Source organism: Genypterus blacodes, unplaced genomic scaffold (genome assembly GCF_046128005.1).
Source record: "Genypterus blacodes isolate CSIRO-AG114 ecotype Tasmania unplaced genomic scaffold, CSIRO-AGI_Gbla_v1 ptg000058l_1, whole genome shotgun sequence".
Lineage (NCBI taxonomy): Eukaryota > Metazoa > Chordata > Actinopteri > Ophidiiformes > Ophidiidae > Genypterus > Genypterus blacodes.
Genome location: NW_027466870.1, coordinates 1,666,673 through 1,785,175, shown reverse-complemented (window position 1 = coordinate 1,785,175; position 118,503 = coordinate 1,666,673). Strand labels below are relative to the sequence as shown.

Here is a 118,503-nt window from a genome sequence, read left to right as displayed (position 1 = left end):
TCAGAATTCAGAATTTGATTGCTGCTTCAACCCATGAACTCTACAAACGATGGCAAGTTGATGACATATTCTGTTTCAACCTAGTTTCAACCTAGTCGAAGTCAGTGCCAAGAAGGCTCAGCTGTGGCTTCATTCTATATTCTATACCTTTAAAGCCCTGTGAATTCAACAAAACCAGACTTTGATCAAGCATTCTACTGGTGGGACTGAACCAGAAGCTCTGTTACAAGGTAGTACTGCACATAAAATCATAACAAAAAAAATCTGCCGTCTGTGGAGGACATTTATGGTATTTGATGACATGACCAGGTTCAAGAGTTTATTACTGAGCCCAGCCACCCTCATCCCTCAACCACTATAAAGCAAAGGTTATCACTGCTGTCACTGCCCGGACAAGCGTCTAAATCACAACAGTCACTCCAGCAGGTTTAAATTACTATGAAGCTGCCTGTGTCAGTTTATTCTTTCTTTAATCTCTCACAAGGCCTTTGATTGAGATTTGTAATTCTTGTTTATGAAGCTTAAGCACTGATTAGAATTGGTTAGAATTGACTTCATTACTAGTGTAATTTTATTTTTGTCAGTCTTAAGGTCTACATCAGTATTTGAAATAATGAATCCAACATTAGTATTAACATGAGCAATGCCTCATACAACACCACAATTGTTTTAATTGTGTTTGAGTAGGATAGGAGCTGAATCCCTGCCATGCTGGATCATATACATCAGCAGCAGCACAGGAAAGCAGTCCAATGTCAACAGATGGCACTCAGGCAGCACACAGAGAGGAAAGATGATATATGCCGACACTTGGATGACCCCAATGAGGGAATGGGGCTGCTGGGAAAGAAAACATAAAAGAGTACATTCAATGAAATGCAAAGTAAATGGTATGGTAAAAAGTGCCCTTGTGTTTAACTTACAATGTCAACACTGGGACATGTTGGGTAGCTTGAAAAAGATATGATGAAGCATTATGGCTCAGAAGCTCATAGGAAGGATGAGGTGGAAGAGGAATGTGTTCATAATGGACGGGTGAGGATGATGGAGGTCAGTTTCTTCTCAATGTCCTCTGTGATCCAGTATTCTCAGAGCATTGGTTTGTCTTTTGCCACGGAGGTCAGTGTGAGTTTACACCGTCATTGCATCTCAAATGTCGGCATAAATGCTGATTATATATGGAGGATAATATTTTAAGTAATATAATCTTTTACCACGTATCTAATACTTCAGACCCTGTGCGGCTTGCTCCTAATTGTTCCATTACACACGCTTCTGATCTCTTGTGTCTTTTCTTTCAGTTCATGCAGTATCTCACCTCAATAAAACATCACCAGAGCAGCCATGTCATGTGCTAGATGCTGGGTAGATTTGGATCTATGACTCCCCTTGGAGATGCCACCTGACTCTTACATATTATGAAAACATGTGTGTAATAGTATACAGTAATGAGAGATGAATAAAGACAGGAAAATGGTCCTAGGACATAATTCTCCTCTTCCTCGCGTTTATTGCGAGCAATGTTGCTCCCTACTGGTCTTTACTTGCATCTACAACTACAGTAAAAGCCATTTTGATTGCGTTGCATAAGGTCTGGAACAGGAATGAAAATACGTTGTATATAAATACGATTTTTATTTCAATATACAGCTTGTACACTTTTTTTACAAACCATGTTTAATATAATTGCATTTTTCATGAGATACATTTTTCTCAATTAACTGTCATTTTAATTTACTTTCACAAATAAAATGTAATTCCAAATTTACCCTTGAATTTGCTAACAGTTAAGTCTAGCTTTTTAAAGTCCTAAAATGTCAATGTATGTGTTCTTATTGTACACATTTATTTATTTGGCAAACAGTAGCGGAACGTTTGTTGAGTTGGCTCATTTCCGTACGAAAACCCCGGGGAGGGATTTTGAAACTGCACGGGCTGTTTCCGTCCAGCTCAGCGCGTCAGAGCTGCGGTGTTGTCAGTTTGCAGCGCTGTCAGATCCTGTTTAGCCTAACCCGAAGCTTCGTGTCTGCGGTGGGAGACCCGGACAAGACTCAGACATGGTGCTGCTGACGATGATCGCCCGGCTGGCGGACGGACTGCCGCTGGCCGCCTCGATGCAGGAGGACGAGCAGGTTTAAAATATTTCCCTGCCTCTTAAGCTCTCGTGTCCGCTAGCTGTTCTGTTTGCCACTCGCAGGCTCCACTAATCAATGTTCCTTCTTGATTACGGAGACGCCACTGCGACATGTTACCTCCCTATCGACCAGGTTATGACTCCTAAACCCGGAGACTGTCCCTCCATATGTGCAGCTGAGCCGGGACAAGGAGGACACTGGTGTTACGGGCAACCCGGTGACTCCCATGTTAACTGGTGACTTTAGCCTGATGTGGCGTTTGTTGGTTTGTGAGACAGCCTGCTTTGAAAACTCACTACTTGTTAAATAGAATCAATATAAATCTACTTTTCAACATTTAAATAACGACCCGATAAGAGATATTATTATATCATTATTATTTATTATCTGAAAACATACATTTATTCTTATTTACAGTTTTTGTGTTTGAACTGCGTTTGTTCCTTGAGTATTTAAATTAGAAGAGATGATTCATTTCACAGCAAAAGTTTAATCCAAACCGTCTGAATCTGTTCTGGTGACTTGGACTTGTTATCTGTACGTTTATTGTTGGTGACACAATTTCACTAAAGTCCAAGAGTCCAAAGGAGATCTCAGTGGTTTGTAAATAATAAGGTAACATCTGCAACTATGGATACATGAAGATAAAGTACTCAGTTAACAATGGTCACTGGTTAATCCGTCGTGCCGCGATTACAGATTAGCCGAGGTGTTTCAGGCCTGCGCTTATCTGCAAACAGAACTTGCAGTGACTGACTCATTCAAGTGCTTAATGCATAGATCACTGTCAACCCCAGAGTTTACTCACATGGCGTTTCTTATCATTTGTAGGTTTTAGGGAAACAAAGCTCACAGTTTGAGTTCTGAGAATCATTCTGGGCCTAATCACAGTCTGATGCAGTTAAGAGTTTATGCCTTCAAATACCGCGACAATACTTTAGCTTTTCAATTAAATAAAAGGACATAAAGGCATAATAATGACATAAATATGAAGTTTGATATTACTCATGTTTATATTTACACTGATTAATCGTGTTTTTAGAGACTGTGTGTGACCATATTGTGAGTGTCTTAGTTTTGATTGTAATAGATTTTGAAGGCCTGAACATCTGCCTCTTTGGTCTGTGAGCCCAAAGAGAAACTGCAGGCTTCAGTTTGGTTTCAAACCTGATTGTGGATTTGAATAAAAGCCTCATTCGGGTCAGACAAACCTCCTCTTTGTTCACGGTCTACGAAGCAATTTGTAATCTAAACACCCAAGTGACGCAGCAAATTGAAGGGTTTTTATGATCTGATTTCCATGTGTTTTTGTGATTGCTTTTAATTGAATTGACTTGGGACTATACGCTCATCTTCAAATCCAAGCTGTGACATGTTAAGCTGTTGTACCGTTATCTCTGAGTGCCTAACAGGAGTCTTTTCCTCCGCTCTCTTGTTTGCCTTCACAAAGGGAAGTGAAAAGGTTTGTTCTGTCTTCACAACATCCTCTGTGCTTTAACATCATTTGTGCTTCTGTGATGATAAGCTTATTGCTTTTAGGCCTCCGTAATTTGCCAGTTCTATGTGTTAAACATGTGTAGTATCACCACAGCTACAGCAGATGTTCCTTTGTTTGCTCTATTACATCATGGTTCTCAAATGTTGCACTGCTTTGCTTCATATTTCAGTATTTTAACACTTAACAGGGAAAGTAATGAACAATATCATGTCAAATGCTGTGGATGGACTATATGGGGATGTTATAGCTGGCTACTCCCCGTCATCACATTTAGATGAATACATAATGAGTGTGTATACGATACTGTGTTGTTTGTGTGAGTTGTTCTAATCTGAGCTGCTTTGTTGTGTGTTTAGTTGGGTCGGGACCTTCAGCAGTACCAGAGTCAAGCAAAGCAGCTCTTCAGGAAGCTCAATGAGCAGAGTCCCAACCGCTGCACTTTAGAGGCTGGATCCATGGCCTTTCAGTGAGTACACAGGGGAACAAGACACAAAGCAAATAGAGCCTCAGGTCTTCTTTACATTTAAACTTTCTTTACCTAAAAATATCATTGGATTTGGCTTTTATTGATCATGAAAAGCTGCCCTGAAAAGAATTCTTTACTTGGTGGGTATAAAAATTTGTAGTAAATTCTAGAATATTTTTTTTTGGTATTTTTTTGTTTCTGGAAAAAAATCTGGAATTTCTTTCTTTCAAATTTTCAAATTTGTAGACATTTTGAAAAAAGTTTCTCTAAATTTCTGGTTGAATTTTTTAGTTAATTTTGGTTTCATTTTTACACATTTAAAAAAAATGTATGTGTAGAATTCCTGTACTTAAAAGATTTCTCTCTTTTTTCCCCTCAAATGAAGACTTAACAGAAACAAGCTCAGATATAAAACAGGCCTGGCAGACATGTTTACATTTCCACGCAGCCATAAAAATGCAGCCGTGTCTTGTGAAGTATTTGTGTATGTGTGTATGTGTACTACATGTATGTGTTCTGACTGTGATCTCACTCTGCTGCTTTGCTCTCCAGCTATTTCATAGAGAAAGGAGTGTGTTACCTCGTCCTGTGTGAAGGCAGCTTCCCCAAGAAACTTGCCTTTGCTTACCTAGAGCACCTGCAGGCCGAATTTCACGAGCAGCATGGAAAGAAGGTCCCCACAGTGTCGCGGCCTTACTCCTTTATCGAATTTGGTAAGGAGGGAAACATAACCAGGCCGGAGCCGACGCAGTATAGAAGGCTCGGATTAGTAAGCTGAGCTATCGCAGTAGCTCAGTGGGTAGAGCTTCCGCTTGGGAACCGGAGGGTCGCCGGTTCAAGTCCCTGCCGAGGTGCCCCTGAGCAAGGCACCGAACCTTCAATTGCTCCCCCCTCTGCGAAGGGTAGTAATGTAATGTAAGTCGCTTTGGATAAAAGCGTCTGCCAAATGATCGTAATGTAATGTAATGTAATGAGAGGGATTTCTTTATGCAATGCTCTCTGGGTGGACGCCATGTTCTGCTTATAGTCTCATCAAATCTACATGTTGACTTCAGTGGTATTAACATTCTTCTAAAATCATCACAGAAGGGAAACTGTCCATGCAGCTTCGGCTCAGTTTAACAGGACTTTAGAACAAATTGACATGTTGACAAAGTCCAACACCGGCTCACTTCCCGTATCCTTCTCTGTCCCCTCACCAGACACCTACATCCAAAAGACCAAGAAGTCTTACATCGACAGCCGAGCCAGGAGGAACCTGGGCAGCATCAACACAGAGCTCCAGGACGTCCAGAGGATCATGGTGGCCAACATAGAGGAGGTGCTGCAGAGAGGAGAGGCTCTCTCCGGTGAGTCCAACATTACCTACCTCACTGAAAATTTCGATTTCACGCCGACCTGGCCCTAACAAGTTTCTCTCTCCCTCCTCGTTGTCACTCTTTATCTTCTCTTTTCTATGGGACCTCCCGCCTCCTCCCTCCTCTGGTTTTTCTCCTCCCCGCAGCGCTCGACTCCAAGGCCAGCAACTTGTCCAGCGTGTCTAAGAAGTACAGGAGCGACGCCAAGTATCTGAATACCCGCTCCACCTATGCCAAGCTGGCGGCCGGCGGTGTCTTTTTCATCATGCTCATTGTCTATGTGCGCTTCTGGTGGCTCTGAGGGAGAAAGAGAGAGAGAGAAAGAAAGAAAGAAAGAAATAAAGAAAGGGAAGAAGAGGAAGGAGGCTGAAGCCCGAGTGGAAAATGAGCTGTACAGAATCTGCAGACACTTAAGAGAAGCTGTCGACTAAAAACAGGATCCCTGCTCTTATTAAGACTTTTGAATTTACAGACGCACCGCCGCCCCGCTTTGTTCCCACCTTGTCCACCGATGTGTGATCCAGTTAGAAACCATCTCATAAATACTTTGATTGTGAAAGGTTACACAGCGACGCTCTAGTAGTTGCCTGGAGTAACGGTTAAGATGAGTGTGTGTGAGTGTGTGTGAGTGTGTGAGTGTGTGAGTGTGTGAGTGTGTGAGTGTGTGAGTGTGTGAGTGTGTGAGTGCGTGAGTGCGTGAGTGCGTGAGTGTGTGTGTGTTGGGTGGTTGGGTTATTCCCTTTTTTTTGATGGTGTTTGGAAAGAATGAAGAGGAAAAAGGAAGTTGTGTGAGCTCCTAGAATTGTACAATGACTGCAACGCCTTTATTGATTTAATCTGTTTATTAATTCAGAGAAGAGCAAATAGCATACAATGTGACATCCAATGGTTATATTAGCATTAAGTAATGTTATAATAACAATTTGGTTGCTTGATTTGCCAGGTAAACATGTTTAATTTAAAAGTAGACTGGTGTTTTGTTGTAATGGAAATGGTATTTGGCCCATGTGTGATTTGAGAATCCTTTAGACATTACAGGATGTCTATGACCCTGCAGTCTGACCTCAACAGTGCGTGCGTACGTGTGTGTGTGTACATACACTCCCTTTATGCTCTCCTATGGCTATACGTTGATAGTGCGGACCAGCACCTGTCTGCAGGCATTAAAAAGCAAAATCGCCTCATGTCTAGTTGTGTCCTTTTTATTTTGTATCAAGTTTACACAAATGTAGACTGAAGTTTGAAGGAGAATCAGGCTGAGAACGTCAGACAGTTAAGACAGCTAAGACAGCTGTTCTCTCAGAAGAAGCACATTCTCTGTTTCTGTTCTGTCTGCTATCTCTGAATAAAATCATTTGCACAAAAAAAAAGAAGAAAAAAACATTTCCTTACTGTCTGAGGACCTTGATATGACCTAGTGTTTGTCACGCTATGTTCCACAACTGGTGATGCAAGACAAGGTGATGATCAGAGTGATTATCTTACAGTTAGGGTCCAATTCTCATGGTACACATACAATGCTGTAGATTTAAAATAGAATAATTGTTTTGAAGGCCCCTTTTAAACTCAAAGTACATGGATAAATACAGTATGATGGACTGTTGTCTTATGAATAGACTGTGAAACCTCTCTAACCTGATTCAAACAAATTCTTTCAGGATGAACGGTTTAAGAATGAGGTAAATACTAGACCGTAAAACCTACAGGCCTTCACAACCAGCAGCCACCGCATAGAGGTCCTACAGGGATTTTGGAGCGACCTGTTAGACGTTGTTTCTCGCCACATCATTCGTGTTCCATCCCTCTTAGTTCCAGTAACCGTCGAGCTGCTCTGAAACTGTTCCGGGCCCTCGTGAAGGCTGTTATTTCCGTTTTCCATTCATTTGTCATTCATCTATTACAATGTTTCAGAGACAATTACAGCTCGGATTTAGTCAGATTTACAGTTTCATGATTTTTACGTTATTTGATCTTCTTTGACAATCAACCAAAGGGCTACTGCAATGAAAAATCCACAAAAAACCTCAAACATAACGCGGAAAATCCAGATCAGATTCATCAAAAACACAATGTGACCTCAAACCTTCGTGTTACTAGTAACTGTGAGTCAAGGGGGTTGTCCCGCATCTTGTATCTTATTATTCTCCTGTTATTTCTTTCAGGCTTTGGGGAAATGACGTCAGGGTTACAAGCTGCTCTCACTTTCACAGCATTTGATGCTTTTATACTGATTTCCCAGACACCTGTACCCGGGCAATACCTCTCCGAACCAGCAGGGGGAGTGCTTTACTTAATGTTGCACTGCTTCTGCTGCAAAAGGAACTGAAAAAACTCTTCCACTTTCAACCCATGCTGACTTACAGTGGCCCGCTGTTGTCAGAGCTCTAAATCATAGGTTGGTTTGAACAGATGGGAAAATACAGGCTTTTGCTTCCAAGGTTAAAAAACACACAGATTTAGGCTGAACAGGGACGGTTAAAAACACGCCGCCTCGGCTGTATACTGACAGTGAGGGAGTCTGAATCTTTGAAGTCGAATCTGATTCTTTACATTAGGTAGAAACAGGAAATGGTAGTGCAAAAAACGAGAAGCAGTCAAGGTTAGCGTGCCAGATAGAAACCACAGGGCAAAGCTTCACCTTTTCACCTCTGAGGGAAGTGGCACTTGGGTTTGTACCCAATCTGACGTTATCTTTCCCTGTGTCTGTATCAGCTGAAACCAGTGGAGATGACCTCAAATTACCTCCTAATGCTTGCGTGTGTGATGCAATTTTTTGTTTTTCGTTTGTGTAAGATGGAAAATTTGGCTTGTCACACTGCTGTCTGATTCTTTTTACATTCACACCAGATGGCGCCTGACGAAAGATATGGGTTCAAATTCTCTATTTATGATACTTTTACGTCTTAATATTTATGATTTAACATTAATTTCAACTATAATCACCTCCTTTTATTCCCTATAAGAAATTAGAGCGTCCCAAGCTTATTTAATCATTGAAATTAAAATGTGTAACTCTCATCTAGACTCGTGTTTCTCTAGAAATTTCTACACAATTATCATTTTCAGCCTTTTCCCTCCTGTTTCCATCTGCTGACAGATTTCGACCGTTTCAACGCGACAAGATTTGAATTCCTTAGAAAAATGTGTATGTTTGCGTATATGCACATGTGTGTCTAAATGTCACGGTAATTATAATAATAACGACATTCTTCACTCTCATTCTAAGACTTTTCTTACCGTCTGCAGGTTGCCATGGCAGCAGCGAGTGTGTGACAGTCATGTGAAAAACGAAGCTGATTGGATTAAAATACTTTGAGTGATCAGGGGTCAGGAATACAGCGTGCAGACACACACACACACACACACAGAGGTAGGAAGCAAACAGTTCCTTCTACACTCTTAACAGTGTTGCAAACTCAAATTATCATGTCATGATTAAATTTCCTGTTAAAGACGCAAACGCAACCACAAGACCATCCACCCACGCTCGACTCGATTCTTTTGCAACCCTTAAGAAACAGGACATTGAAAGCGTGACCATGACCCTGCCTGAGCCATACATACTGAAACCAATGACACCGGAACAGTCAAATATGCAAAATCACACAAATGCCACAAGATGTATTTCAGTCATAATATTAAAAAAAAATCATCTCGTGCGCAAGATTGATGTGAAATGACCGTGCAGACACAGATGCTCCTTTCCTTCATGAATGAGAGGGCAGAATGCAGTGAGAGTGCAGCGCTGCACACTCCCCCCTCCTCCTCAGAGAGTGAAGTCTGCACAAGAGCTCCAGACAGGATGTGACACCTGAAAAGAACACCAAGGGTCTGACGGGTGTAACCAAAGTTAAAACAAGCTCTAGATTACTCTAAATTTGAACCAGACAGCTCGACGTGGAATGCAAATGCTTTGTCTTGATTCTTTAGGGGCGTCAACTAGAATGGTTATCAAACTCAGAATACATTGTTATACAGTTAGATGCTTAATTCTCGAAGATGTGAAGAATTGAAAAGTGCAAATTCTGAGGTTTGAATCGTATTTAGTTTTGTGTGTGTGTGTGTGTATGTGTGTGTATGTGTGTGTGTGTGAGACATCTTGTTTTGATGCAAACTTGGTGAGACTGCAGAGCTGCCAAGAGAGGAAAACAACAGATTAGACATGAAGATGAATTGAATCATTTTAGAGGTTAAAGTCAAAATGCCAAAGTCAGCGTAGCAGTGAGAAGAAGTGAGAAGGTGTAAGGCTTGATTGCATGTTGTACTACTCAACCATGCAGGCCTTCGTCTCTGCGCCGTCCCATACCAGCCCAGCTTCCCACCTCCTCCCAGCTGTCCTCCATCTACTTCCTTGTCTCTTCCCATCCATCCTCTCCTCTCCTGGCCGCCTGCGCCAATCAGGGCGAAAGGGAGCTGCGGCTGACAGCAGCTGTACGGCAGAGGAGAAGATCATAAAACGCAGAAGGCCAAAAGAGGAAGTCTGGGGAACCTAGTGAGTTATTGCCCCCCAAGCGTACACACCGGGTCCTGGGAACGGGTAACTTCTCACAGGGGGGGTCGGCGCGGAGCGTGCGGGAGTGTGTGTTCTCCAGACGTGGACCCGTCTCCCACTCGGTGTGTTTTTCCTTTATCACCTCTGCCACCTCAATCATCATGAGCGCTGAGGATCCCTCACACCTCTCTTGTCATGCGTACGCAGGCCCATTAAAGAGCCCAGCTTTTACTGTGTAATAAAACACAAGCAATAAAGAATATTTTTCCCAGCATTTCACATGTGCCTTCATCTCGTGCTGGGCGCTAGAAACCGACCTCAAGGTTTGTGGAAATAAATAAATAAAAACAAAGAAACAGGAACATCATCTTCACTTGTTTACAAATTCAAAGCTATTCCCCTTTTGCTGGCAAAGCATTCCACACTTCTCTTTCCCTCCATTAACCTTTTTCTACAAATAGATAAGATTGTTTGTTTATTATTAGTGTCATATCCGGGACGCTAAGTTTGTGCCTGAGGGGAAAGTGAGCTCAGAGGTGTGAATTCCAGCCCTGCCTGTTCTTTAGCGGCTTGTGAATTTATGATACAATTAACCCTAGAACGGAGATATGCCAGACACACTCACTTTACACTCTGTATAACATGTCGATTAAACACACGCACGCACGCTCGCGCACACACACACTAATGCAGCCTATGCTCAAAAGACGGCACATCCAAGTGTGGAGACGTGCTGGAAATGTGCTGATGAAGGCACAACTCTGCTCTTGGCTCTGATACTGTGTGTGTGTGTGTTTTCTGTCCTATATTTCATTGTCGTCTCTCCGGCGTTTCCCACCCTGTCAGTATGGTAAACATGTTGGACTACGGCAGATTAGTTTGACCTAATGCACCGCAGGGCCTCGGGGGCAGGGGTGCTGACTGGGAGAGGGTCTAAGATGTCAGTATTTTTGTATTTGTGTATGTTTGTGAGTCAAGGAGTGCACAAGTGTATTCATGTGTGCATGTATACTATATATAATGTGTGGGAGAATCATTTGGAGAGGCAAGGGAGGGAGCTGGCAGCAACTTTATGTATGGTTTTGTTGAAGTACACATTACACACATCGTTACCATTTCTGTTCTGGTGCCGTTTTGAGTCCATGTGAATAAAAGCAAAATGTGTTTCAGGGAAGTCCAAGATGAGTTTGAGGTTTTAATGTCTAATTCACAAGTAGATATTCCACATATTGTCTACCAAGAAGGAGTGTTTTCATCTGCATTGGTTTGTTTGTGTGTATTTCAGTAGGATATCCTAGATTTCAATGACATATGACACATAGGTGAGATGGGGGTCAAGGAAGAGTTGATTCCATTTTGAGTCATATCCAAAACACGATATGAATATGTCAATACGCGTGTGTTTTTTTAAGTTGGGACATATAACATGCTACTTATTGTTACATTTTATGCCTATTTATTACAAACCAAGACACCAAAACAAATGAACCGACTCAGGCATGGGAAAATAAGATGATGTCTGCTGCTGCTGTAAGCTTTATTTGCATGATAAATTATTTTCACACACCTGATTTCGAGGTGAAGATGGTAAAAGTCTGGCTGGGCAGGTGAGATTAGTGGACTGTGGGGCCTTGGATGAGGTATGAGATGAATTCACATGCATGACCTTAAATGTCATCATTGTAACTTGGACTGACCAAGTACAGAGGCTTAGGTCACCGTAGTTTACAGCTAAACTTCTATTCTGAATCCAGTAAAGAGCTCCCATCCGCACATCCTTATTCTCAGCATCGTAAAACTAAATTTATCACGGCGGCAACGTTATAGACGACAGAGGAATCTCAACTCCGACATAAATGAGAACTCTTCTCTCTGTTCTAGACTCAAACTGTCCACTGTGACAGGTGGATTCTGTTCTGTTTTAGAGTCACTGGACACATCTGCCCTGATTGTGCCAACGCACAAGATTCATACGCAGGTTAGGTTACACAGCTTGTCGTTAAGTTGTTTGTGACTAAGAGAGTTTGGAAGGGTGGTGCGAGAGCATGCGTGCGTGTGTGTGTGTGTGCATTTGTTCTTGGGGGATAAACCTTGCAGAACCCAGATGACACTGCTGGTGCTGTTATTTTCCCACAGTGTAGTATAAATAGCCTGCTAGTGTGGGGTGACGGTGGGCAGGCAGGGGCACTCAAGGGAGGATCCCATCCACACACAACAGCACATTCCTGTCCACCTGGCCCTGCCAGGGCCCTAGGTCACCTTACAGGAAGTCTTCACGCACACACACAACACATCACTTATTCCTATAGAGGGACCATCCTCTTCCTCACACCTTTACTTCATCCCCTGTTGCGATTACGACACCGCCGACGCTCCATTTCCAGCAGGAGAGACCCCTCATCTGAGTCGTCTGCCCACATCACGCTCAGTCACGTTCGGTCCTCGTGCTTGCTCGCTCTCTCTCCACCTTTGACCACTGCAGAACGGCGTGATGCATACAGGCACGCGATAGCTCACACGCAAACACCCTCTCCATTTCTCTCACACACAAACAGAAACATCGCTCTCCCAGAGGGCTGCTGACCACTGCAGAGAGCTGTCACATCATAACAGATCAACAAACATCGGAGCAGATCAACATCTATTGCAGATGGTGTTATTGCATGTTGCCTGCAATGTGAAGCTGTTGGACGGTCAGCTCTACAATATACCGTACATTTATGGCCTCTTTTAAAACTTTATGGATGGTATGATTGCAGTAAGTCAGTTCTGAGCAGTGATTAGGCAGTGAAATATCTTCCTTATCTGAGTCTACCTTCATAAATTTTATTATAAACAAAAACTACTATGCAATCACATCTCATATAAGTCTGCTTCGCTCATATCACTGTTATTAGCAGATTGTAAATTTACATACTTTACCTTTAACCTGATATCATCTGGTGGAACTATAAGGACAGTAAACCTTCTGTAAATATGTGAAATTCATTCATCACATCTAACCAAACAAACGATAACACTGATTTAGTGCTGATATGTGACGCGCACATTATCTTTAGTGATGTTGACTCTGGTGTCATATAACCTGAAGTTCACACAGGAAAATGATTGACATTGATTGAATACTTGGAAGGGGCCTGTAGATTATGGGCTCATCTTGATAACATTTTGTAATTGGTGAAATGCACCACTTTGATGTGCGTGTTAAGTTAAGTGTAGACTGATGTGTTGTGTGTATTACCTGTCATAATGACCACAGCTACGGTGCAGAACACCACCGACCAACCCAGCTGCCCTGAGCTGAAACCAACCATTGCAGTAACAAATCCAGGGCTTTCTAAAAACCTTTAGAGGATTGTGAGAAACGAGCAGCAGATAATCAAACCTAAATATACCTCCTTTTCTTTCCTGTTTCCCAGATCTCCTTACACACAGTCACGACCCTTCCGTCAGGGCACGTGTGTGTAAGAGGCCATCAAACCTTCACACCGAATGCTGCAGGAGAACAAAATGCCTGCGAGGTCACTCAGTAATCACAGTGTAGCATACAGAGACTGGATCAAAGTTGTGTAAACAGTGTTACAAGTTCAGTTTTGAAGCACATTTAAGCTCGGGAGTCAATAAGCAGTGCCCACCTCAGTCCATAGCTGTTTATGCTAACAAATCAGCTGCCACAGCAGGGTAATGAAAAATGAATCACTCCTTGCCATTACTAATTATAGACAGGCATCGCATATACACTTCACACTGCCATCTTAGAACGTAAAGGCCGGGCAACGCTCTTCTTGAATGACAGGCACGGACTTGGTTTCCCATGGCTATCACACAGGGGCAGGATGGTATGTGTATGGTTAGGGGAGTCCACACACACACACACACACACACACACGCACGTACACACACAGTCCAGTGTAATCAGTCTTTACTATCTGGCCTATGTTCTCCAGTGTAAATCTCGTGGCTGACAGTCCAAGTCACCCTGACTGATGAGCTCCAAATCAGTGTGAAGAGCCCCAGCGCTGATGAAAGCAGCTCTCTCACCAGCATGGCAGAGGCCAATGGCGCTGATCCAAGCCCAGTTTTATTACTACTCCACAGTATACCTGACATACAAAAGAGCAACACACACGCAGTAGATCTGAGAGGTTTTGTATTAAAGTTACGGTTTTGATGACACAGCAAAGTCTGAACGTCAAATTTGTGAATTGATTTAACACTGACAAGACTGAAATGATCTTATCTACTTGTGTTTCATGAACCTTTGATAAAGCTGAGCAATTTTTGTCATCTCAAAGAGGAAGAGATCTGATATTTTGGGCTTGTTGGTGTGCAACTGGGAAGCAAATTGTGAAACTGACAAATTTCCCAACATCTTTTTATTGTTTTCATTACTTTACTCTTTTTAACCGTTTCAGGCCCCGGTGGTAGAAGGCTTTCATCAGCAGAACAGCGGTGAGGAACTAATCAGCATTTTCTGCTCAGAGGCCCGATCCACGCCCTTTCTCACCCCATCTTTCCCAAAGCCCACATCTGGAGTGACATCACTAGGAAAACAGTGCTGCAGACAAAGTGAGCCTCTGAAGTGATTTATATCACATTACTGTTAGCTCACATGACCAATGACTTAACCGTGAAATAAGAGATTCAACAATGCTCACAGTCTAATGCAGGAGGAAGTTAGAGTAGTTTGGAATCAAAATTGAATTAAATGAAATGAAATGAAGCAATTTAAACTCAATCTGATTACAACATAATTAAAAACATGTTTTAAAGCCACGCTTCTGCAGCTGTAACAAATGTTTGGAGGCTTTGTGAGAGATACAATGAATACGCAAAGAATGTAAGTGTTTTTATCAACAAAAGGAGCATCTGACCAAATGCCTGAGCGTCGTTTGCTCTTGTGCCAGCACCTGACACCCAACCTGCATGGAGAGCTAGAGCTTGACATTGGCCACAGCAACAAAAGCATTGTGAGTACGGACCCCTGAGGAGATCAATTTGCTCCCCCTGGTTCCAGGCCTTTCAGCAGGGTTGAATAGAGGACAAAGTGCTGGTTGCAGCAGCAGGAGGCTTGGCCGTGTGTCTCTAACAGGGTGTAAAGACAAACAAATCACAAGGATGAGACTGGTGGGGTTATTGTGATGAGCCATTGATTTACACGTGGATCATTTGGGTTGATAAGGGATAATTAGTTTGGGATTACTGTGGTCCCTAACAGTTTGTAAAGATAGTGTGTGTGTGACGGGATGAAAGAGCAAAGGGTAGTGTTGGTATGTGATAAAGGTGTAATTGTTCTCTTGTGTTTTAGATGACAGTTATAAAGCCTTATCATCTTTTCATCCCTTCCATGATAATGTGATTTAAAACAAATGTGGGAAAAAAAAACAACCTATTCTTAATTTATGCAACAAAAGAAGCAATTAACAACAAACTAGTGATAAAAATCTTCAACAAATTCATTTGTGGAAATTGCACATCAATATTAACATAACATATAGGTTATGATATGGTATGTAACTTGTTTTTTAATTTGCTCTATTTGCACATTAAAACCAATCTGATCGCATTCATCTTTTAACACCATTAATGTTAACATAACACGTGATTTATTAGTTTTAGCCCTGATGCAGAAAGCAAACTGATGCTGTGTGGAAATAGACCGGAAGATAAACGTTTGAAAATTAAGAGATTTTGGAAAAACACATGTAGTTGTTTCTCAATTATTTTAGTTTAATTTAAACTTTCCATCTTTTCAGTGCAGATCCGTGTTGCTTTACCTGAGCACGGAGCTGTAAGCTGCAGGGCTGACTGAGAGCTGAACCTGGCGCACAGCCTGACACAAGTGGCGAGTAAAGTTAGTAAAGAGGGGGAGTTAAAACGCCATGACGGGGAAAGAGAGAGAGAAAGAGAGAGAAAGGAAGGGAGGAGAGAAGAAACATCATTGAACGGGTTAACTTTGAGTCATACGAGGCTCCGAGAAGTAGAAAAATGAGCAAAAATTCCTCCGCGGCGGCGACACGAACTAATAGTTCAACTCTCTGTGCTTTGTGTAATTTGTATTTTTAACCACCCAATTCGTGTATATCTTATATCATATCAGCTTTGAAGTAGTTGTTAGGGTAATTGTAATTTAAACGGCGTCTTTATACGAGTATTTGAACACTTTACAGCCCGGAGATAGATCCACGCTGACTTTAGCGGAAGGATACGTGTTTTGTTTCCTCACTTGAGTGACTTCAGTGAAGTGTAGACGGAGAAAGGTGAACGAGTTTTTCACCGCCGCGCGTTAGAGGCTTAACTTTAATTTATGTCGGCTTTGAAGTTTTTTAACCTTACGGCTTATAGAACACGCGCAACAACTTTTGAAATGTTATAACTCGGCGCTACATGTAGTGTGTTTTACAACTGAATTTTCTGACTCTTTGCTAACGAAAGTGAAGAGAGGCAGCCGTCCCGGGAGACAGCTCGACTGTGTGCTGGCGACCTTATGTGGATTTTACAGAAAACATGGACCACATACCGGGTTTCTCCTCGGGAAAGTCGCTAGTATTCGCCCTCTGCTTCGTCCAACTCTCCTTCGGTAAGTGTTCCATCACGGCGACGCTCTGCTGGGAGCTTTTAGTTCAACTTGATATGTGTGTGTGTATTGTCACGTTTTTGTCGCCTCCGCATCTGCGCAGCATCTCTACACAACACGCACCGCACACTTGTACCTCGTAGTTTCACTGAAGTAACACAGCAAAACACAACTAACACACAGTATCAAAAGGCAAGGTGAATATTATGTATTTTGAATGTTTTCTGCTGTTGTTTATTTCATTTTGGGGAAGTTACAGCTCTATATGATCCGTAACAGTTGCTGCATTTATCATAATGTTACAAAAGTGCTGAGTTGTATCTGCAGATCTTATTGCTAACTTTATTGTACTCAGTTTTGTAGTTACCCCACTGCTTATATATATACTTTTATCCATACACACACCATTTGTATTTTCTAATGGCTTTTTGGAGAATATCGATAAACATCTGCTGTGATTGAGTGTAAGAGATGCATGTGTGAAACTAAAGCCGGGACCCCTATTTGATTCTGGGGGCGTGGGGTGGGGGTCAGGGTCTCTCCAACATGGAGCCCCTGGCCCCCCCTAGTACACTTACAGGCCTCCAGTCTGTGGGCTCACCGCAGCCCAGATGTTGATCAGGGAGGGAGAGTGAAGGAATCCAAAATGGACACTTAACCGTGTCTGGAGGGCCCCTGGTGAATTAAGAGCGTTAACGTTTTAATGATGGATACAGGAGGTCGACCAGCTTGGCAAGCGTCTGTTATGATAAACATAAACACATAGAATTACTGGAAAATGTGTGTTTTTCTCTTTAAAAACCTATAAACCTAATACGTCAGCGTTTTTGGTAAAGACCTGAAGCCATTTTCAGTTCCTGATTAGCGTCTATGCCAGTCCAATTACACTTTAGAGGCCGTTTGGTCTCATTATATGGAGTTCTAATGTTGCTAAGGGGACAGAATATTAGAACATTATCCAACACAATGCAACAGCAACACAGCATTCTGTAATATGACCAAAGATGCTCTGTTAACACCTCTGTGACAGGGACAACATTACACTGCATGCTCCAGGGCTCCAGTCCATTGGATTTGAATTTGATTACTGACTTGATTTGAGCACAGATGTTACAAACTAAATCAACCAGTAAGTAATGAATGCAGAATCCTGGGCACTGTCTAACACACAGTATAGTATTTTGCATAATTGATGAACCTTCCTTTTAATAGTACACACACACATGAGGAGCCCAGTAGGCATCTGAGAGCTGGAGTAATTGAATATCTTTGGGAACCATTACATAGTCATCTGATTGGCATCTGATAACTGGCCAGGAAACAATCTAGTAGGTGTGTGCATGCATGTGTGTGAATGTTCTCTGCACCTCCATCTATCCCATATCTCTCTCTCTCCATTTAATCTCTATTTAATTGTCTGAGACTGCACATGAAGTCTGTCATGTGTGTTTCTTGGCATCCATTCCAGTATCTATTCAGTCCCCAAACTTCCTCCATTCCTCATTTTGTTACAGCTTTCCAGTGAGAGCGATGACGTACAAATGGTTTTCCGTCCCATATATGACTGAGTTGACAGAAATATGGCTATAGGCCTATTAAGCCCTGTTGTTGCCATACAGGTGTGGAGGTGAAGGCGGTGAAATTCATACCGCCCTACCTGCTGTTTCAGCCCAGAGATGAAACAAAAAGACTTTCTCACGTTTTTCACGGACAGTAGGTGACTTGTGAACAGAGGAGTCACACAAAAGAAGAAAAGACAATGTGAAAATGCTGCAGGCAGTGCAAGGAGAAGCAGTGGAATGTTGTTGGTGTTTGACATTCCTCCCTCCCTTTCTGTTCACCCCCCCCCTCTCTCTCTCACACGCACACACACACACACACACACACACACACACACACAGACAGAGCCTCTCTTAATCACTCTCTCTGCACCATGATTTCTTTTTCCTTCCTCTCAAAGTTTCTCTCCCTCATCTCTCTTAAAAACTTTGCTCTCTCCCTCTCACACACACGTCGTGCTCTCTAATCAGCAGGATCTGTATGATTCTGAGCAGATATGAGGCTCTGTGTCTGTATTCTCTCAACGTTACAAAGTCCCCAGGGTCCAAAGTTAGCCGGTGTTAGATGCTTTCCTTTCCTACACTACCAATAGCAACATACCTACTATTTATAAGCCTGTCACCTTTATGTAATCAATGTGAAAGCTCTCCAAAGTTTGCACAGAATAAATGCCTCTAAGTGGACAAACCGCCATTTTCCCACCGGCGAGACTCGGTGTTGCGTCAACGGTCAAAACCGTGTTGCAGTTTCACAGCGGCGAAGGTTAATCTGACCCTTGAGGAAGCGTAGGTGCCATTTCTGCGGCACACGACATAGTGATGCCCCCATGGTGTGGGCATGTGGATGGTTGCATATATTTGCCCAGCGCAAACAGGAGACAGCTGACATGCGTGTGCGGATCTATTTGCATGTGTGTGTTTATTTCATGCTTTCAAATGCCAGCAATTGTTCTGCCCGGGGTTGACTTGCGTCTGGCCCAAACCGGGGGCCTGGTGTGAAATGTGATTTATCTGCACCATGCGTCGTCGCCCGGCGCTCTGAAGACAATGATATTTATTGACTTGCCCACGGTGCTGCATTATTTACTGTCCACCAGCTCTGCCCACTTCCTTGAGGTTATTAATATGACTCAAGACATCCTCTCTTTGACACACTTGTTGCCTCCGACTTCTTTCCTGCTCCATGCGGTCTGATTCACCGAGATCTTTAAGATGTGTTCATTGTTCCTGTCGCATTCAATTCTGCCCTCTGCGCTCTTTTGATTCGTAACATAGCCACATAAAAACAAGCCCCTGCATGTGTTTCACTCCTCTTGTGGCGGGAGCCAGTAGTAATGGATTTTCTTAGTACTTAGTGGGTGAAAGGCTGGGGAACTGGGCTCCAGATGTGTGCCTGTTTTTTCACGCACTCATGCAAGTGTCTGTGAATGCATGTGTGTTTCTCTCTGTGTTCCTCTGTGGGCATGGTGGCTTAGATGTACCCCACACATCTCTTATTGTGATAGTCAGAGTTATGGGCCTGTGTCTCTGCCCACGTCTACATTTTCTGTCTTGTTTCTTTAATCTAGACGCATTAAATATGACTTAAACGCCTAAAGAAGGTATATGTAAATGCTCTATGCGCACCGTTACTATGGGAGGTGGCGTTTGTGGCTGTGAAGGTCGAGGGGATTACAGGGCGTTGTGTCTGCACTGTTGAACAGGTTAGCAAATTAACAGGGAATTACTGCGGCCTGCATTCCTTGGCCAACAGAGTCCAGTAATCCTGGAGACAGGCTGGCAGGGCACATGGTGGAGTAATGAACCAAGCAGGGCACGTCGTGTAGGAGAAGGAGGGAAACGACAAGAGTTCCCCCTCAGCATTGCTTTGTAAGAATGGCGCCAGTAGTAATTTGGTCCTATTTTTCATAACCAGTTGTAACCTGTTGCGGTTTAAAATGGCTCAGGTGTGGATTAACTAGACCAGCGGTTCCCAAACTTTTGTTTAAAACATTGCGCTCCTCCTCCAGGAGTGCAATTTTTCTTTTTTTTCATGGCACCCACTTCCACTGCCACCACAACACACATGCATGCACACACACGCTGCCCCTTTTAAGCTAAAAATTATGCTATGAAAAGCTATTATAAGACGACTTCTCCTCAGGCCAGTTGTTACATTTGATCGTTTTTTCGTAAAGCTCAAGCATTCTCATTTCCCCCCGTGCACAAAAATCCATAAACCACATTTGTGCTATTGACTGATTTTACTGTCTGATTTCAGTTGACTGACTCAATTGATTGTTCACTGAAGTCATTTATAAATAAACAATCAAACTTTTGTTTTCACATCCTCCCAATGAGAAGTTATGGCATTTTCCATTACTTATGATCTTAAATTGAACGCCTCGTAAAAGCTCTTTCAAAACATTGCTTTGGGCTTTACTAATTATTATGTTTTTGTTTGTGGACATATCTAATGAGTTATTCCTAAAAATAATTTACTATGAAATTCGGCGACAAGTTATCACCTGACACATTAAACTTGTCTGGGCAGAGTTTAGGTTCCCTCCAATGTTCCACTCCCACTGTGTGCTGCCTTGTTTTCACTCAGACTCAATCTCAGAATAACAGAGCTACTCATTCCTTAAGATAAAAAAGTCACATTTATATTGGCTTTCTTAGGACAATTCATCGTTTCTGACAGCATAGCAGGAAAGAGAAGCAGACGAGGTGATAATGCAAGGAGGCTCAACAATTTTAGCCTCTTGTTATTGGAGGCTTTCTTTGGCAACCCAGTGGTGACTTGATGGAATGTTAAAGTGGGTCAAGCACAGAGTCTGTCATAAGTATCGGTAAGGAAAATTTAGAGTAAGGGTACTTTTGGCTAAAGTTGAAATATGTAAAAAAAAAAAATCTAGCTAATACAAATCTGTGAGGGAAAGTCCCTGCGTTTGTTAAGTCTGCTCCTTCTCCAAGTTCTTTTCTCTCTCTTTCTAACTCTCTTCTCCCTCTCCTTCCTTCCCTCCCTCCCTCCCTCCCTCCCTCCCTCCCAACCTCCTCGCTCATCTCTTTTGCTCAAAAACACACACACACACACACGCTGAGGCAGTGAGCCGACATTTGTACCAAGAAATCTCACCCCCTGATCGGGTGCAGACCGCTTTAGATGAAGCCTCTGATCTCTATGTAGTGGGACAGCAAAGCCACGTCGCTGCAGCCGGGAGCTCAGTCTGGATAATCACAGGGCAGGTCCACTTCACGGCGGTTTGTTTGTCGTCCCTGATCCCGATTCCAGTATCTGTCAATACCAAGTCCTGATTGAATATTTTTATCTATGTGTTTACTGTGGGTAAAAAAACAACAGCTTGGAGTTTTTCCTTTCCTCTCTGTAGTTTTCCTTGCTTTGGGAACAGGACGGTAGTTTGAAATACAAAAAGATCAGAATTAGGTTTGGTTTCATATATGAAGTACTGATTTATTAAAAATGCCTCATTTGGCCACAGTACTCTCTGTCTAGTACACCGACGGGTGTCCGGGACGTCCCCAGTAATCACAGATTTTCTTGTAGTACTTTGCCACCCGTACTCTCACTCTGACCTGGGAATAAGACCTTAAAGCTCCTGCTCGGTCCGTCTGCCTCATTCTTGGGCTGTTTGTGTGGGCCAGTAAAGCCACCCTCAGGGTAATGGTGTTTGGTTTGAGCCTCATCTCTCTCCTGCCATGCTGAGCTATGGGTATTTTATTGCAAGTTGCTATGACAACAGTTTGGCTGCTGGATATAGAGGCTTGTACAGCAACTCCAGGAAATGGGGTTACTTCCTCACTCAGTGCGAACAACTTCCTGCCCTCTCCTGTATGGATGTGTGCCAGGGCTCAGGGACGCCCATTCGTGTGCACTCTTTGTCTGTAGTTTTGTAATTACTTCCCCATCTCAATCCTCAGCTATTAGCTCCAATCCAGTCCCTCTCCCTCTCTCTTTCCTTCTCCCTCTCTCCCTGCCATGTTGCCGCTCTCCCTCAGTCATTTTATGTCTTGTGACAATGCCTGGATTCTCCAGGAGTGACTGTAGCGCCAGAGAGAAAGCAGAGGCAAGTACTGAGGGAGGGACCGGTATTATGCTGTCCTCTTACTCCAAGATATCAAACATATCACACAAGTCTTTGTCTTTGGTTGGCCCTGTTTTGGGATGGTATACCATTTACGCATACCAGTAGCTTGCAGGTTTCTGAATGAGGTCGTCTGCTATCTAGCTCACTCATACTGTAGAGATGCGATGTGGCTGTTAAAATAGGTAGACTCACACCAAAGAAACCACATGGTGGTGGTGTGCACATCCAATCCAAGTTGACATCGGGTGCCAGATAAACACAGAGCAAAGCTTTGAACATATGTGTCAGATGGTCTGTGCATCAGCCTTAAATCAGAGTCATACATAGTTTCACTGGTGATGACACTAGTCAGGTGTGAAGACTGAGAGGCGGACAGACACGAGAGTCAAGTGAGACAGTGGCTGAATCATTTCACAACCAATATTTCCATTTCAATGGGTTTTAGGTTACACCGCTCATGCGTTGGTTTGCAGCCTGCATTCAGTAGATATATAGTTACAGATTCATATATCAAATTGGTATAACTTACCTTTCATGATGTACTGATGTCTAGCTGTTCATGTTTTTCTTCCACCGTCTTCTTTGCCACCCTGTATAACTCCACCTCTTCCTCTTTCTTGGCATATAAATAAACCTTCTGCAGTACAGATTCCCATTGCCTACCCAGTTCCATGCCTCCGCTGTCTTCTCAATTTTCACATTTGCCCCCTCAAAGCCCCCCCCCCCCTTCCATCAGGATTGGTAATCATTCCATCAGTTACTCCCTACGTTTCTCCTCAGTGTGCATCAGCTGACCATAGTTTCAATGTTGACTTAGTCGATTGGGTCTTATCAGGGTTCACGTTCCTGGGAAACTCTCCTGGTCCATTGATAGGAAGTGTGAGAACAGCGAGGTACACGGCTCACAATGCTGCCGCTGGTGATACGAGCCGAGACTACAATACCCTGCTCGGTCATTTGAAGGTGTGTTTGTTTTACGTTAGAAAAAACAGATGCTGAAATGTCACAGGATCAGTAGTCTGAACAGCATGTGGACACACACACACACACACAGGTGTTTACATGTCATTGTATTTAAACGGTATAACAAGTGACAGGCTATTTCAAATCTGGTAAAATGACTGCATCTGGCATTACGACATCACGTACGGGAAGCTCGTCAAACCAGTCTGAGAAAGAGAGCAGCTTTTTCCGGTCTCGACTCCCTCTCTTCCATTCTTTTCCTCCCTCACTCCACCTCATGCAGTTTTGACTCTGCTTTTCTCCTCCACATACCACTGCTCACGTCTGCTGCTTTTGAAAATTTCTGATACCACATTAAACACAAACATATTCTCCCATTAAATATTGGTTTTTAATGTGAACCAAAAGTTATAAATCGACCAAAAGGCCGAGGTTGTTCGTCCATAAGGGTTTTTGTGTGTCTACCTGTTTTCCTTGTCTGGAATGTCAGCCAGCAAATGTACATTCTGTATCTATTCTAGTAAAAATATTGCAGCAATGTAAAATGATCTCCAGTAATCTCTTTAACTTGTAAATCGGATGCCAACTTCCACTTCACAGCAATAGATATGTGTGCGAGTGTGTGCAGTGGGCATGTGTGCAAGTTGGGATTATGAATTTCATGGTGGTTTATGTATGATATCTCCATGTCTAATGGCATATGTGTGTCAGCCTGACCCTGAGACACTAGACTGCCCTCACTCCCTGACCAAACAGGGCCTGAAATGTCTGCTCAATGTGGATAGAACCACTTTAGAATTAAAACTTCACGGTCGAGTTCATGTCACAGACCTTTTTTTCATAAGGACTCCTCAAAGTGATAAATCTTGAGACAGGAAGTAGCACCACAGCTGAGCACACTTCCTTTAGTGTGATGTTTTGTAAAGCCATGCTCGCCGTTTCTCTGAAATCAGCTGACGTGCTCACGCTCTGTGTAGGAAGAAACTCGATGTCTACAGAGAGTTATGATACAGAACCGCAGCTCCAACACAGACGACAAAACGGAAACAAATCGCTAATATAGCAGCATGTTTGTCTGCACGATTGATTGGGCAGTTTTGCTCAGTTGATCACCCGCACTTAACAATTGCCTGCTTCATTTAGCTACCCTATCACACCGATAAGAACTGAGAACACATCGCTTCTGTTTGACATGTTGTGCCAGCATGGTGTGCGTGAAGACCACTTGAGCCTTGTATTTCTGGTGAGATGAAGGGCCAAACAATGGAGGATGTGTCTGGCGCTCAGCGTCTCACTGGCTGAGAGATAGTTGGGCTTTGTTGTGTTGGTCAAGGCTCACTTCTGTCCGCCTTCTCATCCAGCTGCCCTGTGGCCGCTGGCTGGCTGCCGGCTGCCTTTGCATGGGTAGCCAGATAGGTGGCGAGCCCCCGGTTGTGTCGCGGCAAAAGGGAAGAGAGACAACAGAAATTCAGTATGCAGGGTGAAAAATGGAATGCATTCCCCTATTGAGTGGAATATGTAGCGGTATAGACACAATACATTTCTTATCATGCAAACCTTTGTATATTAATGAGCAAACTACTGGAAACGCCTTGATAATGAGCTTTGTATTGTACTGTATTTGTATTTTGATTGTGTGTCCAATCTCTAACTAGTCCTTTGCCTCTTGCAGCTCTGCAGTGTGTCAACGATGTCAATCCATGTGTTAACAACGCTACGTGTGTGACCTTCAGCAATGGCACTGGATACTGCAGGTAAGATAAACCAGCTCGGTCTGAGGTATTTAACTTTAATGTGTTTTGTCAACCTCGGCACTCTATTGAGAGTATGAACTCAGGAGACTGTTGCATCTGAAGTCAGCACAGAAAGCAGGATTTTAGATCAACCCCAGTCTTTCCACGAGACCATGAGGTTTAGCTCACGCACGGAAGAGGGAATAAAGGACTCCTCTGTTTGACAAAGTACACCAGTACTGGGAACAATACCAATACACACATTTCCACCTCCAGGATGTTATAGGGACATTTTAGGGATTTTGTTTCTTGCTCTCTTGTTGCTGTGGAATTGATAGATTGAGGCATTGCCAACATGTTTTATTGCCCCCTGATTTAGGTGCCTAGACAGTGATGAAGGGTTTCCTTTACAGTAGAGAGCAACATAGCCAATGAAATTGAGAAAACACACTCAATTGATGTCTAATAAGTGTTACAACACGTACTCCTTCAGCATTCTGTTCTCTGGCACACACTGCAAGGTAAGTTCTTTCTTCTATCAATGGTACAATCAAGCCATTAAGAAGAGTATCTCAATGTAGGATATGTAATGATCTATGGCTTCCACTTTCTGACAGCTCAGCCTAGTTTGTAATTAAGAATACGCTATCTTTGTAATTACATTGCCACTCCCCTGGCATATCCGCAATGAAAACACACCATCCCCGGTTTATGAACCTATCGTATTTCATTAAATGTGATGTGAGTCACAGTATGAGGGTTAGTGTGCTACTTCTGTGAAAAAGGAAGAAGAAGAAGAGAAGAAGGCAACATTCCTTAATCAGTGTGTGACATTCTCTCTATCTAGTTGAAGGTCAGATAGTTGCAGTGTGATACTACAGGTACAAAGATGCCTTGTGTGTGTGTGTGTGTGTGTGTGTGTGTGTGTGTGTGTGTGTGTGTGTGTGTGTGTGTGTGTGTGTGTGTGTGTGTGTGTGTGTGTGTGTGTGATAAAGTTTTTTACATACCACTTATCTGCCATTCTGTCCTCCACAATAGCTAAAAGTACAAATCACTCACTCTGTCATTCATTTGCAAAGACTGTTTGGGTTTAGAATCACTGCTTACTTGTTGCTCACATTCCTATGTATTTTCTTCAGAATGGAAGGATGATATTATTGATAAAGAAAACAATGGAGGCCCTGAAGAGACAAAAAAGAAGAGTCTCTCAGTTAAGAGGAGTCAGCTGACAGGGCGCAGGCACACTGTTAGACTGATTGACGAGTCAGTCCATTTTACGTGGCATCCGCATGCAAACACGAGCAGCTACACTCCAATTCGCACTCTTGCCACTCTCTGGCCTGTCTGGTCCTGTGTGCTCATCAAAAGGCTCATTGTGTGAAGATCTAATTCTGTGTTTTGTGTTTATTAGCCCTCTCAGTGTATTAAAAGCAGCCGGATGTAAGTAGTCTCTATCTCCCTTTGGCTCAGACCAGACTAATTATGTCACATGGCTGAGTCAAAGGGACACCATGGCAAAAAACATTATTACTAGGCCAACAATTGTGGTCACAGTACATTCCTACTTGACAGTTTGATTATCTGTTTTAATTAATTACAAAAAAAAGGTAAATGGTAATGCTTATTATGTTTTTAAGGTTTATTGTTACTCCGTATGTATGGAGAAAAAAATGATTGGTGGTGAGGGCAGTATTGTTTTTCTTTGACTATAATGAAGCCACTCACCACTGAAACAACTCCACAGTAGAGTGGAGGCCCTCTTTTGATTGAGAAGTGAATGAGCCTCTGTGCACATTGTTGTTCTTCAACTTCACCTTGCTTCCAGTGCTTCATCTGCAGGGTTCCCACGCATCCTGGAAACACAATCAAACCTCAAACCCAGCTCTCAGGTCGAGCCGAAGTATAATAAATATCACGGAACAAAATCGGTTATTGTGGAAACGTTTGTAGTGCTGGTTTGTTATTTATTTATTGTCTCTGTATCAGTCAAGTCTTTAGAATCAGAATTTGTACAGTTTCCTGCTTTCATTCAATATATCCATGAGGTGTGCAGGTGTCCAGGCCCAAATTTGAGACATTGTTTGTGATAGTGGGTTATTTATTGGGTCCATTTGATTGTGATTAGGTCGCAGCGACTAACATGCCTCCACAATAACAAAGATATTATTCAGTCGGTAATTGAAAGTCATCGTATTCAATTATTCAAAGAATGAAAACCGCATTGTTGCAGCGCACACAAGAGAATATCCTGAGACAGAGAACATGTGGGAGAGGCCACATAGCTACCTGACAGACCAGAGAAGCTGCCTAACCGGTGACACAGCAAGCCGTGGACCTTGAGTGTGAGAACGAGGTGCATGTCTGTGGCGGTGTTTTGCTTGTGTGTGCATCTGTGTGTTAGTGGTTTGCTTGGTGACTCTGTCTACCTTTCCTCACTGCCAAAGATGAGGATTAATATGATCTGATGACGCACTGGCTGAGAGCGTAGAGTTTGTAGAGATAGAATATATAGAACATTGTCTTGTTTGTTGGACAGATAGGCCCTTTGGCAGTGAGATGTTTACATGAGGCACCACAAATGCTTTTCCCTCCTCAAAAAATCTCTTTGTTTACTGTTAAGCCTGAGTAAAAACTGTTTACCTCTGTCCTGTCTCTGTCTCACCTCTGTCTTCTCCTGCTGTCATTGTTCTAGAGAACTAGGACTCAGGATATTAGTCATCAGTATGTGATGTCCCGTCATAGCAGGCACTGTCGTGCCCTTTATGGTTGTTTAAAAAAGGTTTCTCTTAAGAGTAAGGGGAGAGTTGCTGTCTTGTGATGTTGGCCTGCTGCCTGTTTGATCTGACAGGGAGAATTTGCCTGCGGGCCAGACAGAGGAAGAGAAAGGGCCAAAGAAAGGATGTCTCTTTTCAGGTAATCTGAGGAGGTCTACCTTCAAGCACAACTCCTTACTAATGATGAGAGAGGAGTGAAGAGGGGGAAGGGAAACCAGGGAGAAGCAGAGCGGAGAGAGGAGTATAATTTCCCTCTCGCTACGCCTCCTTCATCAAATTGTCACTCATCCATCCATGCTCTGGTCCCTCCCTCTGCTTCAGGCTGTGGGATGCCTCAGGACAGGACTCACCTGGCTTTGTAATCCCACGACCTCTGTCGTCTCTGAGTAACTGCTGGCCTTTGCCTTTATTTTCGCCTACTCGGCTTCACCATGTCTTTCCATTTTCCTGCATTGGTAGATGCAGACCCTTTTTCTGTTTATCTGGTAGTTATTGTTGCTTCAGCCTGAGTCTTGGTCAGTTTTGGTCTCCTTGTTTCTTTACACAAGCATGTAAGGCTCATCTCCCCAGGCAGAAAAGGGTGCAAACTAGTATAGATTGAGGCAGAAGTAGATAGGGAACCAGAGGAAGTAACAGATGAAAGACCAAGAAGGGAACAAGATAAGTAGACTCCTGCTTTGGGCCAGTCGCTCCTCCGCTCCACACCTCTGCCTCTGCACACACCTCTGCAAGCACACATACTGCTATTTGCTGCATCTTTCCAGTGTAAAAGAGCTTTTGGCGATCTCATTATTGGGCGACCTGGCGTATAAAGTAAACAAACTGAAGGCACTCGTCTCACCTACGGCGAATGAATAAGGCACCGGCGCCAAGAAAGTAGTTCTGCCATTTAAAAAGCCAGGGGGCTGCAAAGATAGCAGATAAAGATTCTCCAACAAATGTCTGTTTGTTGCGCACCCTTAAAAAAAAAGCTTCAACCTTTGGGTCGCCACTCAAGTCGTGTTGTGAGGGGAAATGTATCCTCTTGCACTTCACTCCGGGTGGTGCTCGCTCTCGTGACATGAAAGAGTCGACGGCTTAGACTTGGAGAATCTATTACACTGTAAAGTCCTGTAAATGTAAGTCCATAATGTATCATAACTACACCCAGATTTATTTTAAAGTAGGTAAATCCACACTGCTTTTACTTGGTCTACTCAGTTTGACTTCTCCTCTCTAAGAGACATCTCTTATTCCCCACAGCCCACCTAAGATACGCTACATGTGGCTGACCTTATGGAACCAAAATGGGAAGAGTGTCTATTTATTGTGTATTTAGTCTTATTGTCCATATGTGTGCGAATGTGTGTGTTTTGAGAGTGAATCCATGCGGGCACTTTGATTTCCAGGCGAATTCACATGTTGGCAGAGAGACGGAACAGACTGACTTTGTAAACTTAAGAGAGGGTGTGGCAGCAGAGGGATTGCTTTTCAATTGGAGTGTGTTTGTGTTTGTAGGTGTGTGTCTGTGTGCCTACATCCATGTGTGTGCGTGCAAACGATGAGCTCACTAGACTGTTCATGAGTGCCAGCACTAGGTTGGAATTCGTCAAATGCTGTCTTTCTTGACACTCTGCTCTCCACGCTGGCACTTGCTCACACAGACTCACAAACAGGCAAACAAACATACAAACATGCTTATCCATGACAGGGGCCTCGGACACATGGAGATCCAGCCCCTCCTCGCGATGGAGGAAGGCTTACAAATCAGTGGGGAATTTAGCAACCAGACCTTAAACCCACACACAGCGAAGTGACAAGTGGCTCCCTGTCACACACTGAATTGTGTGGCTGATGACACCGTGGGGCTGAAAGTGACTTATTAGATCGCATGCTCCCCAACCAAAAACGCAACCTTGAGAGGCGCTGTGAGGGGTTTCAGTGCAGCGAGCCCCATTAATGTTTGCTTCTTTTACCAGTAAGTGACATTTTACAGACGTGTACCCCGCTGTAGTCTTGGATTTCATATCTGTCTGTCAGTGGTCTGTGCATGTATATATATATTTATATTTGTATATATATATTTATATATGTGTGGCTATTGGCTTATTGTTGATGATTCCACATTAAAGAACCCACGGAAACGGGATAATGACAGAACAACATAAAGGGGCTGGCAGAGGGAAGCGCTCAGAAACAAAATGGGTCCTGTGCTCTGGACCGCAGCCTCTCAGATGAAGCTTTTTGAACATGTTTCTAAACACAGTCTGAGATTTTACCACATGGCCCTATTTGGGACAACACCCTCCTCTGAACTCCTTTATTCTCTCCACACTGCTGCCCCCCCCCCCCTCTACTGCTCTCTCTGTTTTCCTCATTACTTATTTGGCCTCTAAATCCGCTTCATTTTCTCTTTTCACTTTATACGCACTCCTGTTTCTTTCTTTTATTTCTTTCACTCCTCCTTTCCTCTCTACCTTGTCGGTCGCATTAGTGTTGCTTCCGCTTTCCTGTATGAAATCGAGTGAAACTGCTGTGCCAGAATTAGACTTCCAGCTAAATAAATTAGTCTCGTCTCTCCTCTAAACACCGACGTCTGGCAGAACTGGCCATCTCTGCTGCTCATCACTCTCCTGTCTTCTCTTTGCTTTAATGCGAGGACTTATAGCTTTTCCTGCATTGTCAGACCTCTGGAGACAATCGTCGTATCTTGCAAAATGTGGGTCCACAGCAGCTGCAGTCACAGGGCTCGTAGTGTTTTCATTTCTGCAGCAGTAAGCCGAAATGTCTGCGTAGTTAAAAACGTTCATTGTGATCTGGGTAGAGCATATAAGGTCACATATAGCTCTACATACTGTCGTGCACGAGGCAGCTTTGAATTATAGTCTTACAGTGAAGTTGAAAAGAAAATGAAGAAAGGCAACTTGCAACTTCTTGTGTTTTCTGAAGAAGCATGTCATTCCACACCCTGCTCAGAGGAAAAACAATGGTTAGCAATTACAAGAGCTGTAATGCACATGGCAGATCTGGCAATTTCTGTTGTCCAAAGAAAGATGAGCTTTTAGGAATTAAAGAAGATAAATAACCCACTAAGACAAAACACATGTCTCCTTCAACGTCAGTAAGGGAGTAGTGAATGAGACATCTGATAATATTCTATTTATAAAGCCCACAGAGCTGGTATCTTCATCAGAAGACTTGCTCTTGACTTGTGACGTCTATGCATGCATATACGAGACTACAGTATAGTCAGTAGACCACCTATGCTACAGCCAAGCTGGGCAACGAGTCAGAGTTTGAAATGTGAGCTGGTGTATAATTTCTCCCTCTCCCCCCTCTGTCTCCCGGTGTGTCTCTCTCTCCCCCCCTCTCTGCGATGGCCTTAGGGAGCGAGCATGATGGAGTTATTAAGCATTGTAGAGACTCGAAAGGTGGGATAGGAGGATAGCAGAAGCACTGAGGAAAGGAGGAAGGAAGGGAATGAGGGACGGAGGTACATGAGGGGAAGCATAGGCCATAATATAGACAAGGAGGAGGTGGGAGACATTACACGAGTGAGTGAAAAGCCGCCCACCCCTCTCTGCCCATCCACGCCCCCGTGGCCAGCCAGGACAGGGAGAGGTCAGCATGAGGTAGAGGAGGAGGAGGGAGAGAACATTGGAAGGAGGGAAAGAGAAGAGGTGCAGTAGAGGGGTGTGTATGTGCGTAAGTATGTGTGTGTGTGTGTGTGAGTCTGAGATGGGGCGCTAATGTGAACCAGCTGTAGAAACCTGACACCTCAGCACTGAGAGAGAAAAAAGGGAGGTGGGAGAGAGAGAGAAGAGAGGGAAAGAAGGGCTGCTGGAACCCGTGCAGGGTAAGAGAAGGATGGAGAAAAGCCCAGGAAAAAAAGCTCACATGGAGAAAAACAATGAATCCCATAGATGAGTTCGGTGTAGAAACCCTTCCTGCTGGGTCCTTCCTGAAAGTAGAGCTGACTGAATGCGTGTGTGTGCGTGTGTAGGTATGTATGTATGTTACGTCTGGTGTCCTATAGTATATATGGGATCACACCGCTCCATGTAGTATTCAGTAATTAACCCTAGTTTAGTGTGGGATTGTGTTTCTTAATGAGACACCACTCCCTGACATGAATATGAATCATGCACAGCCTTGTCTTGTTGTCATGGGGCCCAAGTGACACAGCCACAGGCCCAAACTGTGCTGTGTGTGTGTTTGTCTGTGTGTGTGTCTTCCTCTGAAACTAGAAGGACAGGGTTGTATCGCTACCTGATGCCACGGCATTTGGTTCTGTCAACACTGGTTTTGATGAGTCAAATTGCAAATTAATAGTTTACCAGGCGTCGTCTCTGCCTGCCCCTGTGGATTTTCACCAAATGTTCGCAATAACTAAAGTGCCGGTTGAGTAGATAGACTAAACAGCATTGGAAATACCATCGGAACCACTATATCATACCTTTCTCTCTCTCTCTCTCTCTCTCTCTCTCTCCAATGGTACCGGAGTGACGTCCAGACATAACAAACAAGTTCAAGAGACAGAGAGGTTACATAAATGATTTACAAAACACGTCCACTATATTTCAAGCTTTGTAAACTTTCAGACAAGGATAAGGAGATAAAGAAATACACTTCAACAGAGCCCGATCTTCAACATTTTCTTTCTCCCTGGGAAAGTGACTGAACTAGTCTTTAGAAATGCTTCTCGTGTTCCCCATAGCTTTAACGGTGAAAATGTGTGAAACGCTGCCAGTGAAACGTAAACCTGGCATTAACCTGGACACGGTGGTTTTTGTGTGACAGCCTGTTAATGTGATGTATGTCACAGGGCAGAGGGCCTGTCGTTACTCTAGCAGAGGGGCGGAGAGGTTGTCAGGGATAAAAAAGAGCAGCCCTAATTCCCAGGGCGGCCCCGTCTTGTGTAGTGTTGTGATATCATGACCAAGCTGTGTTTGTGTTTGGAGTGGGAGTCAGAGTGCAGGGAGATATCTTTCTGCATGTGTGCGTGTGTGTGTTTTTATGTCTGCCTGCGGGTGTGTAGGGGGTAGTAGACATGCTGATAAAGGTTCAGGGCCAGGGAGGAGGTATGGCGGCCATGTCTAATGGGATAGGGTCGAGGTAAAGAGACCTGAGATTGTCTCTTCTTTGAAGGTCACTTGTCTCCTTTTGTGTGTGAGTGGAAGAGTACAAAGAGATGTTGACGTCAGACACATAACATACATTGTAGTTACATTCACATACATGAAATTGATTATCCGTTACCATAAAATCTCTTAACAAGTGGTAAAGAACTTAATGCTCAATCAGTCTCTTAACATGCACAGCACACAACATGTGGAGGGAAACTTTAGATGAACTGTATACTTGAATGGAATTAATAGGATCCCATCATTCACAGAATAAGCATGAGTCATTGCTTTACCTTGTTCTGATGCAAAGCATGCCAGGTAATGAAGGCATAGAAGGCAGAGGTTGCTCAAACTAAGCCAATGGATCGTTTACATGCTTGAGTAGATCGATTCAGAATCATCTCTTCTGGATGTGTTACTTGGAGGACACGATCATGCAGGATTGATTTATTGCCTGAAAGGTAGCGGTATCACATTTGTAACACGTATGTAAACTTACTAAGAACACACACGACTCCCTCAAAGACACTGACAGAATTTAGTACTGTGCTGTATCAAAAATCCAAACATTTCTTTTTACATTAATTTGTGTGTGGGCCGAAGGAGTGTACTAGATTTGAAACATCCGTCGTGTTTTGAAGAGACATGGAGTGACACATCGATCTGATAGATCACTGAGTCTCCTGTGAGGCAAGATTCATGATTCATGGCCCTGCAAGTCTCATAAACTCACAAAGTAATAATTTCAAGCTGCTTTGGGGTGGAGTGGCCAATAATAAACATAACCCAGTATGCATGAGCCTCAGTATCAGATGATTCCCATCTCTTTGACTCCATTTTACATGGCTCATTTCATGGATCTCATTTTCCAAGGATTCCCATCTCCCTCTGTTGACTTGTTTCAGCTCTATTGATTTGTGAAATAAGCATTTGAAATGGTTATAAAAGAAGATATTTATCTCTCTGCACAAGTGTGTGTGTGTGTGTGTGTGTGTGTGTGTGTGTGTGTGTGTGTGTGTGTGTGTGTGTGTGTGTGTGTGTGTGTGTGTGTGTTACTGGGTAGTGTACCTCTGCTCTCCTATTATGTTACTTAAGCCCCTCTAGGGAGAGTTTAGAGGGCTGTGTCTGAGAACTAACAGCTCACAGTGTCACCCACAGTCCCTAGACGGTGTGTCTGCCATGTGCCATACACACTGCTGATTAAGATTGTATACACTCAGGAAATTACGTCTTGGATCAGTAAGAGAATAACACCTCAGCCAAACCCTGTCACGTATAGAGAAGTGGTGAGTGAAAGTGGGGGGGCCCACAGAAAGACAGAGGAATAGAAAGTGACGAAGAGAACATTGTTTGTGATCCCCAGTGTTCATATTGTGTAATATTGTAATTTCCTCTCCTCTAACCAGCACGGCTGAGTCATTGTCGGAGGGAGGAAGGAATAAGAGAAATCGAAAATATGCGTGCCGTGATCAATTAGAGGGGAAATGATGCCAGTTTCATGACAACTGGGCCTATGCCCACACACATCTACACACACGTGCAGAATAAATGCACACTTTGATCAGTCCCTCAGTCGCCTGCCTGATCATCACCACCATTGAGGTGCTTTCCGCTGCTTCTTTCCTGTTTCTGGCACTCGTCAGTCAACAACTTCCAGATGACTCTACGTCACACACCTCATCCTTCTGCTTTTGCACTTCTTCTGCGTTGCCCGTGACCTGATTTTAACCCTTTAACTGAGCTGAGCTTCCCTCTTTTTCTCTCAGTAACATTAATGCTTCAACAGTGGATTCCTACACCTGTTGACGCTCTTCTCATTACTCTTCTGTGTGTTAGTTGAATCGTGGTGTGGTATTAATCATGTAATGAGGATAATAGGTCACACTTTCACTTCCCCCCTCACTTCTTCATGCCGCAGTTATACAGGGTTGCGAGCACGGACACTCAAAAGGAGTAGTTACCCTTAACACCTGCCCACGTGTTGCCTGTAGCAGAGGTGACTGTCACAGATTTTGACAGATTTTACAGTATAATGCTATCTAATGAGCAGTTGTTTAGTACCCATACAGTGGTGGCAAAGCTGGTTCTTTGATCTACTGTGTGTGTGTGTGTGTGTGTGTGTACCACAGGCCTCTGGTGAAGATGTTAATCTGAATCAATGCTCTCAATAGTAGCCGTGTGATGTGGTCCATTATATGCTTCTGCCTAAGCTACGTTTTTGTTGTCCTCATCGGTTAACCACCCGCACAATTGTTGTTTTGTTTACAACAGGGGACCAATAGGTTTAAATCCTTGTGTTGCATCATAGATTTATGTTTTTGTGTTGCTGTGTGTGTCCAGGTGTGCACCAGGCTTCCTGGGTGAGTACTGCCATCATAAGGACCCCTGCCAGCCCGACTACTGCCTGAATGGAGGAAACTGCTCTGTGACCATGTTAGCGGGCGTTCCTGTGCCTGCCAGCTCCACCTGCACCTGCCCGCTCGGCTACACTGGGCAGCACTGCCAAACGCCCCAGAATTCCACATGCTACCCCAATAACCCATGTGCCAACAAAGGTGCCTGCACCCTCCTGTCGTTGGACAGGTACAAGTGTCAGTGTGCCAGAGGATGGACAGGTGAGACTGAGTACAGGAGTGTTTCTGTCTGTCTGTGTGATTCAGATCTGACTGTCTTCAGATATGTTATTAAATAAATACATTATTACATAAAGGACTTTTGTTGAAGCATCGGTGGCTCATCCAGTGAACATATGTATACAACCTGTGCATTGTTAAATCTAACACCTCTTTTTCCTCCCCTTCCTCTTCGTCTTCAGGTCAGCGGTGTGAGTCTGAGGACAGTTGTATGTCTGGTCCGTGTGCCAATGGAGGTATTTGCAGCTCTCAGTCTGGGGGGAGCTACACCTGTTCCTGCCCTCCTGGCTACACGGGTCCTCGCTGCATTAATGACACAGATGAATGTGCTGCCACGCCGTCTCTATGCCAGAATGAGGGCGTGTGCGTCAACACCCCTGGCTCCTACAAGTGAGAAGCTAATTCACAGTTATCCTCACATTTGAAACATGGCTGTGTTGGGGAAAATTAAGTTTATAGAATGTTTGTCACACTTTGAAGTCTAATAATTAATCTAATCTCACTCTGTACAGATGTAACTGTGCCCTGGGGTTTACTGGCCGACACTGTGAAAGCTCCTACATTCCTTGTTCACCCTCACCATGCTTAAATGGCGGCACTTGCCGCCAGACCTCTGAAACCAGCTACTGGTGCCATTGCCTTCCAGGTAGGAGAACTCACATTCTACTCTGCCTTAAACCTTTGTTCCTCACTCAAAAAGGGAAGCACGATTCCTTGTCTCAATGTAACACAAAATGAATCCCAACCACCACACAACAACAGAGTTTATGAGCTATGGTAAGAGGGAGAGGCAGGTTGTTGGAGAGAAGAAGAGGGATAGTTCAACTTGCTTTTATCTCTACAGTAACTGATTTTGGCTGTGGCCTTCTGTGTTGCTACATTGTTGTTTGTGGTGCAAACAGTTCAGTCTTACTGGCTGCTACAGACAAAGTAGCTTTACTCTGTACTCACAACAAACGCCTGTAGCTGGTGTGTATTCAGTCCCAGGACATGTCATCAGAATGCTTATACGTTTCTTTATTCTGTATGGGTTCCCTACATAACACATATACAAATTATGGATAATGTGATTTAAGTCAGAAAAAGTATTTTTTTCAACCTTTTTTTTCATTTTCAGGTTTCAATGGAACTAACTGTGAGCACAACATCGATGACTGTCCAGGTCATCAGTGTGCAAATGGAGGAACCTGTATGGACGGAGTCAACACCTACAACTGTCAGTGCCCTCCAGAGTGGACTGGTAAGGAAGTGTGTTTATGTGTGTATGAATGCTTCTCAGTTGAACCCGGTGTTTCCTTGGTATGTGAGGGGAATCTGTGACTGGAGCCTGTCGAAACCAGTGTGTCTCTATGGTGACTGATAAGTAGAATTGAAACTAAATGTGCTCGTGATCAGACTTTTCTGCAAGCATCAGCGATTATCTTTGCTTGCTGAGGATTTGACATTATACAACTGTTGTTCCGCTCTTTCTTCAGCTTGATCTAAACAAGGTGTGGCTATGCTAACATAAGTGTGTGACACACTTAAGCTCTCTGCTCGCAAAGCAAACATGCATACATCACCTTCCATGGGGGTGTCTCTATTCCATAGAGCTAAAGTAAAGCCAGTGTGATTCTGTGCCTTTATAGAGCAAATATGCTGCAATGCATAGAAGAGAAAAGTTACAACAAATGCTCAGAATGTTCCCTGATATGTTGCTGGCCGTATTATCTCCCTCTTAATATCTCCCTGCCTTCCTACAGGTCAACATTGTAAAGAGGATGTGGATGAGTGTCGCCTGCAGCCAAACACTTGCCAGAACGGAGGAACCTGTAGCAACCAAATGGGAAGCTACGTTTGCGTCTGCGTCAACGGCTGGAGTGGACTCGACTGCTCTGAAAACATCGATGACTGCGCCACAGCTTCCTGCAATGCCGGCTCCACATGTGTCGATCGCGTTGCCCATTTTCTGTGCCACTGCCCTTATGGGAAGACAGGTGGGTAATGAGGAGGAAAGCACACCCAGACAGTATACGACAGGATAGATATATAAAACATTCTGAATGGACTTGTCTTGGATCATTTCTGTGCATTTCTTGGTGTCGGCACGGAAAATGTGTGTTTCCTTTACCTGATCATGTTCAATGTTGTGTTCCTTTTCAGGTTTGCTGTGTCACATAAATGACGCCTGTATCAGTAACCCCTGCAGAGAGGGCTCTCAGTGTGACACCAACCCCATCAACGGCATGTTCAACTGTAACTGTCCAGCCGGCTATGTGGGCACCACCTGCAACTCCGACAGAGACGAATGCAGCATTGGTGAGAGAATGATGTGCACCCCTGTGAAATTCTCTAAATAATACAGTGTGTATTTGCCCACGAGGGACTGTCCTGTTCTGCTAACAAATCCTGCCCATTTAACCCACAGGTACAAACCCGTGTGAGCATAGCGGTCTGTGTGTGAACACCGATGGCTCCTTCACCTGCAACTGTGTAAGAGGTTACGCTGGGCCACGCTGCGAACAAGATGTTAATGAGTGTGCCTCCAGCCCCTGCCAGAATGATGGCACCTGTCTGGATCGCATTGGAGATTACACCTGCATCTGCATGCCAGGTACACTTTTGAGAAATTGATTACATTGGCAGAATTTCCTCAACTAGATAACCTTTGAAAAACCTCCACATTTGAAATGCTCATCATGAAACACATCTCTCCTTGCATACAGGATTTGAGGGGACTCACTGTGAGAAGGAAGTGGATGAGTGTATCAGCTCCCCATGTCTGAACCAGGGGAAATGTCTGGACCAGGTCAGCCGCTTCTTCTGCGAGTGCCCAGCAGGTTTGTTCCATATTTCGCAACATTTACCCATTACCTCATGGTTAATCTTCCAATATTATGTAATGAAGCTGAACTTATTTAATTTTCAGTGGTTGAATAGTAATGTCCTCCATGTCATGCTAGCGTTCAAAGTGTTTACAAAACCCACGTCATGTGTTTAAAGTTCCTTATGTATCTATCTATCTTTGTGCTGTTTTCAGGCTTCAGTGGTGAAACGTGCCACATAGACATCGACGAGTGTTCCAGTACACCGTGTTTCAATGGGGCTAAGTGTATCGACCGACCCAACGGATACGAGTGTGAATGTGCTGAAGGTATGGAACAGATGCTCTGAATATGTATAACGGGCTCCCTTTTCTCATTTGGTGGGCCTGCAGTTACCAGAAGAAACATCCTTGTGACCCTATGATCTCTTTTTCCTAGGTTTCACAGGTCTACTTTGCAATGAGAACATCAACGACTGCGTGCCAGAGCCGTGCCATCACGGCGTGTGCAAAGACGGAATTGCCACCTATTCCTGCGAATGCGAACCGGGATACACAGGCTCTATCTGTAACATCCAGGTCCAGGAGTGCCACAGCAACCCCTGCCAGAACAGAGCACATTGCGTCGACCTGGTCAATGCCTACCAGTGTAACTGTCAGCCAGGAACTATGGGTATGGAGCCAAACATCAATGATATAAGATGATACTATTGTGGTCAAGCTGACATTTTGAGTGTGTGAGATGCTTTATGACATTGTTGAAAGTGATGAAACAGATCTGGGGTTCATGTATTCAAAGGCTCTCCTGTGTTCTGCTAAGCGGGGACATAGCAACCATCTCCTGCTTTAACATATTCAACATTTTAGTGAGTGCTGCTTCTTGTTTCCCAGAATGTAAACAAGACTAAAGCAGGACTAGCTTAGCCTCTGATTGCTGTTGTAAAACTGACATTGAAATATGAAGATTGTGCTAAAGAATCTTCTTATTTTTACCTTGTGGGATTTTAAATCATTCTTGAGCTGCTAACCAGAAAGTAGTGGTGCTTAGGACCCATGAATATGCTGCTGAGAGTGTGTTTGACTCATTCTAGTGGCCCTTGAATGTTTTTTTGTCTGAGCGAACAACTTGAATGGAACCGAAAGACCCCTTCCCCACACAATCAGGGTTTCCTGTGTAGTTTCGACCCCGTTGTGCGTAGCACTGCATGCAGCAGTCACAAGGCTGCTTCAGACGTTGCGAGCGCTACCCTGTATGCTGCTCTGAGGATTAGTACCTCAGTACCACTCTGAAAGCTGGTACTGGAGTCTGGGCTGCACTCCCCTCACCAGGTGTCAGATCTCCCTTATAGGCTTTACACTCGCTCGCAGGTCTTTTTTCTCTCACTGTCAGGACTTTTTAAGATCTCCCCCTCTTTGTTTCTAGTCCTTTCACTCCCCCTCTCTCACCCACCCTCCCCATCTACTTAGAGATTTTTCCAAAATGTTTCTTTAGTTCTGTACCTTTGTAGCTTCCCTCTGTCTGAGCAGGCATTTTCATAGCAGGCCCTTACTGTGTTACAGTTCTCTCCTGGGTTTTTAGTTACATTTCTGCTTTGCTCCACTTCTTCTCCTTTAAAGAGCATTACTCCCCCTGGTGGTAAATGGGTTTTCTGCGCTACCCCCGGCAGCTGTATTCTTTATTAGCTTCAACCAAAATAGACATAATTAGACTTTAAAACATGAATATTTCAAATGAACAATGAGATTCATCTGTTTTTCCTCTCTTCAGGGGTGAACTGTGAGATCAATGAAGACGACTGTGCCAGCAACCCCTGTGAGTTTGGAGAGTGCCAAGATGGGATCAACGAGTATAAATGCGTCTGCGCCCCAGGATATACAGGTATGCTTCCATGTGTAGCTCACCGTAAAGAAAGTAGTGGCAGATAAACATGGATGTAACGGTGTAACTAAGCCTATTCCCTCTGAATCTCTCTCTAACAGGACTGAAGTGTGATGTGGAGATCAATGAATGTAACTCAAATCCATGTATGAGTGGGGGAACCTGCTGGGACAAGGTCAACGGGTTCCGCTGCCTGTGCCCACCTGGAACCCACGGCCCTCTGTGCCTCTCTGGGACAGACCACTGTGCTCCTCAACCCTGTGTGCATGGAGAATGTGTTGAACAGCAAAATGGGTACGTTACCTCATACTGCTACGCCAGGTTCTGAGAAATGTCTCTAGTCATTTAATCCAGTGGTTAAATAACCTCAGTAAAAGCACTTATTGAACTGCAACTGCTGCTACAACTGATCAAATGCTAAAATTAAACACAAACCCCACAATATTTTATATTAATAAAATAACTCAACAGGATTTAGGTGAAATGGTGACTTTGAGTTTTTGAGGTTTCCCTTTATTTGTCTAGGTACCATTGTGAGTGTGAGGCTGGCTGGATAGGGCAGCACTGTGACCAGGAAATGGATGAGTGCCAGTCCGGTCCTTGCCAGAATGGTGGCACCTGTGTGGACCGACATAATGGCTACACTTGCCAGTGCCAAAATGGATTCAGAGGTAGTAATTACAGTATAACAGCACATTTCTACATTATTTATGATGAAGCAAAGTATTTTATAAACAATAGAACAGGATCATATTCTAAAAAAGGAATTCCTTTCCTTCTCTCTCATTAGGTCTGAACTGTGAGAGGAACATTGATGAATGTGCATCTGGACCTTGTCAGAACCAAGGCCTTTGCGTAGACGGGATTAACAGTTACACCTGCCAGTGTAGTCCACCTTTCACAGGTGAGTGGTACCAATCGCCTGGAGGTCACTTCAGTCCTTAATTATTTTCTGTGTTTGGATTATGAAACTGTGTGCATTGCCTGAGCAGGTAAACACTGCGAGAAGGAACTGATTCCCTGTGCGTCTCAGCCGTGTGAGAAGGGAGGAGTCTGTCATCCAAGTCCAGACTACACCTCTTACACATGTCGATGTCCTAGTGGTTGGCAAGGTGTGTGTTTCTTTCTTCCACTTCTGTGCATCTAATATCTATTGAATGTTATGTATGCTGCAATTATGTGTGTTGAAGTCACATTAATATTTATTTGTCTACTATTTTGTAGGTCCGCGCTGTAGCGAGGACGTGGACGAGTGCAGAAAGAGCCCCTGCAAGAACGGAGCTCGCTGCACAAACAGCCAAGGCAGCTACACGTGTAAATGTAAACCTGGATACAGCGGACACAACTGTCAGACTGATATCGATGACTGTTCCCCCAGTGAGTTCTTCCTTTTAACTACAGTATTCATTTCCTTACATATTGGCAATGCATTCATAAAGCCTGCACTTCACAAACCTGTCCACACCTAAAAACATTCTCCTTGTCCCCTCCTCTCCCCTCTGCAGACCCGTGCCTGAACGGGGGCGACTGTGTGGACGAAGTTGGGAGTTTCTCATGCGATTGCCGTGCAGGTTTTGCAGGGGGGCGCTGTGAGACGGAGGTAGACGAATGTGCCAGTCAGCCCTGCCATAACGGCGCCACCTGCAAGGATTACGTCAACAGTTTTGTATGCAAGTGCCCACCGGGTTTCGACGGACTACTGTGCGAACGCAACATCCCCGAATGCACTGACAGGTGGGCTGTGCATTCAAGACGTAATCCATAAATAACAATATATATGCAGATGTATGTGTGTATAAATCTGCACACACAATAGAGGCGTTCATCACCGCAGAATTTATCAACCCCGATTTTTCTTCTTTTCCTTGCCTTTCCAGCTTCTGCTTGAACAATGGAACCTGCATTGATGGCACCAATACCTTCTTATGCCGTTGTCGTCATGGTTTTTATGGGACGTTCTGTGAGTACGAACATAACGAGTGCAACTCCCAGCCCTGTAAGAATGGCGGCACCTGCACCGATGGCCTGGGCACCTACCACTGCACCTGTCCCAAGGGTTACAACGGACAGAACTGCCAGGTAGTGTGTTTGTGCTTATGTGCATGTCTGTAGTGTAAAGATGTAATGTAAATATGTAAACAAGTGTAAATATGTAATGTATCTGAAGGTGTGTGTGTGTGTGATCCAACATTTTGAATATTTGCTAACATTTCTCTTCCACCCTTTCCCCTCCTATTTCTTTTTCTACGCAGAACTTTGTGAACCTGTGCAGCCAGGTGCAATGTCGTAACGGAGGCTCCTGCCGTCAGACTGAGACCTCCTGGACCTGCCGCTGTCCAATTGGATGGACAGGTCTCTACTGTGATGTCCCCAACATGTCGTGCCAAGACTTTGCTGCAAGGAATGGTGAGAACTGACAACAAACCAACAGCAGAATGAGAACAGACATCACATTTGCAGTAATGATGAAGTGAAATCCTTGCCAAAACAAGTTCCCCATTGAAATGTTGTTTTGTTGTCGTAAGCAAAGTTAATTTGTTGGAGTCCTGTGTACTGGCTTGTCCCAGAAAGTCTTAGGGTAGACGGCCACTCACTGTCATTCTCTGTCTCTGATCAACACATGTGCTTCCTTTTCCCAATTAGGTATGAAAGTGGAGAATGTGTGTAAGAATGCCGGCTGGTGTGTGAATGTGGGTAATTCACACCAGTGCCAGTGCCAGCCAGGATACATGGGCAGCTACTGTGAAGAGATGGTGGACGAATGCCAATCAAACCCATGTCGGAACGGAGCTACATGCAAGGACTACCAGGGCACATATGAGTGTTTAGTAAGTAAACACATGCATATATAACAGGTTTAATTTTCTGCTTTTGTGTATATCTGTTCTACATTGACATGGCAACAGGCCTAAAGCACACACTGTCCTTACCTCTGGCCTTTTGCCTCATTGCTCCAGTGTAAACCAGGCTACCAAGGGGTGAACTGTGAGTACGACGTGGACGAGTGCCACTCCAGACCCTGCCTCAACGGAGGGACCTGCATCAACCTCATCAACCGCTTCAAATGTGCCTGTCCACCTGGAACAGCTGGTAAGTTGAATACGTAAACTCAATAGACAATCTGAAAAACATTTTAAGTTTACCCTACGCATAGAATTCAGACTGAGTCTCTGTTCTCTCCTGTTTTGCAGGACTTCAGTGTGAAGTGAATGTGGACGAGTGCGCCCCCACGCCCGGCTCCTGGGAACCTCACTGTAAGAACGGAGGACAGTGTGTGGACGGCGTGGGCCGCTACACGTGCTCCTGCCCTCCAGGCTTTGTCGGAGAGCACTGCGAGGGTGATCTCAACGAGTGCCTGTCCGGGCCCTGCCACGCCACAGGAAGCCTCGACTGTGTGCAGCTGGTCAATGACTACCAGTGTCGCTGTCGCCAAGGATACACTGGTACATACCGTACATTGCGTCTATGAGCCTCAGAGCACCCGATCCAGTCTTTCTGGATGTTGGAAAATGACTAACACGTGTAAAAGAGCCTTCTAAACATTAGTCATTTAATTTTCCTTTTTTTTCCCCCTCACACATTTATTCCCAGGTCGTCATTGTGAGTCCATGGTTGATCTGTGCCTGTCCAAGCCGTGTCACAATGGAGGCTTTTGCTCAATGAACATGAGCTCAGTACATGGCTACACCTGTTCTTGCATTCCTGTAAGTTTCTTTCAATGCTGAATATCAGTCCTCCTTCTAGGAGAACATGATTTCAGTCAATCACTATATTCTCTAGTGTGGAAAAAACTGAGCCTGAACTTGAGCGAGCAGTGGTGTGAACAAAACACATTTTAGGGTATCAGTGAAATCGCTCTCATGTTCGTGATGTTAAACTCATCAATATGAACGCCTTTTCTCACTCCTATTAGCCCACAACTGACACCCTTCTCCCCGGGCTCAGCTATCAGACAGTTTATGTAAACAATGTTCAAGGGATAATTCTCACTCTTTATCTTTACATCTGACCTATTTGTTTGGTGATTATGTGTGATAATGACCCATGAATATCAGGTCAATCTAAGGATTGTGTGGTTGTGTGGTCGTGTGTGTGTGTGTGTGTGTGTGTGTGTGTGTGTGTGTGCGTGTGTCTTTTCATGCTAAATGTTTGTCTTTCCCCTCACTAACCTCGTGCTCCTTGTCTTATTCTCATGCTTGCCTCAGAGGGCGACATCATAGCCCAGGTATTCTACATACTATGATGAAATGTCAACTGAAAGACTTTATTATAGAATTAAATTGATTTATGAGCCCTTTACTAATGTATTGCCAGACTAACTCAAAATAACTGTATTACTGTGTGGCCCTGAAACATGTTCTCCTTTCCTCTCAGGGATTTACTGGCTTCAATTGTGGCGAAATAGAAGGCAACAGTTGTGCCACACTACGCTGTCAGAACAGTGGACACTGTGTGGAGTCACCGGTCGGCCAGCCCCACTGCCAGTGCCAACCGGGCTTCAGTGGCCCGCACTGTGAGAACATGCAGAGGTGTCAGCACCGGCCCTGCCAAAATGAGGGAATCTGCGTTAAAGACTTCTCCAGCCCGTACCAGTACAGCTGCCACTGTCCTCCACAGTTCTCTGGAAGACACTGTGAGAACAAGCAACCTGTCTTACCACCCACTCCAACCTGCCCCTACCCAGAGTGTGAGCACCAATCAGGGGATAAAGTGTGTGATGATAACTGTAATAATCATGAGTGCCAGTGGGATGGAGGAGACTGCACGCTCCACTGGCCCCATCCTTGGGTTAACTGCACTGCCAGCATTCCCTGCTGGAATCTCTTTAACAATGGACGTTGTGATGAAGAGTGCAACAATTATGGTTGTCTCTTTGACGCATTTGAGTGCCATGACAACAAACATTGCATGTAAGTGAACGCAGTCATTGCTGTTTGCATGAATATGAAATCAAAATCATTTCAAAGCTGTGATGCTTTCAGTGGAATGAATGCCTCTTCTTTCTGCCACGTGTTCTCAGATATAACAAGTACTGTGCAGCTCACTACCATAACGGCATCTGTGACCAGAGCTGCCATACGGAGGCCTGTGGCTGGGATGGCCTGGACTGTTCTACTGACATCCCGGCCAAGGTTGCAGATGGCACTCTGGTGATTGTGGTTCGGTTGCAACCGAAGGAGCTGCTTGGAGACTTGAGGGGATTCTTGCGCTCCCTGGGAGCCCTGCTTCATACCAACCTGGCCGTAAAACTGGATGAGAACAATAATCCTATGTTGTATCCTTACCATGGGCTGGAAAATGAGCTGGGAAGACATCTGCAGAGCAGCAGAAGCAAGCGGGAGCTGGAGAGGGAGGTCATTGGGTAAGGGTCTTACAGGAGATGCTGAGATGCTCTCATATTTGATTATTCTTATCCTATCACAACTCTCTCTGCTTTCTAACTCCACCCTTATACTGTTTTCTTATAAATGGTTGTACTGTGTTTCACTGCCTTTGTGTGACTTATACAATATGTATTTGTTTGTCTGTGCAGGTCTGTGGTCTACCTGGAAATTGATAACCGCGAGTGCTCCCAGAGTACTGCTGAATGTTTTGCCAACACCGATCAGGCTGCATCCTTTATTGCAGCAGCTCACCTCAGGGCTAAACTGCCTTACCCACTAGTGTCTGTTTCCAGTAAGTATGCCTGCCTGTGCCTTATGACTGATGACTTTGTGAATGAAATAATAACATGTACAGTTAGTTGTTTTTGGTTTTACATAGAAACCAGATTCAAACAATGACACACACAGAGATATTAAGAACAAGAAGAGTTAGTGTGTGTGTGTTCATCTCTGTGAACCCCACTCACATGTGTCTGAATTACAGAAGAAAGAGTCTCTCATCTCTGTCTGTCAATTCATTACTGGACAACTTCAAAACAGGATCATTGGTATTCAAACTTTTCTCTTTTTCTTTTTTAGGTGACCCATCAAAGACACAGCATTCAATACTCTGGATGTACCTGGTTGGTGGGGCAGCGGTTATTATCCTGCTTTTGCTGGTGCTGGGGATGCTAGCGGCCAAGAGGAAGCATAAACACGGGGTCCTTTGGCTGCCTGATGGCTTCCTTGCTAAGAAAGATGACAAGAGGCGAGAGCCTGTCGGTCAGGACGACTTTGACTTGAAGTGAGTGAGAGATGAAGGAACTTGTGTTAAGAATGTGTAAAACAATTATACCATAACCCTTTCTGAGTGACAACACATTCCAGATTAGAACCTGTGTTAAATGGAACAAACACTGGTGAAAAGTGATCCTCTCTCAAAGAAATTGCACTTTTGTTATCTATTTGTCTTAAGCTGCTTTCAATTGTCACACCAGGAATTTCAAGACACAGGAGGGAAGCCTGATTGATGGAGGCCAGAGTCAGAGATGGCTGGACGATGAAGTTCTACCAAAGAAATCAAGGGTACATAAATGCCACCAATTCACAAAACATATAGAACATGGTTGAAGTTATTATTAAATGTTGTCAAGAGGAAAGCTCTGTGTGTGTTTATACGACAAATGTTGTTTCTTGCAGACTGAAGACAAACCCCTGCTGCCCCTCATGCTTGAGGCAGGCGTGGATAGGAGGGAGTGGACCCTGCAGCATCATAAGGCTGCTGACATCACCCTCACTCCCCCACAGGCTGACCTGGATGCTGATTGTCTGGATGTTAACGTCAAGGGCCCAGGTGAGGAAACCATCTGTTTTGTAATTGTACCATTGATAATTTTGAAGAAAAAGGCAAACATTATAGACTTAAGCTGCAGCTTTTCTTATTTAATCTGTGATCTTAGGGTTAGGGTTGGCTGGATACACAAGAGGACAGGCACATCATTAATACTTTTTGTAAGGTCTGATTAATCTTCTTTTCTTAATCCAATCATGACTTTGTCCTCTCACAGATGGTTTCACCCCACTGATGTTGGCATCGCTGCGTAACGGTGGCGGTCCTGACTGTGGCCTACATGGGGAAGAGGAGGAAGAGAGCGGTGGAGACGAACCAGGACCAAGTGTCATTTCAGACCTGATTGCACAGGGTGCCTCACTAATGGCCCAGACCGATCGCACGGGAGAGACCGCGCTCCACCTGGCCGCTCGTTACGCTAGAGCCGACGCCGCTAAACGGCTGCTGGACGCTGGAGCTGATCCCAACGCACACGACAACATGGGCAGAACCCCCCTGCACGCTGCTGTGGCAGCAGACGCACAGGGAGTCTTCCAGGTGAGACAACAATCTGTCCACAAGCTGATAGGAATGACCGCTCATTTGTTAGCAGGCTTATGGTTGAGTAAAGTTCAACATAGATCCAGGCGATAAGTCGCTCTGAGATTTGTATCACTGTTGTCTTTCATATTATTATACCTCATGTCTACCTTTTCCAGATTCTCATCCGAAACCGGGCGACAGAACTGGACGCCCGTATGAATGACGGTACCACTCCGTTGATCCTGGCAGCGAGACTAGCAGTGGAGGGCATGGTGGAGGAGCTGATCCACTGCCACGCTGACATCAATGCTGTGGATGACCATGGTCAGGAAACCCCATCCCATTTATTGACTTTTTTAGCTAAATGTCTGCCAGTAAATCATACTGAAGTGTTCCTAGTTAACATGGATGCGCTTCTTCATCTCTCAATTTCAGGCAAATCGGCTCTGCACTGGGCGGCAGCAGTGAATAACGTGGAAGCCACACTTGTGCTTTTGAAGAACGGAGCCAACCGGGACATGCAAGACAACAAGGTGTGTGCTTGTGTGTTTACTTTTGCACTTCTCCGTCATTCCTGCATTGGGATGAACATGCGGGACACTGTGATGTCGTTACCTTGCAGGAAAGAAACTGAAGTCAAAATTGAAGTCACTCGTACTAGGGATAAACAAAGTGTGTGTCATATTAAACCTTTGTATGTGTTATTTCATGTGATAGATGTGCTATTATTGTAATGAGTTCATCTTTAGATTTTATATCAGATACACAATCCTGATCATTGGCTGTGTTCTTCCAGGAGGAGACCCCCTTGTTTCTCGCAGCCAGAGAAGGCAGCTTCGAGGCGGCTCAGGTTCTGCTTGACCACTACTCTAACCGTGACATCACCGACCACCTGGACCGGTTGCCCCGCGACACAGCACAAGAGCGCATGCACCACGACATCGTTCGCCTGCTGGACCAGTACAATCTGGTTCACAGTCCACACAACGGGCCGAACCACATGGGTGGAGGAAACTCCTCTATGATCTGCGGGGCCAACGGAGCAGGGTTCATCGGCATGCGCACGGGGCCACAGGGGAAGAAGAGCAGGAGGGGCGGCGCAAAGGTGGGAGGCGTCGGCGGGGGTGCGAAGGAACTGAAAGACATGAAAGCCAAGCGACGGAAGAAACCCGCCGGAGGAGAGGGGCCGGGTGTGGGTTCTGGAGTGGGAGCAGGAAGTGGAGGAAGTACAGGATGTGTTAATGCCAATGGTGTCAAGGCAGCTGGAGGACTTTCAGAGAGCTCAGTCACAATGTCACCTGTCGACTCCCTGGAATCGCCACACTCGTACACAGGCGACGCCTCAGGTGCCGCCACCACCAAAGCAAACTCCCCTCCTCTCCTGAGCAGCCCCACCTCCAGACATCGGCTGCCCCCCGTCAGTCACATGCTGGGCCAGCAGCCGGGCTGGGTTGGCATGACCAAGCACGGCTACGGGGGCCACATGTTTGGCCTCGTGTCACACCAGATGGGGGCGTCTCACCCTGCCATGGGCCAACACCACGGCCAGGGCCAAATGCTCACTCCCATGAACGTCACCATGAGCAGGGAGCAGCTGCCGCCCATTGTCACGTTCCAGATGATGGCTACGGGACCAGGAGGTGGACAGGCTATGCTGAAGCAGTCTCAGCCCGGGCAGGTACAAGTCCAACAGTCCCAGGGGCAGAACCAGAGCCAAGGTCACTCTCAGCAGGGGCCAGGTCACCTCCACTGTCCCCAGGGGATGATGTACCAGATGGCCGACCAGATGAGCATGGCACACGGGCTGCCCCACGCCCTGCAACACCCCCACGCCGTCAACCACGGAGCACACGGGATCGCAGACAACCAGTCTCGGCAGCTGCCCCCCTATCAGCCCATGCAGAGCCCGGTGGATAAGTACCCCACTCCCCCCTCCCAGCACAGTTACACCACCAACGGTTCAGAGGGCACCACCCCTGGCCACCCGCCCCACCCACCCAGCGAGCACCCGTATCTCACCCCCTCGCCAGAATCCCCAGACCCTTGGTCGTCCTCCTCACCACACTCCAACTCAGACTGGTCTGATGTCACCACCAGCCCCACTCCTCTAGGGAACCCCCACCACGCACTGCCGTCGTCACGCCACACACACATTCCAGAGCAGGTGCAGCTGCAGCCACAGTCCCAACAGATGCAGCAGGCCTCTCAGCAGCCGCAGCATGGGAACATGCAGGTGTTTGCGTAGGCCGGCGAGAGGAGAGTGTAAAGGACAGACTGTGTACTCTGTGTAGTTAAAACTACGACCCTTAGTAACCCATATTATGTCTTCTCCATTAGTCCTCTTATTTGTTCTTTGTTATAGTAATCACCCCTCCCTTAATGTTTTCTCTACCTTTTTGCACTTACGAATACAGTGTGTGTATAGTTTGAGTATTATCAGCTAGAAATCTAAAGTTCTGAATACCAAAAAAGCATGTGGGCTGTTCATGTCTTTCCCCTCTCCACGGTTCAGCCTCAGCCAAGCATCCGGCTCTGTTGGCTGAGGAGCCCGGACCGTTTCTTCCCTTTGGCACTCAAACACAGACTGTTTATTGAGGGATTACCAAGGAAAAGACGGCGGTTTGGTATTGTGTGGTGAAAACAAACTGTTTCAGACGGACACAGAGCGGACTGCCTTCTGCTTCAATGTCCTTTTGGATGACATTGTACTTTCTTAACATGCGATACGTTACAGTTCTATGTTGTTAATGAGCGTGCCAATACTAACCTCCAACTGAAAACATTCACTCTACTTGTGTTTAACGCGATGGGTTCCATTCAGTCACTGCCTTTTATTCTCCAAACCTACAGAGTCGTCGCCTCGTTGTCTGCATCCATGTATTGTTTTTGTTTTTAATACGCTAAAGGGGGAAGCTTGTAAAGGGTCGTTGCATGAATACAAAGGCAAATACAGCGGAAAACATTAGACTACACAGAGATTTACACACACACACACACAAACAAACACACACATCTCGTCACTTTTTTCATTCTGAGGTTGTTTTGTAAAGAACCCTTAGATGTATTTTAATGCAGTAATTATAGATGCGTAGTAGTGTTTTCCATCAAACCTCGGTACACACAGATGGTTGATTACGTTCAGTTTATACGTGTCAAAGTATTTTTGAAAGCAGTTACTGTTAGTTAAGTTAAAAAACCAAATCACATTTTGGTTGTTGCAATCGCGTTGTTAAGGGATTCAACCGTACGTTTGATAAACTTTAAGCAGAATACATGCATCATTACTCCTGTTAGTGTTGTTGTGTTACCGGCTAAATATCATATGTGGAAATGTACATAGATTACCAGGACGTTCTACCCAATATGTTCACACCTCTTAGATGATTTAGAAGGTTTTGGAAGTGTTGTTGTTTTTTTTATTTAAACTTTCTAAGGCTTTCTAAGATTTTTGGAGCATCATATAATCGATCATATGTGCCTTTTGCTTAACTACAATCAGCGTATCTGTGCACATTGTAATAGTTACAATTCATAACACACGTCTGGAGATGTCAGAGTTAATCGTACCGGTGTAATAAAAGTATTTCTCCGTTTCCTGAGTTGACGAGTTGAGCAAAGCCTGGTGTGACTGCTCTGTAAACAAAGACAATCATTCGTCGTTTTACTTTTGAACTTTTAAAAAAGGATCACGAGTGTCTTTAAGACCAAATGTATTTGTCAGCCAAAAATGTAAATCTTTTCCCATATTTCTGTTGCATGTCGTCTTTGTTTGGATTCCTGTTACACTGCCGTTCTACAGATTAGCCATGCAGCACACACACATCCTTTGTTTTGGTTGTAATTATGACTGTTAATGTCTGCAAATAAATCCAATTATTCTTGTTGCATCAATTCCAAGTACCTGGCACTTAGTCTAATTTGGTGTATTTACGATCTTACTCGCAGTTACAAGTGTGTTGGGTATCGCTCATCATGAAACGTTTTATTAAGGAGCCTGCCGTCTCCCATACGTATGCAAGGCTATGTTTGTGTTGTATATAAAATCTTTTTGTATGTTTACTGTTCTTTTTCTTATTGTTAACCAAATAGCCTAAAGATATACATGCCATATGAAGTAGTGCCATCATGTTTATATAAAGTAGAATGTTTAACAATAAGAAAGTTTTCTGATGGAAATAAACCAAATGATCAACCGAATGTGCTTACTGAAATAAAGCTCAGCTCTTCTTAAATCTGTGTTTTTAAAAGTGTTTTTCCTCATCTCTTCAGCTGATGGAATCACCTGCAAAAAAAGGCAGGGCTAGAAATTAGTATATCGATGCACAATATGAGTCTCTCACACTCTGGCAATTAAAACTTTGCTTGAAAAAGACAAAGGACATTGAAATTGCACTAAAAAAAACAATTGGTAAAAAAGATGGGATGGAGATTAGGAAGTTTTACTTTAAAAAATACTTAAATTATCCTTATTGTCCTTGATGGGCTAAATAATTGTAATTTATTCGCAGCATAGGTTACAATAACCAATCGTACAATACGTACTATACAAGTACAGTAAATCAATGACGTAAACTTAAGGCTCGGCATAGACGTGCAGTTCGTTTCCAGCCCTTTAGATGTCGCTGCGCCATCCAGGAAGTGTTGATGAGGAAGTGAAGAAGAAACCACGCAACACACGGAAGTCCATCCGTATTTGAAATACATGAGATTTCCTTCGCTCCTGTAGCTTTTGCAACTAATTCGCTGCTCGACGCTCCTTCCTCCCGTTAAACTGCGATGAGACTCGATGATGCGTGATTGTCCACGGAGTCGAGACCGCCCTGGATCACGCGCTGCTCTCTGCGTAGTTTGTCCGGCTCGCGCGGGTCAATGGACGAGAGGAGTTGAGCTGCTGTTTTGACAGCCGGGGTGAGTCGACGGTGCCTGGCTGAAGATCCACGCAAACATCACCTGGTTCATGAAGAGTCCACGGTGCGAGATCCTAGATTTACTGTAAAAGCGTCACACGGGCTTCAAAGCGAAGGTGAGAGACGTTTGGAGTGTATAAGTTGTGTTTTCCTCCCTAAACCTCACCTGTGATTCCGTATCCCTAACCTTCTTCTTCCCCCACAGCGCTCATGGCTTCTTCCCGACTCAAGTACCTGTCTCTGGGCGTGCTGGTGTTCCAGACCACCTCCCTGGTCCTCACCATGCGCTACTCCCGCACCCTGCAGTCGGAGGGGCCGCGGTACCTGGCGTCCTCCGCGGTTGTGGTGGCGGAGGTGATGAAGATCCTCGCCTGTCTGCTGCTGGTGCTCAAGGATAACAGTGAGTCCAAGTGTGTGTGTGTGTACAGATCATTATGTAATTTATAGTCCTTATAAAGGGAAACCAGTGGGAAAACCGTCTTGAAAAAAGCTTTATTATTTAAATTTTGACATCTGTTATTATCTACAAATGCTCATTTTTCGATAACAATAATTCTATTCAAATACAACCGTAACGTTCCTTTTGAAAAGAAAGACAAAAACATGACAGCAACAAGACAGAGAGCGTACAAAAGAATGGACCAATAACAGAATGATGTAACAGAGCATTCAAGTATGAACAGTAGATTTGCGGTTGCAATGTCTGAGTCACTTCCCTCCCTCCATCTTCTGAGCCGTCGACTAATGGGAACTAGAACCAACCTCCAGTGCATCCTGGGTCTTCCCGTCGGACTCTTCCATAACTGGATTATGTCCCCGGGAATGTTATCCCTCCATCCCTTCATTCTCTGGGGGTCTAATTTGTAGTAATTGATAATACTTATACAAAACAAAGATGTAGTTTTTGCTGGTTTGCTGTTGTGTCGTCCTTAAAAGACCCAACTTATTATTGCATTATTTCCTATTGTATGCGTAAATAGTGTGTATATTGAAGACGCATTCTCAGTCCTCACAACACGGAGGAATATTAAAGGAATGTGGCGATGTGAGTGCGGTGAAAACGCTACAGATGAACAAACCTCCGTCGGGTTTGTCGGGTCGTGCCTTCTTCTTTCTCTCAGTGACTATCAAGGTCACACAAGCATCCAATTCCACCGCCTCGCTCCTTTTCTTTTCAATCCAAACACAATTACAACATTCCATACGCCTTCTTACTTTTGAGATGAAGAATAATCCAGTCCCGTTTCACAGCAAAGGAGTAAGAAAGACGCTAGTGCACCTGAAGGCGTCCGGTCCCCGCCGCATTCCTGAGGCCCTTACTGCAATCTGAGCTGGTTTCATGTCGAGTATCGCACCGACCATGAATGCGAGGAACCTGTTCTTTCTGTCGTCCCTCCGCTCTCCTATGCCACCCAGCGTCGCCGCCTCTGTTCTGATAACAAACAGAAGACGGCTGATTTACTTCCTGTCGTGTCCTTTTTCCCTTCAGGTTTCAGCATGAGAGCGTTGAACAGCGTCCTTCGCCAGGAGATCGCTCGCAAACCCATCGAGACCCTGAAGCTGGCCATCCCCTCTGGAATCTACACGCTGCAGAACAACCTGCTCTACGTGGCGCTGTCCAACCTGGACGCCGCCACCTACCAGGTACAGCAGGGGGTGCTATCACGTCCGCGCAGGCCATTTATAGGTATTTTCGCTCCTTCTCCTACCGCTCACCCCTTTTCCTTCCGTGTTGTTGTCCTCCTCCACCAGGTGACGTACCAGCTGAAGATCCTGACCACGGCTCTGTTCTCCGTGTCCATGCTGGGTCGCAGGCTGGGCGTCTACCAGTGGCTCTCGCTGCTGCTGCTGATGGCTGGAGTGGCTCTCGTGCAGGTCCGGTGCACCGTCACACCTCTCACACCCCCGTCTCATTAATCAGGCCGACGCGGGAGTCGCACCAACACCTGTAACATTAAATCGCCCATAACCTACATCTGGTGTCAAAGCCCTGCAGTTGATTAATCACCTTATTTTTAAATGGAACGTTTTAACCAGATCTCTCGCACGTTCTGGTGTAGTTGCGCCATTCATAAAGCATCTCACACACACACACACACACACACACACACACACACACACACTGCTTTGTGGCCACGTCTCCCTTGAAGAGGAATTCATTAACCAAGTGAGACTTGGCAGGCAGGCAGAGTGTATTTGTTTAGGCCTTCATCCGAACTTTGAGCGCAACGCTGCTGTTGTTTCAAGGTTTAGGCAGATGAATGAATGGATGGATGAATGTTCTATCACCTTCTTCTCCTACGTGACAAACCAAAGGAAAAGGTCGCAGGTTCATATTCACAGGATGTAAGGTGGTAAAGTATCCAAATGATCTCTACCTAAATGAAGCCTCTCTCTCGCTCGCTCGTCTTCCTCTTTGTTCCGCACGTTCGCCTCGCTTGCACCTTCTCTTTCCCTGCCTTTTCCTGCCGAGCACAGCAGATTTCTTTTTTCACAAAGGAACTCACACCCTGTAACATTTTCACAGCTCGGCAAAGTTGTGACGATTCCTGTGACTTTCAGGCAGGAGGGAGGAGGGAGGGGGAGGCGGATTGGAGTCTGTTTGCTAACTATTACAGGAGATTCAACAAAAGCACCTCAGCTTACAGAGCACACACTTCTGTTTGTGGAAGGTGTGGTGGCGGGCACACTATACACACACAGACACACAGACACACACTCCTGTGACAGAATTTGCACTTCCTAAGAGCTTGTGTCTCTTAAGTTTCATCCTTATTTGTCTCCTTTATAGTTTCTTTCCATTAGAATCATTTCAGTGTCGTCGTCATGCAGCCTTGGGGGAGTAAATCTCTGTGTGTGTGTGTGTGTGTGTGTGTGTGTGTGTGTGTGTGTGTGTGTGTGTGTGTGTGTGTGTGTGTGTGTGTGTGTGTGTGTGTGTGTGTGCGTGTGCGTGTGCGTGCGTGTCCATGTGTGTCCATGTTAAAGCATTACTGAGGATCCCAATCCAAAACCTCTGGGCTTGTGTTCCTCCTCTTGCAGTGGCCCTCTGACTCTGCCAAACCCCCTGCGGCGGCGGAGGCGGCGGCACCATCCACGGGCTCCCAGTTCGTGGGCGTGACGGCGGTTCTGGTGGCGTGCTGCTCCAGCGGGTTCGCCGGGGTCTACTTTGAGAAGATCCTCAAGGAGAGCAAACAGAGTGTCTGGGTCCGGAACATCCAGCTAGGTACTTATCTAGTCCCACCAATCAGCCGCCGGTCGGGGTTTGATACAACAAAGTGATTTTGAGTCGCGTTCTCCCCCGTACAGTTTGCTTTACTCTCCCTCTCACTCTGCACTCACACACACACACACACATACACACACGCACAGCCAGCTGGGCCTCTTACCTCAGATATGTTTCTGTTAAGATGAATGTTCCTGTCTAGTTTATTTTTACCTCAGGACGTGTGAGGCGTGTGTTAACTCTCCTGCGACTCCTGCTGAGAGTTTGGAGCTTCTCCCCCCTCCTCTCCCTCCCTTTTTCTTCCTGCTGCATGAAGATGTGCAGCGAGGAGGAATATAGCCACAAAATGCTGAATGTTTGAAAAGTATTTTTGTTAGCGGTTGACAGAGTTCCAGTACAAGCTGAATTAAGAAATGGAGGAGATTAGACCTGATGGTGGAAGTTAATTCCAGTTTGTTGTTCTGGATGTGTTGAAGGTTGAGTAGTTTGGATCTGTGCTTGGTCTAAGTATCGCCTGTGTGTGTGTGTGTGTATGTGTGTGTGCAGGGATGTTCGGCCTTGTGTTTGGCCTCATGGGGATGATGATGTACGACGGCGAGAGGGTGACCCAATCCGGGATGTTCCAGGGCTACAACACGGTCACCTGGGCCGTCGTGGCTCTGCAGGTGATTTGCCGGTCCGCATAACTGGATCCTTGGGCGGTCTGTCAGGCCTGTGCGGGGGTGTGTGTGTGTGTGTTGTGTGTTTTTGCCTTTGCCTTTATCTGTGCCTGTGTTTGTTTGGGTTGCAGGCGCTGGGAGGTCTGGTCATAGCAGCAGTCATCAAGTATGCAGACAACATCCTCAAGGGCTTCGCCACGTCGCTCTCCATCATCCTGTCCACTCTCATATCTTACTTCCTGCTCCAGGACTTCGACCCCACCAGGTAAGAGTCACATAATGAGTTCCCCGCTCTCTCGCTCTCACCATCAGAGACTCTAGACACTCTAGCCCACGGTGTTTGTCTGGTGTCTTCCGCAGCGTCTTCTTCCTGGGCGCCATTTTCGTCATCGCGGCCACGTTCCTGTACGGCTACGAAGGCAAACCCGCCCCCAACCCCAGCAGGGCGTGAGACGCTCACCGCCACCGCCGCTACAGCAGCAGCAGCAGCAGCAGGAGGTCCCATGGAAGCGTCAAGATGTAGAGGGGAAAGGAGGACAGTGGACTGCAGTAGCACGGGAGGGAGGGAGGGTGGGAGGGAGGAGGAAGAGGAGGACTGGACTATTTTGTGGTGTAGTGTTACGATAACAAAAAGGAGGAGGGGTTTGGTGACAAAGAGCCCGGGGGGATTAGGAGGAGGTAAAGGGTACAGAGGAGGTACAGCGAGCACGGCGCTGTAATGGATCTCACACACACCAAAAGTGCCTCAGCAGAGATCAAAACACCACAGCAGGAGTGTGTGTGTGTGTGTGTTTTTGATGTTCGCACTGCAGAGATGAACCTGCTACACCTCCACCACTCGACAGACGTCCTCTAAAGGACTGACTGATTGTATTTGTTCAGGAGCTGCGTGACTGCCGGTTTCCATTACTGCCACATCCAGCAAATTGAATAGAAATAGGAAAAAAAATAAACAGCAGAAGAAGAAGCAGCAGCAGGCAGGAATGTTCTAGAAGAGCACAGCTGGATGGTGAGAGAGGGTTTTTGAAGCCCAGAAATCAGCCTCCCAGGTCAGACTTTCTTTCTTAAGGCAGCCGGCTCGGACACTCAAAGGTCAAGGCTGCGGCCCTGGGGTCAGACTGCAGCCCGCGTGAAGGAGGTGGGGCTAGTCTGTGTCCTGGGAGTCTGAATTCAGGGCACAAAACCAAAATCCCCCCTCCAGACTACAGCTGTCAAAGTGACCATAATGTAGTAACGTTCGCTCAATTACGGTTCCAATGTCGCATTGTGCTCGGCTATTCTGGGAAACGTGTATTGTTGCCAGGCAACATATATTCACTAGGAACTCTTTGATAATGTATACTCTCAGTGTGTGTGTGTGTGTGTGTGTGTGTGTGTGTGTGTGTGTGTGTGTGTGTGTGTGTGTGTGTGTGTGTGTGTGTGTGTGTGTGTGTGTGTGTGTGTGTGTGTGTGTGTGTGTGTGTGTGTGTGTGTGTGTGTGTGTGTGTGTGTGTGTGTGTGTGTGTGTGTGTGTGTGTGTGTGTGTGTGTGTGTGCGCGCGCGCGCGTGTGTTAAGCAGAGCGGCTCGAGTCAAAGGTTACATCGTCATGTTTACCAATAAGATCCTACAGTAGTATAGAACTATGACATCATGTTGGTAAGTATTCAAAGTGATTTCTGATGGGGAAAAATTGATCATAGAGCGAAGATAATTATGTATAGTTTGAAACTTTTCGAAGCCATTTAGTGAAATCTACACATTTGAATGATTTGCAATTTAAGTTATTGGTAATTAGACTCTGTTTGGCTCACGGGGGGTCGATGAGTCGTAATGTGGCGCATAGAAAGTCAATCTGGTCTGAATCTTTGTTTTGTTCTTTAGGGTTGTTAATTGTGGATCTGATTCATTATTTTATTAATGTAATCATCGTCAATCTTTTATAAAAGACTTTCCTTCAACAGAGTGCTTGTGTCATTGTGCACCTCCTCCCTGGTCACGACAACACACACACACACAGATACTTAGAAGGAAGGAGCTGATGTATTCAAATTACATTACCTGGACTTTTATTCTGAAATCTGTCAGCCACCAAGACCAATGAAACTAGTAATGTGGCTCATTTACGCTCTTATTTTCTACCACTGTAATCACTCATTTGGAGCAGATAAAGAGTTGTCATCCATCTTAATAAGTCACAGATACAGATCCATAAATATATCCATCTTATCACATTCTCCTCTTTGTTTACGCCTCTGTATTGACAGCTGTTTGGCCTCAGATAAGGATCCCATCTTCCTCCAACAACACCAATAAATCCACACGTCTCACATATTTGGCATTTGTTTTAATGAGTTAAAAACACTGCATGCAAAAGCCAGACAGTCTGAGAGAAAGAACCGTGAACGCACCAACGCTTCACGTCCCTTCATTCATCAACGCCGGTCACTAAAACACCATACTCAGCTGAATCCAGTCAGAACGCTCCGTGTCCGTCCACCCGTCACATCCGCAGGCACGTCAGTTACTGTAAAAGACACTTTGAGGCCCTGACACACACACACACAAGCGGTCACAACTTTGTAGTAGACCGTGTGACCTCATGGCCGAGTATAAATGCATTTTCACAAACATTCCATTTTCCATCACAGGGACAACGTGGAAAAACGTTTCTGCTTTGTTTTCGCCCCAAAAAAGCCTCGACTCTGATTCCAAACTGCTGACCGTTTTGTTTTGTTCTTTTGAAAGGTGCTGTTCTAGATGTTTCCCTTGATTGTCGTAACGGGCTGTTAGATGCTGTCCGCTCCCTCCGTCATGGCTACAATAGGCATATCAAAATATCCTGCGAGAGTGTGTGTGTGTATGTGTGTGTGTGTGTGTGTTGTGGTGTCTTTTGCGATACACAGGCAAAACAGTCCTTCATGGCTCTAGTGTACTTATACATGAGGTGTGTATGCTCTGCGAGTGTGTGTGTGTGTGTGTGTATGTATGTGTGTGTGTGTGAAGGCTGGTTCGGTTAGGTTTGCACCAAAAGGTAAATGAGCAGCATGGGTGAGATCACATGGTTACATCCGTGTTTCAAGCTGAAACTCCAGCCAAGCGTTTTCTCCTCCTCAGATTCATCATGATTGCAGAATGTCGACATGTTTAATAAACGCCATAGATTCCTAATAACATAACGGCAAAAATACTGCACCGATCTCTGCGTCTTCAGAGTAAAAAGCACTTGACTTTCAGGTACAATCACTCTCAAAACAACATACTTGATACTGGCTGGTTTAGAGCTCAGTCTGTCCTCGCCATGGCTGAGGACAAACCTATTTTTTTTATGCCTTGTAAAATACAGTAACCTTGCTTTGCTTTGATGAGATTAGCCGAGACGTGGGGAGACGAGAAATTGTGTTTTTCCTCAAGAGGGTCGTTATTAATCCAGGCATCGATGGCTTTCAAAAAGGCAGAGGAAACCAAGCTCTGCGTCTCGGGGGTTGAACTGATGGGTTTTTTTTTTGTTTCTTCTTCCTCTGCAGCTCCCAGTGAACGAATGGGTCGCAAACAAATCCAAGCAGGAAGCTGGAAGCTGGAATCGTCCCGTGATATGTCGAAGCAAAATAATACTTTTTTTGTAATGTTGCTATCTTGTATCGTATTGACAAAATAGGCCCCTGGTGTCTGTGTGAGGCAGTAATGGTGTGACAAAGCAGCAAGCCTGGACCCAAACCCTGGGGGGCTCCATTTTTAGGCCCTAGACGGGTCTAGAACACACGAAACCACAAACACATACACACACATGCCTGCACACCCGCACTCACATCAGCATACCAGTGATAATGTTTCAGTTTGAGTTTACAGTACCATCTTTTTTCAGTGTTTTGACTTGTCGTTGCACAGCACAGAAGAGGCCAGTGTTACATATCGCCATTAAAGGCTGAAGAACCTTTTGGAAACAAGGTGGGAGGAGGGGCTGGGGAGGGGGGGTCGGTCTGTGTTTTAGGCTCGATCGCTTGTTTCCAGGCCTGAGTTGCTACAGGTTTGTGTTACGTCCCAGCAATTGATGTTGTTTCAAACATAGAACCTTGACCGTACGTCGCTAAAAGTCCCTCAGCTGTGCCAGATAAACTGACAAACTCTTGGATCTTCAAAGGCAGCGATGGGGATTTAAGGCAGTTGTCCCCCCCCCTCCAGATTTGATAACAGAAGTCAAGCAAAAAAAGGTTGCTATTCGGATTTATTCTCAACCAGTAGTTCACACAAGCCTCATTCTGCTCTGTCCTTGTTTCAGCCGTCGACCACGATGATTCGATGATGTAACGCCAATCTGATACTGTCGACGTTCTACTTTGGCGGTATGACAACAAGCGGGGGGCCTCTCCTGGGCCTCCACATCAGAACCTGGGCGTCGTTGGCGTTGGGCCGCCCCATGGCGTTAAGAGGGATGGGCTCCATGCGAGTCAGCACCCTCGGTTGGTCCTGGTGAACACGGCCCACCAGTCTGGCTCTGGACCCCAGCGGCAGGGACGGATCCACCGCGATATCCACCCGCATCCTCCACTTGATGGTGTGGAGCAGGATCTTCTCCCGGGACGTGGTGTTGAGCGCCACCAACCAGGTGGTGAAGCTCTGGTCCCTTTTGATGTTTGTCAGTAGAGGCGTGTTGGATTCGCTGACCGGCACGGCCCAGGTGACGCTCGGGTAGAAGTTATCGTTCATGCTCACGATGAAGCGGGACGGCTTGGAGGTCGGGCCCACGATGGTGACCGTCTCCGTTGTGTTCCCGTACCAGGGGTAGCTCACGCCGTCCGAGTCGCTGATGGCCCTCACCAGGCCTTCACGCAGATGAGGTAGCTCCCAGCTCGACCTGGAGGAGGAAACGAACAATAACACTGGAAATGGAAGCAAGGTAACGGAAATGTTCCAGCACTTTAAAACATTCTGTGCTCCTTTATGATTCTACTCCAGATACATTCAAAGGGAAATATTGAACTTTCTGTTCCTCCTTATTTGGACAATGACTTGTTATTTGCAGACTTCAAATCTCACAGATATTGGGCTTTAAAACCTTGTATCTCTGCATTGTTTTGGCTGGATAACAATGGAGGCTCCAGAATTTAGTGTAAAGAACCCAATTCACTGATCTGAAACGTTGAGGATCACCCATTTGTTTACATGTGGACACTGAGTTCCTGTATAACACAAACTTCTTTACCTAAACAGCCAAAATAGCGATATCAAACATCCTACTAACAGCTGAACTCCACTCACAGGCTGGCAATGAGCATGCAGCAGCAGATAAATGCTGTCTGCCGGTTCAGTATGTTAGTGGATTATCATCATCTCTTTGTGTGCCTGACACTGTTGTCATCTAATGGCCCCCCTTCCATCTGTTTTCATCTCTGGACTTGATGACACAGCACCTCTCAACCCAATCCTCACCCCGACACCCACACGGCCAGCCTACACCCTCAACCCAGCGGGATTAAACTCCCCCTCACATATGCCTTTATCTGTGTGTGTGTGTCTGTGTCTGTGTCTGTGTGTGTGTGTGTGTGTGTGTGTGTGTGTGTGTGTGTGTGTGTGTGTGTGTGTGTGTGTGTGCCTGCCTGTGTGTGTGTGTGTGGGGGAGGACATGTCTCTGTGGGCACAATTTGAGTGTGAGAGCAACAACTGTTGTTTAGCTCCTCTAATAGCAGCTTTTTCTATTTAGGCGCCAAAGTCACAGGAACAGAATCTGTCGGTGGGCGTTTGAATGAAGGAGGCTGACGAGCAGTTAACCTGCTGAGTGTACCAGTGGTCCCCTATATGCAACCACACACACACACACACACACTCCATGGTCTACACACACACACACACACACACACACACACACACACACACACACACACACACACACACACACACACACACACACACACACACAGACACACACACACACACACACACACACACACACACACACACACACACACACACACACACACTGCTGTGCACAAACATCCACAACACACTCCATGGTATACATACGCACACACACACACACACACACACACACACACACACACACACCGACACACCGACACACCGCTGTGCACAAACATCAACAACACACTCCATGGTCTACACATACACACACTCCGTGGTCTACACACACACACACACACACACACACACACACACACACACACACACACACACACACACACACAAGCACAAGCACAAGCACAAGTGACAGGTGACAGGAGTGTGTGTGAAGTGTGTGTGTGAACTCACATGCCAACGTCTCCATAGGTGTTGTAAAATTCCATCTGTGTGCACGCCTGGATCCAGCCCACCACCCACGTCTCGTTCCGCGGGATGGGAGGCATCACAATCCGCGCCGAGGCTTTGAAGTAGGGCGTCTTGTACCGGAGCACTATGGGCGAGTTCTCCTCGATGATTGTCGGGCAGTGGTCTATGGTGGCGGCCAGGTCGTACACCACGATGTTCTCTCGTTTGATGCGTGACTTGTTACAGGCGATACTCTGGATGCAGCCCATGGCGGTGCAGGTAAAGGTGACGGTCAGGAGCAGCCAGGTGAGCCTCTCGGGCCCGGGGAGGAAGAACGATGATGACTTGGACTTGGCGAGGATCAGCACTACGAGACCGTGCATCAAGATGGACCTTTAAGGCAAAGGTGGGTGCTGCTGCTGCTGCCACCACACTCACACACACCGCGATTACCAGCAAGACCTCCACCGTCGAGAACCAGAATTCGTGTTTAGGTGGATCCCTTTCTGTCAGCAGTGAGCCCCAGCCAGTCCCGGGGGCGCTATTTCGCGCCTGACCCTGCGCTCTGACCTCTCTGTCGGGGTGCCACCCAGCAGAGAAATGCCCTGCTCGGAGGAATAAAATAGCACATCAATTATTCACACGCCGCTGGGACGGAATGCTCTGTCCGCTTCCGACGACTCCGCCGTCCCTCGCTCTCCTCCGGGATCCCGGCGGCTCTCGCTGCCTGCTCCTGCTGCTCCTGCTCCTGCTGCTGCTCCTGCTGCTGCTCCTGCCCCGTTCCTCTGCCCCAAACCCGTAGAACCTTTGATCCGCGTCTTCTTTCCCCGAGCTGTCATGTCACAAGAGGCGTAAGGGGACCGGCGGGCACCGAGGCGCCGGGAGGGGGGCCCGGTGGTCGGTTGGCGGTGTTTGTTGATGCGACACCTCGCATATGGGACACTGCTGCTGCTGCTGCTTCTGCTGCTGCTCGTAACCTTTACAGTTCGCGGGCTGAGCCGTCATGCCTGTCCGCCCGGTGCGGAGGGAGAGCCGGCTGCGGTGCGAGCGGAACCTGGGAGTCGGTGCATCCGTGACGGGAGACGATCGCTGCTACTGCTTCTTCTTCCTCCGGGTGGGCGAGACGACACGGGCGGCGGGTGCTTCGAGGTCATAACGAGGAGACGACGATTATGGGAAACGAGGCTGGCGGTACGACAGCCGGTCACACACTCACCATGAACGCGGTTCCGATCTTAAAGAAAAGGGACACAAACCAAACAGAGGCTCGGTGAGCATCATCCTCATTTAGCTGCATGGCTCTGTGTCGCTGTCCAGCCTGCGTGGTGCTGAAGATGCTGAATGGACCAATGAGCGGCGGGCGGGTGGAGGGGGGAGGAGGAGGGGGAGGAGGGGGAGAAGTGCCACAGCGTACAGACCACAGGCTTTACGACCTCCTTCCTCCATGTTGGTTTAATGCTCCCTAATCCGGACTAAACACCGCAGATAAACCCCACATGGATGAGATGTAATTACCTCTAATGGGGCTGCGAGATATGGAAGCAACAGGTTCCACATGGCACAGGGTCGAGTCCCCCCCACACTCTGTGTTTGTTTGTTTATGTCAGATACTTTATGGCTTTTTTACAAACACCCCTTGAGGCTTTGTGGTTAAATATTGGAATAAGATGTATTCTGTGATTTAATTAGAAGAGGTGGATTCATTCTGAGCTCCATTAGTGAAGAGTAACGGTTTGATTGGTTAGTGGCGGTCAGCAGGGTGCCAGCAATGTTATGGCAGTTTTCAAAATAAAAGTGCTGGAATTTGGTGTTTAATTAGTGTGAAGTGTGCTGTTTCTGTGTGGCAACTTAGTCATACACACAGAGGCAGATGTAGCACAAAACAGCATTAGATTTAATTAGTGTGTAAGAGGGTTGTATGCTCAAATACGAGGATGTTTCTCATGGATCTGTGCTGCAACATGAGAGACATGGTGGTTACCATATAGAATGTATTGAGTGTTTCTCTCTCTGTGTGTCTCCCTATGTCTCACCCAATAACTGAGATAGGCTCACTCCCCACAGTCATGCAGGGAAGGCAGGTATAGATAGAATAGATGATCCAAAGATATATGAATAGATGTAATGCATCAGTCATAGAGGATCACCATTAAAGAAAGACTTATTTATATTTGACTTAGCACAAGCATTAACCAAAAGTGCTCATTGTTATTTGACTTTATGGCACTAAGAGATTCCATAGCTGCATTAAGCCAAGACAACCCTAAAACATTAAAACTACTTAAGAATACAAAATCTTAATACTAATAATAATACTACTATTACAAAGCTACAATTTCTTTATGTTTAATATAGAAGAGAAATGTAGAAGTCATTGTTCCAGTTCACCTTTATTCTGAAATCCCTGTAGAGCCATTGGGCTGCGTCATTTCCGGATGGGCGGGCACGCTGGATGCTGAATCAGAGAGAGCAGGAACTCCACACGTTATTCTCCTAATAAAAGAACAAACTCTCATCATTTAACAGTGGAAACTCCGCACAGGCGCTTCACGGAGATAACCATGGTAAGTTGGTGATTTATATATCAGGGAATAAGTCAAATAATGTGTCAGAACCTTTAAAATGACACTCAAACATGTGCTAAGCTAACGACAACTATGTTAGCCCAAGTTGTATTTTCAGGCTCATGTGGCCAAGTTTTGTTATTATTTATTTTTTATTAAAGCAGAGGAGGCATTTAACCAAACCCTCAGTGTAATGTAGCAGTAATTATTATTAACAATTTATATTATGTAAAAACGGCTAATGTCGATGTTGCCATGTCTGAATGAATCAGCGTTAACTTGCTCCTCACCACTCTTGTCTTCTGTGTTGGTCGCTTCTTCCTGGCGCTAATGATTAATTGTAATGGTTTTCGCTTGATGCATGATGTCATAATAGGTGTTCGCTCGGGTGGTTATATTCCTGATAACCGTGACATCATAATTGATGACATTATCGTTAAATACAAAGGCAATTAAAAGCGTATGCAAATGTGACGACCCCGGAATGTTTGGAGGCGATTGAAGGAACTCTGCTAGGATGAGACTCGACACAAACACACAAATGTAACATCTAATGAGCTAAACCAACCCTGTGATTGGTTCAAATGTTCTGTTTAATCGTTCTAATTGGATCTTTTCTCCTTAAATTCTTGCCTGCAGGTGCCCACAGACTTTAAAACCCTGATCCAGAGGTTTTACCACCTTCAGGCAGAGCGAGTGGAGACGTATCAGCTCTTTGAAGAGTAAGTTTACAACCAAACCACTGCTAACTTCTGACACATGGACATAACAAAGTCTGAGTCTAACGGTGTTGTTTTGATGCTGTGTGTGCTCCAGGGGACACGAGGCCTACCTGAGGACGGGGCCACACTATGACTTTGACCACTACAGGCAGCTGGTCCATGAGATCACCCAGGCGTTCTGCGGCATCTCCACAGAAGTGCTGCAGATTAAGGAGAAGCTGCACCGCGACTTTGACCGGCCTGACCTGTCTGAGCACATGGACAAGCTGCAGAGCAAAGAGAAGCACAAACTGGAACTGGTACCAAACACTCTAACATGCTTTCATAGACCAGATATATACATACAGCTCACACATCCCATATGGAAAAACCAGTATGAAACCAGTAAGAAATAGATTAATATAATGAAATATCCACATAAGTCTTACAAATGGTCAAAATGAGTAAATTGACATAAGGAGGTATTTGTCATATACTCAAAATGAATGACCCAACAAATTAAAAAACAAAATGCAAATGCGCTTATAAGAAATAAAGTAGAATCAAATACTTCCTTTTAAATCTTAATGTTTCAAGAACTTAAGAATTTGCCTTGAGTTAATTATCTTTAATTTAAGGTATTCTAAACTCTGATTACATCACCTGAAGGACGTTCCTTTGCATGCAGTTCCTCAGCTCCGCCAGAGGGAGGCAGAGTTCTTATGTTAATTGTGGAAGAAAAATGTCTCCTGTCATCTTTGGTTTTATTGAGCTCAGATTCAGGCAGCAAACTTCGCCGCTGCTCCAGTTTGCATCTGCTCCTGTTTCATGTCAGGGGCTGCTCAGGCTCAGCCGGTCTGTCAGCTGCATCACCGCCACTCACACTGGTGTTAAACTATTCCGACCCTATTCCCCAAGTGTTTCAGCAGTCCCAAATATTGCTTATCTGGTGGTTCAGGGGCGACGTGTCCCAACCTTTCTTCCCTATTGCGTTTGAGTCTGAGGTTTTTTACGGCCTCCTGCCATATTAACTTCGTTTCTGGCAGCTTCCGTCACCCCAGCGCTCGTCCCGTTTCGCCGGCGCTGATGAATGGTTTGCATAAATCTTATCTGATGTGCCGTTTCAACAGACGGCCAAGCTGCAGCTGGCCAGGCAGCAGGCCCAGGATCACCCCGAGGACGAGGGCTGTCAAGAAAAGATTCAGGAGATCAAGCAGGAGTAAGAGCTGCCATCACCACCTCCTCACTCCATCCATCCACTCACTCATTCAAGTCAACGCCTCACATTTAATATACCCCCCTGTCTGATCTTATCGCTGTAAAGTCAGCCGGTCAGAGGGAAGTGACTGAAATCTTCAGAGAAATGCGTTCCTAAAGAAGTAAAAGTGTCTTCTGTCTGTGCTCTGTGTGTCCAGCGTCATAAAGAACAAAGAGGCTCTGAGTGAGATCATGCAGGACTTTAAATACGACTCGGAGGAGTGCGAGTGACGGCCGCGTCCCAGGAGGCGTGCGGCCGCCTGCCTGCCTGCCTGTTCGCATGAGCGCAGGGCGAGCGAGGAGAAGACAGAGAGAGACGGGGGCCGACTGATGGATGGAAGCCGCTCCGCCGCTACTTTCATCTCGGACTCATCAGCTGCCGTTATCGATCGGCCCTCCAGCTCCACCCTGCTGCTGCTGCAGTCTCACCGGGCCCGGGGGGGCTGTTTACATTCTGTGCAGTGTCGGCACGTTTTGCTTCGTATGCACGACTCAGCAAAGCAGAGAAGAAACAAAAAAACTGCTGCTCGTGGTGGACAATGTAAATATTCAGAAATGAAAAGAAGAAGAAACAACAACAGGAGAAGTTTGTTGTATAATTCATGTGTATTTTTGAATAATAAAAACACATTAAGACTTAAAGAGTTTTGTTCCTCCACTCTTGTACACACACAATAATGCACAATACAGAGACACGGCTGTTAAGAATATAACTTACAACAAAACTGGGATTCCTTAAATATGCAGTTAGAAAAATATAAGCAATATCAAAAATGTCTTGAAATCGTTTACTCAGATATGTGACATTATATACATGTTACAGCTCGGGAGGCTTTACTTCACTCTCTGTGCCTTTGGTATAAATCAAAGCTACCCAGAGTGTATTTATAGTGATGTCATTTCAGACTAATAGAGTCAGACTGAGGGCTGTTTCACTTCACACTGACTTTACATGAGTGCAATGCAAGTTTGTCCATTATGGCTTAAGTGGATACAGTTGCAAGGAAAAGTGAACAATCGGAAATTTACTGGATTTCTGCGTGAATTACTCATCGAACGGCGGTGGAAACGGATGTGGCCTGTGTGAATGGATGCAGATGGGAGGAGGTTGAACATCAGTTATTACAGCGCTGCCATCAGGCTGAGCGTAGGAAGAGAAATGGTGGAAGGGCCGCGACCTCCTCACCTCAATCAACCTGCCCAATTTTGGTCCGAATACGATTTCAACTGTCCGAGTTATTGCTGTGACAGGCAGACGGCAGTGATTACGACACGCCCGCATCTAATCGGTAACAGAATGGCTTGAAAAGAATGGAAGATGGTCAAGTCCACGTCAAGACTGTGGCTAAGGACGGGATCGCTGGCACAATGAAGCCGTTTTATTTGGGGAAATTCTTTAAAAAAAACTCCTCTACAAAAAGCTGGCCTATGACTGATTGAACGGATTGAGGAGTAAAGATCTGATTGAGCGAGCAGAAATCCAGGCTGTTCCCACCTTTTCCCTGCCTGTAACGATGAAGGGAAGGAGTTCAGCAGAAACGGCAGCAAGCTTTACAAAAGTATATAAGTGTGGTAACCATTGCTGTAGAAAAAAAAATAAAAATACTTACACTATACTGCCAAATATGTCTTGGCCTGGAGACGCAGCAGATAGCCATGTTTTGTGCGTTTACACTAAGCAGCTCCCTCATGTTACTGTCAGTGCACTTCAATTTATTTTTTCAGATGCTTGGAAAAATGCTTTGGTATGGTTTAACATCAAAGACGTTCTTATCTTACTGAAGTTCATAAAAAGACTGAACTTTTGTACGCAGTTAGCGAGGACCTAAATGTGTGTGTGTGTGTGTGTGTGTGTCCCGGCTCTAACAGACATGGCTACCAGATCAAAGGACGACTCCGCTTTATTCTAATCCTGGCTGGCCGGCGGAGTTGCAGAAAAAACGCTGCATTGTCTCACTTCAGCTCTGGTCTCTGTTCCTCATGGGTTCCTGTAAACTAAACTTAAGCCTGTAAAAACACCGAAACATCCTCCGGGCCGGGCTGGGGTGGGGGGGCGGTGAAGGGGGGGTGCTTTGGACCTCTGGCGCAGCTGGGACCCTCGGGGTGGGGCGAGGGGGGGCCCAGTATCTGTCAGTGTTTCTCGATGCTGTTCTTGGATTAAAACACCACAGTGGCGCTGAGGGGACGTGCTGTGCTATGAATTATCGTCTTGAAGAATCTGGAAGACAAAAGCAGACGGCTCACACTGGGGCGACTCAACAGCAACAACACCTAATCCATAAACATCACCGCCAGCGCGCTAATTGCTCCCTTCCTGCGTGCCAGTCTCGCTCATCCTCCTTGCCATTCTTTGCGTCGCCTCATTCTTATTCTCCGGGTGTATCCCTTAGGCGGCGACCTGTCAGGCCCACTGAACAAAGACATTATTCAGGCGACACGTCGGGGCCGTCGCCCTTATAAAGCGAAGACGGTGGGGAGACGAGCGACCTAATTGAGTCCGGTAGAGTAAAAGCATCCGAGGGTTCAAGGACTGAGCAGAGGATGTGGGCGGAAGGATGTGAACTCCTCGCAAAAGTCACGTAAACCTGGCAACGACCCGGTGGCTCTGCACGCCATTTGGCCCCAGTTACTTTGCGGGAGGAGCTCGTCACGCCAAGAGAAAACAAAACACAAAAGGAAGACATTACGCTGGGCCGTTAATGACGCTTACATGTTCATTTCTCTTTGTTGTGGTCATCGGATGAAGATCATAAGTCTACGTCGTTAAAATATGCCATAAAAATCAGAGTGCGTGACTTTGGACCAAACATGTGAGCGCGTCGACTTTTAAGCCGGTGCTTGTGGGGCCAAACTGTGTGTTCACCTGATCGTTAAGTACCAACTGACACATCACAGACGCAGCTGCATCAGGATCAATCTGTCCTGTTTAGTGTTCCGAAAAACTCATATAACTCCGTGACACAACACCAAGACTTAAGACGAGGGCGGGGCCAGAAGCTCAGGGTGTTTACAGCCCGGGACATGGATGTTGCAACGGCTCAGTGCGTGTGTGCGTGTGTGCGTGTGTGCGTGTGTGTGTGTGTGTGTGTGAGCAGAGGTTATGTAAAGAGAGAGAGAGATTCTGCTTACCTACCTGGTTGCGCGTTATATGCGATTTCTGCAGCCACACCCTCCACTGATCGTACAGTTTGATGGACATGCCGCTGCAGCCGTAGGCGTGCTTTCGGACCCAACCGAAGAACTGCTTGAGTTCCCGCCGCACTGTGGAGTTCTGCTCGTTGGGCTTGATGTCACAAGAGCCGCTCAGCACGCGCTCTGAGAGGGGGGGAGGGGGAAGGAGAGGGAGAGACAGAGGGAGAGGGGACCGTCAAGGTTACGCTCAGGCTGGTACAAGGTGAGTGCAGCTGATGTGCAGGCTGCTCCCATCGTGCTGCGAGAGAGGAACGCTGCTGACCCTGCACTTTTTAAAGAACATCAAACTTTGAAATGACTTACAGTCACGACCAAAGATCCTGAACATCTTAACAATAAAAACATCACTGACATGACACAGCACTTTAGACTGGCTGAGTGAAAACGCCTGAGATACGATTACAAGGAGGAGAGAAAGTATGACGTCTTCTTACTGAACAATTAATTCTTATATTGTTCAGGTCGTTTTACAAATTCATATAAAAAGTTTAGTACATTAGCTTCAAACATCATTCATTTTTAATACGAATACATAAAACACATACATTAATAAAAAATATTGTCTTCTATTTAAAAATATCAATTTATTTATTTGTTACATTTATTCCCTCCAACTTTTTAAAAATCAAAACTCAAAAGCAACAAACTTTCCGAGCCCTAAATTGTCATTTATATATTTATTCATTGGAATATGAGAGTATCAACAACTAATCTATTGTAGTAAAAAATAAAATTTGAATAAAAGCTTTTAACAAACAGTAAACCTGGTGTAACCTCCAGTGTTCAGGCGTTTGCTGTAGTAAAGTGACGGGCTGCCGTCCTGGCTGCCGGCGGAGCACAAAGCTACTGAATGCCAAAAGTCTGCCACAATCAATCCTATATGGCAAACAACAGAGCCTGATAACGACTTCCTCCCTCTGGGGAGTAAATACCACATAACCTATGTAACTCATTATCTGCTCCTCGTGGTTCCAAACCTGCTTCCACTCAAGCTTTATAGGCCCTGTGTGTGCCACGGACAGACACACAGCGTTTTAACTTGATCAATCTTTGAAGCCAACAACAAAAATCTATCAGACGTCCCCCTGGCTCTCTGCAGCTCCTTCTAATCCTGGCTGGAGAGATCTCTATCAAGGTATCGAGCCGATTGATGTTTGGCTTCTCCCGGGTCACATGCGGTTTGGATCTGGTAGTTGCGGATGTTGAATCTGGGATAAGGCCGTTGGTTTTCTGGCTTTAATTGGCAATGAAAGGTTGATTATTAGAGAGGAAAGAATGGTCAAGAGTCTGAGGGGAGGGTTTGAAAGCCAAAGTTCATCAAACCTCTCAGCACACCGCAGATTTTGTCTCTGCGGTCCCTGAAGAAACTCGCCTACGAACATTTGCACGCAAACATCAATCCCGTGTCTTTATCGGAAAAGGTCAACTTATCTCCAGCTGTACTAAACTACTTCTTTAGTTCTTTAGTTTTTCCCAGGACACTCACCGTTGCTGGGCGTGGAGGCGGCAGTCGGGTGGCTCCAGTCGCTCCAGATCCCGGCCTTCCTGGAGCCGTAGATGCCCACCGGGTTGCACCTCACCTGGACAAAATAGACGGTGCCGGGCCGCAGACCTGCCAGGCGACAGGACGTCTGGTTCCCGACATCGTCCACAACCTGGAATAAAGGAGGAAAAGATGAAGAGGACGAATGAAAAAGGTAAGGACAGACATTACACACTGTGTGTCACTCTGCTTTAGGCTGAAATGCTGAAATCCTTGTCTCCATTTGTCTGATCTTCCCTGATGCCACATCTGTACACACACACACACACAGCAGAAATACAGTATTTCAGTGTTCAGATGTGGCCAGAAAACATCAAAGATTCCAGAAGAATAAAACTGTCAAAAGCTCTAAGTTTGGATTTTAGGAGAAAAAAAGCAGACGCGTCATAAATCAAAAGCAGTCAAGTTTTACACACACAAGTACAGAGTTCTTCCCCCAGAAACCAGGAGGAAGAGGCTGAAAATACAGCAGGAGTAACATCCTCTTCATCATTTAGAGGATCAATCACTGAGCCACAGAGAACGTGTGTGTGTGTGTGCGTGTGGATGTGTGTGTGTGTGTGTGTGTGGACACGTGGGGTTTCCACCTTCCATTCATTGCTGTCCTCCAGTCTGTAACGGATCTGATACTTGGCCTGAAACAGGAAGTCCTTCAGGGCGGGGGGGCTGGCCCAGCGGACCGTCAGCTGGTCGTCGAGCTCCCCGACGCGACTCACTTGCACGTTGGCAGGAGGGTCTGTGGTCACTGGACAGGGACAAGGACAGAGACAAGGACAGGGACATTCACTGTCTCGGTTACAGTGCGAGCAGCAGACAGAGCAGCAGGAGAGTGTGTGCAACTCTCACACAGAACTAGGCACTATAGAAGCTGAAGTGTGTTTCTCATTGAAGCTACAAAGCCGCATTGTAAGACGTCCTTCACATGACAGGACACAACTGGAGGATCAATAGTACATATTTCTGCCCAGTGTGCAGAAAACAAGCTTATCTGTTCTTACTGGAGTGTGAGAGACTCAAATTTAAAACATGATCACGTCAATCAAATCAATAAATGACATTACATTTTAATATGATTACATTTAATGTATTTCCTTTGTTGGTTGACTTTCTTTTCTCTTTTAGAATCCAACTAAATATCAAAAATGTAATTTAAATTTACCATCAACTTAATTTCAGATTTTCGTACAATTTATAAAGTCTAAAATTAGTTTCAGATTTTTAAAGATAATTTTTTTCTAGGAGCAAGAATTTTCTAGAAATGTGACCCCTTTTTTTTTTACTAAGATATTTAAATTAACTTTCTGCATAACAAATAAAACTATCAAATAAAATGAATCATAAATAATCAGCCTCTGAACACTGTGACTTTTTACATTAACATTCCATCTCTGCTTTCAGGATATTAAAATCTGTAATGAATATTTTTTTACTAGCCATAAGTTTGTAATAAAGATTTTTTTTAAATATCAATACAAATCTTTATAATTTAAATCAATCTGGTGCCTCCAATAGAAGAATAAAGTGGCTGAGCCTTCAATCTGAGCCTGAGCTGAGCCTGAGCATGTCCACACGTCTCCCCTCTGCAGAGCAACCAGGTGCTTAGGTGGAGCTGACGGAGGCAAACGATAAGCGGGCGGCGGCACAAGAGGCGGGGGAGGGGAGGGGGATCTTATTAAAGTGTCTTGTAAAAGTGCTTCCCATTTGCAACATTCCACTCGGGACGTTCCCTCGCCGCCTTCGCTGCTGGCGTGCGACGCGCTTCACTGGTTCACGAGCGAGAAGGGAAAAATCACGGCCAAAAAAAATCCCGATGCAACCGCACACGACGACTCCCTCACTGCCGCCGACGCTTCTTCCAATTGGCGGCGAGGACGAATGGAGATAAAGGAACGCCGACCCTGGATAGACAATGTGGCGTTCACCGGAGGTCACGAGGCGACGCGACGAGTATTCAGAGGGACGCCTGCCATCACGCCGACGTCATCGCCGACATTTCTCACTCTCAAACCTGTGAGGTCATTACCGCGAGGTCTCGGCTCTGCGGTCGACTTTTACAACAAAACAGTTTATCTTTTAGAGTTGCAGCTTGAACCCGTAATGCAGTAAGAGTGGTGGTTGGAAGGAGCCAACCGTAAAAATAAATCCCCTCTCCCCCCGGGAAAGTGTGTTGGCCATATGCAGGAGACACACAGACCAACCAACAGAGAGGAGAGGAAGGAGAGAGGAGAGGAAGCTTCAGAGTTCACTCACCTACATCCAAGATGTCCAGGGTGATGATGTCAGAGGTGGCCGAGCCCAGCTGATTGGCCGCCTCCACCCAGATCTCGTAGGGGGTGAAGAGGGCGAGGTCGCGGGGGATGTAGCAGGAGTAACGCTGCCTCCCCGAGCCGTAATCCTCACACTCCTTCTCCCTGCCGTACCATCTGGAGACACAACCAAGAGCAAAATGACCTCAGAAAAGGCCTCTCGCGCGTGTGTGTGTGTACATGTGTGTGTGTGTGACAATCAAAATCAGCGTGGGCTCACTGTGTGGGTGCGCTAAGCGTGGCAGGTCATACACACTTGTTCTGTACATTGAGTGTTGGTGGAGGAGGTTAAGGTGATCACCTGTGAGCTGCAGCAGGTCTGGGGGCTCTCACCTCAATTTGTACTTGAGGGTGTATTTGGTTCGGATGAAGGTCTCGCCCCGCCCGCCCGGGCTCCACCTGCAGCTCAGGTCCTTGGTGTTGCGCGACCAACACGTTAAGTTGACGGGCTTTTCCGGCGGCACTGCGGACAAATCCAATGAAAAAGTAGAGTCAAACTGTTCTTTTCTCTCAGACGGACGTGATACAATCTGTCCTTTGAACCTTTAAACAGAAGCATTTGCTTATAGTAAAACATTTCTATAGTTCAAATAGAGTAAAAATACAACAAACTCCCGCGGTAACAACCCTGTGGTAAAGTAGGTCAGTCTATGTTCTGTATTTCTACACGCTGGTACACTGGTTTTGCGACCTGTCAAACCCAGCTGGAACTCGTAACATTAATAACGTCAACAATGGTTGCGTTCAATTTGGGGTCGTTAGTTTTATGAGCTGCACCTGTGCTCACGTCGCTCCGTCAGCTCAAACCTCTCCCGCAGTCAAACAACATTAGAAACAAACACGGCACGGCAGAGGTTCGACCCCCAATATCTCACATTAACGCTTTTAGATAATTATCTTTGACCCAAGGTAAGAAAATGGCACTTTAGTCGAGCAATACTCAATAAGATAAAATAAGACAGTCATTAATTTGCAGGTCTTTCTCTGTCGTTTTTAACTTTAGAATACACAGCTTCATGTCATTGTCTCCCTTCAAACGTGCACACACACCCGCCACTTACTGCCCACGTAGAGACAGGAGCCGGCCAGCACGTGTCCGTCCGCTCCGTGGCAGACCAGGTTGTCCCCAGACTGCTGCTGGGAGCCGTTGAGGCGGTGCAGGGTGACGCTCAGGACGTCGGGGCCCACCAGCCCGTAGGTGGCGCCGGCCAGACGGTGGCCGTTAAGGGTCCAGTACAGCGTGCCGGCGTGCAGGCCCAGCTCGGGGCTCAGCGTGCACGTGGCCGTCAGGCTGGAGCCCACGCGGAGGACGGGGTCCTGAGGGAAGATGACCGCAAACTCTGGGAAACGGAGACAGAAACAGGCAGACAGATTAACCAACATGACTAACTTGTTGTTTTGAGCCACAGGGTTCATCTTTATGCATACAAGGTGTTTCTGTTGTTCCGCTCAGGGATCTAACGGTTCTTTATGCATCACATTTTGATTCCCAGGCTCTCATCTCTCCGTAGACGCTGCTACATATCTGCTCACAACATCCAAATCAAGACTATTGTGCGATGCTTGATTGTGGGTCCATGTTACTCCAATGAGGTTTTAATTTAAGAAGCAAAGTCTCAAACGCTCCAAACTAGTCTGCGGATGTATTGGAGTTAAAACCATGATGACACCATTCATGTGTCTCATCCTCACCCCCGTCATCATCATCATCATCATCATCAGTGGAGCTGGAGTTCACCTTCACGTTCACTGAGGAACGATTGGTCTCGGTGCTGAGAACAACACGTCTCCAGTGGAGTGTGAGATGAATCTGCCAGGTTTCCACACAGAAATCATCTCTTGCCAACCATACGAAAACTTTGTGTTTTTCATACGAGGAGGAGGAGGAGGAGGAGGAGGAGGGAGGGGGAGCAGCACTGAGCCACAATAGAGAGCAGCAGCTCAGCACATATTTATGACCCGGTAATGAATTGGATTTATGGCGCCTCAGAAGGATCACTTAGAAAGGTCACCCTGGTTTTGTCAGTAAAACACTTGAATGCTTTTCCATCCCTCTCGCCCTCTTCCACTCGTTTAAACTTTGCTTTATGATTGATGCCTGTGAGAAAAACTTTTCTGCAGAGCGTTATCGACGTGTTGAGGTTTATTAGCCGTGCTGCGCTGTAAGGTCCACGCCAATACGCCGCTCCAACGGCCTGACGGGGTTAAAGAGGATCTGATGGGAGTGAAAATGCACCGACGTTAAAAAAAAAAGAGGAAAAGTTGCAAAACAAATGTTGTGCGGGATTAAAATCGACATAAAAAAACAAGCGGTCATGCTTTCATAACTAGAAGGGCACTCATCAGGGCGCATACCTCCACCAAGGCCGAATAATCCTCTAATTATGGCGTGCCGTGTCTCAATGACGCACTTCAAACAGTCATCACACTCAACAAATCCGTCTTACTAACACACACACACACACACACACACACACACACACACACACACACAGATGATATAGTTCAATATGACTTCCATTTGGTTCACAGGAACTCTGAGATGTGACCTCATGTCCTCCAGATCTGCAGCTCAGTTCAAGGCGACCAAACTTTTTTTTTGTTCAGATCTCTTCAGAAAGAAATAAGACAAAATGTTGGAAAAACGGTGAAAGAAAGTGACTGAATTCCTGAGGATTCTTCCATGGATCCCGACTCAACCTGCCCACCAGGTTTCAGGAGAATCAGCTCGTAACTTTCTGAGGAATCTGAGGAAACATACCTGAACATCAAACACGTCTGTAGAAATGTAACACATCTCTGCGTGATGAGGATGAGTTGGGGATATCAGCCTGTGTCGTTCAATCGGCCTCATTAGCCTCTCACCTGCTCTCTTTATTGCCTAAGTTGTCAGAGCACACACACACCTGATCCCTGCTGCTTTGTCCAGGTAGGAAATGTAACAAAAAAGCTTAAATTCGACTTAACTTGTTGCATTTGTGCAGCTCTGATCAATCCTTGTGAGCGGTCTAATTACAAATAAAGTGGAAAATCTGCACAGTAAATAATCAAACTTTAACATTCCTCTCTTTTCTTCTTCACTTTAAAGGAAGTGGAAGCAGCTGGAGGAGGATCTGAGCCCTGAGACCCAGTGGGTGAGTGAAGTCTTCGGGCGGTCTGACCTGAGTTTGGAGGGTAAAGCTGCACCCAGGCTGCGCACAGGAGGTGACACACACACTGTCGAGTAATGTGGCACAAGCGCACCTCCCCATCTAGTGTAAGTCTGAGCCAACACACACAAGCGTGCTAGAAAAGTAGCTTCCTGTCTGTCTGATTGTCTGTCGGCGTCTTGAGTGTGTAAAGTTTGGGGGTACTTACGCGTCGAGGAGAACAGCACATGTGGAACCAGCAGGAGCAGGAACATGAAGCAAAACATGGCTCTTCCTTTTCTCCTCTTTCTCCTCTCTGTCCTCTTCGCGCTGCCAGGACGTGAGGCAGAGGAAGGGGGAGAGAGAGTTCGCAAAGGGGGAGACTGAGTGAGTGAGCGGCTCCCTTTCGGCTTTCTGCTCGAAATGTTGCTCCGCCGCTTTGCGCACAAACTCGCTGCAGTGTCGTAAACGCAACACACGAAAAGCCTTGGAAACTCCGCTGTGTGGCTGCGCTGCGTTCAAGTTCACTGTTTTGCTCCTCCCTTGTTTTCCCACACAGTCACAAGTCATTATTGCTCCCAAACGTGTCCCCTCCCACACACCCCCCACCACACACACACACACACACACACACCCATACACACGAGTCCATCTTTCCTTACTATTCATTATTTCGCGTACTTTTCACATTTCTTTCCAGATTTTGCTATAACGGCTTTACTAAAGACAATTTTAACTTAACCATTATTACTGTTATCAATACTACTTCTGCAATATCAGCATACAGCATAACGGGTCTGATACGATCATTAAAGGAAGCTCGTCTTAATTCTAATTTCATGTTATTTGCACTTGTTTAGTTGGTGTTCATTCATTCAAGTCACTTAAAAGTTTCATGAAGAATAAATGCTTTTCTGGAAATATAAAAGATATAGTTTAATCAGAATAGAATGTTTGCACCTTGTCGAGTTGCTGATACAAGTTGCATATAACTGCTATAACTGATATTAAAAAGTGTATGCTACTACTACAATACTACTGATGATAATAATAATAATAATAATAGTAACAATAATGATAATGACCTGTGTAAATTTATTCTGCTATGTATTCAAAACGTATTTACAAATTTAATGAACAATATATAACTGGTAGAGCAGTAATATTATCAATTAATCAAACTAATAACATAACCAAATAAACACATTTGTCTCTCATTAAACACAGTGCATCAGTGTTAAGAACCCTCAGCTTCATTTACATATCGATTTATTTATTTTTTGCTTCTTCTCCCAATCTGATTTGAGTTCCAGTGATTTGTGTCCCACTTGTCTTCCAGTCCAATCTTTCATTTCAACTGATAATAGCAATATTGATGAGGGATCGATCATCTGCCTGATCCATGATGGACATCTGCGGCCCCTGGATCACTTTCTGCTCTCTGCTTTTTATGAATTTCATCACCGGCACATTATGCACTGCAGTGAGGGCTGGTCTGCGGCTTCTTCTTCTCTCCGTGTGTGTGTGTGTGTGTGTGCAAGTGTGTGTGTGAGGGGGGGTTAACGTGTGCGTGATGATGATCTGCGTGACGACACGAGGAGCAGCAGAAGCGGATCGGAGGAGCAGACAGGAGCCGGGCTGAGCAGCAGCAGCAGCACCCAGCAGCACCGCCGCCACACAGACACCCAGCTCCGGCTCAGACTCCACCGCTCCTCTCCTCCTCTCCTCCACCTCTCTCTCGCCTCTCTTCTCCTCTCCGCAGGGTGTGAGATGCTCCGGCTCGGCGGCTGCAGGATGTGCGTCCTCTCAGCCCTCCTCTCGGTGCTCCTGGCGGCGCTAACGGCAACGGCGGCGGCGGCGACGGCAACGGCGGCGTCGTCCGATCTGTTTGACAACCAACTGGGCGACATCAATTACTGCAAAAAGCAATGCCAGCTCACCATCAAAAACAAAAGCCCCGCTAAAGTAAGTCAAGCCCGCTGCGGAGAGGCGGAATCAGCTGCTGCCTCTCAGCGCCTGCATTATGCTGCAGATATGCAACCCTAATCAGCGTCGAGCGTACAAAACAAAACGTGATTATGTTTCCCCCCCGCGAAACCGATCAATAATCGTGTGTGTGATGATTGCGTTTAGATCTGCGCATTGTGTCAGACTGGCTCCGGCTATTCTCTGCATCCTGGTGGACATTACGATGCTCAATTAGGCCGGAGAAGAAAAAAAAAAACTCGATGCAGCTCCTTTTTGCATCCTTAGCCAAGAAGTCAACTGCATCGAATCGTTCTCGAATAATCGATCATTTCCTCATCCGCAGCTCTAAGACCCGCCAGGCCCACAAGTGAGGCCATTACGAAACCTTGAATGGTGTTTATCAGGCGGTGATGCTGCTGCAGCCTCACGGAGCAGGAGGTACCTCTCCATGGCGCATAGAGGAGCTTTAGGTTCGGATGTTTTTCCTCTCTGCGCTCCTCCTGTGTGGAGCTCAGGTGCGGTCCGAACATCACGCAGAGGAGAGCTGCAAACACGGATCACGCTAGCATCTATTTACTGTCTTTGTCACGCACTAGTTTGGAGATTTGTGTTGTTTTTTTTCTGCAATGCATATATGCAGATGATGGAGTTTATATGGAAAATACTGGGAAGGAATTGTAGAGATATATACTAAAACAAACACAGTCGCACAAAATATCATACAATCTACCGGATTGAGTTGAGAAACACATGTATGTTCTTTGTGTGTCCTCTTGTTAAAGCACAACAGAGACACAAAGGACACTGGCCGGTGATTTCTACTCCGCTCAGGGAATCTCTTTGTCAGTTCTGTTCCCATAGCGATCACAAGGGGGCGCTGTTTCCTCACGTTACTCGTGTCAGAGGAAGACCAGTGCTGTACCTCTGTTCTGCTCTCTCCTTCTCTCCTTTGACTTTGTTTTGCTTTCTATCAACCCCCGGACACGAGTGTCTCTGAAACTCTATAATAGAGCAGCTGCACCGTGGCATTATGAGATGCCATAACTCACCCGTCGCCATATTTTGCGTCAAGGTTATTGTGGGTTTTTAAGTTTATGCAAGAGTGTAGGAGACATCTGTAATTTTGTATCTCCCTTCCTCCCTCCCTCTCCTTCCTTCTCTCTCTGCCTCTCCTCTGCGGACGGGCTGCTAGGACTCGGTAATGAACGCCTGTCACCGTGGCTGTCGCCTCTACTCCATCTGCCAGTTCGTCAACGGGAACGCCGGCTTCAACACCAGCAGGGAGGAGTGTCAGGGAGGTGAGTCAGATGGTTTGTTTTTTTGGAGCTAGTTTGGCCAAGGCCGTAATCTAAATAGCTCCTTCAAATTTGGCCCCCGTCCTCCCTCGTCCCCTCCCGTCCTCCCTCCCGTCCCCTCTCCTTATACTTAAAGGACTCCAGCCTGTTTACTCGGCCCAACGTGAGCTCTCACTCTCCCTCTGATGTAACTCGGCTCATCATCATCATCCCAGTGTTTTCTTTGTCCTGGCTGATGTCAGTGAAAGGCGGCGGGGCTCAGCGTGTGTTTTCTGGCCGTCTGACGCTGTCCAACCCGGTTTGAATCACTGTATCGGAAATCGATGATGTGATTTGCCGTCCAGACAGCAGATGCCCCCATGCCCCCCATTTTAATAAGGGTACCATGGAGTGAGTCGTCTCTGCAGGAGCCGCCGCCGCCTACAGCGTCTCCCTCGCATCTTCATTCATCTTCCTCACACAAATAGACCGCCGTCTCTTTCATTTTTTTGTGTCCCTTCTGTTCGTCTAACTCTACTCCTCTTTGCCCTTTCATGCTTGTTCACTCTCTATTTTCTCTCCTCTATTTGCACTTCCCGTCTCTCCCTCCCCTCTGTTCTGTCATGCTTCTTCTTTCATGCTTAACATCTCCCCCCCTCCTCTCTCTCTCTCTCTCTCCCTCTTCCCCTCTCTCCCTCTCTCTCTCCCTCTCTCCAGCCTGCCAGGAGGCATACATTAAGCTGCTGGAACAGGATGCCTGCAGCACCGGCTGTGCCAGTCAACCCTCTGAACCTGAGATCATGAGGAGGAAGGTGAGAACGGCAACTCTGCACTCGTGGTACCATGTTGATTGGGGACTTGTGGGTGTCATCATCGTCATAACGCTGTGCTGCCGTCTCCCGTGCAGCTGAGGGCTCTGACTCACCGCCCTAAGCCTCCCTCTGTCATGGAGGCTGTGTCCGGCTGGTGTAACGACATTGTCAGCTCAGCCCAGAGCTTCATCTCCTCTACTTGGACTTTCTACCTCCAGGCTGATGATGGGAAGGTTGTGGTATTCCAGGTAAGGAAGTCCTGGATGTCGCGGTCAAGCAGGGTTTGTTTTCATGCCTGTGCTTGACTCAACACCCATGTCATTATTTTGTAATATGTACAGCCAGTAAGTAGTTCCCTCTGACCACAGTTTGGGAACCACTGCACCGCCCCACCAGGCCTCCACAGTAGAGACAGAGAGCAAACCTACCGCAGAGTTTCACAGAATAAGAGTTTAAGCTCTGTTCTATATCTGACAGTCTGGTGATAGATGATGTGGTCATCCTGATTATTCTCTAACTGCAGTAACTCACACTAAAGCAACAACAACAACAACAACAACAACCCATCCTGCAGAGTAGTAGTAGCAGCATCAGCACAAGTCTGTGTGTTTTCCTCCACGCAAACGAGGGAAACCATTCAGAATTAGTCATTTAGCCGTTTTCGGTCGAGTCGGCACGTCTCACAAATTGCATTTGGGAACAATCTGACCGCGCAGTCCGTCTCACACTGGGATGTGAAAGTGTGTGTTTGTTTCTGCCTGTATAGAGTTGATGTGTAGTGGTGTGTATGATGATGATGTAGTAGTGGTACGATCCAGAGGTCGGTATATCTCCGCTGTGTAAATGCTTTTACTTTGTCGCCCACTATCATAAAGGACAAAGCCGCTGGAATCTATAAATTCCCTCCCCTCCTGTACGTTACGCCGCCATTTTCATCTCTTGTGTTTTATGCCTCAGGTTGGAGGTCAAACCCATGTCCGTCACCCATTACAGATTATTATCCACGCTATCCTCTGCTTCCTGTTGAGCGCTGAGGTATACTCTCTGCTACACGCCGCCTTTGTGCTTGGGTCAGAGCCAAAACATCACACAGCCATTTTAGAGTCTATGCATCTGTGTGAAGGCTGAGGGAACAAGGACGCGTGGCAGGGAAGGAAGGGACAAGGTTGGAGCACACACACACACACTCCTCGCAGCGTGTTTATTGTTTAAATGATAGCACAGCTCTCAGCAGTGTACACACTTAATAACCCGACGGGGTCACACACTGTGGCGAGCTCGCTTCAGGCGCCCGAGAGCTGAAAGGAGAAATCATCTGGATTCATTAAGTTTGAACTCAGGCGGATAAATAATGGTCGTTTATTTCTCTCTGTTTCTACTCGGAGCTGACAATCGCTCATGTCAAGGCTCCATTGATTCAACTTGTGTTTTTTTATGTGCACACGTTCCTCCCTTTGCCTCACACAGAACACACTGGTGCATTAGGCCTCACACACACACACACACACACACACACACACACAAACTCCACGCTGCATCCCTCATGTTTCCTGTTTGGATAATCTGACTTTGATGGCAATTTTACTTACATACTCTAAGTGAAGCGTTCTGAATGAAATTACAGTATTTGTGCACAAACAGATGAGCTCCTATAAAACAAAAGCAGCAGACTGTGTGTGTGTGTGTGTGTGTGTGTGTGTACTGGAAATCATTACGAGACTGGCTGAGGGGCAGAGCCGAGCTTGTGCTGCCCTGCGTCACGTAGAGAAGCATAACATGAAATTACCCATTTTTCCTTACGGACTTGTTGGTTGATGGATGTTTGCATTTCACGGCCGTGACACGTGAGCCGAGGCGGAGAGGGGAAGCCGGGCTCACGGGGCTGCGAGAGGCCATCAGCCCTGTGTTTAGCGGGCAGCTGGCAAACTGCCACCGACGTGACAGATTGACTTTGTGAGCGCTGAAACAACAGGAGAAAAAAAAGCTCCAGCGCAGAGACGAAGAGACGGGGAGACACGGCTGCAATCTAAATCATGTGGATACAAGCAGAGTGTCCTTACAGACCCATCTGCCCCTCTGTGTGTGTGTGTGTGTGTGTGTGTGTGTGTGCGCAAAGCAGCAGTTGGTTCAGATATTAGAGGTGGATTTTGGAGGACATCTCTTAAGTTATTCAAAATAAAGATTAACTACTAACAAATCCCCACTTATTCTAATGAAACCCTGATAAATCCCAGCTTTTGTCTTTTCTGTCTCTTTCTTTTCTGCCACCTCGTCACTTTGACAGATCAGCCCCATAAACAAGACCTTTTGTGTTTACATGTTAAGGCTAAATCCATTTTAAAAGATGCAAACAGTGCAGAATACAGATTGCATAGCAGCTTTTAAAGGGAATGCATTGAGTTTGTGTGGATCAGGAAGGATCTGGTGGAATGTTTAAACAGACCATGAGGAGGCGTCACAGTCATTAGATGGATTTGGTTCCACATGTATCGCCACAACTTCTATACACTTTGTGGTTATTTTGAGTTTTTATGACCAATTAGCATCTTACTTGCACCATAGTGTACCAGATAATAATTGAACAATCTGTCTCCGTGGTGATTGATGTTCCAATGGCTTTGTTGCAGTCGTTGCTCCGTTGAACTGAACTGTGTGAGGAAAAGGTCAGCAGCTCCCGTCAGGCTTGTTTGTTCTCTGGCTGGATGCAGCTTTTCCCCTTAACTAAGTGCCCTTTACACATTTGCTTCAGCGTGTTAAGTTCCTTTAGAGTTAAAATTCTTTTTGCATGAATTTGTTGATCCCCTGTAAGAAACAGAATTCCATCCTGATCCAAAATCAACCCAATAAGGGAAGTGAGAGTCGGTTTAATTGCTCTCTCTCTCTCTCTCTCTCTCTCTCTCTCTCTGGGTGAGAAGTTTACGCTCTCTCTCTATCCCTTTTTCTCTCTCTCTCCCTCTCCCTTCCTCCCTCCCTCCTCACTCTACCTCTCTCTCCCTCTCCCTCTTTCTCTCTGTGTGTGTCTCTCCCTCTCTCTCTGTCTCTCCCGCCCTCCCTCCCTCCCTCCTCACTCTACCTCTCTCTCCCTCTCCCTCTTTCTCTCTCTCTCTCCCTCCTCCCCCCCCCCCCCCCCCCTCTCTCTCTGTCTCCCTCTCTCCCTCCTTCCTTAAGCCTCCCCTCTTGTCTCTTGCGTTCGCTCTCATAATGCATGACAGATGCACATCGGGCCCCGCTCGTTCCGATGGCTCGATCTCTCCCGGGCCTCAGCCAATGAGAACCCTCCTCCCCCCCACCCTGCCCCCCCTCCCTCGGTTGTGCCCAGGCCCTTTCCGCTGCTGCATCTGGTTTCAATGCTCTGTGCGAGAAAACATGTCTTGCTAAGGGTAATAAAAGCGGTTGTGAAATAACTTTGTCAACAAAAGAAGTCTGGAGGTTTGTAAATGTTTTGGGGAAACAAACAAACCGACCAACCAGCCATGTAGCCATGTAGCCATGTCTCCACATTAGACTACAATATTTTGCCTGGTCGCACATTTGGATTGTGCTTCCAGCAAAAGCAGCTCAGGAGGAACAAAGGTGTCAGAATCACTAAATACAGGGAGCTCCACACCAACGAGAAGAATGGACTGTACTGAAGATGCTCGTGTGTGTTTGTGTGTGTGTGTGTATTGCTGAAGATGGCAGAAATATTGTTACAACAAGCTACGGTTGCTGTTGTAGTGGATGGAGAGGGGGGGGGGGGGCAGGGGGGGCAGGGGGGGTCAGCAGTGGGGGGAACCAAAATCCTCTTTTAATGAGTTCTCCAGGGGAACCAGAAACACAGCGCACATAATGAAACACGCAACAGTACAAACACGGACAGCCTGTGTGTGTGTGTGTGTGTGTGTGTGTGTGTGTGTGTGTGTGTGTGTGTGTGCGCGTGTGCGTGTGCGTGTGTGTGTGTGTGTGTGTGTCTGTGTCCTGCTCTAGTCCATAACGGTTGTTTAAAATCCATCTTTCTACGTTGCCTGCGTCCCGGGTCAAGTGGCTTTTGACAGGTTTAGCTGCGTGAGAAAGAGCAGAGCGACGACACACTGATGCATGATGGGAAATAACAGGAGGAAGGATTCTTTTTAAGACTGTTAGAATGGCTTGAATTAGATCAAAAGTCACTCATAGCTTTGTTGGACTGACATTGTGGGTTTTAATTGAAATGTGCAGTAAATTCTTCATATTTTCAATATAAATCCCACCTCACAATGACCTGAACAGACCTGACACTGAGGGGAATAGCTGATATCTGAGCCTGACCTCTGACCTTTCCCTTGAGCAGTGCAAAGAAGAAGATAAATTAGAGTTTTAGTATTAGTTACACTTCATTTAGAGGCTTAGATTGAAACTTTCCAGTTAAAATGCCTCAAGAAACTTTTGTAAATGTAAAAATATCAGGTTTGGATTTGGTCTCCTGTGCTGTTTGTCTTCATCCCAGCCAACTATTCTTAGTCAGCACTCTGCGGTCAAACACACACTTTCCTGAGCGTCTCTCCGTGCTGTGATTGCTGAGTGAGTGAGCGTGTGTGTGTGTGTTGTTTTTGGTTCCTCAGAGCCAGCCGGAGATGGAATACACTCTGCCCGAGCTGCAGGCTCCTCGATCCAACGTGGCAGACAAACCCTGGCCTCAAGTCCACTCTCACACCCAGAGACCACATGGTGAGAGCAGACACACACACACACACACACACACACACACACACACACACACACAAGCACACAGAGGTTCGATTGGCATGTGACCCTAAATTGAGTGACAGTCTCTGTGTGTTTCTGTCCACATGTGTTCACACAGGACAAGTTGGACAAAAATCTAAACTTTAATCTTATCAAAGGAGAATAATAAATCAAGTTCTTCCACTTTTAGACGTCTCCAGACTCGTTTGAGAGGTGACGTGTTTATTTACTCCAGCCCGGGATGGAAAAGCCTTCAAATTTGAGGTTTTCCATGTCATTTAATGCTGAATTTGATGGATTACGTCATTCTAAACTCTTCAAAGCTGGAGACAGAAGGCCAGACCGTCAATTAAAATAATAATTCCCCAATTTTGAGGGATTTTCCACGATGCAGTAACATGCAGCAGATCCATTTGAGGCCTCAGTAATCTAACACTGACAGTTACCATTGTTCTCTTTGACTTTGATACTTGAGCACTTCTGACTGCTCCTAGTTTTATTTATCATCACTTAAGTAGAATTTCCAATATTAGACATGTAGTTACACGAACAAACCACATCATTCACTCATTCCTCTGCCTGTCGCCCTGGTAACTTGCTGTGTTTCGTCCTGTTTCCACCTGATGTCAGCTTTATTAAAGACTGGATGTCTCTTCTGCAGGCGTGAGGGGACGCGGGGAGAAGGGAGGACCCAAAGCCGGAGGTAAAGGGAAACACGCCGTCCAGCACGCAGACGACCCCACGGCTGAGCACGACTTCCTGGGCTGCATGTCCAGGTGAGTCCACGCTGACAGGACGTCCTCAAGAGGTCACTGACTTGTCTCACTCCATCCTCTCGTCTCTCTTTCTCGTCCCTCGTCATGTCTCTTGTCTCTGCAGGCGCTCTGGTCTCCCGCGGTGGATTTTAGCGGCCTGTCTCTTCCTGTCCATCATGGTCATGTTGTGGCTGAGCTGCGCAAGTCTGGTCACCGCACCCGAGCAGCACATCAAGACGCAGGTACACACACACACACACACGCACACACACACATAGACAGAGTGTCGATGTGATTTTCCCTCTTTTTGTTACTTTGACTCCTGCAAATGAATAAATGATGGATTGTCTCACTGTCTCATGCTCGCTGTGACTCCAGCTGAGCATCAACGGAGACAAGGAGTTCCTGGACACCGCCCACAAAGTCAACCCTTACCACCTGACCCCCGTGATCGCCGTCGCCGTGAAGCAATCGGAGGAGAGCCAGGAGGCCGGGCCACTGCCGGTCAAAGTCGACCTGAACAAAACCTGCGTTTAGACGGGACCCCAGCCGGGGCGGGACAGCGGTGTCTCAGATTCCCACCCTGCCAGAGGGGTGAAAACAAAACGCATCACGTTTTTTAAAATCTATTTTTCAGAGCATGGCACCCTCCCGTCCTTTAAACGTTCCCTTCCTGAGCGCTCTGAAGTGATCTGAGGGGGTTTTCAGTTTAGCTGTATGCTTGTCATGGGTTTCATGTACAGTGCAGATTTACGCAATGTCATCCAGCTCCATCTCAGCATCCTTGTCGATCAACCTGTTCATTTCCTATTTAATAAATCAATGGACGGTAAAGCGGGGGGCACACAGAGAGACGACAGTCTCCAGCTGAAAGGGTTCATATCGTTTTTCCGCGTCTAGCGCAGACCAAAGGCGAGATTCAATTCCGACTCAAATTTCCTCATTCTCACAATTTGGATTAGTTAATGGCTCGCTGAGAGGAGGGAAGAGAGGACGGAGAGGCCAACGGAAGTCGAACAAAAACACTGAGAGCTTTTGCGGGTGCTGCAGGAAACGGCCTGAGCTCAGCAATTTCTGCTCCGTTTTCCGCATTACTGTAAACAATGGGACCCGACGGGACAATGTCCTAAAACAGGTCTTCAATGTCCTAAACCGGAAATCGAAACTGATCCGAGGTGGCTCAGACGTCTCACACAGAACCGGAACTGGTGTCTGCCGGCCACTGGCACCTCGCCGCTCTGCGCCTGCGTGTCCTCGGCCTGCAGACACCAGATCCAACCAGATTGGCACACGACTCAGCCGGTTGCTCCGTTTAGAAATGTCATTTTGAAAGGAACTTCCTTCTGTATTTATTCAGTCATCGAAACGCGATACCTATTAAATAGTGTTATTGAAGTGCCATGTACAGCAAATTCATCCCCGCGAACATAATTGCTCTGTCTGTATAATATGCTGTGACACGGATTAGAAGGCGACACACACTCACACACACGTGGGAAGGGGGGGGGGGGGCTACTGCACTCACTGCTGTATTATTATGATCATATTATTGCTCTTATATCACTGAGAGAGTTGAAGCTCTTAAACGTGCCATGTGCTTTCTAATAGTCTGACTCTTTTGTATGTCTTAGGAGCACATATACTGAAGGAGAACCTACGTAAGTGTAACGCAAAAGCTTTTCACATAGATCTTTGTTACCGAAGAGTTGCACAGTATTAGAGAAGAGTTTCCGTTTAACCCCTTCCTCAGTGCTTTTGATGTCCCGTAGCGTAGCTCTCTTTGAAACCAATAAACCGTGCATGCAAGTAACGCTTTGGATAGTTTACCTTAACCTCGCCCAGGCCGCTATGGCAACACTCCACTGTAGATTTGTGACTGATTGATTGATTTTTTTGCGGCGTTTTTTCTTTGGTGTTGCAAATTTCCTGTAAACACTGCATAATACTGAAGAAGAATGACAATGTTCTCATTATTTACACAATTTACATAAAGGACTCGTAATTAAGAAGCCATTCGAAGTCAGAACACAAGGCGTATCCTAGGCGATATGATAGCAGTTTCGATCTGTATTGTTTCATTTTTACTGTTTTGTTTCTTTACAATGAAATGATACAACATGATGAATAAAGTGTTTTCATGGTAAACAAATAAATAAGAGATTTAATGAGGTTATTGTTCAGCTGTTGTGTAATGCCACAATGCTAAGAGTCACGTTGTCTCCATCACACAAGTTTACGCACACACACATACACACACATACACACACACACACACACACATACACACACACACACACACACACACACACACACACACACACACACACACACACACACACACACACACACACACACACACACACACACACACACACATTAACTGCCTTCCATATCCTGGTTGTAATGAGTGTTCCCGTCCACTTGGTGGCACCAAAGTCTTGGGAGTTCCTCGTGAGCTTCTAGGACCTTCTGCAGTGAAAGCTTCATTTTGAAAAAGTGTTTCTTTGACCAAAACAATCCATTATTTTTGGAATTAATGAACGAAATGAATGAATGAATGATGAAGTGAGTCTGTTTGTTATTATTTTTACACCTGAATTCTCCAGCAGCCTGATAGAGGATTCTTATTTTGACTTTTTGCTTTTGATATTTTCTTTGATTGATATCTGATGATGATGATGAAACTTATTCAGGTTGTTTTGATAACAAAGAAACTTAAAACAAAGAAACTACCTGAGAATGGAGAATGTCGCTTATCAATGAGTCCTGCTTTCCTGCATCATGAGCCAAACGTCACATCACTCTTTGCATATCTACAGTAACATGTATGTTCTTTGTCGTCTTCAGATGAGAGAAGCATAGAGGAAACGCGCTTTGGCTTCTGTGTCACGGAGACAAAAACGGAGCAGATACAATGAATAATTAATCAAAACACCGCAAAACAAGAAGCAGAACAGAGCTTCTGGTGCATGTTCCCCAATTAGCATAGGAGGCTGGTTCAGTGAAACATCTAAACACGCCTCTGAACCGTCACAGCCGACACACAAAAACACTTTGGTAGTGTTTGTAGTTTTACTTTGGGTTGTGTTTTGGAGAGGAAGATAGAGAGGAACATCAATGGCCACTGCGGGTTGTTTCTTGGTGCTGCATGAAGGTGGCAGAGCCTGAATCAGAAGAAGTGAAGTTCAGGTTCAAGAGACTTAATCTGTGAACCAGTACCCCAGGACTCTTCCTCCTACTCCTCCTCTTCGGCCTCACACAGGCCAATTTGTTTAAACGGCTGTGGAGGTGAAGGATGCGAGTGTGTATTTCCGAATTGCAGCGAAACGTGTGTGTGTGTGTCTCCACTCTGCTCGTCTCCCGTACAATTGGACACTTTAGGTAAAGAGAGAACAATTGGCTGCATATCCCACTGTAGTGCCACTCCACTAACTTGACTGGGCCCCGGCCTCTGCTTCATCTGCAGGGAGAGAGAGAGAGAGGAACCCCAACCACAACAAGCTGGAGAGAGCGGGAGAGAGAGAGGAAGAGAGCGGGAGAGAGAGAGAGAAACAATGGCTTACACTGAAGACGGTCTTGTGTGATTGTCCAACGTGCGTCTCTCTAAAAATAGATGTCTTTGTCTTTGTGTAGATGTGGCGTGGGAAGGAACAACAAAAGCAACTAGAACGGCTTGTGCTCTTCACGTGGAGGGACGCTGACTCATTGGACGCAAATGCAATCTGTTCTCTCTCGCCCTACCTGTCCCTCGCTCCACCCGTCTGTTGACGCAGGGAAGGACAAACTGATTTATGATTCCCGTTGCCTCTGGCTCAGACAACACACACACACAAACACAAACACAAACAGACACACGCCGTTTGTGACCTGATGAGGGCACCGTGTGAACCATCACACGGTTTGGACGCCCGTTCAGTGTTCCAGCTTTCAGCTCTGAGTGCGTCCATCACACTTTTCCTCTTTCTTATTTCCTCCTCTTCCTCATCATGTTCTCTTTCTTCTCTCGCTCTCTCTGTCTCTTTGTGTCGTCTATTACGTTGCTAAAGCAGACAGTTGTTGAGTCTCTCTGCCAATCAACACCAGTTGTGATGAGTGCCTCGTTCACCAGTGGGGTGCGCGCACACACACACACACACACACACACACACACACACACACACACAGAGCTCAGAACCCCCCCCCTAGACTTTGGCTGCTACTTAGTTAATCATCCATAGGGGGCGCCATGGATTCAGGTTTGAGCGCTGGTGGCCCCAGTATTACAGTTTAATGGTTTATGTGAGTGAGGAGGCAATCTCTCTCTCTCTCTCTCTCTCTCTCTCTCTCTCTCTTGCCCCCTCCCTCTCTCGCACCCTCCCTCTCTCTCTCTCTCTCTCTCTCTCTCTCTCTCTCTCTCTCTCTCTCTCTCTCTCTCTCTCTCTCTCTCTCTCTCTCTCACTGTGCTGCTGCTGTTGCTCTTATCTGGCCAGACCTGCTGCAGGAGCCAACCTGCAGTGCATTAAACAAACCGCCACACACATGCACACATACACACTCACACCACTGGATGTGTTTGTGTGACTGACTGTGAAAATGAACAGAATAATGAGAGGAAGAGAGACACCCAGAGACTGTTAGGAGAGAGAGAGAGAGAGAGAGAGAGAGAGAGGGAGAGAGAGAGAGAGAGAGAGAGAGAGAGAGAGAGAGAGAGAGAGAGAGAGAGAGAGAGAGAGAGAGAGTTCATCACTGGGATTGATTGGCCGGCCTATTGAGAGGTGAAAGGTATATTTGTGAATAATTCACAGTGTGAGCCGGTGAGGAAGATGTAATGGCTCCTCACTCTGAGTTATGAAGTGAAATCAAGCTGCATGAGGACAACAGGCCTTGAAAAACACAAGAGTGATATGTAGATGTGTTTACGTCCCACTCTGGGCCGCCGCGTCCTCACCGCTGCTCGGCTAGCTGTGAATCTGTGAACAATACGGCTGATGTGTGTCTGTATGTGTGTTTTACTGTCAACTTTCAGCCGTCTGAAGTTGTGCGTCAAGTCAAGTGTGCGACACGTGTCAAAGTGAATGTGATACGGTGTCAAGTGAAAAGTTTTGTGTGTTCTTGGGGAATGACACACATTTGTCCATCTCTGTCACTGTCTTCTTGTCTCACACAGAGAGAGAGAGAGAGAGAGAGAGAGAGAGAGAGAGAGAGAGAGAGAGAGAGAGAGAGAGAGAGAGAGAGAGAGAGAGAGAGAGAGCCCAGCGGACTTGTAGCTCTAACTTTATCTGTCATAGAGCTCCGTTGCTCATAACCAAAGATTCAAACGGCGCTTTCGAACATGTCAAATCACAATTCCGAGCACATTGTGTGTTCTCCACCCTCTGCCTCGGTGTCTTTCTCAGCCGTAGCCGCCATGCACGTACACAGCACACGGGGAGACAGACGTGTACATACAGCACGGATGCTACCCGGACTATTAAACTCCAAGCTGCCCGACACGCAGCTCTCTCCAAACGGAGCGCGCGGGCATGTGTGGCCGGTTTCAAGCTGCCCTCTCTGTGAATTGATTCTACTATGAGCCTACACGAACCTCCGCTCTCAGCAGCGGGGGTGAACCCTAGAAAACACCGAGCACCTACCGGCTCTAATCCCAAATCCGTCTCACAAAGATACAAAAGCGGGTTTCAAAGCGTTTATTTTTGTTGTTTTGTCACCAAATCCCCGGCCGGCGTCGATTTTACTGCGAGATTTGCCTCCCCTCCCTGCTCCTCTCACCCCCGCGTCGCGAAATGGAACATTCCACAATTTATTCCAGGGAAAGACTGACAGTTTTTTGGGTCATGAAGCAGCTGTTCAAGTCAGCAGCCTGCCCCCCTCCTCTGGAATAAGAAATTAGTCCATTTTAAAGTAAATAACTAAAGCCTCTGGCCGATAAGGAGGAATTATGGTATGGTGTGCAGCCTCAATTTAACGCAGAGAGAAGCCCCAAAACAGTTAAATCCAATAAATATGATTTTTTCCCCCCCCTCCTCCATCAAATTATTAAACACATTGGTGCTAGAGTTAGGCTAAGTTATTATCAGCACATGGATGATGGGAGGCTATACGCTGCTCTCTCATCATAGGAGAATTGCATTTCCTAGGCAGTGGACTGTTTTTGCAATATTAACAGCTTCTTTTCAGTGGGACATGATGTAAATGCACAAATAATGATGCGAAATTAATTTTGGTGCGTTCACATAAATAAGCCCCTGAAGGTCGCACAAATCAGTGATAGCTCGTCTGTCTTTGGTTTGATTTGTAACTGTCAACAAAACTGATTGTCAATGTTGTTGATGATGTTTTGCTGCTGTCATCACAGGCGCCATTTGTGTGCTGTAATTATCAGTCCAATTAGTTGAAGTTTGACAATAATTTGATGTATGACTGTAATCTGTTACAGTGTTGGCTGTTTGTCTTTTGTAATTCCACTTTTTTCTTGAGACTTATTAGATATCACTTTACAAAATTAATACATTTGTTGAACAATACATCTGTTTGCCATAGCTAAGTCTTCTTATCTCTTTGACCTTTCAGGGCGGGTGCCATGGAAGTCTCTCCATTTAATTAATTCTGCTTTTCCCTTTAAACAAATGCCATCTAACACCTTGAACCTATTTCCTGGAGATATTTGAAGTTTTTAAGGGCTGTGCTCAGAGGCACTTAGTTGAGCAACAGTTGAGTGTTATGCCAACATATAATTAGGTTTCATGAACCATAATGCTGCGTTGGATCACAACGGCAATTTGTATGCCGTGCTGCTTGTTTTCATTTCATTTCTGCATGCAGAGAAATAACTACATCCTCCTCATTTTCACTACAGTGGAACTAATGGAGAATGTGGCCCATAAACGTAACTGAGAGGCTTGTAGTAGTTTGGTGTTTTTTAAGGAACAGGCGTTGCGTATGTCAAAGATTTAATAGAAAAGAAAAAGTCATGAGCTAAATTTTCAGCAAGTCCACGTGTTGTGGCATCCGTAAGTTTACATGCACATTATACTTGGATTTTTGCCTGTACTTCCATTACTGCGATACTGCATAAATGCAAAGTAAGACATATACATAGTCGGAATTATAGCATTCGACTTGTTGCGTAATTTTCCTTGCCTGCTTGGGAAGCTCAGCGGGTGAGGCAACGCAAGAGATTGCCTACTTTATTATCAAATATATTAAACTGACACCCAATGTCTCAATCTTGTCCTATTATTCAAACAACACTAACATTTATTTACGTCAACTTAAACAGATTTTGTTGTGTGTATGACATTTGAGAAAATGTATTTTTTGCCTTAATCAGAGAAGATAAATTAATTAAACTGTTTTGTGTTGTGATTGCCTTAATTACATTCAGAAAATGTGAAAGTTTTAATTATACTTAAATATCTGAGTAATACAGATGCAACTTTATGTTCCTGGAAGAAAACATCAGCTACTTCGTTCCACACCTTATCCACAGAGTTATAGAGAATAGGCCCACATATTTATTTATACAAATTAAGCTTTTAGGTAAGAGATTAACAGATGTCTATGATGTCTGTGTGGGAAGATGCAAACTTTTTTAATTACAGGATTTTGACTTCGAAGTGGATTTTGATGGCATCTCGTACAGTGTGCTTTAAACTTCTTAAGAAACCAAACCACTGACCGAAGCATTAAATAGTAATTGCTTTGGAAAAACTGCTACAACATTTTCTACAGGTACACAGAGTATCTTTGATAGATGGTATAGGTGTGATGTGCTCTAGTGTGAAACTAACTTTATGGTATGCAGGCACACAGGTAAGAGAGTCGGGGCACCATGTTCTGTTATTTCTTAGTACCTCTCTCGTCCTTATTTCTTCTTCTCTTTCCTCTCCTCTCTACCTGATCCATTATTCTCTCTACCTCCTTGCCACTTTCCATCTGTTGGCTTGTGCCTCCCTCCCCCCCTCCTCCCTCCATCTCTCCTTCCTCCCCCTCTCCTGTCGGCCCAGAGTCACCAGTCATCCACCAGCATACGTTCCTCCTCTGGTCATAATGGAGATCATATGTTGAAGCCAGCGCTGAAACCCAACACGGGACATCCACATCAAATAAAACCTGCTGTCAGCAGCGGGGCCTGGCTCTGCCAAGGGGAGTGAAACCATATCTCTGTCGGCCTCACCGACACACCATAAAATGGAAACCCAAAAGTCAGACAAGCAGACAGACAGACAGACAGGCAGACAGACAGAAAGACAGACAGACAGACCACACCTCTCTGTGAAACATTCTGTTCTCCTTCTGCGGATCCATGGTTTCTCTGACATTTTCTTTGTGGTGCTGTCAGACCTCTGAGGTTGAACTTTGCGGTCCTTCTCACCTGCAGAGACTTGCAGCTTTCAGTTACCCAGAAGAAACTCGGATAGACGCTGTCCTGACGAGCCGGCAATTTGTGGGATTGCGCGATGATTCAGTGTCTCTGCAATTCCACCAACGTTCTTGCTCGTAATCATTATGGCATTTCATAGGTCATCTAATTTTCTACTTTATTGCGATTTTTCCAAACACAGACACAGGGACGAGTGTTGACATACAGGGAGGCTCTCTTAAAGCACTTATGCGGCCAGTGAAACCTGTTTGTCATTGGGTACAAACTAAATCATTAAGGCTTTGTTCATTGGTTCTCTGAAATACCCTCTTGCTTATTCTTTGGTATTTAATATCAGTGTTAATGTCATCAGCCCATCTTCCTCATTCTAACTACACATGGCTCATCAGGGTGCTGGACTTCTGTGTATTTTCTGTTTACCATCCACATAATCCACAGCACCAACCTCTTGAAGCACCAATGTTAAAGCGTGCCTACATTTTTGGCTTGTTATTTATGCTTATGACTCTTTACAAACACATCACAGCAACACAGCAGAGCTCACAAATATTCTAGACACATTCACCATGAGATTCCATTCGTTGAAAGAAATAAATGACAATACAGGTAAAAATCCACCCTGTTTTTCAACAAATGAATATGATTATATATAATATTCAGGAAGGCAAAAATAAATTTTATAAGACAACATATTTACCAAAAAAAAACCTTGAAAGGCAGAGTAATATTCACTGGGGGGCGATGTTGGACATCCATGTCCCTCCACTAGGGGGGAGTGCTAACCAATGGGTAACATGCGGTTTTAACTGTATTTTCCTTTAAAATGAAACTTTTGGAAAGTGTCATGTTGAAGGTGTCTAGAACAATTGTGACCTTTGCTGTGTTTCTGTGATGTGTTTATAAAGACGTATAAGCATAAACAACAAGCAAATAATACAGGTGAGCTTGAAGCACTGATCTAAGGGAAAGGTTAACACATACCTGCAACATCATATACAGTGCATCAACAGTGGACATTTTTGTACAATCTATTTACTTATTATGGACATTGCATATTAATGCACAGATTTTCATGCTTTCTATATGTTCAGTATATTCACCATAACATTTTGCTATTGAGATAAAACAAGGCAGAGATACAAGGTTGTCCTCAGATATCAGCGATGTGTCTCAGTATCAATGCTTCCTTTTCTCCAAAGAGAAATGCAGACTCCTCCCACATTGTAATTCTGAAGTAAAATACAATAAGTCTGATCTCTCAAGGATTTTAAGTTTTCTATTGTGTTGCCAGTTTATTGTGTGTGATTTCCTGTTTATCCGTGGGATGTTACACACACGCGCGGCCCGTGGCCACACATTGTACAAGGCGGCAGCATGACCATTTCTCAGCAGATATGACTCAGATTGAATTGCCCTTCCAGTCCCCGTGTCTGTGCCGTGGAGATAGAGATCCAGACAAAGAGCCGGGTGATGGATGGAGTATAGCTGGTGGTGGTGGTGGTGCTGCTGCTGCTGCTGGGGAAGGAGGAAGCCTGAGTGTCCTGTTGTTCGTCAAGTAGCCGAGAGATCAGATGCTATCAGCCCAGGAGGTGTCTGCTCCGCTCCGCCCTGCTCGGCTCTGAGCACTGCAAACAGCCCCGAGTTTACGCAAAGGATAAACATTGACCCGGGGTTGTAATCCACTGGCAGGCCAAGCAGGAGGCGCGTGGATTACTGGAGGCTAACTGTAGCCTCTCCACTTGTTTTACACCTCAAGAGGATCCTAATTGAGCTAAATCTCATTATTTATGGCTGGCTATGGAGACGCTAATCAGAGTGGCTGGTGTGTCTTTAAACAGATCAGTCAGACGCTGCGTCTGTTAATGCTTGAATGTGCACATTGCCCAGCACAAACATGCGCACACACACACAGATACACACACAGGTTCAGTTTCCAGGTTGCTCTCATGAGAAGACTTAGCAGTGGGAGGGGAAATGTACGATGGTCATTAGAGGCTCCGGTACACTCTAGTACACTCATCACTGTGTTGCACATTTGAGTGTGTGCATGTGTGTGTAAGTGTCTGAGTAGAGCGCGAGACAGGAAAGGGGAGAGGAGAGGAGGGGAGGGCGAGAGAGGGAGAGAGAGAGAGAGAGAGAGAGAGAGAGAGAGCGAGAAGAAAACACAGAGGACAAAACATACCTTGTGAAATGAAAACGATGAATTTTACATTTTCAACAATAGTTAACGAGACATTTTCTGCCCCTTTATTTCTTCTTATTCAATCAATCCAACCGATGTATATTCAGATTATTCCTGGCGAGCGGCTACAGACCAGCAATTTCCCGCATTATTAAAAGGCAGGAGTCACTGATATGAAGATATGAAGTTTCATTGGCTGCTGATATGAGAATTATGAATGGTGACAGACAGCAGGGGCCACATGGAGAGACTGCAGCTTCGCCACCAGACAATAGGAGAGAGAACAAAGTCTTAGCGTAGTTCACGTAAATGTCACACTTTCTGGTAGGCTCATAAAAAAAGGACAGGACTCACGATAAAAGATGCATTAGGAGGGCACGAGAAAGAAGGGGAGAAGGAGAGACAGAAGGAAGAAGGAGAGGAGGAGAAGAGGGGGGGCACATTACTGTAATGTATTTCAGACAAAAGAAAGGGTATCAGACGAAATGGCGAGATGGCTGAGACGAGGTGGAGCAGAGCGAGAGAGAGAGAGAGAGAGAGAGAGAGGGGGAGAGAGAGAGAGAGAGAGAGAGAGATACAGCAGTTTGGGAGTTTTGAAACCTCTCAACCATATGCGTTTCTATTCCTGCAATATACATGCAAATGGCGGCATGCATGAGCGACAGGAGAGCAACGAGCAGAGAGCCACATTACCCTGCCGTGATGCCGAGACGCAGCCATCACGGCGACGCACGCGGCGGTGGCGGCGGACAGACGTTTAACTCTTTAATTTAGCTGTTTTTCTCCATCGGTCCGCCCCAGTGCACCCGCGCTCTGACTCAGAGAGAAAACCCCACGTCTGCCTCCACGGCGGGCGGAGAGGTGAAGAAGTTATTCTAACAGACAAATTAGACTTTTCTTCTTTTGCCAGACTAACAAACATGAAAAGAGATGAAGGGATGGAGACGGTAAAATGGAGACAGACAGGACTGGGTTTGGGTGCCTGTAGGAAGGAGAACCTGGCTTTGATTTTGACACGCCGCACACATGGCTACTAAGGCGCGCCAACTTTGACATGGGAAAGCGGGGCAGACATAAACCCTGAGAAGGAGGAGGAGGAGGGGGAGGAGGGGGAAGAGGAGGAGGAGGAAGAGGAGGGGGAGGAGGTGGAGGAGGGAGACCTGTCTGCAGCAGATGTTTTATTGGGAGACATGAATGCTTGAGAGGACATTTTACTGTCCATTGTACGCCAGAGAACCTGGCAAACAACAGGAGAGATATGTTTTAGTGTGTGTGTGTGTGTGTGTGTGTGTGTGTGTGTGTGTGTGTATACACCTTGGCACCTGTTCCTTCACCAGTGCAGGGCGCAGATATCGTTCAGTGATGTTTGCCTCATGATAGCTCAAATATGAGTGGAACTTTATGTGTGTATTCAAGTGATAAAGGATGTGTATATTAAAGTTACAGCAGTAATCTGCGAAACGTTATGGATGCGGAGCTTCACGAGTCCTTCACAGCAGAGAATCAAGCTATTTCTTCTTCTTTAGTGCAACCAAGTGAAACTCAGTGAATGAAATCAAACAAATTGAATTAAAGGTGGATTTGTTTAAAAAGAGAGAGACTAAAGACAGCAAAGTAAATATTGTAAGGGTGTAAAATGTTATATGGCAGTGTGTGTGTGCTGTTGGGTTGTACAGTAGTGCATGTGTATGTTTGAGTGCGACACGTGGGCTGCTGCACGTGTGGGGTGTGTGTGTGTGTGTGTGTGTGTGAGAGAGAGAGATGGTGGTTCCATGAACACGGAGGGTGGAGAGGTGAGGAAGAAGGGGAGCCAGAGAGAACGTTGAGCTGTGAAATGTGTGTTAGACCAAAAGATGCACATGTACCAGAATGTGTGTGTGTGTGTGTGTGTTGTAAACAGTGCCACTGACTGTACTGTATCTCTGCCAGAGAGGAGCATGCGATCTCTGTGCACATGGCAGTAGCGTGCTTCCTCTGTCGTCTGCATTTGTACATGCTGTAACCGGCAGGAGTAAGATTTATAGTTTCATATGAGTGTGTGTGTGTGTGTATGAGAGTGTGTGTGTTTGGTGTGCGCCTCCATATGCGTGTATGTGTGAGCCACAGCCTCTCTCCTGCAGTAATCAGTGGAGTGGAGGCCTGGCCGTCCCTACCTCTCCCTGCCTGTGGTTTGTTCACATACCGTCTCAGCCGAGTGGGTAGGAATGTGTGTGTGTGTGTGTGTGTGTGTGTGTGTGTGTGTGTGTGTGTGTGTGTGTGTGTGTGTGTAAACAGTTCTATGTCTTCTCATGTGCCTTTTTGTGTCTGAGAGTGTGTGTGTGTGCGCCTTAACTGTTGCATCCTTGTGTGAGTGCACATTTGTGTGTGTGCGTGCGTGTGTGTGTGTGCGCATGTGTGTGTGAGAGAGATATTTGTGTGTAAGAACAGGGGGTGGGGGTTGAAGAGGCCCTGTAAGGGAGAAGACAGAAATCCTGAAGGTAGTGTGGTCGGCTCTTTCCCTGCAGTAAACAGCTCACACACACACACACACATACACACACACACACACGCAGTCAAACCAGAGTGTTTTATAGATGCAAACATTCTAAAGCTGCTCATCGTTCTGCTTGAGATGGTTGCTAAGGGGACACATTATGCTCTTTTGTTATGTTCTATTAGATATGCAAAACTGATAACTGATAAGTCCCAGCTCCATTTGTGAGAGAATTTGTTCGTACTGCCATTAAAAGCCAAAATGCGATTAATCCACCCAGTAAGTAATTGCAGCATGAGCCGAGTCTGCCCACTGCATGTGTGTGTAAACTTGGGTGTGTGTTTTGCCAGCATCCGTGTGTTTGGAAGTCTGTGTGTGTATTGCCACTTCACGGCAGATAGAACAGAGCAGGCCTGCAAATTTGGGGCAAATTGCAGACAGAGCCTTAAGCAGCCCGTTTCACTCATTGTGCACAGTGGTGTTGCAGCAAAGGGGAGTAGAAGTGGACCCGTGTTTTGGCACATTAAAGTATTGCGTAATAGAGCTCTGAATGGAAATAAGAACGTGCTGAATACATGTCTTCATTTCCCCTCAGGGTCTAACTGTCGTACATGTTTTAATCTGTTTCATCAGACGAAACACAGAGCGAGACGTGTTGTCTGTTGGCCTTCATCCACTCCTAAGTGAATCTGCAGCAGTGTTGTTGAGCAGTCAGATGTTCTACAGGCATCCAGGAGGGCAAAGAGCAAACCTGGGACGAGCCAGAACCTCCGCAGCCACACGTGTTGATCCAGCACTTCAGCCCACCTCAGACGCTCTTGAAACCTACCACAGATTTTGTGAGCCTCTGCTTTCCCCTTAGAAACCTCAGACAAGAAAACTGACATAAAACTTTGCAGTTTGAGCGGAAAGGATGCAAACGTTTCTGTTTTCATGACTTTGTCGTGAGCCTTGTGAGTCTTGTCACCACAGACTGACATCCTGACGCAGACTAAAGCTTTTGCTGGAATACTGACAGGGGGAAGAAGCAACTTGACAACCGCATGATGCAGGAATCAGGGCAGAGGGCAGATGAGGGTGGAGAGACTGTCTAACAGAGAGAGGGACAGAAGACAAAGAGGGAAAGGATCGGCTTCTGAGGAGTTAGATGAAGGAAACTCTGGGATGGATGAAGGAAATGGAGAAGACGGGAAGGGGAAGTGCACACATTGAAGCGCACACAACACACAGGGACACACAGTGCGTGGTGGTGTTACTGCAAAGGCTCCATCCTGTTGGTGCCTTAGGGCCACAGAGATAACAGCGTGACTTATAACATACACACACACACACACTCATAAATTTGCAATGCCACACACGAGGACAGACGGGCAAACGCAACTTTCTTACTCTCTCTCTTCCACACACACACACACACACACAGAACCGTACTATCAAGTTCATTAATGAATTGCAGCTCTTGAACGAGGCACAACAGAGGGTTTGTGTTACCGCGGCCTGGCAGGGTCCCTCAGCTGATATAATCACGCCGCGTTGAAAGGTTGTGATGACACGTGAACAGAGAACATTTGGTGCCTCTCCAAAACATGTCACTGTTACCATAACCCACTTACCATGATATTATGATGACTTTGCAATTACAGCGCGCATTCTCTTCTCTTCTATTCTATTCACTTCTATTCTGATCTATTGTATTCTATTCTCTTCTTGCTGATGTTATCAAGCAGCACTTTCTGGAGCCTGCTCTGTTCGCCTAGATGAGTTTCCAGAGATGTGGCCGCTTCCTTTTCTCATCTAAAACCGTCATAGTTACAATGAGATCGGCTGAGTTTGGGTGGAAAACCGAGCTTAAAATGAGTCTGTGTGGGTTTTAACCCTCGATAGGCTGCTGGACAGTGTGTAGTGACCTCTGCAGGGGGTCTTAAAGGTGTGTTTTCCAAGTCAAGTTCAGCTTTCCTCAGCTGTGAGATGTTTGTCTCTTTCAAAATAAAGCGCAACCACAACCAGCCCAATAGTTGCAGGCATGTTTGGAGGTCAAGGGGTTAATCAGGGATGTGGCCCTTACCTCTAAAGCCACACGTGTTGCTTCTGCGCCTCAGCCCGCATTGTAAACGCCACAATAAAACCCCAGAGGATACTTCCGGACGGCTAATTAGTACGTCATTCTCACCACTACTGAGCTGCTCTGGTGTTGAGCTCACTCACTGCTCTGTCAGCGAGGACCTGAGTGGAGCCACCACAACATCCTGGTTACTGGCCAACTCCCCAAAGTAGAATCCCAGCCTGTTGTTTGGTGGCACATTGAAGGCTCCAGTCAGCGATCTGGGCCTCCCTCCTCCTGGCTCTAGCATGAATGATTGAACAAACGTATCCGAGCCGGTTCACCACAGGAAACCGGCTCGGATAGGTTTTTGTGGAATACTCTCAGTCTCTCTGGAGTGTTTTCAAAGTATTCCTTACGTGTTGCCGATGATATGGAGCTTGTGTAATTAATGTATGCCGCAGCTTTTAAGTATAATGGAGTCTATACACGCTCTGGCAGTCGAGCGACCCCGAGATCTTGATAACATCATAGATTTACGTATTTTTCCTTTGGATCGCAGGAGCTTTCAGAGAGAGCTCTCCACATTTACTGATATTTAAGATGGATTCAAAGATTAGCACATCAAATAAGTATTAGTGTCACTGCCGCTGAGCTCTAGCGGTAATGAGAGTGCGATCGTGGAGTCGCTTGCACAATCCATAGGCGGTGACAATCCAGCAGAAAAAGGCAGCACTTCAGATTATCCAAGCGGGGTGGCAGGTCAACTGGAATATGATGTCAAATCTATAATTCAGTGTAAAGCGCGGCTGGAGTATCTGACGAGAGGCCCGGGCGAAGATGGAGTGACAGCCGAGAGTGTGTGCAGATCTCTGTGTGTGAGATGATTTTTATTTTTTACTGTGATTGATTCATCTGCATGTTACTGCGCTCACAGACATGGAAACTTGTGTCAACACCTCGTTTGTTTGAGTTGATTTCACTGGTTAATGATTACAGGCTCTGTGTGGTCCGGGCTCAGGTGCTGCTGGTTGCTTATAAACCAAGCTGTTTGTGACCCAGGCTGACCCCCCCACCTCCCACCCCGCCCTCACACAGAGAGAGAGAGAGACAGAGAGAGAGAGAGAGAGAGAGAGAGAGAGAGAGAGAGAGAGAGAGAGAGGTGATCCATTAAAGCTTTGACTTTGGCTGAAATCGGGCTCTTCAAGTCACGCAATGGCCTACAGAAGAAGACAGCTGGAAGGAGCGCTGGCTAGAAGCAGCGATGGAGTAAACACAGTCGTCCGCCTGTAACGGATGTGCTGTAAGTGGCGGAGGGTTACCGTGGCGACGTGCTCTTTGAAACAGCAGGAAAAGGACATTTGGAAGCTGGAAAGACCCCATGGAGAGGGGGGGCAGGTGCTCTAGTCAACTGTGCTCAACAACTTATATAAAATGCACAACACATATGGATCACATCCCTCTCTCTCTCTCTCTCTCTCTCTATCTCTCTCTCCCACTCTCTCTCTTTGAGCTCATCATTAGCCGCCGCCCATTGTAATTCCAGCCTGCATCTGAGTGCCTGGCTGGAACGTAGGAGCTAGCGAGCTAACATTTTTGACACAGCCTTTAGGCTGCCGAAGGATCAATTTGTCCAAATTTTGGGCAAATCTGAGAATATTGCAAAAAATTCTCAAAATCTTGACCCTGCGGTCAACGTTTCTGAAAACTAGAGGAAAACGCTAAAAGTCCATATCTTGGACAACGTAGGAGCTAGAGAGCTAACATTTTAGACGCAGCCTCCAGTAAAGACTTTGAGAATTTTTTCAGAATAACAGTCAGAAACACGCCAGATTAGGTCAGAGTTGGTTTCGTAACTGCTCCCTGACCTCTTTGCGCCAACTTTCCTTTTCCTTTTCATTCCCATCTCGTCCTCCCTGCTCTCCACACTCGTTCTCTCTTCTTCTACTTGCACCTCCCGCCCCCCACACACACACGCTCAGTCTTCACACTCTTCCGTTCACTTTATAAGGTCCCGTTGTACCTCTAAACTTCACAACTCCCATCCAAACTCGCTCCTCGTATTTCCCTTTTCTCAGTCTTTCTCTTTCAACTTTTTTGTCCCCCACCGCACTCTTGCAGCATTTTTTTTCTTCTTCTGAGTTACAACTGAGTTATGCTCTGCAGCCTGATGTCCCAACATGGCAAGGAGACATCTTGTAAAATCGTTGTGACACAGATGACTTCAACATCTGTGTCATAGACGGTGTTGTCCTCTTGTCCTCTATGAGGTTTAATAACACACGAGTTCTAGAAAATACTGAATTATTTGTGTGAATTTCAAAGACCTACAAACACAAAATCAACAACCTACTCTGAAAAAAAAAAAGATGTAAGAGGGATTTTCTTATGTGTAAAGTTGTATAATATATAATAAAGTTGTATAATATGGCTTTGGGTATGATGCTGCTGTGACATTGAGACATGGATGTTGTAAATGGAAGGATGCTGTCATATAAACAGCAAAGGGTGTGTTTGGTATGCAGAGAGGAAAGTGTAGGGATGGAAAATCTAAGGAAAGTGTAGTACCCCAAATGTTCCACAGTATGACACAGAGGGCAGATGACTGAAGAGAAGATGGAAAACGTCACTTTCTCCATGTTGAACTCGCATTCACCTGATTTAGAAATACTGGTTAAAACTCAGCCCTTTAGCAGAGAAAGAATAAACGATGAACGATGCAGACGTTAGTTAGTGAGTTTGGCTGCCTGTGATGTCTCAACTGTATTTATAGGTGAAAACGGTGATTCACAGATGGACTTTGAGGCAAACAAAGTGACTGTTGCTGATCAGAGTGACGCCTCGCTGCTGTGTCGCTGGTTTTACCAAAAGCTCCTCCCCCCTGTCCATTCACTGATGAGGAGATTGAGACAATTTACATAAAATTACATCATGTTTGAGTTCATGCAGGTGGACTACATGAATATGTGTAGATATTTATATTTCTTTACCAGCAGTGTTGTGGAAATGTTGTTTCCGACATTTGTACGATAACAAACTTGCTGATTGCTCACTTGGCGTGTTTGTGGTCAGATATCCTGTAATGTGTTGTGGTGATTTAATTAGTCAAGAAAGAATGTGATTAATCAAATCAATTACATTGCACCATGAAACATAAATCATGTTTTCCCAGTCTCATTATCAACCTCAGGGTGAACATGTGTGTGTGTGTGTGTGTGTGTGTGTGTGTGTGTGTGTGTGTGTCTGTGTGTGTGTGTGTGTGTGTGTGTGTGTGTGTGTGTCTTTGTGTGTGTGCATTTGCTGGGGTCTCAATGTGTCATGTGTGGCAGTGAAAAAATGTGCGTTTATCCTTTGGCAGAAGCCATTTCATCGGCTGAGGATAGCAACACATGTATATGTGTGTGTGTGCGTGTGTGTTGGAAGTGCGTACGGCTAGTGCACACTAGAGAGTAGCTGGAGAGCTGGAGAGGAGAAAGAGAGGCATAAGCATTTGCAGGCTGCAATTATGGGTAATTTTCCAACAGCAGCAAAATTAAACCCCCCCTCCCCCCCAAACAAAACAAAGAGGGCAAATTTACTCGGTGGACTCGCCTGTCAATGATGCACACAACATGGCGGCAGGGGATGTTGGGGGTGGGGGCGGCAGGGTGTGTAATACATACCACACCGCGCCACACATCTATTATGCAAATATATTGACAAGTGTCAGCGTTGTTGAATCAGTTTGGTTGATGCAGGGACGCCGTCCTCTCTGCCGTGGACCCTGATGGTTGCTATGGTGTTGGAAACCACGATAATCCAACCACAGCCATGTCCTATAGGCATGTGTTTGCCTGTATCGTTCGTGTGTGTGTGTGTGTGTGTACCAAGCTTAGCTGTACTGTCTCTCATACAGGCATCCCTCCAGAAAGACTTCATTCTGTTGTATTGTGTGCGTGCATGTGCGTGTGCGTGTGCGTGTGCGTGTGCGTGTGCGCGTGTGTGTCATCATCATCTGCCTGATGCGTTTATTGAACATTGCCTGATTATCTAAAAGAACATTTCAAAATCTGATTGATTTTCCTATTGAGCTCTGTGCATTTTGACATTTGACAATGTTTCTGTGTGTGTGAACATTTGTTGTTGGAGACTCAAACAATATTCTCTGAGTCAATATTTCTTCTCTGCAAATGCAGATTAATTCAGTCGGAGTTTCTCACAAGCAAACTCTGGAGCAGAAGAATAACAGAGGGTGAACTTGGGTAGGTGTGACTCATCCTGTTCAGAGAATCAGCAGAGCTGAAATTATAAGCCGGTATGCATATCAATGAGAATTGAGCTACCATGACAACTCCAGATGATACGAATATCATCCACAATATGTATACGTGTTATTCATGAGTGGGCAGGACAGCAGCAGTGGACAGAAGTTGTGGATATTCTGTGTGTGTGTGTGTGTGTTCATAGCGTCTTTCTCAGTGAAATAACTTTAATGCTGCCTGTGTCTGCCAGAGCAGAGAGACGCCACAGTGCTGAATGATGATGATGAAGGTTAATACACCAAACCTCAGTGTCATTGCACATAACCTCTCCTCTACCCTCCTCCCCCCTCCTCTCCTCTACCCTCCTCCCCCCTCCTCTCCTCTCCTCTCCTTCCCCCTCCTCTCTTCCCCTCTCCTCCCCAAGGCCTCTCATATAGTTGGATGTTGTTTCCAACGACACCAGAGCGTCCACTGTTAAAAGGCAGCCATCACGTAGCCCTTAGCGCAATAATCTCATCAAAAGGAAACTGAGTAACAACCTCTGTTAAATCCTTCATTAGCCTGACTCCTCCCCTCATATCCTGACACCCCACCCACACATCCAAGAGCACCAGTAATTAGCTTGGCTCTAACAAGTAGCCAGAGGTAGCAATAGTTCATCTCTCGGCTGCTACGAGTCGTGTAACAGCATAAAGAAACATGGCTGGAATGACGACATGAAGCCACATCTGTCTGCCTGCTACTCCAAGAAACACACACTGTAACGCAAAGTGTCTCATCTATCCGATTTCACAAATGATGTCAGCAATCAGATGTGAAGTTGCACCATTATCAGACCAAGCACAGACTGTGAATCTCTCTCTCTCTCTTCCTCCCTTTGTCATGATTCATCTTGAGCACACCTGAGTGGAGTTTATATTACTGAATCAGGACTCTGGAGTTGTGTTTGTTTTATTTTCCCGTATTATTACAACTCTTCTGTCTCTTTGTAATTGGTTTCTCTCCCCGTCTACGACTCTTGCCGTGCACCTGACCATTGGAGGGGAGAGCGAATCTCTCTTTGAATTGTCTCTCCCAAGGTTTCCTCCTCTTCTTTGTGCATGTTAAGACTTTTTAGGGAGCTTTTCCTTTGACTGTCTGGAGAGCTTTAGGTTGGGTCTGGATCTGTTGTGTAGCCCTCAAAAGCCCTTTTGTGACATTGTTTGTGAGGTTAGAACCATACAAATAAACTGTACTTCACTTGATTCATTAATAATAATTTGTCTCTCACACAACGCTGTAGTTTTAAATTTCCCTGCTGCCTTCATCCGGTGAAATTACTTTTGAATAACTACTTTGTGATGTAACCTCATATGTAATGGGCCCTGCTATATTTTACTACGACTACTGGTGAGACTTGTCTGAGGTGTAGCTGTGAGTAAGTGTTGGGTTTGGAGCAGATTGTCTGTAACCCTCCAGCACCGCTCCTGTTCCAGAAACACGTCCATATTTCACCCAACCTGCTTGACTTAGTCGTCAATTATTGCCAAAAACATGGAGTAAACCAAACACTTAACACATTTCAACAATATTTAAAAACAAAATGATTTGGAGCAGGACTTTTTCCCTCTGAGTACATACCGGAGGAGAGCAGTTGCCAGAAAAAGCAGATGAGTTGAGTGTTGAAGCAGGCAAAGCTCTGCTCTGTTTGGTTGCTCTGCTTTCATACTGTGTGTTTAACTGTTACATGCTGATTATGATACAGCAACTGGGTGAAGATTCATTATTCTTGTTCGCTGAGACTCCCCAACCCCCCCACCCCTTTGAATCCTTCGAGCTGAAATGCGCAGTGTGCTTGGGACGGTGCCTAAAAGGTACTTGCAGCGATTAGCCATATCCCCAACAGCAACACATGGCCTCAGCAGCATGTATCCTTCACCCCAACCCTGCTGCATGCAAACAATCATTTGTGATTTGTTGACACAGAGGATTTGTATTCAAATCAGTGTGTCAGTGTGGCTCCAGCCAGCGAGGCCTCTTGTCTTTCCTTTTTCCTCACATATACAGTACACACACGTACACACTGGGAAACACAGACAGTCACACACACTGTGGCGCCACTCAGAACAGGTTGGACTTGTAGAGCGTCCTGAGTGCAGCCAGCAGATATATGGAAATTAACGTTTACAAAACATTCAAATCTGATGAGGACGCCTCGCTCCTGGATGGACAACAGCGTTCACAGAGATGATGAGAAGGAATTATAGTTATGATAGAATATAAATTATAATTGTATTTATGTTGAAATGTAAATCATTGAATTGTTCACGGGGCAAAATAGGTAGAAATAGGAGTTTAATAACTCAAAAAGATAAAAGTAACCTTCATCTACTGTGCGCGTGTCTTTATGAAGCTCAAACAGATCAGAGAGTGACTGAGGGTTAATCAGCTGAATCCTGCACGAGACATTAACATACTGAACCACTGAGAATTATGTGTTGTTTTGTTCCAATATGCCTATTTTAAGGGAAAAACATCAGTATTGTTCAGTCTGACTTAGAATATAAAGTTCCTTCTCCGGAGATCAGCTGTCAATCACAGTCCGCCCACATTATTTTCTAAGATGTATTGACGTATTGTTGTGTTAATGCAGTTTTGTAAAGTAGGTGGATGTGTGCACTCTGTTCTGATAACAATCTGTTTTTTTATACCCACTTAAAACCACTTGACAGCCATCATGTACACCTACGGCATTTAGGTCAAAGTTGTATCGCTATAAAATAACACTTCTTTTCATTTTTAACTTTGAAACAAGCAATGTACTTCTCTGGGTTAAAGTGGACTCGCTTGGAGCCGCCTGTGATGTAACTCTGATCGTGACCCATAGGTGCTGTTGGAAAATGTCGCAACAGGATTCCAGATGATGCCAAATCTCAGCAGTCATGCTGGCAAGTCAAGACAAGGCTCCCATCAGCCACAGATATCCTTCCAAGCTGTCGGGTTAACTATGAGGAGGAGGAGGAGGAGGAGGAGGAAGAATCTGATCACAAACGGCCACTGGAGGAGAACTGGATCTAGACATTAACAGATAATCTGAAGGTCCTTTGGTCTGCTCGGTCATGGTGGTGACACTCCATTCCTCTGTTCAGAGGCTCCAGCCCCACCAGTGACCCTGAACAGGATAAGCGGGTGCAGAGAATGGATGGATGGGTGGAAGTTGCATGGGAGCGGGGTTGAGCAGATCAGAATCCCCCTCACGGATCAGTGCTTTCCCCCACTCCACTGCGCAGCATCCCTCTCCCTGACAACCACTCCGCTCCCTGCTCTGTGTGAAAACAAACGTGCGCCAGAATTGTTCCATGTCGCCCCTTATTACGTTTTCCTAATTAAGCTTTTTGACCGTTAAGCGACAGGCCCGGCTGCTGTCATCTGATAAGGACGCACACATGAACAGTATCACCATTTTAATTGTGGATAACAGACAAACAATGGGTCACGGTGATAATCAGCTTTTGGCATGTTCATGTAGTATGTTGTTATGCATTCTTTGATAAAAATGCGTTTTAAGACTGCCAATCTTCTTTATCTGTGTTTTGATTAAGGGGCTTTTATTTATTTAAGGTGAAATTTGTCAAATATTTTGCGCAGCCCGACCTATTTGCCAGTATTAATAATTGGGAATAACATTCTGCGTTTGTTGAGGAATGAAGACATATTGATCTAAAGCACTTCTTTAACTCCCTGAATGTCGCACTATTGTTTGCTCTCCGTGCCGTCTAATCCCCAACATGATTTCATCTCTCACCATCATATATTCGTGTCTGTAAGAACACATCATGATGAAATGTGTTGGTTGAGATTTTACCGTCACCTTGGCAGTGGGGGTAAACCCAGGCCTTACCCCCAAGGTGTTCACACTATGATTTACCGCTGTGGTTACATACAGTAGGATCACATCCCAACAATGATAAATGTCTCTCTCTCTCTCCCTCTCTCTCGCTCTCTCTCCCTCCCTCGCTCTCTGTCTATGGGGCTGAACCCTGCTGATCTGTTCAATCACCCTGGAGCACTGGGGCAGGACTCCTGTAAAAAGGTGATTCACTCCATTTCAGCCCTCCATACACCATTTGTCCCGCTCCTCTCATTCCATCTTCTCTGTTTACGGTTCCCCTCGGTCAGCCATTGTTGGCCTAATATTCAAACATGACATGAAAAGGAAAGCCGTGAAAAAGCTATTTCTCTTATTTTGTACGGTATTACATTCATTTTGTTAGATAAGAAAAAAGCGCACATACATACACTCCCATTTGTTTTTCCCCAGTAAACAGCTCTGTTATGCAACTGTCTTTTAAACAAGTTTATACCAGTTTGCCTTCTGAGAGACTTTCCTCTAACTTTTGTGACATGGTGAAATTTTTGACAGTTTGAAAAGCCGTGCAGCGCTAACAGGCACACGCGCTCTGCTACCAGTGTCTTGTTTGCAACCAATGACTGACATCATGTTACTGATGTGAACCCAGGTACCAGTAGTTTTCAAACTTTTGTGTATACCATTATTACACATGAGGAGTTTGACAGCCATATGAAGAAAGTGGCTGATAGGTGAGCCCGCATTAGCCAAGAAAGAAAACCTGATAAATAGGATGCAGAGATCCTTATTATGACTGCTTCCCCAAATTGAGATCTTAATTTGAACCAAAAGCAACAGATATACCGCCCTTTCCCCAAACATATGGTAAACAATTACCTTACGTTTCCTATTGTTTCAGCCGCTGACCCGTGAAGGCTGGGAAGTGACTGATGTCTGATTATATTGTGTTGTGGCCCCTCATCCCAAATTCAGTGCGCTAGTAGGGGAGTAGGGGAACTGGGCAATTATTTATGATTTATCTACTTGGACAAATGCTGGCATACTGAGCAGGGCTCCAGACTGGAGTTGAGGTTTGTGTGCTCATTATCGATACTCTCAATACTCTTGGCTTACGTCAAGCTTTGCCAAGATGTCCAGTTTTGTCTTGGGGTCCACTGCTTGACCGATTTTGAGAGGCATGATTTTCAGTCATGCAAATGTGCTCATCATTAAAAAAAAGTAGAACACGGCCACGATTCGGTCTTAAAAGTGGTTGTAATTGTCCGTATTGAAAGGTACATGACAATAAAAACAATCAAAGGAGGATGTGGTTTATTTGTTGGGGTACAAATTGCAAAACCTTGCATAATTCCTTAAGATTGTAAAATATACAGCGGCAGTCAGGAGTCTCAGGACCCATCCGTCAACAAAGATCATGGAGTAATAACCAGTTGCCCTCTCCCTGATGGACATTTGTCCAAATGTTTCTGTTCCAAACTTTAGTGTTTTTCTAGCTTTATTTCCAAATCTCAACCCTGACCGTGTTAGATGATCCTGTTTGTCCTGATGCAACGTTCACAGCCTGATCACTCAGAGTCTGTGCTAATAAAGCTCTTTTGACGTACAAACTTGGGAAAAAGAAAGCCACCCGATGGTTTTCTATTCACTAGATTTCACATCAGTGTCAGGCATAAGTAAATGAGTCAAAACAAGGCTTAGAGCTTTAAAGTGTATGTACTTCTTTAGTTTCAGCCTTAAACTGAAGCCTTATTCCTCACTTGTAATCTACCATAACACTCACAGCATCGTTCTCCGTCCTAACACTCCCCCCCACACACACACCCACACCCTCCCTTTCCCTTCTGCTCTCCTCTCCCTCTCTTCAATCAGCCCCACCCATCTCCCCACCCCAACAGTAACTTGACACCACTCAACACATAGAGAGCGTGTGTCATATTCATGTACATGGGGCTGCTCATTCAATTAATACCCAGGCAAGCGGCGAGCCAGCCAGCGTCTACGGCAGGCAGCCAGGGGGGGAACATTCTTCAGGAGAGGCCATGGAGCCTCAGCCAATCACTGGCTCATGCATCCTGTAGCTACGACTGTACCTCCCTCCTAGCCAACACTGGGGCTCTGATACACCTCTTTGTTCCAAATAAATCCTTGTTAGTCTTGCCAAACTCACACACACACACACGCACACGCACAAGTACACGCACACGCACACGCACACGCACACACTCACACACACACACACACATAATCCTGAGCTAATGTGCATTTAGGAAGAAATGTGCAACATTCAATTGACCGCCGCATACAAACGACATCCAACTAAATAATTTACAGCCCATTAAGAAAGAAACAAATATGATTAAATAGAAACAATTTAAACCATTTCAACCAATACATCAGCAATTATAATTATAATCATAATCACAACGTACTTTATTTATTGTTTAAGTGTTAAACCAGTAAGATAAAAACAAACCTCGTCTGTGCCTCATACTGAAAGAAAGCAACAAATCATATGTGGTGTTTACTTTCTCCGTCCTCCAAATCCTTCATTTATTTCGTATATCAAGATGACCGATCACAAAACAAATGTGTTTGTGAATGGAATCCTATTTTGCATGTAAACTGCATTTTACAATTTGCCTATTTCAGTGTGGACAGGTCTGTCCCGGTGTAGCTGTTTGCCCTGCTGGCTGGAGCTATGACCGAATGAAAGCTGTCCCATAAAACAACTCCATAAAAATAGGTTTTAAGAGCTGATTTTAAAGGCGAGGCTTTAGGTAGGCCGCTCTGGTGTGAGGGCCCAGAATACAAAAACATCATCAACTTTAGTCTGGTGGCTAAATTGGACTCTTGAATAGCCAGAAGGATCCTGTTTGATGATCTGAGGCACAGCATAATAGCAAGTTGAAAAGGTCAAAAGTTAAAAATAGCTTTAGGCCAAAGCTAGACTTGTTATCAGTGCGATCTTTAAGTTTTAACTTCAGTTGTAGCATTTTGAAGAAGCCGGAGATGTGAGGGACACTTCTGGCTGATTCTGAAAGGCGATAAGAGGAGGAAAATGAGTGCGGTGAGGCGGTGCCTGCTCCTACAGTTCTGTTAGGTGGCTTCATTTCGCCTGGTTCACTGTAAAACCTGATGCAGACGCTCAGTGAGTCATATCAGCCTTGTGGTTCACATTATTTATAAAGTGATGTTACCGTCCTCTGACTCACTAAAGCCTCCTGTTAAAGTCATCTTAGGAGATCCTATAGCAAACAATGACCGCAGTGTTTCATCATCACGGTGTTGGAGGAGGAGCAGCGAGGTGCCATAACACACAGCAATGCACAAATGCTCACAAACACACATGGACAAAAAAGAGAGAAGAATTTATTATGCTCAATGCTGGTTCTGCGTCACTGCGGTGGAGGCTGTTTAGAGCCGATGAGAATGTGTGTGTGCGTGTGCGTGTGTGTGCGCGCGCGTGTGTGTGTGTGTGTGCGTGTCGTCCTCAGCCACGAGTTTGTATGCAGAGCACATCTACTGTTTGTACTTAGGCAAAATAGATGGCAATGCTGGTGAGCAAAACATCTATCATTTCTGCCTCTGATTAATAGTTATCCTGGGGACGGCTGCTCTGCAAAAGAGAGAGAGGGGGGAGACAGAGAGAGAGAGAGGGAGAGAGAGAGAGAGAGAGAGAAACAGACGAGGTGAGGGAGAGGGAATAGAGAGAGAAAACAGCAGAAAATTATAGGAGAGAGAGTGTGAGAGAGAGATTGAGAGAGCGAGAGAGAGTGAGAGACAGAGAGAGACAGAAGGAGAGAGACAGAGAGAGAGAGACAGAGAGAGAGAGACAGAGAGAGACAGAGAGAGAGAGACAGAGAGAGAGTCTTGAAATAGTTAAACAGTAAACTGTGTCTCCTGTTGTGTTGCAATTGTGTGTTAAAGGGGGTTTATGACTTACAAACGAATATGTCATTGTTGGCAAAATGGAGAATCACAAACCGCAGTGAATTATGATATTTGACAGTTTGGAGGTTTTCCACTCAATTTCACTTTTCTTTCTTGTGTAAATGGCATTTGTTTAGCTGTAAACTTACCTCCTCTTTGCTGTGGTGTCGTATGTTAATGTGTGTGATCATGCTTACTGGAATATGAGCATCATCATGTAAATCCTCTAAATGGAAATATCCATTGTTGGCCACACATTCATTCATTCAGTGTGTGTGTGTGTGTGTGCCTGGGTGTGTGTGTGTGTGAGTGTGTGTGAGTCGGCCATCTGTTCTACCATTGAGGTGGTTTAAGGCAAACAAAAGGACACAATGCAAATAATATGTAAATAGCCTTCTCCTTGGATGACGCAAGTCACTGTCGTCGGCGGTGTGCGTGCGTGTGTGCGTGCGTGTTTGTGTGTGTGTGTCCGTGTCCATACCCATGAGTGTGTCTATATGAAATATGGGTATATGCTAATAAGAAGCCACGTGGATATGTAGGTCATGTCAACCTATTTTCTGCAAATTTCATAGCTTCTTCCATGCTACATACACACCCAAGCAGCTGCAAAACACACAGACACACACACACACGTATAGCCAGACAAATACAGTTACAGCAACACACCAAATCCCTACGTACAATGTTCCCCTCCCACTTCTTAAAACACCTGTTTTTAGTTTGAGCTGAGCTTTTAGTGAAGCTGAGGTAGACATACAGACACACACACACACACACACACACACACACACACACACACACACACACACACACACACACACACATACACACAGGCAAACACACACACACACACACACACACACACACACACACACACACACACACACACTCCCACACACACACACACACTCACTCACCACTATGCTTTTCTCATATAACCCAAAAAGCCCCGGTGAGCATCTCGCAGAGCCTCCACCTCAGCGTGTGGAGCCTGCGGTGGCGTTCCCCAGGCATCCCAGAGCGTTTGGCTCAGTTTGTGAGTTTTCTTCGCAGTGGTGCACAGTGAGACAAAAGCGTCACTGTGCCGTAACCGCTGCCTCCTTTCAGATTTCGACATTTTTAAAGCGCAATTTAAAGCAGCGGCAGGGTTCATGCAGGAGACAGACTCCCTTGGGTTTATCAAGATGTTTCACGTCTGAGGAGAGGGAGGCGGGAGGAGAAGAGAGAGAGAGAGAGAGAGAGAGAGAGAGAGAGAGAGAGAGAGAGAGAAGAGAGAGAGAGAACCAAACAATATCCCAACCTGCTGACAACACAGGCGGCGCTAAATTCATCATCCCACTGTGGCTATTTTGGTAGCCTTAAAAAAATTAAACAAACTCTTCTCTTTGTGTGTGTGTGTGTGTGTGTGTGACTCTTTCTCTCTCTCTCTCTCTCTCTCTCTCTCTCTCTCTCGCTCTTTCGTCTTTTCCAGGTCTGTCTCCCCCTCCCTCCCACCCTCTCTCCCACCCACCATCTCCATCCGCCAGTCGGCTGGTGTAGGTGTTAAGAACGTTGAGAATGGCTGTTTACTTTCTGTGCCATATTATTCATATCTCTGAGCCTATCCTCTCTCGCTGACTGGATCGCAGTCTGACCGCCCACCCCCCCATCCCCACCCGGGTCCCCCCCACACACATACACCCCCCCCTCCTCCCCCCTCTCCCGTGTCAGCCACTGTCCCTTCCGTGACCTCGTCGGTTGACGTCGCACGCACTTTACTCCAAGTTTGTCAAACGCACGAGCAGCTGACGAGTCTCCTGGAATAAAACACAGCTGACAACACATTAGTCTCACTCCATTGTGCCCCCGCTCCATCACGGCGTGTTTATAATTCAGATTCAAATGCGCTTTATTGGCCTGGCAGGGAGAAACTTATGTTGCCAAAGCTAACGCGTCACAGTGATTGTCACGTACAAAAGAAGGCCGTGCTGCCCCTTGGTAACGTCGGTGTTACAGTACATGATGGGTTCAGGCAGGCTGTGATGGATCAGGTGTGCCACTGTATTTCTATGTAATACGTTTTGATTCATGAGACAATAAGGAAGAATTCTGAATGGGTTGAAAGTTAGAGATGTGACTTTGTTCCCTGCGTGTTGTGTGTTGTGTATCCAAGGGAGCGAGTGATGGCGGTGGTTCATAACGGCACCGCTTCTCTCTTGTAGGGCACAGAGGAGCAGACAACAGTCTATCCCTGACTCCCTGGTGTGACAACCCCCATTACCCGTCTGCTTACATCCCATCCCCCACCACACACACACACACGTATACACACACATACACACACACACAGGGCCTCAGGGCAGTGGGAGGTCACAGTACTCCGTGCTGGCTGGCAGTGGCGTATAAGGGCGCGTGGGAGACATGCATCAGAGGCAAACTGTGATGTGGAATGTATGCACGCGCTAGTGTGGGCACGCGTGCTGGCAAGCGGGCTCAGTGTGCATGTTTTGGAACAGAGAAGTGAATTTAAAAGAAAAAATGTGACAGAGGGGGAGGGAGAGCAAAATGGGAGAGAGAGAGTGAGAGAGAGTGAGAGAGAGGGAGAGAGAGTGAGGGAGTGAGAGAGACAGAGGGAAAGAGAAAGCGAGGTGGTGCTAAATGGAGAATGGGGGTGGGTGAAGAGGAGGAGGAGGAGGAAGAGGAAGAGGAGGTGGTGGGGGGAGGGAGTCGGGGGGGAGACTTGGCACAGAGTGTTTTCACGGGTTCCACCGAGGCTTGTTTTTGGCGTGGCGGCTGCCTTCACGCTGATGATGCAATTTCGCCGCGCCTGCCACTCTCAGGCGGGGGCGCGTTCCCGTGCAGGCTGCCACCGCCACCGCCACCACCAGGCTGGCCATGATCGGAGCGCGGCTGAGGTTTCACCGTGTGCCCGTCCAGGTCCAGCTTAGAGGATCGGGGTGCCCACAAAGCCTGTTAAAAGGAAGAAAAAAAAAAGGGCGAGCTGCCACTCTGGCTTCACGCTCGCTGTAGGACGGCTGCCCGGCCTGTTGTCTTCCTCAGCACTGTCATGGTAATTTGACTCCCTGTCTGAGGAGAGCGAAGCCGGTATATTCTGGTGGTGGTGGAAAAGAGGGAGGATGCTTGGGTGGAGCATGGTGGTAATGGATAATGGAAGAGGAGAGAGAGAGAGAGAGAGAGAGGGAGAGAGAGGCAGAGGATGAAACCACATGTTTCGGTGTGGGTCTGTCGGGTTGGGCTTAGCTGTTTGTGGTTCTCATCTAAAACTAAGCAGGAAGCCACACTGGAAAAATCCCGAGAAATTCTTCCTCATAGTTATCACCCTGCAATAAAGGGGATCTACTGGTGGTGACATTACAGCCGTGTTTGTCTGTTGCATGTCAGTTGTGATCTATCAACAACAAAGGAATTTCCTCTGTTGGGACCGGCACCAACACACACTCACAGCAGTGGCCCATCTGGCAACATTCACGTCCAAGCACAGGAGAATCTGAGAGAGCGTCTGTCTCTCTCTTACTGGTTTCAGTCATCGGCTTACAGGATATTCTCTCACCCCAAATGTCCCTTTATGTCTCTCTACCGTGTCTCACTTCCTGTGTCTGCTGTCCCTTCCGTTCGATCTCTGCAGTGCATGATGGGATAAAAACAAGAGTCTCCCTCCCCCTGGCTGTCAGAGACATAGAGACCCTCAGTAATGCTGCTAATGTGTAGCTGTGAGTGTGTGTGTGTGTGTGCGTGCATGTGTGCGTATATGTGCAACAACGTGTGTTAATGCACGTATATGCACGTATGTGTGTTTATGCTGCTGTGGGGCTGTGCCACTTCCCACAGAAAGAAAACACATGAGAACATTACCCCTGCCTCTCTCTCTCTCTCTCTCGCTCTCTGCTGCTGCACCTCTCCCCACCCCGCCCCTTCGTCTTTGTTTCTTAAAGGTACAGAGACACAACTAATCGGAGCAGAGACGCCGGCGGAGGATTGGAGGGAGTCTCTGACACCCACTCTGCTCTCGCTGCACCTCAGGGGGGCCGCGTTCGTATTAAAGTTATATTTTCCAACATTTCACCTAACTGCATCGTTCTGCATCTACAGCTCAAAAATTTAAATGAAGTCACGATCAAGACCATAAAAGTGTGACGTCATCGCAGCTGAGGCCACATCTTTTGTGGATTCATCGAGGTACACTAGACGCAAAGGTGACACTGACAGATCTGAAGTCGCTCCATATATACGGTAAAAAGGAAATGTAAATGTAACACAGATGCATTTGAAACCATTAAGGCTTTGTGTTGTCAAATCCAATCGAGTCGACAGTGTTCTCAGCGTTTGCGACGACTTTGAACATTTTTACGAGGGCGCCTAGAAAGATATAGGAGGTGGAGTTTATTATTATTTCTTTCATGTGTGGCTGAGACCTGCAAAAGCGACGAGCGTCCCAGCTTTGGTTCTTTGTCTCTAATGATGGGAGTGCAGCACCGAGACTTTCTTCATCACAGCGGAGGCCCTCGGTAGGCCGCCGGATAAAGCCGAGCGACGGGGATGGGGAGGGTGCGGGTGTGTGCGGGGGTGTGTGTGTGTGTGGGGTGGGGGGGTTGCTCGGGGATGACACAGACGAACTTGGTGACCATGCCGGGTGAGACAAATCAAAGCAGACAGGAGGGCAGGGGGAGGACAGACGTAACAGCTGGTAGGTAAACAGACAGAGAGACGGAGACAGACAGACAGACAGGCAGGTTTATATCTGGAATAACATGGTGCTTACAAAACCCTTACACAAGCAGTCGGTGTTTGCTTCGGCTCAGTCGTGCAGATTGTTTTTTATATACAATTTCCTACATCCTCATTGTTTTCTGTGGACTTTGCTGGTATGTAGTTTTCACAATTAAAAAGT

General features: G+C 45.7%; 7 protein-coding genes across 8 annotated transcripts; 5 read left to right on the top strand and 2 right to left on the bottom strand.

Moving 5' to 3' along the window:
- The first annotated feature begins 1,930 nt into the window (after positions 1-1,930).
- Positions 1,931-6,641, top strand: sec22bb (SEC22 homolog B, vesicle trafficking protein b). Its single transcript, XM_076153506.1, has 5 exons — positions 1,931-2,132; positions 3,990-4,099; positions 4,652-4,812; positions 5,302-5,448; positions 5,604-6,641. The coding sequence occupies exons 1-5, from the start codon at positions 2,058-2,060 to the stop codon at positions 5,756-5,758; spliced, it is 648 nt and encodes a 215-aa protein (XP_076009621.1). The 5' UTR covers positions 1,931-2,057; the 3' UTR covers positions 5,759-6,641.
- Positions 6,642-16,145: 9,504 nt separating this feature from the next.
- notch2 (notch receptor 2) lies at positions 16,146-51,531 on the top strand. Its single transcript, XM_076153289.1, has 35 exons — positions 16,146-16,529; positions 24,809-24,890; positions 35,089-35,363; positions 35,564-35,771; positions 35,894-36,027; positions 36,499-36,621; positions 37,124-37,357; positions 37,524-37,679; positions 37,789-37,974; positions 38,087-38,200; positions 38,401-38,514; positions 38,624-38,857; positions 39,953-40,063; positions 40,165-40,357; positions 40,589-40,734; positions 40,854-40,967; positions 41,056-41,175; positions 41,288-41,440; positions 41,569-41,797; positions 41,941-42,142; positions 42,316-42,469; positions 42,707-42,891; positions 43,021-43,153; positions 43,255-43,506; positions 43,655-43,767; positions 44,438-44,973; positions 45,084-45,425; positions 45,597-45,739; positions 46,027-46,231; positions 46,425-46,512; positions 46,627-46,780; positions 46,995-47,314; positions 47,476-47,623; positions 47,735-47,832; positions 48,096-51,531. Exons 1-35 carry the CDS (start codon positions 16,457-16,459, stop codon positions 49,542-49,544), a joined length of 7,521 nt encoding a protein of 2,506 aa, XP_076009404.1. The 5' UTR covers positions 16,146-16,456; the 3' UTR covers positions 49,545-51,531.
- A 394-nt stretch (positions 51,532-51,925) lies between these two features.
- Positions 51,926-58,026, top strand: slc35a3a (solute carrier family 35 member A3a). The gene is made up of 8 exons (XM_076153290.1): positions 51,926-52,322; positions 52,412-52,606; positions 53,696-53,850; positions 53,959-54,081; positions 55,246-55,429; positions 55,976-56,094; positions 56,220-56,353; positions 56,449-58,026. Exons 2-8 carry the CDS (start codon positions 52,417-52,419, stop codon positions 56,537-56,539), a joined length of 996 nt encoding a protein of 331 aa, XP_076009405.1. The 5' UTR covers positions 51,926-52,322; positions 52,412-52,416; the 3' UTR covers positions 56,540-58,026.
- A 2,371-nt stretch (positions 58,027-60,397) lies between these two features.
- Positions 60,398-63,069, bottom strand: fam78bb (family with sequence similarity 78 member Bb). Its single transcript, XM_076153417.1, has 2 exons — positions 62,333-63,069; positions 60,398-60,920 (listed from the first exon to the last, which is right to left on the bottom strand). Exons 1-2 carry the CDS (start codon positions 62,710-62,712, stop codon positions 60,398-60,400), a joined length of 903 nt encoding a protein of 300 aa, XP_076009532.1. The 5' UTR covers positions 62,713-63,069.
- Positions 63,070-64,764: 1,695 nt separating this feature from the next.
- Positions 64,765-68,919, top strand: rex1bd (required for excision 1-B domain containing). 2 transcript variants are annotated; one of them, XM_076153483.1, is made up of 5 exons: positions 64,765-64,893; positions 65,533-65,615; positions 65,710-65,914; positions 66,725-66,813; positions 67,010-67,685. In XM_076153483.1, exons 1-5 carry the CDS (start codon positions 64,891-64,893, stop codon positions 67,080-67,082), a joined length of 453 nt encoding a protein of 150 aa, XP_076009598.1. In that variant the 5' UTR covers positions 64,765-64,890; the 3' UTR covers positions 67,083-67,685. The 2 variants fall into 2 exon arrangements, with proteins under 2 accessions (XP_076009598.1, XP_076009599.1); XM_076153484.1 differs by lacking the exons at positions 66,725-66,813; positions 67,010-67,685 and adding an exon at positions 68,721-68,919.
- Positions 68,920-68,990: 71 nt separating this feature from the next.
- Positions 68,991-78,048, bottom strand: crlf1b (cytokine receptor-like factor 1b). Its single transcript, XM_076153485.1, has 8 exons — positions 77,250-78,048; positions 74,954-75,232; positions 74,226-74,355; positions 73,837-74,009; positions 72,174-72,331; positions 71,530-71,698; positions 69,985-70,166; positions 68,991-69,069 (listed from the first exon to the last, which is right to left on the bottom strand). The coding sequence occupies exons 1-8, from the start codon at positions 77,305-77,307 to the stop codon at positions 69,046-69,048; spliced, it is 1,173 nt and encodes a 390-aa protein (XP_076009600.1). The 5' UTR covers positions 77,308-78,048; the 3' UTR covers positions 68,991-69,045.
- Positions 78,049-78,057: 9 nt separating this feature from the next.
- tmem59l (transmembrane protein 59-like) lies at positions 78,058-88,023 on the top strand. Its single transcript, XM_076153482.1, has 8 exons — positions 78,058-78,985; positions 80,181-80,286; positions 80,980-81,074; positions 81,170-81,322; positions 85,655-85,760; positions 86,440-86,554; positions 86,658-86,775; positions 86,912-88,023. Exons 1-8 carry the CDS (start codon positions 78,791-78,793, stop codon positions 87,068-87,070), a joined length of 1,047 nt encoding a protein of 348 aa, XP_076009597.1. The 5' UTR covers positions 78,058-78,790; the 3' UTR covers positions 87,071-88,023.
- The last annotated feature ends 30,480 nt before the right edge of the window (positions 88,024-118,503 follow it).

Coding starts and splice junctions, on each gene's coding strand:
- sec22bb (XM_076153506.1), top strand. CDS start 2,058: ATGGTGCTGCTGACGATGATCGCCCGGCTGGCGGACGGACTGCCGCTG. Junction 4,100..4,651: donor GCTGGATCCATGGCCTTTCA/GTGAGTACACAG, acceptor TTTGCTCTCCAG/CTATTTCATAGAGAAAGGAG. Junction 4,813..5,301: donor TTACTCCTTTATCGAATTTG/GTAAGGAGGGAA, acceptor TCCCCTCACCAG/ACACCTACATCCAAAAGACC.
- crlf1b (XM_076153485.1), bottom strand. CDS start 77,307: ATGTTTTGCTTCATGTTCCTGCTCCTGCTGGTTCCACATGTGCTGTTC. Junction 72,332..73,836: donor CCTGGACATCTTGGATGTAG/GTGAGTGAACTC, acceptor GTCCCTGTCCAG/TGACCACAGACCCTCCTGCC. Junction 69,070..69,984: donor CGCATATAACGCGCAACCAG/GTAGGTAAGCAG, acceptor TTTGTCTTCCAG/ATTCTTCAAGACGATAATTC.
- slc35a3a (XM_076153290.1), top strand. CDS start 52,417: ATGGCTTCTTCCCGACTCAAGTACCTGTCTCTGGGCGTGCTGGTGTTC. Junction 52,607..53,695: donor GCTGGTGCTCAAGGATAACA/GTGAGTCCAAGT, acceptor TTTTCCCTTCAG/GTTTCAGCATGAGAGCGTTG. Junction 56,095..56,219: donor GGGCCGTCGTGGCTCTGCAG/GTGATTTGCCGG, acceptor TTTGGGTTGCAG/GCGCTGGGAGGTCTGGTCAT.
- tmem59l (XM_076153482.1), top strand. CDS start 78,791: ATGCTCCGGCTCGGCGGCTGCAGGATGTGCGTCCTCTCAGCCCTCCTC. Junction 80,287..80,979: donor CAGGGAGGAGTGTCAGGGAG/GTGAGTCAGATG, acceptor CCCTCTCTCCAG/CCTGCCAGGAGGCATACATT. Junction 86,776..86,911: donor AGCAGCACATCAAGACGCAG/GTACACACACAC, acceptor CTGTGACTCCAG/CTGAGCATCAACGGAGACAA.
- rex1bd (XM_076153483.1), top strand. Junction 65,915..66,724: donor AGAAGCACAAACTGGAACTG/GTACCAAACACT, acceptor CCGTTTCAACAG/ACGGCCAAGCTGCAGCTGGC. Junction 66,814..67,009: donor ATTCAGGAGATCAAGCAGGA/GTAAGAGCTGCC, acceptor CTGTGTGTCCAG/CGTCATAAAGAACAAAGAGG.
- notch2 (XM_076153289.1), top strand. CDS start 16,457: ATGGACCACATACCGGGTTTCTCCTCGGGAAAGTCGCTAGTATTCGCC. Junction 16,530..24,808: donor CTTCGTCCAACTCTCCTTCG/GTAAGTGTTCCA, acceptor TGCCTCTTGCAG/CTCTGCAGTGTGTCAACGAT. Junction 43,768..44,437: donor ACACCTGTTCTTGCATTCCT/GTAAGTTTCTTT, acceptor CTTTCCTCTCAG/GGATTTACTGGCTTCAATTG.
- fam78bb (XM_076153417.1), bottom strand. CDS start 62,712: ATGCACGGTCTCGTAGTGCTGATCCTCGCCAAGTCCAAGTCATCATCG. Junction 60,921..62,332: donor ACCTATGGAGACGTTGGCAT/GTGAGTTCACAC, acceptor TTCCTCCTCCAG/GTCGAGCTGGGAGCTACCTC.